The sequence below is a fragment of the Musa acuminata genome, chromosome BXJ2-6 (assembly GCF_036884655.1).
Source record: "Musa acuminata AAA Group cultivar baxijiao chromosome BXJ2-6, Cavendish_Baxijiao_AAA, whole genome shotgun sequence".
Lineage (NCBI taxonomy): Eukaryota > Viridiplantae > Streptophyta > Magnoliopsida > Zingiberales > Musaceae > Musa > Musa acuminata.
In genome coordinates, this window is record NC_088343.1 from 13,131,968 (window position 1) to 13,270,000 (window position 138,033).

The 138,033-nt window shown below is 41.4% G+C and overlaps 12 protein-coding genes and 4 non-coding genes across 27 annotated transcripts in view; 7 read left to right on the forward strand and 9 right to left on the reverse strand.

Annotated features, from left to right (window-relative positions):
* Window positions 1-2,562, reverse strand: part of LOC103988002 (uncharacterized) — a 12,354-nt gene extending 9,792 nt beyond the window's left edge. For 2 of the 3 annotated variants that reach the window (XR_010487791.1, XM_065112887.1), the window contains exon 1: window positions 1,468-2,528. Coding sequence is in view for 2 of the 3 variants with exons in the window: in XM_065112887.1 (XP_064968959.1) it covers window positions 1,468-1,698 (231 nt within the window). In the remaining variant the exon portion in view is untranslated. Of the gene's footprint in view, window positions 1-1,467 lie in introns of all 3 variants that reach the window. The other variant, XM_009406488.2, reaches the window with a different exon arrangement.
* A 3,780-nt stretch (window positions 2,563-6,342) lies between these two features.
* Window positions 6,343-6,422, reverse strand: TRNAL-UAG (transfer RNA leucine (anticodon UAG)). The gene has a single exon. It is a non-coding gene; the product is annotated as a tRNA-Leu (tRNA).
* A 1,765-nt stretch (window positions 6,423-8,187) lies between these two features.
* Window positions 8,188-8,267, reverse strand: TRNAL-UAG (transfer RNA leucine (anticodon UAG)). The gene has a single exon. It is a non-coding gene; the product is annotated as a tRNA-Leu (tRNA).
* Window positions 8,268-30,380: 22,113 nt separating this feature from the next.
* Window positions 30,381-30,460, reverse strand: TRNAL-UAG (transfer RNA leucine (anticodon UAG)). Its single transcript has one exon. It is a non-coding gene; the product is annotated as a tRNA-Leu (tRNA).
* Window positions 30,461-38,695: 8,235 nt separating this feature from the next.
* TRNAL-UAG (transfer RNA leucine (anticodon UAG)) lies at window positions 38,696-38,775 on the reverse strand. The gene has a single exon. It is a non-coding gene; the product is annotated as a tRNA-Leu (tRNA).
* Window positions 38,776-54,628: 15,853 nt separating this feature from the next.
* LOC135614979 (probable LRR receptor-like serine/threonine-protein kinase At1g74360) lies at window positions 54,629-59,053 on the forward strand. Of its 2 annotated transcripts, none has more exons than XM_065112891.1 (2): window positions 54,629-55,353; window positions 55,437-59,053. In XM_065112891.1, exons 1-2 carry the CDS (start codon window positions 55,284-55,286, stop codon window positions 58,823-58,825), a joined length of 3,459 nt encoding a protein of 1,152 aa, XP_064968963.1. In that variant the 5' UTR covers window positions 54,629-55,283; the 3' UTR covers window positions 58,826-59,053. The 2 variants fall into 2 exon arrangements, with proteins under 2 accessions (XP_064968963.1, XP_064968964.1); XM_065112892.1 differs by having other exon boundaries at window positions 54,629-55,298; window positions 55,408-59,053.
* A 4,397-nt stretch (window positions 59,054-63,450) lies between these two features.
* Window positions 63,451-67,012, forward strand: LOC103988004 (eukaryotic translation initiation factor 5A-like). The gene is made up of 6 exons (XM_009406491.3): window positions 63,451-63,607; window positions 63,727-63,871; window positions 65,205-65,327; window positions 65,405-65,461; window positions 65,545-65,619; window positions 66,665-67,012. The coding sequence occupies exons 2-6, from the start codon at window positions 63,749-63,751 to the stop codon at window positions 66,764-66,766; spliced, it is 480 nt and encodes a 159-aa protein (XP_009404766.1). The 5' UTR covers window positions 63,451-63,607; window positions 63,727-63,748; the 3' UTR covers window positions 66,767-67,012.
* A 187-nt stretch (window positions 67,013-67,199) lies between these two features.
* On the forward strand, window positions 67,200-73,603 carry LOC135584032 (uncharacterized). 6 transcript variants are annotated; one of them, XM_065112894.1, is made up of 4 exons: window positions 67,200-67,517; window positions 67,639-67,743; window positions 73,033-73,113; window positions 73,238-73,603. In XM_065112894.1, exons 1-4 carry the CDS (start codon window positions 67,277-67,279, stop codon window positions 73,390-73,392), a joined length of 582 nt encoding a protein of 193 aa, XP_064968966.1. In that variant the 5' UTR covers window positions 67,200-67,276; the 3' UTR covers window positions 73,393-73,603. The 6 variants fall into 6 exon arrangements, with proteins under 6 accessions (XP_064968966.1, XP_064968968.1, XP_064968965.1 ...); XM_065112893.1 differs by having other exon boundaries at window positions 67,216-67,517; window positions 67,621-67,743; XM_065112898.1 differs by having other exon boundaries at window positions 67,217-67,517; window positions 67,621-67,743; window positions 73,033-73,108; window positions 73,238-73,314.
* A 118-nt stretch (window positions 73,604-73,721) lies between these two features.
* LOC103988006 (probable WRKY transcription factor 4) lies at window positions 73,722-78,488 on the forward strand. Its single transcript, XM_009406494.3, has 4 exons — window positions 73,722-74,700; window positions 75,644-76,347; window positions 76,425-76,565; window positions 77,897-78,488. Exons 1-4 carry the CDS (start codon window positions 74,188-74,190, stop codon window positions 78,171-78,173), a joined length of 1,635 nt encoding a protein of 544 aa, XP_009404769.2. The 5' UTR covers window positions 73,722-74,187; the 3' UTR covers window positions 78,174-78,488.
* Window positions 78,489-79,890: 1,402 nt separating this feature from the next.
* On the forward strand, window positions 79,891-94,926 carry LOC135586808 (formin-like protein 5). 4 transcript variants are annotated; one of them, XR_010487793.1, is made up of 20 exons: window positions 79,891-80,221; window positions 80,577-81,280; window positions 81,361-81,576; window positions 81,657-83,896; window positions 84,443-84,566; window positions 85,108-85,179; window positions 86,286-86,384; window positions 86,608-86,649; window positions 87,877-87,957; window positions 88,105-88,155; window positions 88,230-88,311; window positions 88,492-88,586; window positions 90,770-90,841; window positions 90,929-91,045; window positions 91,883-91,951; window positions 92,027-92,093; window positions 93,410-93,555; window positions 93,644-93,958; window positions 94,180-94,259; window positions 94,787-94,926. XR_010487793.1 is itself a non-coding variant. In XM_065112899.1 (18 exons), the coding sequence occupies exons 1-18, from the start codon at window positions 80,149-80,151 to the stop codon at window positions 93,683-93,685; spliced, it is 4,392 nt and encodes a 1,463-aa protein (XP_064968971.1). In that variant the 5' UTR covers window positions 79,891-80,148; the 3' UTR covers window positions 93,686-94,169. The 4 variants fall into 4 exon arrangements, 2 of the variants coding, with proteins under 2 accessions (XP_064968971.1, XP_064968972.1); XM_065112899.1 differs by lacking the exons at window positions 94,180-94,259; window positions 94,787-94,926 and having other exon boundaries at window positions 93,644-94,169; XR_010487794.1 differs by lacking the exons at window positions 93,644-93,958; window positions 94,180-94,259; window positions 94,787-94,926 and having other exon boundaries at window positions 91,914-91,951; window positions 93,410-93,481.
* On the reverse strand, window positions 94,616-97,474 carry LOC135614982 (uncharacterized). The gene is made up of 2 exons (XM_065112902.1): window positions 97,338-97,474; window positions 94,616-97,048 (listed from the first exon to the last, which is right to left on the reverse strand). The coding sequence occupies exon 2, from the start codon at window positions 95,779-95,781 to the stop codon at window positions 94,783-94,785; it is 999 nt and encodes a 332-aa protein (XP_064968974.1). The 5' UTR covers window positions 95,782-97,048; window positions 97,338-97,474; the 3' UTR covers window positions 94,616-94,782.
* Window positions 97,474-109,140, reverse strand: LOC135614981 (uncharacterized). Its single transcript, XM_065112901.1, has 18 exons — window positions 108,907-109,140; window positions 108,712-108,813; window positions 106,463-106,545; window positions 106,213-106,297; window positions 106,009-106,095; window positions 103,506-103,567; window positions 103,117-103,310; window positions 102,980-103,040; window positions 102,662-102,839; window positions 101,898-101,936; window positions 101,758-101,819; window positions 101,610-101,646; window positions 99,855-99,904; window positions 99,673-99,742; window positions 98,539-98,614; window positions 98,102-98,181; window positions 97,957-98,025; window positions 97,474-97,878 (listed from the first exon to the last, which is right to left on the reverse strand). The coding sequence occupies exons 1-18, from the start codon at window positions 108,964-108,966 to the stop codon at window positions 97,819-97,821; spliced, it is 1,455 nt and encodes a 484-aa protein (XP_064968973.1). The 5' UTR covers window positions 108,967-109,140; the 3' UTR covers window positions 97,474-97,818.
* Window positions 109,141-112,447: 3,307 nt separating this feature from the next.
* LOC135614983 (uncharacterized) lies at window positions 112,448-114,608 on the forward strand. The gene is made up of 3 exons (XM_065112904.1): window positions 112,448-113,136; window positions 113,361-113,711; window positions 113,791-114,608. The coding sequence occupies exons 1-3, from the start codon at window positions 112,639-112,641 to the stop codon at window positions 114,409-114,411; spliced, it is 1,470 nt and encodes a 489-aa protein (XP_064968976.1). The 5' UTR covers window positions 112,448-112,638; the 3' UTR covers window positions 114,412-114,608.
* Window positions 114,609-118,498: 3,890 nt separating this feature from the next.
* Window positions 118,499-121,435, reverse strand: LOC135614984 (pentatricopeptide repeat-containing protein At5g02860-like). Its single transcript, XM_065112905.1, has one exon. The coding sequence runs from the start codon at window positions 121,410-121,412 to the stop codon at window positions 118,911-118,913; it is 2,502 nt and encodes an 833-aa protein (XP_064968977.1). The 5' UTR covers window positions 121,413-121,435; the 3' UTR covers window positions 118,499-118,910.
* Window positions 121,436-126,380: 4,945 nt separating this feature from the next.
* On the forward strand, window positions 126,381-128,916 carry LOC103988013 (leucine-rich repeat protein 2). Its single transcript, XM_009406501.3, has 7 exons — window positions 126,381-126,732; window positions 126,807-126,939; window positions 127,025-127,096; window positions 127,190-127,333; window positions 127,450-127,521; window positions 127,613-127,684; window positions 128,636-128,916. Exons 1-7 carry the CDS (start codon window positions 126,420-126,422, stop codon window positions 128,703-128,705), a joined length of 876 nt encoding a protein of 291 aa, XP_009404776.2. The 5' UTR covers window positions 126,381-126,419; the 3' UTR covers window positions 128,706-128,916.
* Window positions 128,917-129,687: 771 nt separating this feature from the next.
* LOC135614985 (casein kinase II subunit alpha-2-like) overlaps window positions 129,688-138,033 on the reverse strand; it is an 8,664-nt gene continuing 318 nt past the window's right edge. Inside the window, exons 2-10 of the mRNA XM_065112906.1 lie at window positions 136,283-136,412; window positions 135,000-135,194; window positions 134,265-134,422; window positions 133,531-133,621; window positions 133,341-133,406; window positions 131,105-131,187; window positions 130,913-130,976; window positions 130,710-130,778; window positions 129,688-129,998 (exon numbers count right to left, since the gene is read on the reverse strand). Coding sequence (XP_064968978.1) covers window positions 129,939-129,998; window positions 130,710-130,778; window positions 130,913-130,976; window positions 131,105-131,187; window positions 133,341-133,406; window positions 133,531-133,621; window positions 134,265-134,422; window positions 135,000-135,194; window positions 136,283-136,412 — 916 coding nt within the window. The 3' untranslated portion in view covers window positions 129,688-129,938. The remainder of the gene's footprint in view (window positions 129,999-130,709; window positions 130,779-130,912; window positions 130,977-131,104; window positions 131,188-133,340; window positions 133,407-133,530; window positions 133,622-134,264; window positions 134,423-134,999; window positions 135,195-136,282; window positions 136,413-138,033) is intronic.

The following is a 138,033-nucleotide window of genomic DNA, read 5'->3' on the forward strand; positions in this document are numbered from 1 at the left end:
GATTCTTGCCTGATATGCAGTTCTATCATGGATCACACCAACTGTTTCAGGATGTACCCTGCAGATATCATAACTGTCCAGTGTTTATACCCAACTGTCAATATTTGTTTCCCTCCTTCCCAGCACCTGCTGTTTAAATTGGTTATCTCGACCACTAGAGTTGTCATAGTATTAAATTATTCAGATACACCAATAAAGTGAGCCCTTGCCCTTATGATTTTTTTGGATTTGGCATCAAATTGAATAAAAAATCTGATCAACTTGGCTGCCAAATAAAGGAAGGTAACAGTTCAAAATTTTTCATGTTTCTTATTCTTGTGCATGAACATGAGTGACAGAAAGCATGCCTTCCATATAAGGCTAAATGGAGGAAACCATCCCAACCAGCAACCTTGATTGAGAAAAGTGCAGTCCACGGAACAAAGCACATGCCAATGCAGGGTCTAGGATTGGTATGAGCAACCTTATCACTGTTCTTTTCAATCTCTATGCATTTCACCGCTCCACCAGAAATTCCCTCTGCCCCTACCATACTCCAGCTTGATAGTTTCCACCGCCTGTCCAGGGTGAGCCCTTGGATTTGACGGCGGACTTCAAAAGCCACCTACAGACACTTTACGCCCAATACAATACTTCAAAGTCAAAGAATAGCATCCAAATAGCACGTCTTATTTTATTCAATAATCCATATTTCTAGCAATGAATTATTACTGTCCATCGTGCCAGAATCGAAGTTCCATGATTGGGCAACTATAATCCTAGAGAAAAAGATTCTAAAGCATAAGCTCATGGATCTAAGAACTCTTGATGGATTGTTTTTTTTTTTTCATGTGAGCTTGCCTCTTTCAGGACCACAAGACCATAAAAGCATTGTGCCGAGACCTAGTTGGCTAAACTTAAAAGCTTATCTTGCATTCTCTTTCTGGCCAATCCAACAACCATTAAGCACTAGACCGTGAAACCCCAAATAGATAGTTCGACAACAAACTTTAAGCAAGCATGCATAACTTACACAACCAAGATGACTCGTGCCAAATTCGGTGACTGATTTAGTGTTAATATTTCCCAGGCATCATCTTCTTGCTTTACTTGCTTCTTCATATACCATTTTAACAATTCAAACTGCAGTCGAGCAACATAGTTTACTAAAAGCCTCATGTCGATATAAATTCAAAAGGTTTTGAGTAACTCTAAATAAGCACTAACTACTGTCACTGATTATGCCAGCTACAAATGGAGCAATAATTATTTCTAGGCGACCATTAAATTAAGCAGATAAGCCAAAGGTGCACTGTGTGCAAGTATTAACGATTGATGCATCAGTTAGTAAGGTTAATTGTGCATGTAACAGTGAAAATGAAAACCTGAGTTTCAGTACTACAAAAAAATGAAAATACTAAGGAGGGACAAACTTGAACAACTGCCATCTGGCCACAGGAATCAAATAGCACATGTCAAAATACTCACCCGACAGGAGAGGCAATTTGCGATGAGCCGCTGGACATAGTCGGCTACAGCATTTCTCCGCTCCTCAGATGATTGATTTGGCTGAATTCGTGCAATCAGCTCTGAAGTTTGTTCCTCTGCCTTAGTCCATCTGTCTGCATCAAGCACTTGGGTCACATTGGTTGTTTCCCTGGGCAAAAGGCCACTGGGAAGTATGTTACCAAGCCATTCCCGTCCTCCATGATCACCCATGAAAAGCTATCCTACAGTCAGTACCCGATGCCTCCTTAAAGAACTTCCTTATTCCCCTCTTCCAATGCAGAAAACGCGAAAGAATACTCTCTAGACAAGCACAACTGATGACATGAGTGCAATAGCAGATAGACATACACCAGAAAAGTGAAACTATAAAGAGCCACAATGACAACAGAAACAGCGAAGACAAATCTTTTCGCCACAACACCAAAAAAATCAGAATCTGAAGACGAAAACAACGATTATCCTCCACAACCGTGGTCCGATGGGCCTCTTCTCTTGAAGGATTCAAGCTTCCACTATTCCACTTGGTAATTCAAGAAAATCAGAAGGTAACACCGTCCTCTCAAATTCGCTCCGACTGCCGCGAGGGCCAAAAGAACAGAACAGCGAACCAAAACTTAATCCACAACAGAAACAGATGAATTCGATTCCCCCCTCGAGCGCGATGGCCTCACACCCTAAACTCGACTGACCCACCGACCGTCAGCAGAGGCCACTTCCCAGGGCGATATTCCTCCAATGCCGTGGAACTCGGGCGGCCGACCAAAAGCGCAAAGCGCCCCAACGCGCATTAACCGCACAAACCCTAGAAATGAAAGAAGAGGACCCGGAGGCGAAAACCTAAGCAGAAGCGGCGCGAGGAAAACCGGAGCTCCAAAGATCCGGGGTCGAGCCGTATCTCCAAAGATCTTGCAGGAATTCGGGGAGGATCGAGGGCGCGACGCGGGTGGAAGGGAAAGGAGGAAGAAAAGGCGAAGAAACGGGTGGAGAGAGAAAGCGAGAGAGAGATCGGCGTTAGGGCACAAACGTTTTATTGTGGGGGAATTCATCTAAATTACACATAATTATATAGACGAGGGAGGTTATGTATGTATATGAAAAGCCACGCGCCGTGATGATCATGATACGTAGCAAAGACAACAACACGGTGGGGTCGTAAATGGAATCATGGGTGTAAAGATCCCCAAGAAACCTTAGTCAATCATAATGTATTAATATACATACTCCATTTATATGGTGAATTAAATTACCTTAAAACCCCACCATATCGCACGTGTCAAGAATAAGAGTCGTCTTACGTCACCGAGCCAGTTGTCACCGATGGTTTCAGAGAAACGGCCGTCGGAGTAACTAAAACAATTGAATTCAAATTATTCGGCTGTTACAGAACAAGCATTCATGTACAGAAAGGGGATCGATCTACGAGATTAGATCTAATCTCTCTATTTCACTGCATTTTGACTTGAGCGTCCATCCATCATCTGTTCCAATTGGGAGGACAAGTAAAGGAGCACCGGCGATGTTGCAGGTGAAACTTAATGAGGGAAAGGCAGGCAAGATATAAAATCGCAGGGATATGTGTTAAGCAAGTATAATGTACGTTATTAAACGATTCAAGAAGTAATGACTGTTATTAAACGATACAACATAATATGGATTAGTAGGATGTGGAAGTCAGTTGCCAGTGAAATCCAAGACCAGCCAGCAATTGTTCTTCATCCTACTAATCTGGCGTCAACTCTATGTGGCGATATGTCAATGACACATCGACTCTATTTGGTTGAGGAGCCAACATCGAGTCAACTTTGCAGGAAGGGTGTAATGATTGTTCGAGTCTAATTGATGTGGTCTACATGGTTTACTCTTGCCCAGGCATGCTTAACTTCGGAGTTATGATGGGATCCGATGCTTTAGTGCTGGTATGATCGCACCGGTTTCACGTGCTTCGTCCCTCGCCTATGTGCACATCGCGGTCGTGGAATCGCTATTGGAAGCTCTCTCCGAGCTCCAGCCCAACGACTACGTTAGTAATACCTAACCAACCTACAAGAAACAGTTGACCTACATGCAAACAAGATTTGGTCGACACGAAAGTCGCTCGTCACCACCACATAACCTCTTTCGACAAGTAACAAAAAAGATAACGATTACGACTGATCATTGCACACCCAGTATCATGTGGGCAATAGAAATGATAGTTCAGCAGAGGTGGAGAGCAATTGTGGCCGAGTCTTTCGTCTCGTTACTACATAAGCTATGCAACAAGCAAACGTAATGGACCCAAATCTCTACTATAAAAAAAGGGGTGTCAAGTACAAGAGACCGAATGATTCTCAAGTTCAATTTGTCCGACTAGTTAAACTAGTTAATTAACTTAATAAACTAAAAGATATTATTGGTGTTACCGTCGATGCAAGAGATCCTCTTGACATAGGCTCGAAAAAAGGACTCGATTGGATCTGACTCACTGTTTTCAGTTCGATTAATGAAATTTAACACTAACAATGTTAATTTAATTTAGAAAAACATAAGAGTTTTCATACTTTGGAAAGGGAAGGGGTTGAGTTTGAGAAAGAAAGGATATCATACACGAAAGAAAGAAAGAAAGAGTTTTCAAGATGGTTGCAAGTTATATTCCAAATTAACACTAACAATGTTAATTTAAGTTAGACAAACCCGAGTAGAGAGAGAGAGAGAGAGAGAGAGAGCACCCGGTATGAAAAACTTAAGAGTTCGATGCTTAAGTTAGTTTTAGATATTTTAAGAAATCATCAAATTTAGTTCTTTAGTAAAGAAGACTAGAGAGAGTATTAATCTTAGCTAAATAGTTTTTAGAACTAACTATTTCCATACGACCTAAGGTTCATAGCATTATAAGCTAGTATTAAAATTTTTGATATGAAAATAAAGTTTGATATTACTATTGGTGCCGACATAGATGTTGATACTGATGCCAACATGGACACCATCATGTCAACTAATGCACGTCAATGCTTAACTAGAATTCTATAAAAATCGCATTGAATAGGGATTTTACCAAAAAAAAAAAAAAGTGCATGAACACTTTTGATGACATTGAATATGGCCTTCCATAAGACATTTCTTGATTACTATAATTAGTTAGGGATTTATGGTACTAAATGTGAAAAAAATTATCTTGGGTGAGAATTGATTTTTATAAAAAGAAGTTCTTGTTTATAAAGTGTTATCGTTCTCTTTCTCTCTTTTTTTTCTCTCTCTTACCAAGTATAGTTAACATAGCAAAGACAATATGTGCATAAACAATTACTATAAACTCGAGCATGAAGGTATAGGATCAATGAGAAGAAACGGATATCCCATGGGTTCTCATGCCAATGTTCTTCCTTCGTCTCCCCCTTCTCCTCCGCTTCTAACTAAATAATCATTCTTTTCCTTTTTTTTGTTCTCTTAGTTTTATTTTATTTTAGCATGACTTTGGAATGTTTTATATCCTTCAAATGTAATAAGTATTTATGAAAGATATACTTTCTTTTTTTATTTTTCTCTCTCGCTATGTTAAATTAGATTCGACTAATTTTCTTTTTGTATTCCTTATATATGAGGTGTGGTGTCGATTAGTATAAACATACGACCACACGTAACAAACATATGAAAGTCCGATGTTATCATCATGCATATTCCCATCAATACTATGAAGTTGATATTCATATGAATAAATGCTAAGATTGTTATGTGCCTAAACCACATACAAGAAGTGGTAGATCATGACCCAACCATGAGTAAAACTCATGGTTGTTAACCATGATAGATTGTATCTTGTGCATATAATATATCATTCAAAATCAAACTTTAGTTTTGTGCATCAAAAAAAAGGTTTGTTATCAATGCCTCTTCTCATAGTTGGTTGTCGCTAAGTCGTAATATGAATAATAAGATATCTTTGTTGAATCTCATCTCTCCGGCACAAGTGTACAACCACCTATGTACAAAAATCTTTCACATGTTATCACTTTCGACAAACTTTAATTGTATCCTCATTGGATGTCAATTTGAATATCTGCATGTTTGGGAGTCAGGAGACAAGTCATGGACTATAGAGAAAAATGTGGGTATAAATTTACGACATATCATCAGTCAAAAATCCTATGTATTAAATTATTCTATTAGATACTTAAGGAATTTTCATATGCTTATGGTCAGAAATTCGGATATGCCAACTCTCATATTTTTTTTCACATAATCAACTATGATATATTCTTAATTGAATATGCAAAGAGATATTATTGGTTTGTATCCTTATAAGCAGACATGAACAAGATGTTTGTGATGGATGCTTGTTTCGACTCGATTTAAAGAATAAGACTTAGATTGAGATGAAGAGCTTAGGTGATCAAGCATTATTCTCGAACGATAATGATCATCAAATATTCTCGATCTCAGCTCATAACACTCGATGCATGATAATCGTATATACCTCATTAGCACATGGTCAAATCATACAAATTAAACTATAGAAAATAGTTATTTTAGAAGAATAGTCAAACAACCATAATATTTTTGTTATTATAGATCTTCCTAAATTTGAGTTGAATGTAAAAACAATAAAGTGAGAGAAAATATATATAAGAAAAAAAACTATGTAAGTTTGATATAGACTTTGATTCCTATGGATTAACTTTATAACTTTGACATTTAACTATGCTTCGTTTTGTAAATTTTTTAAAAAAAATTTTGATGTATAAAATTATGATAACTCTCATATTGTGTCCTAATAAAAAAAATTTATTTGCTGATCAACTATGTTTCACTTTACCATTTTTATTTATTTTATTATTAAAATTTCATTAATAAAACATATCTAAAAATAATTTTTTTTGACAGCTGTGGGATTTGAACCCACGCCCTTTCGGACCAGAGCCTAAATCTGGCGCCTTAGACCACTCGGCCAAACTGTCGACAGATTAATACTTATCATATTATAGTTTTGCCATGTATTGGTAACTGGTGATTCCAGCTGAAGCCACTTCTGTGAGGACCTAAGATCACCAGCTCCACCCAGGACATGGCAAAGGCACAACTGCATCGTAGCAAAGCATATGATCTTGTCGATTACGGAGGACTGATGACAGAGAAAGTTGCTTGATAAGAACTTACTGAAATAATTATAGGGGGCACAGTAGCTAAAGTACCATAAAACTCTAAAACTCACAATGCAAAATATAACTTCGATACAACATAATATGGATTAGTAGGATGTGGAAGTCGGTTGCCGACATTTAATCGGGAAATTTTGTTTGGCTTGGCTAGTGAAATCCAAGACCAGCCAGCCATTGTTCATCCTACAAATGTTTTATATCCTTATTTTATTTTAGCATAACTTAGGAATGTTTTATATCCTTGAAATGTAATAAGTATTTATGAAAGATATACTTTCTTTTTTATTTTCCTCTCCCACTATGTTAAATTAGATTCGACTAGTTTTTTTTAGTAATCCTTACAAATGAGATGTGGTGTCGATTGGTATAAACATACGACCGCACGCAACAAACACATGAAAGTCCAGTGTTATCATCATGCATATTCCCATCAATACCATGAAGTTGATGTTCATGTGTATAAACACTAGGATTGTTGTGTGCCTAAACCACATACAAGAAGTGGTAGATCATCACCCAACCATGAGTAAAACCCATGGTTGTTAACTATGATAGATTATATCTTGTGCATATAATATATCATTCAAAATTAAACTTTAGTTTTGTGCATAAAAAAAAAGTTTGTTATCAATGCCTCATCTCATAGTTGGTTGTTGCTAAGTCGTAATATGAATAATAAGATATCTTTGTTGAATCTCATCTCTCAGGCATCTTTCACATGTTATCACTTTCGACACACTCTAATTGTATCCTTATTGGATGTTAATTTAAAAATATCCATGTTTGGAAGTTAGGAGATAAGTAATGGACTATAGAAAAAAATGTGTGTATAAATTTATGATCTATCAGTAGTGGACAATCCTGATATATTCTTAATTGAATATGCAAAGAGATATTATTGGTTTGTATCCTTATAAGCAGACATGAACGAGATGTTTGTGATGGATGCTTGTTTTGACTCGATTTAAAGAATAAGACTTAGATTGAGATGAAGAGCTTAAGTGATCGAGCATTATTCCTGAACAATAATGATCATCAAATATTCTTGATCTCAGCTCATAACACTCGATGTATGATAACCGTATATATTTCACTAGCACATGGTCAAATCATGCTAATTAGACTATAAAAAATAGTTATTTTAAAAGAATAGTCAAACAACCACAATATTTTTGTCATTATAGATCATCCTAAATTGGAGTTGAATGTAAAAACAATAAAGTGAAAGAATATATATATATATATATATATATATATATATATATATATATATATATATATATATATATATATATATATTATAACTATGTAAGTTTGATATAGATTTTGATTGCGATGGATTAACTTTATAACTTGGCATTTAACTATGCTTTGTTTTGTAAATTTTTTTTAAAAAAATTTGATGTATAAAATTATGATAACTCTCATATTGTGTCCTAATAAAATAAAAAATAAAAAATAAAAAAATTATTTGATGATCAACTATATTTCACTTTACCATTTTTATTTATTTTATTATTAAAATTTCATTAATAAAACATATCTAAAAATAATTTTTTTTTTTTGACAGCTGTGGGATTTGAACCCACGCCCTTTCGGACCAGAGCCTAAATCTGGCGCCTTAGACCACTCGGCCAAACTGTCGCCATATTGGTTTGTTGTGGGTGACAGATTATTTATTGCTATTCCATACCTTTGTTGTGTCTTAGCCACTGGTGATTCCAGCTGAAGCCATTTGTATGACCTAAGATCACTAACTTCATCAAGAACATGGCAAAGGCACAACTGCATCGTAGCAAAGCATATGATCTTGTCGATTACGGAGGACTGATGACAGAGAAAGTTGCTTGATATGAACTTACTGAAATAATTATAGGGGGCACAGTAGCTAAAGTACCATAACACTCTTAAAACTCAACTCCACGTGGCACCGTGTCAATCTGACACATCGGCTCTACTTGGTTGAGGAGCTAGCACGAGTCACCACTTCTACAACTTTGTATGAAGGGCATAATAACTGTCCGATTCTAACTGATGCGATCCACATAGTCAACACATTAGTGACACCTAGCCAACCTATAAATAACACTCGACTAACATGTAAATGAGACTTGGTCGACACATTGACACGTAAGTCGGTGGTCACCAGCACATGACCTCCTCCGATATATGACAAAAAGGATTAACGGTTACAACTGACCATTGCACACCCACTATCACGTGGGCAATGGAAACGATAGTTCGACACAGGTAGAGAGCAGATAGTTCGACACAGGTACACAGGTAGAACAAACGAATGTAATAGAGTGAAGGGCTATAGTGTCTCAACAAAAGTCGAGTATTGACCAGCCCAAGTAAAGGTTTTGTTTAGTTCCTTTTTGGCTGTCAGCGCTCGTCTAGTGAGAAGAGGGTTCAATTGGATATGCCAATGATGCTCGTCCATCATCAGTTTCCAATGACAATTCTATGCTTTAAATTATTCTATTGGATACTTAGTGAATTTTAAGTCCTCCTAAATTTGGATATGCGAACTCTTAAATTTTTTTCACAGAATCAACCATGATATATTTTTAATTGAATCTGCAAAGAAATATTACTGATTTATATCATTATGAGCAGCTTAGGTGATCGATCATTATTCTTGAACGATAATGATCATCAAATACTTTCGATCTCGGCTCATAACACTCGGGTGGATAATCATATATATCTCATTGGCACATGATCAAATCATACTAATTAAATTATAAAAAATTATTACTTTAAAAAAATAATCAAACAACCATAATATTTTTGTCATTATAGATCATCCTAAATTTTGATTGCGATGGATTAACTCTATAACTTTGACATTTAACTATGCTTCGTTTTATAATTTTTTTTTTTCAGAAATTTTATGTATAAAATTATGATAACTCTCATTGTGTGTCCAAATAAAATAAAATAAGATTATTTGATGATCAACTATGTTTCACTTTACCATTTTTATTTATTATATTATTAAATTTTTATTAATAAAAATATCTATAAATAATTTTTTTGACAGTTGTGGGATTTAAACCCACACCCTTTTGGATCAGAGCCTACGCCTTAGACTACTCGGTTAAACTGTCAGTTGTGATTATTCTCTTTATATCATATATTTATTGAATTATCTTATGCTGTCTCCTAATAATTGCATGGCAATCTTTTTCTCTTATGTTAATCTGCACTGCACAGGATGACAACGATCGAAGCGATGCAGCAGAAGCGTAAATGCTGGAGAATGGCTGATAAGACTTATGCTTATCATCTCAGCCTCTTCAGCGGCGCATGTCTTCCTCTTCCTCTTCCTCCTTGCCTCGGCTGCCGCCGTTACGGTCGCTGATGTTGTGCTCGACAACTTATCAGGAGGCTGAGTGCAGGCACCCCGGAGCTTTTCCGGCGATCCTTTATTATGTGAAGAACCTTTGGTGATAGCTTCTTCAGCAGAAGTCGGAAGGACGTGTTCATCCCTCTTGATACTTCCTGATGCTCCTCTGGCTTCGGCTTCAGGTGCATTCACCTTCTCGGTTCCAACAGTTGCCACCATAGAGTTCTCATTGATGTCATCAACGCCATGGACGGCCGCTCTCTCCGTGTTGTCTGCTTCTCTGTAGGACTGCACGAGACTCTGCTCACCAAAGCACAAGGTGGCACTGATCCTATTGTAGCGCTTGGATTAGCTTGCTCGAAGAAAGCTACAGCGTGAAGGATACACGAACTGCATGACAGGAGATCTTCCATATCCGATAAACTGGCTGTCGGTTTATGGTGATTCCATCTCTGTAGTAGCAGCATCAACATTCCATCGCAGTTATGAAAGGGGAAGAAGGTGTGGTTAAAACATGAATCGATCTTGGACTCCGGCAGAAATTAATGCAGATGTCAAACCTGCCCTTTTAATTGTTCATTTGGTTCCTCATGGCCAAATCCTTCTCCTCCTATCATTTGAAGTATGCAACAGAATCCGAGTTTGGTAAGTCCCATAGTCCCACAACTATAAATAAGGGTCTGGGCTTTGAAATCAGATGCACCATAAGAAAATCTAATTGTTTTCTTTAGGCTTTTCTTGTTCAGTAATTTTCGGTGTTTTATGGCCTAGGAATATCTTCCTAAGGCATTTGTAATAATCCCATTTTTTATAGTAGTGATTTGCTCCTCATTCGTCCGTGGATGTAGGTCAATTGACCGAACCACGTAAATCTGATGTTCTTGTCGCTTTTATCTTTTCACTTTATTGTCATTGTTGGGTTACCAAAATTACCCTTTGATAAATTTTTTGGGGCTAGCTCTAACAAACTGGTATCAGAGCCTGATTTCGGGATCTTTTGGCAACGATGACAATAACAAAGATTGTTGTCGAGAAATTCGACAGAAATGTCAACTTCGGCATGTGGCAACTCAAGATGGAGGTCATTCTGATTCAAGACGGAGTTGATTTGGCACTTCAGGGAGCTGAAAACATTCTGTACGTCAAAGGAAGATCTTGCGGGGGTATGGATAAGATGGTACGTCAAAGGAAGATCCCGCGCAGAGGTGGGCTCAGGAAGTATGCATCCGATGCATCCGAGGAACACGGCTCAGGCGGGCTGGCCGCATAGAGGTGGCCTCGGGAAGCATGCATCCGAGGAACACAACTCAGGCGGGCTGACTACGTAGAGGTGGGCTCAAGTATGCATCCGAGGAACACAGCTCAGGCAGGCTGTCCGCACAGAGGTGGGCTCGGGAAGCATGCGTCCAAGGAACACAACTCAGGTGGGCTGACTGCGTAGAGGTGGGCTCGGGAAGCATGTGTTCGAGGAACACAGCTCAGGTGGACTGACTACGCAGAGGTGGGCTCGGGAAGTATGCATCCGAGGAACACGGCTCAGGCGAGCTGGCCGCATAGAGGTGGGCCCGGGAAGCATACGCCCAAGGAACACGGCTCAGGCGGGCTGACCGCGCAGAGGTGAGCTCGGGAAGCATGCATCCGAGGAACATGGCTCAAGCGGGCTGGCCGCACAGAGGTGGCCTCGGGAAGCATGCGTCCGAGGAACACGGCTCAAGCGGGCTGACCGTGCAGAGGTGGGCTCGGGAAGTATGCGTTTGCGGGCTGACTGCACAGAGGTGGGCTCGGGAAGCATGCATCCGAGGAACACAGCTCAGGCGAGCTGACCGCGCAGAGGTGGGCTCAGGAAGTATGCATCCGAGGAGCTGCTTGGAGCGGCAATCTGTTATGCAGCAATCTGTGAACGAGGGCGGCTAAGTAAATCTTCATCTGTGTGGGAGCCCAGGGGATGTCCCCTGGCATGGAGTTGCTGGCTCTCGAGAGTCGGGATCGAGAAGACCGCGCTTCGGTATTCGCTCCGCGCACCCTTTGGCTACCACGTCAAACCTCATTTATGGTGGGGTGACGTTTGCCTTGTCTGATGCGACGTGTTCCACGGGAAGGGCGACGATGGGCTATCGCCCACTCCCCAGGAGACAAAGGGTCACTATTGACGGGATCTTCTCTATAAATAGGGCGTAGATGGTTTCCCGCACGCCTCCTACTGGCGATCTGTTCCGTTGCTCCTTCCGAACCTCATTGCTTTCGTTCGAGTCGGCCCTTCTACCTTACCTTCTAAAGGTCAGTAAGGATGGCCTCACCTTCCTCCTCGACTTTACTCTCTTCCCCTTCCCCTTCTAGCAACATTGGGGAAAAGACACCGTCGTTGAGCCCCAACTCGTCCTTCGACGAAAAGGCGGCTTGGGCCCTGGAAACTCTGATGTGGTCGCATGACCTTGACTCCACAGTGAGCGAGTCATTGCTGGGCAACCTCCAGGAGCGCTACAGCATTCCGAAGGACTTTGTTCTTCTCGCCCGCGAGCCAGGGCAACGGGCGTACGACCCGATCCCCAAGGGTTTCGCCTTAACCCTGGATGCCCTTAAGGCGGGGTTACGTTTCCCTCTGCACCTAGTCATTAGCTCTTGCATTTCCTGGTGGTGCATTTCTCCGTCACAGATGGCATCGAACTCTTAGCGCTATCTGGTGGCATTCTTGGGGGAGTGTCACTACGCCAACAATACCCTGACTCGGTCCCTTTTCCTGTCTTGCTTCCGGCTTTCCAAAGGATCGGGGGGTTATTATTGTGAGCCCGGTCAAGGCATCCAGGTTAGCGGAGCCCCTTCTAGCAACAAGGGATGGAAGGGACATTTCTTTTATATTTGCTGTGCGAGGGGTTGGAATTTCGGGCTCCGATGGGCGGCACGCATGATCGATAACATCGCCCCGGCTTTGAATGACGATGAGTACAGGGACCTTTGACGGCTCAAGGAGATTCTTCCCGCCGCCCGAGTCATCCGGAACATGACCAAGCAATGGCTGATCGAGGTGGGTCTTAGCCCGACGCCTCGAGGTATGCCCGTAGTGGGTAGTTTAGGGTCTTTATGAATCATTTAGAATATTTACCAATGCCTGCGTTTTCATAGAGATGGTGAACCTTAGGTCAGTGCGCGGGGGGCTAGCTTCGTCAGCCTCATCCTTGCGCCCACCGATCGAGCCGAGGATCGGCTCAAAAGATGCACCAATGGAGATCGAGGCAGGTCGACCTCGGAAGAAGGCAAAGACCTGTGTCGCGAAGGGATCCGACGTGGCAGCAGCATAGTCGAGAGGAACCGCTACTGGACCTGCCGATCGCGTGGGGAGACGCCTTAGGCGGGGTGAAGCCAGCCCTAGTAGGGGAGGGGCGGGGAAGGCCCCTCAAGAGCCCTCCGTTCGCGAACTCTGTCGCCTTCCCGTGGGCACGAAGGATGAGCCCTACCAGGTTCGGGCAATGGAAGACCTCCCGGAGGGCGAAGCCTCCGACCCGCTGGTGGCTTGCTGGGGTGACCTGTCCCGTGGGGACCGGATATGGGCCGACGGGGATTCTGTGGCCTTGTTCATTCGCGGAGGGCTTCATCCCGACATGGCTTGGGAGTTGTACACCATGCCCTCCGAAGTCCTACTTGGCAAGTCCGCCAAGTCGCTGCTGTGGGTAAGAATCTCACCATCGGCTTCCCGTCTGCACCCGAGTGGTATTGTCCTGACTCCCTTCCTCGTAGGGTCAGCATTATATCATGACACTAATGGATCGCGTGTGCGATGCTGGCCGAGTCGTCGATAGCTTGAGCAACTGCAACGCCGAGCTACGTAGGTAGATCGAGGAGGTTCGCGCGGGGGTGGCCCTAGAGGCGGTGGCTGCAGCCGAGCAACGTGCATCGGATTTGGAGGCAGAAGTGACGCATCCCAAGTCTAAGCTCAAGGTGGCTGAGGAGCAGAACAATGAGCTCCAGGTGCATCTGAAGGCGACTCGGACTGAGGTTTGCCTAGCGATGGGTGAGATGCTTGCGCTCAACCAGAAGCTGGAAGAAGCGCGCGCCAAGGCGCGCTCGACTTCTGGGGCCCTGGCCGATGAGATTCGTCAATGGCCAGAGAAGGACAAGGAGCTGATCGAGGCATACAAAAAAATCCCCGGGCTTCGAGCTCGGGCTGACTCGGTCGGGGCAGGTCACCTATGAGTATGGGTACCGGGTCACCCTGGCTCGCTTTAGAGCGCGCTACCCCGACCTTGAGGTGGCGAAAGATCCCTTTGCTTCCTTCCCTGAGGATTTGGACGTCGACATGCCCGAGGAAGTTCCTTTTGATGATAGCGTCGAAGCCCCCGAGAAATAGGGTAGACTTATTGTAATTTTTTCTAATGGGGTAGGTCGGGTGTCGCCGATGCTGTAATACGTTGTCTTGTCCTGTAACCAGATTTTTGTTTAAATGAAAAAAATATTTAGATTTCTTCCTTATCTTTCTTGATTTCATATACGAAAAATCTTTTAAGAGTTTGTACGCTCCACGTCCTCGGCAGGGCGTGGCCTTGCATCGTCGCGAGCCGGTACGTGTCGATCCTGACGATGTAGATCACCCGATAAGGTCCTTCCCAGTTTGGAGCAAGCTTGCCGCGCGCTCGGGTCGGGTCGCCCAACTTAATCGGTCGGGGATGCACCTTCCAGTTATAGATTCTGGCGACTGCTCTCTTGTAGGTGATGCAGAATCTTTTTGCTTATTATATTTTGGCGTATATCACTTTATAACTATTGCATAAATGCATATATATATATATATTGTGATGTCCTTGGATTTGTGCAATGGGAATCGGATCGTGATGAGATCACGATAATGAGATCGATTCACCTTTAAACACATATCCTAAATAATCCCGGTCATAGGTTACTCGAGAGGGACATCGTGATAACCGGATAGACTGGTCTGCTGTATACCCGTCCATATGATGGATGCAGTTGGTCTCATAGCTGCTCGTGTAGGGACACTAGGGATACAGTACAGGTGCTCATTTGAGAATGAGTTCACTGATTGATCCGGTTACGGAATGTTGGATGGTTGATGATGCCTTATTGTCAGACAGTGATTCCGTAGTCCTAGTGGTGTATCTGGTCCTTAGACTTGAGACACCAAGGATGTCCTGTATGAGTGCTCCACTCTTTGATACCAGACTTATAGGTTTGGCTGTCCCCAGATCTAGTACAGCTGGTCATTGGGAGTGGTAGTCGACCTTACGAGGGCTATTGAGTGTCAATAGAGGATCATCTACTCTCGGCATCATGAGAGGAATATCCTATGTGATCTTGCTCAGACAAATCCCTGGCCAGGGTCATTCGGGTTGAGAGAGAAAGAGTTCTCCGGGAGAATCCGATTAGAGCGAGACTCGAGTAGAAACCGTATGGGTCTGACAGCACCATGCTCGATATACGGTCTCTGGGATATTAGATGGATGAGGGACTATAGGTACATGGTAACTGAGGACAGATAGGTCCAATGGATTGGATTCCCCTGTATCGTCTGGGGACTACGGCGTAGTGGCCTAGTACGTTCGTAGTCGATGAGTCGAGTGAATTATTACAGAGATAATAATTCACTGAGTTAGAAGGAGTTCTGACAGGTATGACTCACGGCCAGCTCGATATTGGGCCTAGAGGGTCACACACATATGGTAGGCATTGCGATGAGTAGAGGTTCGGATATGAGATATCCGACGGAGCCCTTGTCTTATTGGATGCAAATCCAATACCCACTAAGGAAGGACCCATTAGGGTTTGACACGGGATCTCTATAAATAGGAGGGATTCACAGCCTCATAGGCTAGAGTCTTTGCTTGCCTTTCCTATTCTCCTCTCCCTCTCCACCTTAGAGTAGGCCTGGAGTTTTGAGGAGCGTCGTCGCAACCCTGCTGTGTGGATCACCGCTAGAGAGGAGGACGTTTGACCTCCTTGATCCTCTCCTAAGGATCTGCAAGAAAACAGGGATATACGATCTCCCTAGGTAACACAATCTCTATACGCAGTTTTGTGTTTTGCGGATTTTTGCGCACCAATCTTCGCACGACGACGAACATCTTTTTGGTAATCGGGGATTTTTGTTTTCTTGTTCTTCCACTGCGCATGTGATGTTGCCCCCAAGATTTCCCAACAGTGGTATCAGAGCCAGGTTGTTCGTGCGAATGATTGGTTTTGAACTGCGTGTATTGTGTTTAGGAAGAATTTTGACGTCAAAATCGTTGACGCAAAAGCGAGGAAGGGCAGCAACAGTTGCTGCCCTCGATCTACATGCCTGCAGCCACCTGCAGCGGCAGCCGCAGCCGCAGCCAGGCAGCACAGCGCTGGCGCATACGCAAGTGCTGTGCCTGCAGCAGCCGGCCGGCGGTCTGCTTGCAGCATGCTTGCTGCTGGCGGGGCTGGCAGCCCACGGGCAGAGGCGCCGCAGGGCAGCGGCGCCTGCCGTCGCTGTGGCCTTGTTCGTTCGCGGAGGGCTTCATCCCGACATGGCTTGGGAGTTGTACACCATGCCCTCCGAAGTCCTACTTGGCAAGTCCGCCAAGTTGCTGCTGTGGGTAAGAATCTCACCATCGGCTTCCCGTCTGCACCCGAGTGGTATTGTCCTGACTCCCTTCCTCGTAGGGTCAGCATTATATCATGACACTAATGGATCGCATGTGCGATGCTGGCCGAGTCGTCGATAGCTTGAGCAACTGCAACGCCGAGCTACGTAGGTAGATCGAGGAGGTTCGCGCGGGGGTGGCCCTAGAGGCGGTGGCTGCAGCCGAGCAACGTGCATCGGATTTGGAGGCAGAAGTGACGCATCCCAAGTCTAAGCTCAAGGTGGCTGAGGAGCAGAACAATGAGCTCCAGGTGCATCTGAAGGCGACTCGGACTGAGGTTTGCCTAGCGATGGGTGAGATGCTTGCGCTCAACCAGAAGCTGGAAGAAGCGCGCGCCAAGGCGCGCTCGACTTCTGGGGCCCTGGCCGATGAGATTCGTCAATGGCCAGAGAAGGACAAGGAGCTGATCGAGGCATACAAAAAAATCCCCGGGCTTCGAGCTCGGGCTGACTCGGTCGGGGCAGGTCACCTATGAGTATGGGTACCGGGTCACCCTGGCTCGCTTTAGAGCGCGCTACCCCGACCTTGAGGTGGCGAAAGATCCCTTTGCTTCCTTCCCTGAGGATTTGGACGTCGACATGCCCGAGGAAGTTCCTTTTGATGATAGCGTCGAAGCCCCCGAGAAATAGGGTAGACTTATTGTAATTTTTTCTAATGGGGTAGGTCGGGTGTCGCCGATGCTGTAATACGTTGTCTTGTCCTGTAACCAGATTTTTGTTTAAATGAAAAAAATATTTAGATTTCTTCCTTATCTTTCTTGATTTCATATACGAAAAATCTTTTAAGAGTTTGTACGCTCCACGTCCTCGGCAGGGCGTGGCCTTGCATCGTCGCGAGCCGGTATGTGTCGATCCTGACGATGTAGATCACCCGATAAGGTCCTTCCCAGTTTGGAGCATGCTTGCCGCGCGCTCGGGTCGGGTCGCCCAACTTAATCGGTCGGGGATGCACCTTCCAGTTATAGATTCTGGCGACTGCTCTCTTGTAGGTGATGCAGAATCTTTTTGCTTATTATATTTTGGCGTATATCACTTTATAACTATTGCATAAATGCATATATATATATATATTGTGATGTCCTTGGATTTGTGCAATGGGAATCGGATCGTGATGAGATCACGATAATGAGATCGATTCACCTTTAAACACATATCCTAAATAATCCCGGTCATAGGTTACTCGAGAGGGACATCGTGATAACCGGATAGACTGGTCTGCTGTATACCCGTCCATATGATGGATGCAGTTGGTCTCATAGCTGCTCGTGTAGGGACACTAGGGATACAGTACAGGTGCTCATTTGAGAATGAGTTCACTGATTGATCTGGTTACGGAATGTTGGATGGTTGATGATGCCTTATTGTCAGACAGTGATTCCGTAGTCCTAGTGGTGTATCTGGTCCTTAGACTTGAGACACCAAGGATGTCCTGTATGAGTGCTCCACTCTTTGATACCAGACTTATAGGTTTGGCTGTCCCCAGATCTAGTACAGCTGGTCATTGGGAGTGGTAGTCGACCTTACGAGGGCTATTGAGTGTCAATAGAGGATCATCTACTCTCGGCGTCATGAGAGGAATATCCTATGTGATCTTGCTCAGACAAATCCCTGGCCAGGGTCATTCGGGTTGAGAGAGAAAGAGTTCTCCGGGAGAATCCGATTAGAGCGAGACTCGAGTAGAAACCGTATGGGTCTGACAGCACCATGCTCGATATACGGTCTCTGGGATATTAGATGGATGAGGGACTATAGGTACATGGTAACTGAGGACAGATAGGTCCAATGGATTGGATTCCCCTGTATCGTCTGGGGACTACGGCGTAGTGGCCTAGTACGTTCGTAGTCGATGAGTCGAGTGAATTATTACAGAGATAATAATTCACTGAGTTAGAAGGAGTTCTGACAGGTATGACTCACGGCCAGCTCGATATTGGGCCTAGAGGGTCACACACATATGGTAGGCATTGCGATGAGTAGAGGTTCGGATATGAGATATCCGACGGAGCCCTTGTCTTATTGGATGCAAATCCAATACCCACTAAGGAAGGACCCATTAGGGTTTGACACAGGATCTCTATAAATAGGAGGGATTCACAGCCTCATAGGCTAGAGTCTTTGCTTGCCTTTCCTATTCTCCTCTCCCTCTCCACCTTAGAGTAGGCCTGGAGTTTTGAGGAGCGTCGTCGCAACCCTGCTGTGTGGATCACCGCTAGAGAGGAGGACGTTTGACCTCCTTGATCCTCTCCTAAGGATCTGCAAGAAAACAGGGATATACGATCTCCCTAGGTAACACAATCTCTATACGCAGTTTTGTGTTTTGCGGATTTTTGCGCACCAATCTTCGCACGACGACGAACATCTTTTTGGTAATCGGGGATTTTTGTTTTCTTGTTCTTCCACTGCGCATGTGATGTTGCCCCCAAGATTTCCCAACAGTGGTATCAGAGCCAGGTTGTTCGTGCGAATGATTGGTTTTGAACTGCGTGTATTGTGTTTAGGAAGAATTTTGACGTCAAAATCGTTGACGCAAAAGCGAGGAAGGGCAGCAACAGTTGCTGCCCTCGATCTACATGCCTGCAGCCACCTGCAGCGGCAGCCAGGCAGCACAGCGCTGGCGCATACGCAAGTGCTGTGCCTGCAGCAGCCGGCCGGCGGTCTGCTTGCAGCATGCTTGCTGCTGGCGGGGCTGGCAGCCCACGGGCAGAGGCGCCGCAGGGCAGCGGCGCCTGCCGTCGCTGCTCCCGCGGGCGAAACCCCCCCCCCCCCCCCCCCCCCCCACAGGGGCGACCGCCCGGCGGGACAGCACCGCCTGCGGAGGCAGCGGCAGCGTCGCCAGCGGGCGTGCCGCCTGCAGGCGAGGGCAGCGCCCTCGCCCCGCCGCACAGGCCGCCGCCAGCAGGGTGGCGGCGGCGGCATCGGTAGCAGAAAGAGGGAATTAGGGTTTTCTGGGAAAAAGATAGTTTTGCCCCTCGGAATTTGAGAAATTCCAGTTTCTGTCTTTTGTCCAAATTACGAAAATACCCTTAGGAATTGAGAAATTCCCTACATGTCCCTGATTTCAGAAAAATATTAATTAATTAAAAGGTTTAGTTGATTATTATTTTTATTATTATCTAATAGTCCTACATGATGATAATTATTTATACATGTGATGTATGATGTGTGGACGGATGATCATGGACCGTGTGATGTGTGTACTTGTGATTATTATTATTGAGGTATGCGAGCCTCATTTATATTTCTCGTTTATTGTCGGGCCTACGTGCCTATGATTAAGTTGTAATCACATGAGGAGGCGCAGCGGGAGCATGGATGCGATAACGGGACCCACGAGACGGACGATCGTGATGCATGAAGATGCATCAAGATGTCGACGGAACCGATGAGGACGAGATGGACGATCACAGGGCATGGAGATGCACCGTTGCACACATAGATCTTGATGTGAGTGATTAGTCCTACTGGCTCGGGCCTAATCACATTAGGTTATGGTCCATGATCATCTGGTGTAATTGATTATACACATACTAGATAAGTATATATATTTGCATGCGATGTATATATATATTAAATATGTATATGTGTGACATGTCATATTAGGAGATCAAATCTTAGAAACATCTCTCGATAATATTAAGTCGATAAATGTGAGGCAATTAGATTGACCCACGTGGCCTTCCATCGTTATAAGTAGGAACCGATTCTCGGTGTAGGTTGAGTTGGTCGAGTCCCTCGAGACTCACCTATATCGCGATTCGCTATCTTGCTTACGACATAGAGATGTCACCGGTGACCTGAGGGCATGGTATACTTGGTCGAGTCCCTCGAGGGTATATCATCAAATCAGACTCATCTTGTAACGAAGGTGTTGACTTAACCGAGCATCATGGTTAGTCAAGTCCCTCGAGGCCATGGTGATTCGGAGGCCGAGCAGGACGGGAATCACAAAGAGTTGTGATTGGTAAGAGTTGCCTACCTTTTAGGCTTAGTGTGATTGGTCGAGTCCCTCGAGGTTACACTAAGACGCTGATTGGATCCTGATCCCCACTAGAAGTCTGCCGGAGACTTCCGTTTCACGTGCTGAGGGTGTCGCGTGACTCGTTAGTAAAATAGTGGGAGCATATTAAGATAGAAGTCCATATCTTGATAGTTTATTTCTTGCAAAATCTGCATGTTATTCATTTCTGTTGCATCTTTATTTTCAGAAAATGTCGCTTTTAAATCCCTTACGTGGCATACTTGATGTCAACCGCCTCACTGGTCCAAATTATACGGATTGGCTCCGTAACTTGAGAATTGTTCTCACAGCGGAGAAAATCATGTACGTTCTTGATACAGTGATACCTACGCCCAAAGAAGGGGCAAACGAGGATGAGATCGCTCGCTACGTGAAGTACATTGATGACTCCACTCTTGCTCAGTGCTATATGTTGGGCTCTATGACTCCTGAGTTATAGAGACAACATGAAAAGATGGATGCCAGATCCATTCTCCTACATGTCCGTAAATTGTTTAAGGAACAGGAAAGGACTCAGTGATATGAGATATCCAAGAGCCTCTTCCGCGCTAGGATGACTGAGGGGACACCGGTTCAGAACCATGTCGTAAAGATGATTGAGTGGATAGAGAAACTCACAGGTCTAGGAATGGTCCTAGAGGATAACTTGTGTGTGGACATTGTGCTTCAGTCCCTACCAGATTCCTTTTCACAGTTCATAATGAATTTTAATATGAACAAGCTTGAGGTGACTCTCCCAGAGCTCCTCAATATGTTGAGGGAGGCAGAGAGTACTATTAAGAAAGAGAAGCCAGTTCTCTACACTGGTGAGACCAGAAAGAAAAGGAAAGCAGAAAGGTCCCTTAAGAAGGGAAAGGACAAGGGCAGACCAGGTAAAGCAAAGGTTGCTAAGAAAGACCCAGTAAAGGACAAAGGCCAATGCTTCCACTATGGTAAAGATGGGCACTGGAAGAGGAACTGCAAAGAGTACCTTACGGAAAGGGCGAAACAAGAAGCTTGGTGAAGCTTCAGGTACATTCATGATCAATCTCCAATTGTTAGATTTTTGTGATAGTGCATTGGTATTGGATACCAATATTGCTTATCATATCTACAATTTATTGTAAATTCTAGCAAAGCTAAGGGGAGATTGACGAGAGGAATATTGCATAAAGGTTTGTTTATGCAAAACACTACTCCACATATCATGAATGTAAGTGTCTAAGAGGAAACAAGAGGAGGTGAACAGTGTATACCTATGGTATTGTAGGCTAGGTCATATCCATGAGGGAATGATTCAAAAGTTGCTAAATGATGGATATCTAGATCCATTTGACTATGTGTCATATGAAACTTGTGAGCCTTGCCTTCGTGGAAAACGGACCAACTCTCCATTTAGTGGAACTGGAGAGAGAGTCACTGAGCTGTTGGAACTCATACATAGTGATGTATATGGACCCATGTCAACTCATGCCATTGGAGGTTACTCCTACTTCATTACATTTACTGATGATTTCTCAAGGTATGGATATGTGTACTTAATGAAGTACAAGTCCGAGGCCTTTGAGAAATTCAGAGAGTATAAGAATGAGGTGGAGAACCAGACTGGAAAGAGTATCAAAACTCTTCAGATCGAGGAGGTGAGTACTTAAGTACAGAGTTTACTCAGTTCCTCAAGGACCATGGGATATTATCCCAATGGACACCTCCTTATACACCTCAGCTCAATGGTGTCTCTTAAAGGAGAAATCGTACGTTATTAGATATGGTACGGTCCATGATGAGTTTCGCTGACCTACCCATCTTATTCTAGGGATATGCCCTAGAGACCGCAGCTTACCTTCTGAACAGAGTTCTAACTAAGTCGGTAGTGTCTACACCATATGAGATATGGAAAGGGAAGAAGCCTGATCTTAAGGTTGTTAAGATTTGGGGCTGTCATGCCCACATTAAAAGACACAACCCCGATAAGTTAGAATCAAGGACAGAGCGATGCAAATTTGTGGGATACCCCAAGAAAACTTATGGGTATTATTTCTATCATCTCGAGGACCAAAAGGTCTTTGTAGCTAAGAGAGCAGTGTTCCTTGAGAAGGAACATATTCTTGGCGGAGACAGTGGGAGAATGATAGAGTTGAGCGAAGTTGGAGAACCAAGCTCAAGCACCACTCTACAGCCCGAGTCTGTTCAGGTACCTAATACATAATTTTCAACTTTACGCAGGTCTGATAGAGTATCTCATCCTCCTGAGAGATATGTGGGATATATTAGAGGAGAGGATGTTGAGGATATTGATCCTCAGACCTACGAGGAGGCTATTATGAGTATAGACTCCGGGAAGTGGCAAGAAGCCATGAATTCTGAGATGGATTCTATATACTCCAATAAGGTTTGGAACCTAGTTGATGCGCCCGAAGGTATTGTACCCATCGGTTGCAAGTGGATCTTTAAGAAAAAGATCGGAGTAGATGGAAAGGTAGAGACTTATAAAGCAAGGCTAGTGGCTAAGGGGTATCGTCAAAGGCAAGGTGTTGATTACGACGAAACCTTCTCACCCGTAGCAATGCTAAAATCCATCAGAATTCTATTGGCTATTGCAGCACACTATGATTATGAGATCTGGCAGATGGATGTGAAAACCGCATTCCTCAATGGGAACCTCGAGGAGGAGGTGTATATGATGCAACCTGAGGGATTCGTGTCCAAGAACTGCCCAGATAAGGTGTGTAGGTTGCCTAGATCCATTTATGGACTAAAGCAAGCTTCCCGAAGTTGGAACATAAGATTTGATGAGGCAATCAGATCTTATGACTTCGTTAAGAACGAAGATGAGCCTTGTGTATACAGAAAGGTAAGTGGGAGCGCTATCACCTTTTTGGTGTTATATGTGGATGACATCCTCATCATTGGGAATGACGTAGGAATGCTATCCACAGTAAAGGCTTGGTTATCTAGACACTTCTCCATGAAGGACTTAGGGGAAGCATCCTATATCTTGGGGATTAGAATCTATAGAGATAAATCCAAGAGGATGCTTGGCTTATCCCAGTCCAGGTACATAGAAACCATTGTCAAAAGGTTTGGCATGGAAAATTCCAAGAGAGGTCTCATACCGATGAGACATGGGATATCACTTTCTACGAGTATGTCCCCAAAGACTCCAGAAGAAAGGGCGAACATGAATATGATACCTTATGCCTCAGCAATAGGGTCTATCATGTATGCCATGCTATGTACTAGGCCTGATATAACGCATGCTCTGAGTGTCACGAGCAGGTATCAGGCGGATCCAGGCTTGGAGCACTGGAAAGCAGTAAAGTGTATCCTTAAGTACTTAAGAAGGACTAAGGATCTTTTACTAGTATATGGAGGTAATAGCCTTAAGGTTGAAGGCTACACTGACTCAAGTTTTCAGTCTGATGTCGATGATAGCAAGTCGAATTCAGGGTATGTGTACACCTTGAATGGAGGAGCAGTGTGCTAGAAGAGTTCCAAGCAAGATACCACTGCTGACTCGACCATAGAGGCGGAGTACATTGCCGCATTAGATGCAGCAAAGGAGGGAGTCTGGGTGAAGAAGTTCATCACAGATTTGGGAGTCGATACAGATAGCGACAAGTCGACTTCCTTATATTGCGACAACTATGGGGTGATTACTCAAATAAGGGAACCCGGGTCTCATCAGAAGTGTTCTGAGGAGGTTCCAGCTTATAAGAGAGATCGTAACCCGAGGAGATGTAGTAGTGGAAAGAGTTCCATCCGAAGATAACATTGCAGATCCACTGACAAAGCCGTTGTCTCAGATTGTCTATGAGCGTCACAGGAGTCTGATGGGGATCAGACACATAGGTGATTGGCTTTAGGTCAAGTGGGAGATTGCTAGTCATAGGTGCCCAGCAAGCCAATCACGTGAGTGATGGCACGTGTGACTTGATACAGAATCTTTTTGCTTATTATATTTTGGCATATATCACTTTATATCTATTGCATAAATGCATATATATATTGTGATGTCCTTGGATTTGTGCAATGGGAATCGGATCGTGATGAGATCACGATAATGAGATCGATTCACCTTTAAACACATATCCTAAATAATCCCGGTCATAGGTTACTCGAGAGGGACATCGTGATAACCGGATAGACTGGTCTGCTGTATACCCGTCCATATGATGGATGCAGCTGGTCTCATAGCTGCTCGTGTAGGGACACTAGGGATACAGTACAGGTGCTCATTGGAGAATGAGTTCACTGATTGATCCGCTTATGGAATGCTGGATGGTTGATGATGCCTTATTGTCAGACAGTGATTCCGTAGTCCTAGTGGTGTATCTGGTCCTTAGACTTGAGACACCAAGGATGTCCTGTATGAGTGCTCCACTCTTTGATACCAGACTTATAGGTTTGGCTGTCCCCAGATCTAGTACAGTTGATCATTGGGAGTGGTAGTCGACCTTACGATGGCTATTGAGTGTCAATAGAGGATCATCCACTCTCGGCGTCATGAGAGGAATATCCTATGTGTTCTTGCTCAGACAAATCCCTGGCCAGGGTCATTCGGGTTGAGAGAGAAAGAGTTCTCCAGGAGAATCCGATTAGAGCGAGACTCGAGTAGAAACCGTATGGGTCTGATAGCACCATGCTCGATATACGGTCTCTGGGATATTAGATGGATGAGGGACTATAGGTACATGGTAACTGAGGACAGACAGGTCCAATGGATTGGATTCCCCTGTATCGTATGGGGACTACGGCGTAGTGGCCTAGTACGTCCGTAGTCGATGAGTCGAGTGAATTATTACAGAGATAATAATTCACTGAGTTAGAAGGAGTTCTGACAGGTATGACTCACGGCCAGCTCAATATTGGGCCTAGAGGGTCACACACATATGGTAGGCATTGCGATGAGTAGAGGTTCGGATATAAGATATTTACGGAGCCCTTGTCTTATTGGATGCAGATCCAATACCCACTAAGGAAGGACCCATTAGGGTTTAACACGAGATCTCTATAAATAGGAGGGATTCACAGCCTCATAGGCTAGAGTCTTTGCTTGCCTTTCCTATTCTCCTCTCCCTCTCCACCTCAGAGTAGGCCTGGAGTTTTGAGGAGCGTCGTCGCAACCCTGCTGTGTGGATCACCGCTAGAGAGGAGGACGTTTGACCTCCTTGACCCTCTCCTAAGGATCTGCAAGAAAACAGGGATATACGATCTCCCTAGGTAACACAATCTCTATACGCAGTTTTGTGTTTTACGGATTTTTGTGCACCAATCTTCGCACGACGACGAACATCTTTTTAGGAATCGGGGATTTTTGTTTTCTTGTTCTTCCGCTGCGCATGTGATGTTGCCCCCAAGATTTCCCAACAGTTTCTTATCAAGAAATTAAATCTGCACTGAAATCTAAGGAGCAGATAGACAGGAATATCACTGGGGAAAGTAGAGAGAATCAGGCTGAGGGTCTGGTTGTTAGGGGGAGAATGGATAAAAGAGAATTTGACAGTAGTAGATCTAAATCTAGATCTAAATCCAGACATAGAAATTTGGAATGCAAATATTGTCATAAAATGGGGCACATTAAATCTGATTGCTTTAAATTGAAAAATAAATTAAAGCAAAAGGAAAAATTTGTTGAAAAAACTACTAAATCCGCTGAAGTTAGTGTAGCAACTAATGAGATTGTTGGAAATATTTTTTCTGCTATTGATGACAGGACGAGGTCTAAAAATGAATGGATTTTAGATTCGGGTTGTTCTTATCACATGTGTCCCAATAGGGATTTGTTTTCCACATATGAATCTTGTAATGGTGGAATTGTTTTGATGGGCAATAATGCCGCATGTGATGTTGTTGGTAGAGGCACAATCCGAATTAAAATGCATGATGGTATTGTGAGGACGCTCACTAATGTTAGACATGTTCCTGATTTGAAAAAGAATCCCATCTCTTTAGGCACCCTAGAGGCCCTTGGGTGTAAATACACAGCTAAATGTGGAGTTATGAAAGTTTCTAGAAGTGCTCTTGTTGTTATGAAAGCTTGTAGGTCTGGTAGCTTGTATATTCTGCAGGGAACTACTGTCACAGGTTCGGTTGCAGTTTCGTCATCATCATTGTCTGATTCTGACATCACCAAATTATGGCATATGCGTTTGGGTCATATGAGCGAAAAAGGTTTGAGCATATTGAGCAAAAGGGGTCTACTTTGCGGACAGAGTACTGGGCCACCTGATTTTTGTGAACACTGCATTTTTGGAAAGCAGAAAAGAGTCAGTTTCACTTCTCCGGCAGTTCACAAAATGAAAGGTACTCTTGACTATATTCATTCAGACCTTTGGGGTCCAGCTCATGTTCAATTTAAGGGTGGTGCCAGGTATATGTTGACTTTCATTGACGATTATTCCAGGAAAGTTTGGGTTTATTTTCTGAAGCATAAAAATGATGTTTTTCTAACATTTAAACAATGGAAGGCTTTGATTGAGAAACAAATAGGTAAACAAATTAAGCGGCTTCGAACAGATAATGGCATGGAATTTTGTGAAGGTAATTTTGAAGAATTCTGTAAAAATGAAGGAATCGTTCGGCATCGCACTGTTAGGATGACGCCTCAGCAAAATGGTGTGGCCGAACGTATGAACAGAACACTCTTGGAGAGAGCGAGGTGTATGATCTCAAATACAGGGTTGACAAAGGACTTTTGGGCAGAGGCGATTAATATGGCCTATTATGTTGTCAACCGTGCTCCTTCTGCAGCACTTAACTTTAAAACTCTGGAGGAAGTTTGGTCAGGTACTCCTGCTGATTATTCTGATTTAAAAATTTTTGGGTGTCCAGCATACATGCATGTAAATAAAGGAAAATTAGAACCTCGAGCTAAAAAATGTATTTTCCTTGGGTATGCTTCTGGGGTGAAAGGATACAGATTATGGTGTTCTGATCCCAAATCCCCAAAATTTATAATCAGTAGAGATGTTACTTTTGATGAATTATCTATGTTATCTTCCAAAGAGGATTCTACTAGTTGTACAAATGATAGTGCGCAGAAGCAGGTGGAGCTTGAGATTGGTAGTTCAGATTCTTTTAAGTCAAACTCTTCTACTCAAAGAATGTCAGTAGGTGGTCCCGAGTCTACTGACGCTGATGATCCAGAGGAAAAGCAATATTCCATAGCCAAGGATAGACCACGGAGAGAAATTCGACCACCACAAAGATATGCAAATTTGGTTGCATATGCTTTGTCTGTTGCAGAAGAGACAAGTGAAGTTGGTGAGCCTACTTCCTACTCAGATGCAGTTTCTTGTGATAATTCCGTTAAGTGGTTGATTGCGATGAATGAAGAAATTGAGTCTCTCCATCGGAATAGAACTTGGGATCTTGTGAAGCCACCTTCGGGTAAGAAAATTGTTGGATGCAAATGGGATACCATTGCTGAGGGAAAATTCCTTGTTCAGAAAATTCATACGAAGGACAATCCAGCTGATATGTTTACGAAGCCTCTTCCGATTTACAAGTTCAAGAAGTGCTTGGACTTGGTTGGTGTTCATTGTTGGTGATTGCCCGTTGGGGTTTTTATGAAGAAGGTGGAGCAAGTTTTGTTGGGACATGCTAAGGTGGAGATTTGTTAGTTTGGCAAGTCCCATAGTCCCACATCGGGAAAATCAGACTTGTTGTCTCGTCTTGGAACTATAAATAAGGGCCTGAGCTTTGAAGTCAGATGCACCACAAGAGGTACCACAAGTGGCACCACAAGAAAAACCTAAGTGTTTGCTTTGGTTTAAGTTCATACTCAGTTAAATAGTTTAGACTTATAGGTTGGTTTTTCTTGTTTAGTATTTTCGGGTGTTTTATGGCCTAGGAACATCTTCCTAAGGCATTTGTAATTGTCCCTCTTTCGCAGTAGTAATTTGCTCCTCTTTCGTCCGTGGATGTAGGTCAAAGTCAATTGACCGAACCACGTATATCTGGTGTTCTTGTCTCGCTTTTATTCTTTCTGTTTTATTGTCTTGTTGGGTTGCCAAAATTACCTTGTGGTAAATTTCCTGGGGCTAGCTCTAACAGTGCTGAGGTAGCCGACTACGTTGGTCCGGTCTTGACGGGACAGTCGTTTCTTCCGGGAGGGCTCCTCGTCTAGGCGCATGGTAGGGGGCGCTCCGTCTTCATCCCTGCATACAGGTCGAGTCGAGAGAGCTCGACCCGACCCCTATGATGGTCAAGTCAGTTGATAATTTTAGGAGGTTTTCTCCTCTCTTTTTTTACCTCCTTGTTTCGAACACGAGGGTTTTTACAAGGAAGGTCACCGTTATTGATGTGCCCACTCGCAGGGAGCAGGACCGTACCTGGGAAGGCATCTGACTCCGGCGTTGGGGTTGCGTGGAGGACCGAGCTCTTGCAGGATGGCGACGTGCCTTGGTCGGCGTTTTGGTCTGTCTCGGCCCTGCGTTGTCTGGTCAGACCAAGGCAGACGACCCATGCGTCTCCTCGGTCCGCGTGACCCAAGAGATGTCACCCGGGAGTAGGCGACGTCAGTTTGCGTCCCATTATTATTATTACCCTCATCAACTAGAATTCAGTTTGCGTCCCATTATTATTATTACCCTCATCAACTAGAATTCTCTTGTATTACGAAAATTCATCGTAAAGAAAGGTATATAAAAATCGCATTGAATAGGGATTTTACCAAAAAAAAAAAAAAGAAAAAAAGTGCGTGAACACTTTTGATGACATTGAATATGACCTTCCATAAGACATTTCTTGATTTCTATAAGTAGTTAGGGATTTATGGTACTAAATGTGAAAAAAATTATCTTGGGTGAGAATTGATTTTTATAAAAGAAGTTCTTGTTTGTAAAGTGTTGTCGTTCTCTTTCTCTCTCTTTTTTTTCTCTCTCTTACCAAGTATAGTTAACATAGCAAAGACAATATGTGCATAAACAATTACTATAAACTCCAGCATAAAGGTATAGGATCATATGAGGAGAAACGGATATCTCATGGGTTCTCGTGCCAATGTTCTTCCTTCGTCTCCCCCTTCTCCACTTCTAACTAAATAATCATTCTTTTCTTTTTTTTTCTCTTAGTTTTCTTTTATTTTAGCATAACTTAGGAATGTTTTATAACCTTGAAATGTAATAAGTATTTATGAAAAATATACTTTCTTTTTTATTTTCCTCTCCCACTATGTTAAATTAGATTCGACTAGTTTTTTTTAGTAATCCTTACTTATGAGGTGTGGTGTCACATAATCAACCATGATATATTTTTGATTGAATCTGAAAAGAAATATTACTGATTTGTATCATTATGAGCAGCTTAGGTGATCGATCATTATTCTTGAACGATAGTGATCATCAAATACTTTCGATCTAGGCTCATAATAGTCGGTGCAAGATAAAATCATATATATCTCATTGGCACATGATCAAATCATGCTAATTAAACTATAAAGAATCGTTACTTTAAAAAAATAGTCAAACCACCATAATATTTTTGTCATTATAGATCATCCTAAATTTGAGTTGAATGTAAAAACAATAAAGTGAGAGAAAATAAAAAAAAAACTATGTATGTTTGATATAGACTTTGATTGCGATGGATTAATAACTTTGACATTTAACTATGCTTCGTTTTGCAAACCTTTTTATCTTTCAGAAATTTTATGTATAAAATTATGATAACTCTCATTGTGTGTTCAAATAAAATAAAAAAAATTATTTGATGATCAACTATGTTTCACTTTACCATTTTTATTTATTATATTATTAAAATTTTATTAATAAAACACATAGAAGTATTTTTTTTTGACAGCTGTGGGATTTGAACCCACGCCCTTTCGGACCAGAGCCTAAATCTAGCACCTTAGACCACTCGGCCAAACTGTCAAATATGATGATTTTCTTTATACCTTATATTTATTGAATCATCTTATGCTGTCTCCTAATAATTGCATTGCAATCTTTTTCTCTTATGTTAATCTGCACTGCACAGGATGACAACAATCGAAGGGATGTAGCAGAAGCGTAAATGCTGGAGAATGGCTGATAAGACTTGTGCTTATCATCTCAGCCTATTCAGCAGCGCATGTCTTCCTCTTCCTCCTTGCCTCGGCTGCCGCCGCTACGGTCGCTGATGTTGTGCTCGACAACTTATCAGGAGGCTGAGTGCAGGCACCCCGGAGCTTTTCTGGCGATTCTTTATCATGTGAAGAACCTTTGGTGATAGCTTCTTCAGCAGCAGTCGTAAGAACCTGTTCATCCCGCTTGATACTTCCTGATGCTCCTCTGGCTTCGGCTTCAGGTGCATTCACCTTCTCGGTTCCAACAGTTGCCACCATAGAGTTCTCATTGATGTCATCAACGCCATGGACGGCCGCTCTCTCCGTGTTGTCTGCTTCTCTGTAGGACTGCACGAGACTCTGCTCACCAAAGCACAAGGTGGCACTGATCCTATTGTAGCGCTTGGATTAGCATGCTCGAAGAAAGCTACAGCGTGAAGGATACACGAACTGCACAGGCGATCTTCCATATCCGATAAACTGGCTGTCGGTTTATGGTGATTCCATCTCTGTAGTAGCAGCATCAACATTCCATCGCAGTTATGAAAGGGGAAGAAGGTGTGGTAAAAACATGAATCGATCTTTGACTCCGGCAGAGATTAATGCAGATGTCAAACCTGCCCTTTTAATTGTTCATTTGGTTCCTCATGGTCAAATCCTTCTCCTCCTATCAATTCGAAGTATCCAACAAAATATGGTAGTTTGGTAAGTCCCATAGTCCCTCGAAAAAATCAGGCTTGTTATCTCCTATTGGAACTATAAATAAGGGGCTGGACTTTGAAGTCAGATGCACCACAAGAAAATCTAATTGTTTTCTTTAGGCTTTTCTTGTTCAGTAATTTTCGGTGTTTTATGGCCTTGGAACATATTCCAAAGGTATTTGTAATAGTCTCATTTTTTATAGTAGTGATTTGCTCCTCCTTCGTCCGTGGATGTAAGTCAATTGATCGAATCACGTAAATCTGATGTTCTTGTCGCTTTTATCTTTTCGCTTTATTGTCTTTGTTGGTTTGGCAAAATTACCCTTTGATAAATTTTTTGGGGCTAGCTCTAACAAACTAGTATCAGAGCCTGGTATCGAGATATTCGACAGAAATATCAACTTCGGCATGTGGCAATTTAAAATGGAGTTGATTTGGCACTTCAGGGAGTTGAGAACATTCCAGATGGGCTTAGGCGGGCTGGCCGCACAGAGGTGGCCTCGGGAAGCATGCATCCGAGGAACACAGCTCAGGCGGGCTGACTGCGTAGAGGTGGGCTCAAGTATGCATCCGAGGAACACAGCTCAGGCGGGTTGTCCGCACAAAGGTGGGCTCGGGAAGCATGCGTCCGAGGAACACAGCTCAGGCGGGCTGACCGCGCAAAGGTGGGCTCGGGAAGCATGCGTCCGAGGAACACGGCTCAGGCGGGCTGGCCGCAAAGAGGTGGGCTCGGGAAGCATGCGCCCAAGGAACACGGCTTAGGCGGGCTGACCGCACAGAGGTGGGCTCGGGAAGCATGCGTTCGAGGAACACGGCTCAGGCGGGCTGACCGTGCAGAGGTGGGCTCGGGAAGTATGCGTCTACGGGCTGACCGCACAGAGGTGGGCTCGGGAAGCATGCATCCGAGGAACACAGCTCGGGCGGGCTGACCGCGTAGAGGTGGGCTCGGGAAGTATGCATCCGAGGAGCTGCTTAGAGCGGCAATCTGTTATGCAGCAATCTGTGAACGGGGGTGGCTAAGTAAATCTTCATCTGTGCGGGAGCCTAGGGGACGTCCCTCGACGTGGAGTTGTTGGCTCTCGAGAGTCGGGATCGATAAGACTGCGCTTCGGTATTCGCTCCGCGCACCCTTTGGCTGCCACGTCAAACCTCATTTATGGTGGGGTGATGTTTGCCTTGTCTGATGCGACGTGCTCCACGGGAAGGGCGACGATGGGCTGTCGCCCACTCCCCAGGAGACAAAGGGTCGCTACCGGCGGGATCTTCTCTATAAATAGGGCGTAGATGGTTTCCCGCACGCCTCCTACTGGCGATCTGTTCCGTTGCTCCTTCCGGACCTCATTGCTTCCATTCGAGTCGGCCCTTCTACCTTACCTTCTAAAGGTCAGTAAGGATGGCCTCACCTTCCTCCTCGACTTTACTCTCTTCCCCTTCCCCTTCTAGCAACATCGGGGAAAAGACACCGTCGCTGAGCCCCAACTCGTCCTCCGACGAGAAGGCAGCTTGGGCCCTGGAAACTCTGATGTGGCCGCACGACCTTGACTCCACAGTGAGCGAGTCATTGCTGGGCAACCTCCAGGAGCGCTACAGCATTCCGAAGAACTTTGTTCTTCTCGCCTGCGAGCCAGGGCAACGGGCGTATGACCCGGTCCCCAAAGGTTTCACCTTAACCCTGGATGCCCTTAAGGCGGGGTTACGTTTCCCTCTGCATCTAGTCATTAGCTCCTGAATTTCCTGGTGGCGCATTTCTCCGTCACAGATGGCATCGAACTCTTAGCGCTATCTGGTGGCATTCTTGGGGGAGTGTCACTATGCCAACAATACCCCGACTCGGTCCCTTTTCCTGTCTTGCTTTCGGCTTTCCAAGGATCGGGGGGTTATTATTGTCAGCCCGGTCAGGCATCCGGGTTAGCGAGGCCCCTTCTAGCAACAAGGGATGGAAGAGATGTTTCTTTTATATTTGCTGTGTGAGGGGTTGGAATTTCGGGCTCCGATGGGCGGCACGCATGAACGATAACACCGCCCCAGCTTTGAATGACGATGAATACAGGGACCTTCGGCAGCTCAAGGAGATTCTTCCCGCCTCCCGAGTCGTCCGGAACATGACCGAGCAATGGCTGATCGAGGTGGGTCTTAGCCCGATGCCTCGAGGTATGCCCGTAGTGGGTAGTTTAGGGTCTTTATGAATCATTTAGAATATTGACCAATGCCCACGTTTTCGCAGAGATATTGAACCTTAGGTCAGTGCGCAGGGGGCGAGCTTCGTCAGCCTCATCCTTGCGCCCACCGATGGAGTCGAGGATCGGCTCAAAAGATGCATCGGTGGAGATCGAGGCCAGTCGACCTCGGAAGAAGGCAAAGACCTGTGTCGCGAAGGGATCCGACGTGGCAACGGCCTAGTCGAGAGGAACCGCTACTGGACTAGCCGATCACGCGGGGAGACGCCTTGGGCGGGGTGAAGCTGGCCCTAGTAGGGGAGGGGTGGGGAAGGCCCCTAAAGAGCCCTCCGTTCGCGAACTCTATCGCTTTCCCGTGGGCACGAAGGATGAGCCCTACGAGGTTCGGGCAATGGAAGACCTCCCGGAGGGTGAAGCCTCCAACCCGCTGGTGGCCCGCTGGGGTGGCCTGTCCCGTGGGGACCGGATATGGGCCGACGGGGATTATGTGACCTTGTTCATCTGCGGAGGGCTTTATCCCGACATGGCTTGGGAGTTGTACACCATGCCCTCTGAAGTCGTACTTGGCAAGTCCGCCAAGTCGCTGTTGTGGGTAAGTATCTTGCCATCGGATTCCTGTATGCACCCGAGTGGTATTGTCCTGACTACCTTCCTCACAGGGTCAGCATTATATCATGGCACTAATGGATCGCGTGCGCGATGCTGGCCGAGTCGTCGGCAACTTGAGCAACTGCAACGCCGAACTACGTAGGCAGATCGAGGAGGTTCGCGCGGGGGTGGCCCTAGAGGCGGTGGCTGCAGCCGAGCAGCGTGCATCGGATTTGGAGGCAGAAGTGACGCGTCCCAAGTCTGAGCTCAAGGTGGCTGAGGAGCAGAACAATGAGCTCCAGGTGTATCTGAAGGCAACTCTGACTGAGGTCTGCCTAGCGATGGGTGAGATGCTTGCGCTTAATTAGAAGTTGGAAGAAGTGCGTGCCGAGGCACCCTCGACTTCTGGGGCCCTGGCCGACGAGATTCGTCAATGGCCAAAGAAGGACAAGGAGCTGATCGAGGCCTACAAAAAAATCCCCGGGCTTCGAGCTCGGGCTGACTCGGTCGGGGCAGGTCACCTACGAGTATGGGTACCGGGTCGCCCTGGCTCGCTTCAGTGCGCGCTACCCTGACCTTGAGGTGGCGGAAGATCCCTTTGCTTCCTTCCCTGAGGATTTGGACGTCGACATGCTCGAGGAAGTTCCTTTTGATGATAGCGTCGAAGCCCCCGAGAAATAGGGTAGACTTATTGTAAATTTTTCTAATGGGGTAGGTCGGGTGTCGCCGATGCTGTAATATGTTGTCTGGTCCTGTAACCGGATTTTTGTTTAAATGAAAAAAATGTTCAGATTTCTTCCTTGTCTTTCTTGATTTCATATACGAAAAATCTTTTAAGAGTTTGCACGCTCCACGTCCTCGGCAGGGCGTGGCCTTGCATCGTCGCGAGCCAGTACGTGTCGATCCTGACGACGTCGATCACCCGATAAGGTCCTTCCGAATTTGGAGCGAGCTTGCCGCGCGCTCGGGTCGGGTCGCCCAACTTAATCGGTCGGGGACGCACCTTCCGGTTATAGATTCTAGCGACTGCTCTCTTGTAGGAGAGGGCCTTCAAGTGTGCATCAGCACGCCGCTCCTCGAGCATGGCGAGATCGGCTCGAAGTCCTTCGATCGTTGTCCTTTCCTCGTAGTTTTCCATTCGAGGGGTAGGGAAAACCACTTCAGGCGGTAGGACGGCCTCGGTCCCGAATGCGAGGCTGTAGGGGGATTCTCCAATCGTAATTTTGGGGGTGGTCTGCAAGGACCACAAGATGCTAGGGAGCTCGTCCACCCAAACCAATCAAGCTGCGGGCGCCCTCCTTCTAGCTCCAAAATGTTGGTGTCAACAACTTTAAGCCGCGGCCTCGGGGCTAACACGACTGGGTTCGTGTCCGAATGAGTGAGGATCTTCCTGGATTACCCTTGAGAGTGCTGAGGTAGCCGACTACGTTGGTCTGGTCTCGACGGGACAGTTGTTTCTTCCGGGAGGGCTCCTCGCCTAAGCGCATGGTGGGGGGCGCTCCGTCTTCGTCCCTGCGTACAGGTCGGGTCGAGAGAGCTCGACCCAACCCCTATGATAGTCAAGTCAGTCGATAATCTTAAGAGGTTTTCTCCTCTTTTTTTCTTCCTCCTTGTTTCGAACACAAGGGTTTTTATAAGGATGGTCATCGTTATTGATGTGCCTACTCGCAGGGAGCAGGACCGTACCTGGGAAGGCATTTGACTCCGACGTTGGGGTTGTGTGGAGGACCGGGCTCTTACAGGATAGCGACGTGCCTTGGTCGGCGTTTTGGTCTGTCTCGGCCCTACGTTGTCAGGTCAGACCGAGGCAGACGACCCATGCGTCTCCTCGGTTCGCGTGACCCAAGAGATATCACTCGGGAGCAGGCGACGTCAGTTTGCATCCCATTATTATTATTACCCTCATCAACTAGAATTCTCTTGTATTACGAAAATTCATCGTAAAGAAAGATATATAAAAATTGCATTGAATAGGGATTTTACCAAAAAAAGAAAAAAAAAGTGCATGAACACTTTTGATGAAATTAAATATGACCTTCCATAAGACATTTCTTGATTCCTATAAGTAGTTAGGGATTTATGGTACTAAATGTGAAAAAAATTATCTTGGGTGAGAATTGATTTTTATAAAAGAAGTTCTTGTTTGTAAAGTATTGTCGTTCTCTTTCTCTCTCTTTTTTTTCTCTCTCTTACGAAGTATAGTTAACATAGCAAAGACAATAATTGCATAAACAATTACTATAAACTCCAGCATAAAGGTATAGGATCATATGAGGAGAAACGGATATCCCATGGGTTCTCGTGCCAATGTTCTTCCTTCGTCTCCCACTTCTCCACTTCTAACTAAATAATCATTCTTTTCCTTTTTTTTTCTCTTAGTTTTCTTTTATTTTAGCATAACCTAGGAATGTTTTATATCCTTGAAATGTAATAAGTATTTATGAAAGATATACTTTCTTTTTTATTTTCCTCTCCCACAATGTTAAATTAGATTCGACTAGTTATTTTTACTAATCTTTACTTATGAGGTGTGGTGTCGATTAGTATAAACATATGAAAGTGTAGTGTTATCGTCATGCATATTCCCATCAATACCATGAAGTTGATGTTCATGTGTATAAATGCTAAGATTGTTGTGTGCCCAAACCACATACAAGAAATGGTAGATCATGACCCAACTATGAGTAAAACCCATGATTGTTAACCATGATAGATTGTATCTTGTGCATATAATATATCATTCAAAATCAAACTTTAATTTTGTGCATCAAAAAAAAGTTTGTTATCAATGCCTCCTCTCATTATTTGGTTGTTGCTAAGTCGTATTATGAATAATAAGATATCTTTGTTGAATCTATCTCTAAGGCATAAGTGTACAACCATCTATGTACAAAAATCTTTCACATGTTATCACTTTGGACAAACTCTAATTATATCCTCATTGGATGTCAATTTGAAGATCTTCATATTTGTAAGTCAGGAGATAAGTCATGGACTATAGAGAAAAATGTGGATATAAATTTACGGTCTATCATCAGTGGACAATCCTATGTGATCGCTTGGATTCTCCTGCCAACTGAGGAATGCCCATTGCAACCGATTATGTTGGCCCAACATGAACCATCGTGCTAGCCTTGTCGACTCATCATGCAACTGTGCCCGATCGTATCAACCCATCATGTGCCACGGTGCCTTGCCATGTTAACCCATTGTGCCCCCACCACGCTTGGTCGTGTTGACCCATCGTGCACCCACCATAATGTTGACAACAGATGCCAATTGAACAATACTTCCCAATCAGATTCCCCCTTGTGCTCCTTTGCTCAAGAAATGAGGGACATGTGTTATAGTAAAAATGACATGGCGTCAACTCCACGTGCCAATGTGTTAATCTGACACTTCTACCACTTTGTATAAAGGGTATAATAACTGTCCGATCCTAACTGATGCAATCCACATAGCCAACACATTGGTGACACCTAGCCAACGTACAAATAACACTCGACTAACATGTAAATGAGACTTGGTCGACACATTGACAACATCTGGCAGACACGTAAGTCGGTGGTCACCAGCACAGCACATGATCTCCTCCGATATGTGACAAAAAGGACAACGGTTATTACTGACCATTGCACAGGCACTATCACGTGGGCAATAGAAACGATAGTTCGACATAGGTAGAGAGCAATTGTGGCCGAGTCTTTCACCTACTTTGCGAAGGGAAGGGATTGAGTTGGAGAAAGAAAGGGCACCATACACCACACGAGATGGTTGCCAGTTATATTCCTGCATGTTGCATCGCCATTCTCTGTAATCCATTTCTCCTTTTTAAAGGACTCTTCAGTTTCCTCTACCTTGCAGCCGGAAAAAACCAAACACATATAATGTGCACTCGTTGCTTGTAGCAATTGCTTAGCGTATCTCGTCGTCAACAGTCAAACAAAGTACCCCACAGTCATCTAAGGTTGTGAAGGGCTATAGTGTCTCAACAAAAGTCGAGTATTTGACCAGCCTAAGTAAAGGTTTTGTTTAGTTCCTTTTTGGCTGTCAGCGCTCGTCTAATGAAGAGGGTTCAATTGGATATGCCAATGACGCTCGTCCATCATCAGTGAAGAGGGTACAATTCTATGTTTTAAATTATTCTATTGGATACTTAGTGAATTTTAAGTCCTCGTAAATTTGGATATGTGAACGATAATGATTATCAAATACTTTCGATCTCGGCTCATAACACTCGGGTGCAGGATAATCATATATATCTCATTGGCACATGATCAAATCATGCTAATTAAACTATAAAAAAATTATTACTTTAAAAAAATAGTCAAACAATCATAATATTTTTGTTATTATAGATCATCCTAAATTTTGATTGCGATGGATTAACTTTACAACTTTGACATTTAACTATGCTTTGTTTTATAAACCTTTTTTTTTTAAAAATTTTATGTATAAAATTATGATAACTCTCATTGTGTGTCCAAATAAAATAAAATAAAATTATTTGATGATAAACTATGTTTCACTTTACCATTTTTATTTATTATATTATTAAAATTTTATTAATAAAACATATCAATAAGTAATTTTTTTTGACAGCTGTGGGATTTGAACCCACGCCCTTTCGGACCAGAGCCTAAATCTGGCGCCTTAGACCACTCGGCCAAACTGTCAGTTGTGACACTTTTCATTATACTTTATATTTAATGAAGTATCTTATGCTGTCTCTTAATAATTGCATGGCAACCTTGTTCTCTTGTGTTAATCTGCACTGCACAGGATGACAACAATCGAAGCGATGAAGCAGAAGCGTAAATGCTGGAGAATGGCTGATAAGACTTGTGGTTATCATCTCCCTCACTAATGTTTATGTTTGGCAAATGCAGTTATAAGTAACCTTCTGAGACGGCAACAGCAGCCAAGAACACTCCCAACCACCATCGCAGCCTATTCAGCGGCGCATGTCTTCCTCTTCCTCCTTGCCTCGGCTGCCGCCGCTACGGTCGCTGATGTTGTGCTCGAAAACTTATCAGGAGGCTGAGTGCAGGCACCCCGGAGCTTTTCCGGCGATCCTTTATCATGTGAAGAACCTTTGGTGATAGCTTCTTCAGCAGAAGTCGGAAGGACCTGTTCATCCCTCTTGATACTTCCTGATGCTCCTCTGGCTTCGGCTTCAGGTGCATTCACCTTCTCGGTTCCAACAGTTGCCACCATAGAGTTCTCATTGATGTCATCAACGCCATGGACGGCCGCTCTCTCCGTGTTGTCTACTTCTCTGTAGGACTGCACGAGACTCTGCTCACCAAAGCACAAGGTGGCACTGATCCTATTGTAGTGCTTGGATTAGCTTGCTCGAAGAAAGCTACAGCGTGAAGGATACACGAACTGCATGACAGGCGATCTTCCATATCCGATAAATTCGCTGTCGGTTTATGGCGATTCCATCTCTGTAGTAGCAGCATCAACATTCCATCGCAGTTATGAAAGGGGAAGAAGGTGTGGTTAAAACATGAATCGATCTTTGACTCCGGCAGAGATTAATGCAGATGTCAAACCTGCCCTTTTAATTGTTCATTTGGTTCCTCATGGCCAAATCCTTCTCCTCCTATCAATTCGAAGTATCCATCAGAATCACCCAATCAGAAGTCATGAACAGGGAGAGGCTTAACGTGACTTGAGGGGTGAGGGCGGTCGGACGCGCGGGTCCCGAGAGCGGACCGCCCGAGCTACCACGTGTTGCCACGTAAGCAAAGATAGGATTTGATGACCTCGTGTCCTGCCAAAAGCACATTCATGCGGCTATCGCCAGACATGACCTGTCGTGAGGTTGGTAGTAGATTTGCCGGCGGCAGCACCAGAAGTTGTCGGATCACCACTTTCACCTCAGCAGAAGTCGCGGATGTGCGGTACGTTTAATCCTTACTGATACTTAAGGCTCGTATCGTTAATTCCTTCTATATTAAAATACTATTAAGTTCTTCGAGTATGTGCATTGTGCATATTAGCCACTTCTCAGTATTGTTTCTAGAAAATTCTGGAAAGTTTCCCTACAAAGACCAATAATAAAGCAATCGATACGTTAGCGGATGACATCCTTTTATAGTGAAACATAATTTGACTATCAAAATAACAAAACTAGCAGCCAACCTAATCATATTGCATTCACATGTTAAGTAAATCATCGAAGAATCAAGCAAGATTAAGTTCCTAAACTAAATCATGACATGTTTTAATAAAATAGTGACACGGTTGATGAGGATAATAATTACGATAAGACTCGCGTGACATCAACTACCCCAGATGACGCATCATGCCTATGTTGACCTGATGAGGCATCTGGTCAATGTGGACCGGAACGCCTACCAAGGCGCATTAATGCCTTACTCAAGTTCGACCCCTCACGCCACGTCAACGGCAACGTCAGACGCTACCAGAAGTACGGTCCTGCTCCCTGCGGGCCAGCACATCAGGCAACGATAATTTTTACTATAAAAACCCTCGCGCTCCGAGGAAAGGAGGGGACGGAGAAAAAGAAGACACAACTTAGCTAAAGAAACCCCCCGCGACTACCCACTAACTTGATCGTCGGAGGGGTCGGGTCGAGCTCCCCGACCCGACCTTTGTGCAAGTGCGAGGTCAGAGGTCGTCCACTAAACGCGCAGGCGAGGAGTCCTTTCTTGGTGGAAACGACGATCCCGTCCCGATCGGACTAACGCAATCGGCCGCCTCAGCAGTCTCGGGAAACGTCCCAGGGAGATCCCCTATCATCCGTGTTGAATCTCGTATTTTGATGATGAAACTACTTGATATATGTTTATGATTTAATCTGCGTTTTGAGTGACGCAGGATGCTTTGATCAGGATGAGACAATTAAAGCAGGAAAATCATGTTGTGCCGGAGGAACATGTCAGAAGATTGGACCTCGGGCCGGTGGATCGGTCGACGTATCGACAGAAGGCTTCGGGCCGTGGACTCGGGCATCGGGCCAAGTAGAGCGGGTATTGTGCCAAGGATATCGGAGTTGCGGAGTCAACTGGCCGATTGGGCAATAGGCCGCAGGAGAGGACGATGCGCCGAAGAATCAGACGAAGCGTCGAGGGACCAATGACATGCCAGACAACTTGGTTAATTGCTTAGGATTAATTGTCTCGATCGAAGTTTTGTTTTAAGTGTGCAGGATTAACTACGATGAAAGATAGACAAGCAGCAGGAGTTGCGCCGGAGTCAAGTTCATGATCACGTTGGGAGTTCGAGAGTTCGACGGAAGTACGGACGGTCGTCGGAGGTTCTGCGAGAACAGATCCGAGAAGTCCAGAAGCTTGCCAAGCGAAGCTCGTCGGAACTCGCCAAGTGGATCGTCGCAAAGTCCAGGAGTTTGCCGGAAGTCCGCAGAAGCATCACCGAGGGTTCATCGGATGATCGACGGAAGTTCGCCGGAAACTCGCCGGAAGAAGCGATTGACGTACCGAAGCAAAGCTGCAGAAATTGTCTTAGATTTAATCGTAGTTAGCACGGTGATTAAGTTAGAAATGGGAGGTGATCCCATTAGCTTAATCATGGGGCAATTGGGCCCCTGAAGAACTCAAGTTGGGTCGAATGGTTCAACCCATTCGAACCCAAGTAGCTGTGGGAGGTGCAACCGCCCAGGCAGGGAGGTGCCACCGCCCAGGCTAAGACTCCCAGCGAGACTGGGCGGTGCAACCGCCCCAGCCAAGAGGTGCAACCGCCCAGGGCTCAGTCTCCAAGCGAGACTGGGCGGTGCAACCTCCTCTGTCGAGAGGTAGCACCGCCAGAGCTCAAGTTCCGAGCTCTGGCAGGCGATGCAACCACCGAGCTCGGTCTTCGAGCTCTAGCAGAGAGCTGCAACCTCTCTGGACAGGAGATGCACCGCCTGAGCTCGGTCTTCGAGCTCTGGCAGAGTGGTGCAACCACCTCTGGCAAAGAGGTGCAACCACCTCTGGCAGAGAAGAGAAACTTCTCTGGTCAGGAGATGCACCGCCTGAGCTCGGTCTTCGAGCTCTGGCAGGAAGGTGCAACCACCCCTGACAGAGAAGGTGGAACCGTCCGAGCTCAGTCTTCGAGCTCTGCCAGGCGGTGCCACCTCTCCAGTCGAGAGGTGCAACCGCCTGAGCTCAGACTTCGAGCTCTGCCAGGCGGTGCCACCTCTCCAGTCAAGAGGTGCAACCGCCTGATCCCGGAATTCCGGGATTTGATCGTTTTGAGCTCGAAATTTGAATTGGGTTGGGGCCTATAAATACCCCACCCATTCAGCACTGAAAAGATACAGACCTACACCGAAATCTTGATCTTTTCTGTGATTCTAAGAGCTCAAAAGTGTTGTAAAGCCTTTAAGTCTCCTCCTTCTGTTCTTCAAGTTTTCAGTTGTAAAGTGAGGAGAGAAAGGTCTGTAAAGGTTGTCTCCTGAGCCTGTCAAAAGGAGAGAAACTGTAAAAGGGAAGTTTGGCCTTCGCCTATTGAAGGAAGGCCCCTAGTTGACGTCGGCAACCTCGTCGGTGGAGGAAGCCAAAAGTGGAGTAGGTCAAGGCTGACCGAACCACTCTAAATCTCTGGTTTGCGTTTATTTTTGAGCACTTTATCATTACTGCAAACCTCCTCCATTACTACTGCTCTCTGCGCTCTCACGAACAAGTTCTAAGTGCTGTTCTTCCGAATCTGCATTCAGACGTAAATTCGTATTTTCATACATTACAGTTTACGTTTACGTTTGATTCTGCAGAACTGTCTTCCGTGCTTTTACGAAAGAGTTTCTTTGCAGTTTACACTTACATTTTGATCCTATTGATAACTGCAAACTGTCCTCTACAATTTTACGAACGAGTTTCAACATTTAGACGTAAAACTGCATTTAGACGTAAATCGGCTTTCCTCTCACAATCATCAGTTCTCAGTTCACGTTTACGTCTTGATTTCAACTGCATACTGCCTTCTGCGAGTATACAAACGAGTTTCAAAGTTTAGACATAAATCTGCGTTTAGACGTAAATCTGCGTTTAGACGTAAAACTGCGTTTAGACGTAAATCTGAGTTTAGACGTAAACTGCGCTTAGACGCAAAACTGCGCTTAGACGCAAACTGTGTTTAGACGCAAACTACGCTTAGACGCAAACTGCGCTTAGACGCAAACTGTGTTTAGACGCAATCTGCGCTTAGACGCAAACTGCACTTAGATACAAACTGAGAATTAGCTTTTGCATCATAATAGCTTTTATTGAACGAACGCAGCTTTTGGTTTTTAATCGCTGTAAGATTTCCGCTGCACTAATTCACCCCCCCCCCCCTCTTAGTGCTCTCGATCCTAACAATTGATATCAGAGCAGGGTATCTCTCATTTCGGATTTACACCCGAGAGAAATGGCTCTTCAAGAGGGCTTTTCGGTCTTTCGTCCACCGTTCTTTAACGGATTGGACTACACTTACTGGAAAACTCGAATGAGAGTTTTCTTGATTTCTCTAAATCTGGATTTATGGAATATCGTTGAAAATGGTTTTCAACTTCCCTCTAAACCGACGAACGAATGGTCGGATTTAGAGAAGAAGTATTTTTCTTTAAACGCAAAGGCTATGAATGCCTTATTTTGCGCTTTGGACAAAAATAAGTTCAATCGGGTTTCTTTGTGCGAAACGGCTTTCGATATTTGGCGCACTCTTGAAATCACGCATGAGGGAACTAGTAGAGTCAAAGACTCGAAAGTTAATATTTTACTGCATGATTTCGAGCTTTTTCATATGAAACCAAGCGAAACCATTGTTGACATGTACACCCGTTTTACGGATGTCGTCAATGGTTTAAATTCACTTGGTAAAAGCTTTTCGGATTTTGAACTCGTTAACAAAGTTTTGCGCTCACTTTCTAAAACTTGGGATTCAAAAGTAACTGCTATTCAAGAATCGAAAAACTTGAACCAATTTCCACTTGAAGAACTAATTGGTTCATTGATCACATATGAAATGACGTGCAATGCACGTGAAGAACTTGAGAACCACCTTCCAAAGAACAGGAAGGATTTGGGACATAGAACATTTGAAGACCACTCGAGCATAAGCTCAAGTGATGGTGAACTTAAACTACAAATGAAACGAAAATTAAAAAGCAAAAAGAATCAAACTACTTGCTTTAAACGCAAGAAGAAGAACAAAAACTGGGATGAATCGAGCTCCTCCGAAGAAGAGAAAGTCAACAAAAGCAAGGCGGTAAACTACGCCTTAACAGCCTACAATGATGAGGTAATCGAAATCCCCCTAATTTATTTTGAAATTACTTGATGCTTTCATGATGTATCTTTCTCTTTTAGTTTAGAATTAATTTTCTTAAAAATTACATGTTAAAAAAAAAAATTATTATGATCATACTAAGTAATTTCAAAAATGATAATATTGCATATTTTATGATAAACAAATAAAATGATCTTGATTGAAAATATGAAATCATGGTTAAGAAGTAATAATGTGCATTACGTTAATTTCCATTGTTATTTCTCGATTTTGATTAAAGATCATGTTTGATTTGAAGAAATGCATAATGATGAAATTAAATATTTCGATTGACAATTTCATGCATGAGATATACATGATGATTTTTGTGATTGATGGTTTTATGATGAAATTCATTTTACGATCCTAAACGTTGATGCATGTTTTCATTTGACATAAATGAAAAGGCATGCTAACATGAAATCGATCACTTAAGATGAAACACTTAAAAAAGGGGAGAAATATATGAATTGATGCTATAAACACTATGCTATGATTATCCCATGCTTGCATCACCAAGAAATATATGATTGCTATCATTGCTATATGCCCTGTATCAAGATATCAAACAAAATCTTGCTTCACAATTTTACGCATTGATATCTTACCACATGATGAAATGCTACAATTGATGAACACTTGAAATGTAATCCTCTATCTTATTGATAAATCTATGCTTGTCATACATGAATTTATTGAATGTAATTTTGAGGATGATTTCAGATTTGACAAATGCTTGATTCGTATTTACGATATAAGATACACTTTAAATATGAATCATGCATCAATCATGTTAAATGCTTCAATCATTTTCTATCTCTAGAGTTCTCGATTTTGATGAAATACAAGTGATAAATTCATTTATGATATCTTGTAAATCACTTGAATTATGAATGAGTTTTTTTTTTTATGATGCGTTAAAAGAATCACTTAAAAAGAAAATGCTTTTCCCATCTGATCGAGATTAATGATTTCATGATATTTTGTGAATCTCGAAATTAATTTTAATGACTTGATTATGAATTTCAAGTTAATGATTTGATTTGAATCATAATCTTGATCTTGCAAAATTGAAGTCACAAATAATATCCTGTGGTATTCATGAATTGATACTCACAATATGAAAGCATTGATATTCATGACTTGAATTGGATTGAAACATTGTATGCTTAAATTAATCATTCTCCTATGTTTCAAAAATTCCTTAAATGCCTTATGTGATGATTGAAAACTAACTTGCTTTATGATGAATCACGAATCATAACTTGATCTATGATGCCTTGAAATGATTAAAATATTTAATACTTTTATGCTCTACCCCCTACTTTCTTCTTGTTTTCAATGATAAAATGGGGAGAAGTTTTGATCATGCATGGTAGGATATAATTTGACAAAATTGATACCATCATGATATGAAACATTTATGATGTGCAATTATGCATGCAATACTTGCTTTCTAATTATGATGTGATGTATTGCATATGATGTAAATCATGATCTAAAATGCTATGAGTGCCAAGTTACACATTTTGAGAAGAAATTGCTATATTGAAACATTAATGTAATTATGAATGGTGATATGATATCATGCATGTAATACTTCAACTTATGATAATGATGCATGCAATGATAAAATATTCATGATGAAAAATTGTCTTGACATTCATAACTTGATTATTCATCCTTTGTCATGATTTTGAAATCGTTGTAAAAGGAAAAAAGAAGTACAAAACTGTATTCTCTCTTCCTTTTTTACAATGACAAAGGGGGAGATAGCTAGCTTGTACAAGTCAAGAAGATGCAAAAACTTGACTGCTTGCTTGCCTATCTTAAGTAGCAAAGATTGCTAACTTGCTCATTTCAAGAAGAAAAATTGTCTTCTTGAACATCACTATCTTGAATATCTTAGTTGAAGCAAAACTTGCAATTTGCATATTGCAATAGGAAGCAAGAATCATGAGCTTACACAAGAAAGCTATCTTGTATTTGCTTTCGAAATTTTTGCTAGCTTATATATTGTGAAACTTGTATATCGTAAAAATTGCTAGCTTGTTGGTCTAAAGAGAAGCAAAAAGTTGCTATCTCAAAAGAGGCAAAAATGCTAACTTGCGCATCTAGCAAAGTGAGCAAAATTTTCAAGAAGCAAGAGTTGCCTTCTTGAACATCTCTAATTTGCTAGCTTACATGATGTAGAACTTGCTATCTTATATGCTATAAAACTTGCATATCTAAAACTTGATAGCATGAATGTTCTAAGCATGATGAAATACTTGCTAAATCTTCTAGCTCCAAAGATTGCATTATGATAAAACTTGATACTATGTTTTTCATGCAATGAATTGAACCAATATCACAAACACTTGATTGTGGTACTTCTCCTTTTTGTTGATGACAAAGGGGGAGAAGTATGTTGATGACATGACATGTGATGCATAAGTTTATGCATATGTTCATGTTGACGTGTTGCAAGTATTCATGATGAATATTGCAATGACTTGAATTCAGGTTGAATTCAAGGTTCTATCAATATGGCATATTGATAGGGGGAGTTTGTTTAAACTCCGGGAGTTAAGTTTAACTCCGTCATCAAGTGGTTGTCATCATCAAAAAGGGGGAGATTGTTGAATCTCGTATTTTGATGATGAAACTACTTGATATATGTTTATGATTTAATCTGCGTTTTGAGTGACGCAGGATGCTTTGATCAGGATGAGACAATTAAAGCAGGAAAATCATGTTGTGCCGGAGGAACATGTCAGAAGATTGGACGTCGGGCCGGTGGATCGGTCGACGTATCGACAGAAGGCTTCGGGCCGTGGACTCGGGCATCGGGCCAAGTAGAGCGGGTATTGTGCCAAGGATATCGGAGTTGCGGAGTCAACTGGCCGATTGGGCAATAGGCCGCAGGAGAGGACGATGCGTCGAAGAATCAGACGAAGCGTCGAGGGACCAATGACATGCCGGACAACTTGGTTAATTGCTTAGGATTAATTGTCTCGATCGAAGTTTTGTTTTAAGTGTGCAGGATTAACTACGATGAAAGATAGACAAGTAGCAGGAGTTGCGCCGGAGTCAAGTTCATGATCACGTTGGGAGTTCGAGAGTTCGACGGAAGTACGGACGGTCGTCGGAGGTTCTGCGAGAACAGATCCGAGAAGTCCAGAAGCTTGCCAAGCGAAGCTCGTCGGAACTCGCCAAGTGGATCGTCGCAAAGTCCAGGAGTTTGCCGGAAGTCCGCAGAAGCATCACCGAGGGTTCATCGGATGATCGACGGAAGTTCGCCGGAAACTCGCCGGAAGAAGCGATTGACGTACCGAAGCAAAGCTGCAGAAATTATCTTAGATTTAATCATAGTTAGCACGGTGATTAAGTTAGAAATGGGAGGTGATCCCATTAGCTTAATCCTGGGGCAATTGGGCCCCTGAAGAACTCAAGTTGGGTCGAATGGTTCAACCCATTCGAACCCAAGTAGCTGTGGGAGGTGCAACCGCCCAGGCAGGGAGGTGCCACCGCCCAGGCTAAGACTCCCAGCGAGACTGGGCGGTGCAACCGCCCCAGCCAAGAGGTGCAACCGCCCAGGGCTCAGTCTCCAAGCGAGACTGGGCGGTGCAACCTCCTCTGTCGAGAGGTAGCACCGCCAGAGCTCAAGTTCCGAGCTCTGGCAGACGATGCAACCACCGAGCTCGGTCTTCGAGCTCTAGCAGAGAGCTGCAACCTCTCTGGACAGGAGATGCACCGCCTGAGCTCGGTCTTCGAGCTCTGGCAGAGTGGTGCAACCACCTCTGGCAGAGAGGTGCAACCACCTCTGGCAGAGAAGAGAAACTTCTCTGGTCAGGAGATGCACCGCCTGAGCTCGGTCTTCGAGCTCTGGCAGGAAGGTGCAACCACCCCTGACAGAGAAGGTGGAACCGTCCGAGCTCAGTCTTCGAGCTCTGCCAGGCGGTGCCACCTCTCCAGTCGAGAGGTGCAACCGCCTGAGCTCAGACTTCGAGCTCTGCCAGGCGGTGCCACCTCTCCAGTCAAGAGGTGCAACCGCCTGATCCCGGAATTCCGGGATTTGATCGTTTTGAGCTCGAAATTTGAATTGGGTTGGGGCCTATAAATACCCCACCCATTCAGCACTGAAAAGATATAGACCTACACCGAAATCTTGATCTTTTCTGTGATTCTAAGAGCTCAAAAGTGTTGTAAAGCCTTTAAGTCTCCTCCTTCTGTTCTTCAAGTTTTCAGTTGTAAAGTGAGGAGAGAAAGGTCTGTAAAGGTTGTCTCCTGAGCCTGTCAAAAGGAGAGAAACTGTAAAAGGGAAGTTTGGCCTTCGCCTATTGAAGGAAGGCCCCTAGTTGACGTCGGCAACCTCGTCGGTGGAGGAAGCCAAAAGTGGAGTAGGTCAAGGCTGACCGAACCACTCTAAATCTCTGGTTTGCGTTTATTTTTGAGCACTTTATCATTACTGCAAACCTCCTCCATTACTACTGCTCTCTGCGCTCTCACGAACAAGTTCTAAGTGCTGTTCTTCCGAATCTGCATTCAGACGTAAATTCGTATTTTCGTACATTACAGTTTACGTTTACGTTTGATTCTGCAGAACTGTCTTCCGTGCTTTTACGAAAGAGTTTCTTTGCAGTTTACACTTACATTTTGATCCTATTGATAACTGCAAACTGTCCTCTACAATTTTACGAACGAGTTTCAACATTTAGACGTAAAACTGCATTTAGACGTAAATCGGCTTTCCTCTCACAATCATCAGTTCTCAGTTCACGTTTACGTCTTGATTTCAACTGCATACTGCCTTCTGCGAGTATACAAACGAGTTTCAAAGTTTAGACGTAAATCTGCGTTTAGACGTAAATCTGCGTTTAGACGTAAAACTGCGTTTAGACGTAAATCTGAGTTTAGACGTAAACTGCGCTTAGACGCAAAACTGCGCTTAGACGCAAACTGTGTTTAGACGCAAACTGCGCTTAGACGCAAACTGCGCTTAGACGCAAACTGTGTTTAGACGCAAACTGCGCTTAGACGCAATCTTCGCTTAGACGCAAACTGCACTTAGATACAAACTGAGAATTAGCTTTTGCATCATAATAGCTTTTATTGAACGAACGCAGCTTTTGGTTTTTAATCGCTGTAAGATTTCCGCTGCACTAATTCACCCCCCCCCCTCTTAGTGCTCTCGATCCTAACAATCCGAACTCGAACTAAGCCGCGACGATCCCGAGGCCACGGCTTGAAGTTGTTTACACCAACAACGGTTAACAAAAATTATTAGGCACCTGATACATATTAGGGAGTGTAGCTCCAACGCATTAACTTTGTGTGACTAACAGCATACCGATACATCATATTCACTTGCTCAACATGTCGATCGCATTTGATCGACATGTCATAGAGGGCTAAAACCTACAATGCTGATAGCGTGGCTTAATTAAGAAGATCGACTTAACTCTATATGATCAATCATGTATTCATCGAATTCATCATAACACATTACTCTAGAATCTCATTTATGGTCGAACGACAAGTATAATTGTTCACGCATTAATCATGACCTTAACTAATAGTCGCATATCACACTATAAAAAAACCATGAATATATTATTTCTCTATTTTGATTATTTTTTACTAATTATATTTTATATATTTAATATTTAATTAAATTTTTTGAATTCAAACTAACTTAAACATCGGAGATGTCTTGTTAAATATGCCCTGACACAATTCTTACAATATTTCAGCTCGATACCATTACAATCGATGAGAAATTTGAAATTATCAGCTACAACCATGTTGCTTTGAAATAAATACATAAATTGTAACTCGAGTTGCTATTGATCCGGTGAATGATAGTTTCGTGCTTCACACACTTGGAAATCATTATAGTAATTACTTTGGGGTTAGGTAATCCTTCGTAATGATCTTATCCAATCAACATACTAGAAGATCCTTGACATATAGTCCACCTCAATTGCAAGTTAGGTAACATAACATATTACAAGAAGGATATGACTCCACCTTTACTCCTACTGAAAGAGTATCGGTACTTGTTTGAATATTTAATTTTTATTTTAACATTCGAAGAACAAATATTGTATGTAATTCTACTTTTATATTAAACCCTCATTATGATATAACTAAATCAAATATGAGCTAAAGTTGTGATTAATTGGGATGTAATTTTCCTTCACTATGTTGCAAATAGAGGAAGGTTTACTCCTAAATCTTTGGAAGTTGAGCACCATCTAACTTTTATATCTTGCGCTTGAGCACTCGAAAGACACAACCTTGAAGGAGAGTGAGTCTTGAACAATGACCGGGGGAGAGGAGGAAAATGCGTGAAAAGAAGCATTTTTTTCAAGGCCGATAGTGTTAAAAGTTTGACAAAGTATTCATGATCCTTTTTACGAAAATATTATTATAATTTATCATTAATATTTGTGTTGATGGTTGATGTAAATGCCTATAGACATAGGTGACAAAGAAAATAAATAAGAAACATCTTTGTCAAACTATCTAATTATAATTAATTTTTTATTACTTAAATATTAATATATAAGATTTGAGTACGATAATGAAAGGGTTTTTTTTCGTTTGTTTGACGTCAAAAAAGCTAACAACTATCTTGAAGGAGAGTGAGTCTTAGGCACTGACCAAGGGAGAAGAGGAAAACATATTAGAAGAAGTGTTTTTTTTTTTTCATGATGATAGTGTTAAAAGTTTGACAAATATTCGTGATCATAAACATAGGTGAGTTGAGTCGATGGTTGATGTAAATGTCTATAAACATAGGTGACAAAGAAAATAAATAAGAAACATCTTTGTCAAACTATCTAATTATAATTAATTTTTTTATTATTAATATATAAGATTTGAGTACGATAAAGAAAGGTTTTTTTTTTGTTTGTTTGACGTCAAAAAAGCTAACAACTATCTTGAAGGAGAGTGAGTCTTAGGCACTGACCAAGGGAGAAGAGGAAAACATATTAGAAGAAGCGTTTTTTTTTTTTTCATGATGATAGTGTTAAAAGTTTGACAAATATTCGTGATCATAAACATAGGTGAGTTGAGTCGATGGTTGATGTAAATGTCTATAAACATAGGTGACAAAGAAAATAAATAAGAAACATCTTTGTCAAACTATCTAATTATAATTAACTTTTTTATTATTAATATATAAGATTTGAGTACGATAAAGAAAGGTTTTTTTTTTGTTTGTTTGACGTCAAAAAAGCTAACAACTATCTTGAAGGAGAGTGAGTCTTAGGCACTGACCAAGGGAGAAGAGGAAAACATATTAGAAGAAGCGTTTTTTTTTTTTTCATGATGATAGTGTTAAAAGTTTGACAAATATTCATGATCATAAACATAGGTGAGTTGAGTCGATGGTTGATGTAAATGTCTATAAACATAGGTGACAAAGAAAATAAATAAGAAACATCTTTGTCAAACTATCTAATTATAATTAATTTTTTTATTATTAATATATAAGATTTGAGTACGATAAAGAAAGATTTTTTTTTTGTTTGTTTGACGTCAAAAAAACTAACAACTATCTTGAAGGAGAGTGAGTCTTAGGCACTGACCAAGGGAAAAGAGGAAAACATATTAGAAGAAGCGTTTTTTTTTTTCATGATGATAGTGTTAAAAGTTTGACAAATATTCGTGATCATAAACATAAGTGAGTTGAGTCGATGGTTGATGTAAATGTCTATAAACATAGGTGACAAAGAAAATAAATAAGAAACATCTTTGTCAAACTATCTAATTATAATTAATTTTTTTATTATTAATATATAAGATTTGAGTACGATAAAGAAAGGTTTTTTTTTTGTTTGTTTGACGTCAAAAAAGCTAACAACTATCTTGAAGGAGAGTGAGTCTTAGGCACTGACCAAGGGAAAAGAGGAAAACATATTAGAAGAAGCGTTTTTTTTTTTTCATGATGATAGTGTTAAAAGTTTGACAAATATTCGTGATCATAAACATAGGTGAGTTGAGTCGATGGTTGATGTAAATGTCTATAAACATAGGTGACAAAGAAAATAAATAAGAAACATCTTTGTCAAACTATCTAATTATAATTAATTTTTTTATTATTAATATATAAGATTTGAGTACGATAAAGAAAGGTTTGTTTTTTGTTTGTTTGACGTCAAAAAAGCTAACAACTATCTTGAAGGAGAGTGAGTCTTAGGCACTGACCAAGGGAGAAGAGGAAAACATATTAGAAGAAGCGTTTTTTTTTTTTCATGATGATAGTGTTAAAAGTTTGACAAATATTCGTGATCATAAACATAGGTGAGTTGAGTCGATGGTTGATGTAAATGTCTATAAACATAGGTGACAAAGAAAATAAATAAGAAACATCTTTGTCAAACTATCTAATTATAATTAATTTTTTTATTATTAATATATAAGATTTGAGTACGATAAAGAAAGGTTTTTTTTTTGTTTGTTTGACGTCAAAAAAGCTAACAACTATCTTGAAGGAGAGTGAGTCTTAGGCACTGACCAAGGGAGAAGAGTAAAACATATTAGAAGAAGCGTTTTTTTTTTTTCATGATGATAGTGTTAAAAGTTTGACAAATATTCGTGATCATAAACATAGGTGAGTTGAGTCGATGGTTGATGTAAATGTCTATAAACATAGGTGACAAAGAAAATAAATAAGAAACATCTTTGTCAAACTATCTAATTATAATTAATTTTTTTTATTATTAATATATAAGATTTGAGTACGATAAAGAAAGGTTTTTTTTTTGTTTGTTTGACGTCAAAAAAGCTAACAACTATCTTGAAGGAGAGTGAGTCTTAGGCACTGACCAAGGGAGAAGAGGAAAACATATTAGAAGAAGCGTTTTTTTTTTTTCATGATGATAGTGTTAAAAGTTTGACAAATATTCGTGATCATAAACATAGGTGAGTTGAGTCGATGGTTGATGTAAATGTCTATAAACATAGGTGACAAAGAAAATAAATAAGAAACATCTTTGTCAAACTATCTAATTATAATTAATTTTTTTATTATTAATATATAAGATTTGAGTACGATAAAGAAAGGTTTTTTTTTTGTTTGTTTGACGTCAAAAAAGCTAACAACTATCTTGAAGGAGAGTGAGTCTTAGGCACTGACCAAGGGAAAAGAGGAAAACATATTAGAAGAAGCGTTTTTTTTTTTCATGATGATAGTGTTAAAAGTTTGACAAATATTCGTGATCATAAACATAGGTGAGTTGAGTCGATGGTTGATGTAAATGTCTATAAACATAGGTGACAAAGAAAATAAATAAGAAACATCTTTGTCAAACTATCTAATTATAATTAATTTTTTTATTATTAATATATAAGATTTGAGTACGATAAAGAAAGGTTTTTTTTTTGTTTGTTTGACGTCAAAAAAGCTAACAACTATCTTGAAGGAGAGTGAGTCTTAGGCACTGACCAAGGGAGAAGAGGAAAACATATTAGAAGAAGCGTTTTTTTTTTTTCATGATGATAGTGTTAAAAGTTTGACAAATATTCGTGATCATAAACATAGGTGAGTTGAGTCGATGGTTGATGTAAATGTCTATAAACATAGGTGACAAAGAAAATAAATAAGAAACATCTTTGTCAAACTATCTAATTATAATTAATTTTTTTATTATTAATATATAAGATTTGAGTACGATAAAGAAAGGTTTTTTTTTTGTTTGTTTGACGTCAAAAAAGCTAACAACTATCTTGAAGGAGAGTGAGTCTTAGGCACTGACCAAGAGAGAAGAGGAAAACATATTAGAAGAAGCGTTTTTTTTTTCATGATGATAGTGTTAAAAGTTTGACAAATATTCGTGATAATAAACATAGCTGACTTGAGTCGATGGTTGATGTAAATGTCTATAAACATAGGTGACAAAGAAAATAAATAAGAAACATCTTTGTCAAACTATCTAATTATAATTAATTTTTTATTACTTAAATATTAATATATAAGATTTGAGGAGGATTAATACGAAAAAGAAAGGTTTTTTTTTAATTTGTTTGACGTCAAAACGCTAACGACAACAACTACCATGAAATCAATGCAAGAAATCCCAAGTCAAAGATTGACGGCAACAACTGGGTTGGGGAATCGGTGGGGCCCGTTATGTGATCGGAAGTGGGTCCATGGAAGAACAAATCCTTCGTCACATCGTCAGATTCGACAAGCACACGGACACACGTGCGATCTTTATTCCCTTTGCTTCTTTGACCACGCAAACTGCCCCAAATGGCTTCGGCCTCTTGGGATGAGCGAGAGGCCATCGGAGGAGGCCATCCCGTGGCTTCGCTTCCCTCGCAGGTAATTGCGCGTGCGACAGCCACACAGGAGGGCGATGACGACGACGGAGGAGAGGGCCTATTCGTATTATTCTTTGACGGAAGCCCGCGAGGATGGAGACGTCCATGTAGATGAATTTGGACCTCCTTCCTTCTCATCGGCAGCAATCCCAACTTTCCGGAGAACTAGCATGCGAGTAGAAAGGAATCCTGTACAAGTACCAGTCCGATCAACGATTTCGGCTTTGAATCCACCAGAGACTTAATTGCTTTTAGGGCAAGATTTACTGTGCTCCTGACGCAACCCCCAACCCGGCGAATGGTCAACAAGGTCGGCCCCTTCTTGCACTGCGAAGACTAGGAGAGTCAAAGGGGGCTTCTCGTCAGGTACAGATCACGATGCAATTCAAACCAAACAAGCAATCTGCGAGGTGTGTGTGCTGGTTTTGTCTAGAAGAAAGTTCGGATTTCCTCGGGCTGATGCTGATATGAGATGGTTGGAGGAGGGAGAACAGGCGGCGAGGTGGAGGACAAGATATAGGAGATCTGATTTGTTTATTCTTGTGGTGTGATTTCGGCCTGCTGCTCTTGTTTCGATGTTAGCAGCTGGGACATGTCGGCGGAGAAGGTGAGCTTCTGCTGTTGCATCAGCTTCCTGATGCTGTCTTCGGTTTTTGTCTCAGGTACTGCGTCTCTGTTCTCCTTTCTTTATGGTCCACGAATCCTTTTGGGAGCAGGGATTGGATCGGCTTTGCATCTTCTGCAGGTGAGGCGGTCCCCGGCGGCGGCGCCTCCGACCAGGAGGTACTGCTCCGGCTCAAACGCCATCTCCAAGCCAAGAATCCGATCTACCAAGGAGCCTACGCTCGGTGGAACGAGCCGGACCCGTCCCCTTGCGGTTGGGAGGGCATCACCTGCAACGAAGCCGACCGTGTCGTCGGCGTCAACCTCGCGGGATCCAACATAGCCGGTGAAATCTTCCCCGGCTTCTCCTTCCTCACCGAACTCGCCCGCCTCGACCTCTCCTCCAACACCATCGGCGGCCAGCTCCCCCCCGACCTCAACAAATGCAGCGGCCTCCGGTACCTCAACGTCTCCCACAACCTCATCGGCGGCGAGCTGAACCTGACTGGGCTGGTCAACCTCGAGACGCTCGACCTCACCCTCAACCGATTCAACGGTAGCATCCGCCACAGCTTCCCTGCACTGTGTGCCAATCTGGTTAGCCTCAATGTTTCCACCAACGGCTTCGCCGGCGACATCACCGGGTGCTTCGACTACTGCCCCAAGCTCAAGTTCCTGGACCTGAGCTCCAACCAGTTCACCGGGCGGATATGGCTAGGCTTCCCTAACCTGCGGGAGTTCTCCGTCGCCGAGAACAGCCTCGTTGGGGGATTTCCGTCGAGCACCTTCGGGTCAACTTGCGACCTCGAGATTTTGGACCTCTCGGCGAACAACTTCTCTGGGGCGTTCCCGGACTCGATCGCCAATTGCTCGAAGCTGACGTCTTTGAACCTGTGGGGGAATGTATTCACCGGCACGATACCCTGCGCCATCGGCTTGCTCTCGGAGCTCAGCGCGCTCAACCTGGGGAATAACTCGTTCGACCCGGTAATCCCCCAGGAATTGGTGAACTGCTCCAAGCTAGTGTTTCTCGAGTTCAGCAACAGCGGCTTCAACGGCGACATCCAAGAAATCTTCGGCCGATTCGCGGCGATAAATTACCTCATCCTTCAAGGGAACCAGTACACGGGAGGCATCGCGTCGTCGGGGATTCTCAAGCTTTCCAACCTCGTGAGGTTAGACCTGAGCTTCAATCGTTTATCCGGGAACATCCCCGTGGGGATCACGAGAATGCCGACGCTCAAGATCTTGATCCTCGCCCATAATGAGTTCTCTGGCGGCATTCCGCCGGATTTCGGCAACATGGCCGGAGTTCAGTTACTGGACCTTTCGTACAACAAGCTCACCGGCTCGATCCCCGCGGCCATCGGCAAATTGACGTCCCTCCTCTGGCTGATGCTTGCGGAAAACAATCTCACCGGCGAGATCCCCCCGGAGATCGGCAATTGCAGCAGCTTGATGTGGCTGAACCTTCGCAACAATCAGCTCTCCGGCAGGATACCGCCGGAGATATCGGCGATGGGGAAGGACCCGTTCCCCACGTTCGAGGCCAACCGCCGCGAGATTATCGGCGTCGCCGCCGGCTCCGGCGAGTGCCTGGCCATGAAGCGGTGGATCCCCGCGAGCTACCCGCCCTTCAACTTCATCTACGCGCTAATGACGAGGAAGACCTGCCGGGACACTTGGGACCGCCTCCTGAAGGGTTACGGGATCTTCCAGTTCTGCGCTAACTCCACGTCCGGGCTCCGAACCCTAGCCATCTCCGGCTATCTCCAGCTCTCCCGCAACCGGCTCTCGGGCGAGATCCCGCCGGAGATCGGGAGGATGAGGAACTTCAGCATGATCCAGCTCTCCGCCAACCGGTTTTCCGGCCGTCTACCGACTGAAATTGGTAAGGTGCCGCTCGTCGTTCTCAACGTCTCCCACAACGGGCTGTCCGGCGGGATCCCGGAGGAGATCGGCTTCCTGCGGTGCCTCTCGAGTTTGGATCTCTCCCGGAACAACTTCTCCGGCGAGCTGCCGTCGAGCTTGAACGGCCTTTCCGAGCTGAACAAGTTCAATGTCTCCTACAATCCCCTGCTCTCCGGCGTGGTACCAATGAACGGCCAGATCGCCACCTTTGGAAATGACAGCTTCCTCGGTGACCCCCTCATCAGCTTCGCCTCCTCGTCCGCCCGCGACACGCCGCCGGTCACCCGAAACAACGGCCCCGCTGGAGAGGGCGGGCGTTGGCGGGTGGCGGCGTTCTGGGTGTTCTTCGCTCTCAGCTTGGCCTTCGTCTTGTGCGGCGCGCTCTCCTTGGCGGTCCTCTGCCTCGGCGGCGCCCGCGCGGCGGTGGACACGTACGCGGACCCGGAACCCGACCCGGAGGGGTTGCTTCTGGACGGCGCGAAGGGTCGGAGCGACGCTTGCAGGTCGTCGACGGTGACGTCAACGTCAACGTCCACGTCGTCGGCGGAGGGTGTGTCGGGCTGCTCGTCGAAGGGCAGCGCGGGGGTGAGGGTTTTCCGGCTGGACGGGGGGACAGAGGGGTTGGCATTTACATACGACGACATAGTGGCGGGGACGGGGAACTTCGACGAGAGGATGGTGGTGGGCCGGGGCGGGCACGGGGTGGTGTACCGGGGGGTGCTACCGGACGGGCGGCGGGTGGCCGTGAAGAAGCTGCAGCGGAGGGGGAACGGAAGGGGGGAGGGGGAGGAGGAGGGGGAACGGGAGTTCCGGGCGGAGATGGAGGTGATGACTGGGCGTGGCCACCCCAACATGGTGGCGCTGCACGGGTGGTGCCTGGCGGGGGCGGCGCGGCTGCTGGTGTACGAGTACATGGAGGGGGGCAGCCTGGAGGAGGTGATCGAGGAGTGGGGGCGGTTCGGGTGGGAGCGGCGGCTGGCGGCGGCGACGGAGGTGGCGCGGGCGCTGGCGTTCCTGCACCACGAGTGCACCCCCGCGGTGGTGCACCGGGACGTGAAGGCGAGCAACGTGATGCTGGACGCGCGGGGACGGGCGCGGGTGACGGACTTCGGGCTGGCCCGCGCCGTGGGGGCCGGAGAGAGCCACGTCAGCACGGTGGTGGCCGGGACGGTGGGGTACGTGGCGCCGGAGTACGGGAGAACGTGGAGGGCCACCACGCGGGGCGACGTGTACAGCTTCGGCGTGCTGGCCATGGAGCTGGCGACGGGCCGCCGGGCGTTGGACGGTGGGGAGGAGTCCCTGGTGGAGAGGGTGAGACGGGCGGCGGCGCAGGAGGTGGGGTTGCGGCTGGTGGGGGCGGCGGTGGAGGAGCCGGGCGAGGGGGTGACGGCGATGCTGGGGCTACTGATGGTGGGGCTGCGCTGCACTGCAGAGTCCCCGCAGGCGAGGCCGGACATGAGGGAGGTGCTGGGGAAGCTGCTGAGGATATGCAACAGCAGTGGCATCGGCGTTAGCGAGGTGGGCAGCAGCGATACTTCTCCTCCCCCTCATTGGTCGCTGCAGAGCCACAACACATCATCTTCTTCCTCGGTGAAGAGCTACTGGGAAGGATGCTTCTGACAGCTAACCACCGTGCAGCATCACACATGAGATAGTCGATGTACAGATATCCCCACATGTTCAAAAGTTTTAATGGGATACATACGATATTTCAAATTTTTTATAAGATAAATAACAGATTGTGGTGTTTTGCATGGAAGGGATGTGTTTGATGTTTTTCCAGAATTAAAATTTTGAGAACTGTGTAACCATATTTTTGAGTAATTTGTCTTTTTCTTCTTCTCAATAGATCTAAGGATGATAAAGTTTCTTTATAGCTTATAGAGACTGACTAAGGGAGACGCAAGTTGACTCAGTTGCTCGAGGACCACTCCCTCGATGATCAACCTATATTACTTCTCGTGGGTTATGATCTATGATAGATTGTTGCCTTATTGTCGATCGTGGGGGGATGACCTAAGCCTCATGTCTTCTACGTCAGCTCCTTGGTGGTCAGTTGACCGGTTATGATTAATATCAAAATATTAGATCATTATCTTTTCTTTTAACATATTACAGAATGTTTTATTACTTTTAGCTATACAATTATGTCAGTCTAAGTTTTAGGAAACCACCTGCATAAAAGTTATACATTATTGAAATTAGGGTTATAAGAGATTAACAAAGAGCCTCTCAATTGCCCTGTACATGTTTCCTCCTCAAATGTCATACTTTGTGTTGGTATGCTCCTGCAACATTTAACTTCGACATCAAAGAAAACAGAATCCAAAGAAGCATAGCAACTGATAGCTCGAAAAGCAAAGGAATTATCGATTCATTAGATAAATCTAAGATGATCTTTTACTGCTCAAATTCTGTCCAACGTTACCTCTTCACTCCATCATCATGCAATTCCTTGGATTTGTTGGTGCACGTGGCTACGTTGCTTGTGAAGCTCTAGTTCAAGCTCACTCCATCATCATGGATGGGATGACTTTCGAGTGTATTATTGGGATTAAACTTGTTCAAATATCGTAAAGAGATTTATTTTATCAAAAAAAGATTCATCAAGGAAGATTCATTACATCAAGAAGAAAAAATAGATTAAAAATTTATGAAAAATAAGTCAAATTGATTATTGATTCTTGAAAGGATTTTAAAAAAGAATAATTCATCTTGAATATAATTAATATAATGTATCTTTCAGGATTATATAAATCTCATATGTTGGTTATGAAATAGATTGAGTTTCTGAAATTGTAAAAAGTCTTTCTTGAGAGAAATATAGAAGATTGAAGCTTATCATACTTTTCTTTTGATAACTCTATCAATTCTTCCTATCAAGATCAACATTTGGTATCAGAGCATAGGTTAAACTATGATCTCTTCCTCAAGTACCATCCAACTCCAGATTCCCAGATTGACAAAAGAAAATTATGATATATGATGCATCCAAATGAAGGTTCTTCTAGGCTCCCAAGATGTATGAGAGTTTGTAAAATAAGAATTTGTTGAACCAAGTCCAACGGAAGAAGCAATGAATGCAGAAGGAAGAAAACAACTCAAAGAAAGAAGGAAGAAGGAGAAAAAAGCTTTGTTCACGATCTACTAAGGGCTTGATGATACAATGTTCGAGATCATCGCTCCAGCAAATACTTCAAAAGAGGCTTATGAAATGCTTCAAAAAACATTCAGTGGTATTGATAAGGTAAAGAAACTTTGCCTACAAGTTTTACGAGTCGAGTTTGAAAAATTATAACAAGATACTTCTGAAACTATTTTTGATTATTTCTCAAAAATCATTTATATTATTTGAGACGAAATAGTAAATAAATAAATGATCAGAGAGTAATAGAAAAAATACTAAGATCTCTAGGTCTAAAATTTGATTTTATTGTTGTTAAGATTAAAGAATCTAAAGATTTGGAAAAAATATCTTTAGAAGAACTTATGAGTTTCCTTTAAGTTTATGAATAAAGGATTATAAAAATAGGAGAAGACAAAACTATGGAGTAAGCACTACAAACACTTACTTTTGAAAATAAAGATAAATCAAATTCTCAAAGAGGAAAAGGACGAAGACAAAGAAAAAGAGTAGGTAGAAATTAAATTAATCAAGAATCTCCAAATAATAAAGATGCTAGAGAAAATTCTAGTCAAAGAGATTGAAGTTATGGTCGAGGACATGACCGAGGCCTTGGACGTGACAGAAACTCTAAAAGATCTGAAATACAATATTATATTTACAAAAGGTATGTATATTACTCTATGAATGTTATTATAATCCTAACAATCAAAGTGATAAGACAAATTTTATTGAGAAAGAAAAGAACGAAAATCAAGTTTTGCTAATGAGTTATGATAATTTGAAAGAGGATCAGTCTATGACATGGTATCTAGATATAAGAGTCTCAAATCACATGTATGGCATTAAAGAGTTATTTTTAGAAATAGATACTAGTTATTATGGAAACATTATATTTGGTGATTTATCTCAAAGGCGAGTAAGAGACATTGGTAAAATTCTTCTTAAACTTAATAATGACAAAATATTATGCATTTCAGATGTTTATTATGTTCCTGGTATGAAAAATAATATTATACGCTTTGGACAATTGCTTGAAAAATGTTATGATATTGAGATGAAAGATATGACTATCTCAATTCGTGACAAGAATAAAACATCGATATCACATGTGAAAATGATAAAGAATAGAATATTTCCTCTGCATTTAAGTATTTTTGATCAATCAAATTATTTTAAAGTTGATATTGAGGATATTTCTACACTTTGACATCTTAGATATGCTCACTTAAATTTTAAGGCTTTGAAACTTCTAAAGAAGTATAATATAGTGACAAGAATCCCAAAAGTTGATCGTCTATCAAAATTATATTAAGTATGTGTCATGGGCAAGCAAGAAAGAAAGCATTTCAAAGTTAGAAGAACAACAAAGCATGGCATCGACTTGATCTAATGCACTCAGATGTTTGTGGCCCTATCAATCCAGTATCACTTAGAGGAAGCAGGTATTTTTTTACCTTCATTGAGGATCACAGTGACAAAACTTTGGTTTACATGTTAAAAGAAAAGAAAGAAGTTTTAAACAAATTCAAAGAATTGAAGGATTTGGTTGAAAGATAAAGTTGTTGTAAGATTAAATATTTAAGAACATATAGGGGTGGTGAATATATATCAAATGAATTTGAAAGTTTTTATAGAAATAATGAAATTCTATATCAATTCACCATGCTATACATACCTCAACAAAATGGTGTTTTAGAAAGAAAAAATAAGAGTATCCTTGATATGGTCCGATGTATGTTAAAGGAAAGAAAATTTCCTAAAGAATTTTGGGAAGATGTTGTTGCTTGTGCATTTTATTTGCTTAACATGTTTTCAACAAAGCGAATTGGTAATGTTACACCACAAGGAGCATGAAGTTTACAAAAATCAAGAGTTGATCATTTAAGGATTTTTGGAAGTGTTACATTTGCCAAGATACTAGAAGAAAATAAAAAAAATTTAAAAATAAGTCATTTTACTAGGTTATCCAAAAATAGAAAAAAATTAAAAAATAAGTTACTTTGCTAGGTTATCCAAAGAATTCTAGTGGTTACAAACTTTACAATTCTCTCATAATTAAAGTTGTGATATCAAAAGATGTTGAGTTTGATAAATAATAGATTTGGAACTGGAAAAGTGATGAGCAGTATAAAAAAGCTATGGTTTCAGATGAAGATGATATAATACAAGTAAGCACCGAAGTGACTTTACCATAATCATCACCTAGATCAGCTAGGTCACATGATTAAGTTTAATTATAAGAAGGACAAGACCGATTGAAGAGCTATATGATATGACTCGAATGATTAATACTAACAATGATGAACTTTCTTTATTTTATCTTTTTATAGAATATGATCCATTAACCTTCAAAGAAGCTTATAGAGATGAAAAATGAAGGTAAGATATGAATGAAGAGATTCATGCCATTAACAAAAATGATACATGAGAGCTTACTATACTTTCAGAAGTCGATCAAGCTATTGGTGTTAAGTGGATCTTCAAAATAAAAAAAAATATAAAAATAGTAAAGAAATACATGGCCCGATTGGTTGTAAAGGGATTTAAACAACAATATGAGATTGAATATGAAAAAATATTTACACTAGTTATCCGACTAGAGATAATAAGATTACTTATCTCTCTAACTATTCAAATGAAATGAAAAATTTATAAATGAATGTCAAATCAGTATTTCTTAATAAAATTTTTGAAAAAAAGATATATATTCTAACTTTCAAATAAACTTGACATGTTAGATGAAACAAGTTTAGAAGGAGAGAATGTTGGAATTAAACTTGTTCAAGTGTCATAAAGAGATTTATTTCATTAAAAGAAAGATTCAATGTATCAAGAGAAAGATTTTACATCAAGAAAAAATAAAAATAAAAATCTGAAGAAAAAATAGATTAAAAATCCTAATTGGAGAAGGGTCAAATGCATGCATTTGCGACATGAAAGAAACTCCTAATTGGACAGAAAGCCTGAACGCTGTTCTGCGACACACATGGAGAGGGGGAGAGCAGCGAACGGACGCGTGCCTTCTTATGCGTACGCTGCACGCGTGTGCCATCCCGCCGTTAATAAAAGCCAATCCGCATCCGACGGCTGGATGCTACCCGGACGTGACGCGAGGATTAGGGCGAGATTAATCGAAACCCTAGGCAGCGGCTGGAATCCGGGCATCTCCCATCCCTTCGAGGCGTGCCGCTATTTAAGGCGCTCCTCGCTGACCCCTCGCCGGCTACTCTGCCACCATCGCTTCCCATCGCCTCCTTCCCTGACCACGGTGACAGGTAGCGATCGCTTCGACCGCCTTCTCCGCTCCTTCGCTTGGTTCTTTGATTCTGTTTTGGATCTTTCGATCGGTCGGGTCTAATTCCTCTTTCGTTTCTTCTCATGCGGCCAAGTGTAGACAGGTATCGGTATCAGTAAGCATGTCGGACGAGGAACATCATTTTGACTCGAAGGCCGACGCGGGGGCTTCCAAGACTTATCCGCAGCAGGCAGGAACTATTCGCAAGAACGGGTACATCGTCATCAAAGGGAGGGCGTGCAAGGTCGATCTCTATTCCATCTTGTCTCTGTGTTCTGTTGTTCGTTGATTTGATGAACTTGGGAAGATGATCGTTTGTTGGGATTTTTCCATATAATTGACTGATTTATTTTTTGTTCTGTGGGGCTTAAAGTGATTGTGCTTATTATTTGGTATTATTACTGACTTTTGCAATTTCTGGTGTTCGCTATTAATCTGGTTATTCATAGACATTTTAATTAATTATATATATATTAATTAGTAGATGATAAGACTTCTGGACTCGTGTTATACCTTCTCAGAAGGGATGAGGTCTCACGGGTTAATAGTGATACATTTCGTATTGGTTAGATATGACTGCCTAATGCAAATTACACTGACTTATACTTTGAGAGTCAGCGCATGGTACACAGATCCAAATTTTCACATCTGAGTCCGGTCCTTTATATAGTGACCAATCGATGGTATAACATTGGTTTCTTAAGCAACTTCTGCAGTAATCAGTATTTCATATAGTCTGTATTCTTCCTTCAATTTTTTTTTCCTGAAGATAGGGCTTTCATGTGTGTGCGCTCTCCAACTCTGTGAATTTGCAAAAGAACCAAAGCCTGTCGTCCTTTCTTCTCTAGATCTCAGGCCAAACTAATTTTTGGTGGATTTTGGAGGGTTTAATACCATGTTTCTTCTTTTTTTTTTTTCAACATTTGCTCCTCTCTTATAATATCAGTTAATTTTTTGAACATAAAGATGCAATTTTTATCTTGTATCTGTTAAATATTTTCTGATATTATTTGATAGTAAAATAATTGGAATAGTTTCGTTCTAGAATTCTAAACAATCACATTTCAGAATTGTTTTCGCAACAATATATTTTATTCACAATTTCTCTGTTATCGTTTTATTTATATTCTTTATTTCTAAACATCTCATGATAGGATAGATGCTTTACATGTTATTTTAAATATTTGATTAGCTTATTAATAAATTTTATTAGAGTAAGTTAACTATTGTAGTTGTATGTTGACTAGAATCTTTGAGAATCATTCCCTCTCAATATAAATGCTGGCGCCACCCACAGGCTTTTTTGTGGTTGTGTGACTAAATCTTCATGCTTATTTGGACCACATTAAGTTGCCGTGTTATGTGGTTGCATGGACTACTTCTTCAGATATTGCCTATTAACGCTAAATGATAGGAAAAGATCCATCTAATCAATCAGAAATTGTTGGTATTATTGTTATTGTTTTTCATTATATCGGTTTAAGTAGTAATTTGATGTGAAATCCCAGAATATCTATTTAATTTAATCATCTAAATCCTATATTATTTTTGGAAAATTTTAACAATTGTTGCACCAGGTCGTAGAGGTTTCAACCTCCAAAACTGGAAAGCACGGTCATGCCAAATGTCACTTTGTCGGCATTGACATTTTCAACAACAAGAAGCTTGAAGATATTGTTCCATCTTCTCACAACTGTGATGTAAGTAATTGTCCAGCTTCCTTGGTTGAATACTTGTTGTTCAAGTTTATTAATGCTGATTTTCCAATATTTTGCAGGTTCCCCATGTCACTCGCACTGACTATCAGCTTATTGATATCTCTGAAGATGGTTTTGTATGTTTGAAAACTATCATGTTGTTATCTTTTATTGTTAGTTTATTAACCTTATATGTTTGACTCTTAACTGCATGTTTCAGCTTAGTCTGTTGACTGAAAATGGTAACACAAAGGATGATCTGAAACTTCCTACCGATGAAACCCTTCTTGCTCAAGTTAGTCCACTTGATATATTTTCTTCGTTTTTTTGTGAATATTAAATACATTGTGATTAACTATGTTTTGAGTTCTCAATAAGTTTATAATGGCATTTACCCAAAATCTAGCTGTCATTTGTTAAAGCCTGGAGATTATGGTGGACGATTCGTTGACTTTTTGAGTTATAACTTTTAGGTCTATGGTTATCTTGGTAGGATGTTTCTGTGATCTGTGGTTGGACCACATGTTCTTAGAACTTGTAACGAAGATGTAGAACAAAATTATCTACATATATGTAGATTGATTCTTCGAATACCTTGGATCAAGTGCTTATTTGACTTTATGACATAGAAATAATAATGTATTTAAAATAATTATATTAGATAATTGTCTCTGTGACCAATAATTTTTAGTATTTTTATTAGTTATTTCATAAATTCAGAGTCTGTATTGGTTACTCTATGCTTGGATGTCTGGTGTTAGTCATCCTTAAGACATGTTTGTCAGACACAGTAGGCTTATTGCTAGTGATAAAACAGAAGCCAATAGGTGCAGCGGGATTGAGTTTGGTAACTGTTGCAAGTATATATAGATTGTGGGGGACATGTATAGTTGTGTATTTAACATATTACATGAACATGGTTGACTTTTTTCCCACAATTAGAAGGTGGAGAGTGCTCACTGCATCAGATTTATTTCTATGTAGCATTGATGCAACTTACGGGCATGTTTTCGTATATTTTCTGTCTGCTTCTGGCCTGCTGGTTCTTTATGGAAAGAGACATTTTCTGTCTGCTTCTGGTCTGCTGGTTCTTTATGGAAAGAGATGCCACTTGTAACAGACATAAAATTATTGATTTGTATTATATATAGCAAAGACCGTGGATATGCTTTATTATCCTTGACTGAGCATATTTGTCGACATCTAGTCAGATCAGGCACCACACCATTATTATGGCTAAATTCATTGTTCTCAGTGATATTTGAATCCTGGTCGGATGCAAAATTAGCTAGCAAGTGAGCTTTGGAGTCATATTGACTTGAATTTTCTCAATTGTGCAGATTAAAGATGGTTTTGCAGAGGGGAAGGATCTGGTGGTGACTGTCATGTCTGCCATGGGAGAGGAGCAGATTTGCGCACTGAAGGACATTGGTCCCAAATAAGGATTGCAGCTGCTTGTGACTTCGAGAGGATACATACCCAGCTATCACAGGACCCCTTTTTATCTTCTCGATCTGAAGTGCCTACCTACTACAGCTTCTATTACACACTTGAAAACCGATATTTTGTTTCGCTATATTTGACATTGTTGTGCTGTTTAAAGGACATGCTTTCTCCAACTGAGTGTTGTCAACGTCTGTACACATGTTTACAGTGTTGGTATTTACGCTAAATATCTGTGTTTATTATTTTTCTTCTCTAATATTATGGTCGAGTCATATTTGCACAGAGGATATCTCTGTATCTGTTTCTGTTGATGTGGAAGTAAAACGAGTCGTTCGATATGGAAGTAATTGGGTGGGATACTAAACTCGACCGACTCGGGTTCGTAAGAATTGGTCTTCGGTTTAGCCCGGTCCATCTTAATGGCCCAAATCCAACCATCTTAAATCAGGAGGATTAGATATGTGGGAAGTGGGAACATTCGAGAGGGCCGTTGAGGAGGCGGAGGCATGGCCGCTCCATCGGCTCCTCGTCCTCGTCGCGAGCACGGGGAGGAGGGGGAGACGGATCGGCCGAGGTTCTTCGATGCCAAGGCCAGGGATCTGTGCTGGAAGAAGGCGGAGGTGGTGCCCGGCCGCCACCCCGAGCGGTGGCGCAAGGATGCCGCCGGCAACGTCGTCTGCAAGCGCTTCTGGCACTGCCAAGGCTGCCTCTGCTACGAATACGACCACATCATCCCCTTCTCCAAAGGTTGATCTTGATGCGTTTTTCTGCCGATCATCCCTATCACTACTCCGGGACTTACCGTCTCTTGAATCTGTTCTTCTAATACATGATGAGCTCCCTGATATAGGTGGGGAGTCAACTGCAGAGAACTGCCAAATTCTACAGACGAGGGTGAACAGGTTGAAATCAGACAAGCAGTGGGTGGACAAAGCTGAACTGGAAGGCTTCTCATGTGACATCAAGTTCACAGGTGAGGTTCTCTTCCTTCTTAATGTTAATGCTTATGATGACATGCTTCTCTCTCTTTCTCTCTCTCTCTCTCTCTCTCTCTCTCTCTCTCTCATGATACATTTACATAATTTATTATTAATAACATCAAGCATACTGTGGTACCTAAAACTGCCACATTGCACTAATTGCATTAATAGTCTTTGCTCACAAGATATTTTTATCCTTGCTATTTCTTTTCATTGAAGATATCAGCTATAGCTTATCTGAGACATGTTATATGTTGTTCCTATGAACTTGAAGAAAAATTGAAATCTGTTGCCTTCGATTAGCATTTCTGGTAAAAGCCAAATTGCCCAATTTCTGGGCAATTGCCCAATTGCAAAGCCAAATTGCCCAATTTCTGGTAAAAGCTTAGGCTAAATTCAAAATATGTTTTCCCATTAGCATTTCATTAAACTGATAAGGATGGAAAGTGGAGCAATTGCAAAGCACAATTGGATTCATGTAGTTTGAAGGATAGGTCTATACCCATGAGAGATTAGGTTTAGGGTGATTATTACTAAAATAGGAAGGCAGATGAAAAATAATCTTGGATTTTCTACTCACGTCACATCTATTTCATTTTGATACTAGCATACTTTTAATTTGCATACTTTTGAGGCAACAAAGTATCTACCAAATTGAAGTAACTTAGACAACAGTGAGATCTTTAGGCAAAACAAGGTTACCTAATGTTGCATAACTAGAAGTAACTATAGGTGATGTATTATCTCCGAGACATCCGAACCTATGTTGCTCGTCGTCACCTATTGTTAGATTGCGATCCCGCCCTGTAACTGACAAACTTATAGAACAAGATGTTGGATGTAATGCTTATGTCTGTCCGTTGTCTTTTGGCATGTTTATACCTTGTACAGCAGGTAGAGGGGCGGCCGAAGGCTAAATAGTCCCATGTTAGTTGGGTTGGTGGCCTCTTTAGGCTTGTAAATAAAGGTTGTGTCATGTGGACACGTGCGAGAGCTTTTCGGTCTGTAATGGACCATTTTACCCTTTGTTGTGCCACTGTTCAGAGCTTGTAAAGTCTGTTTGTAATTTGCATTGTCTATGAAGTGTTTTTCGGACATGTTTGCTTGTGGATCCCGATTGAGGCGTTCTCTTTAACCCGTTCTCTCTTTTGTTGGTCCTAAGGGACAATGGGAGGCTTCGGGGAGGTTGACCTTTGCGGACGGACGCGCGAGGGTGCCGCACGACTTAGGCAAAACCAGCTAAGTCCGTGTCATATGGTATCAGAGCGGGACAAGCACTCATAGAAACACTTGACATGCAAACGTGGGGGACCTAGCGGGGCTGCGTTGAGGGCAATCAGCACACGCGCGACCGTTTGAGGGAAAACGGGCATGGAGATGTAGGGAAAAGAGTCGCTCAAAGGAGCGAGCATCTGAGATTGGCATTCAGAGGAATGGCCAACCCTTCGCGCAAGAGGCACCACGAGAACAGGCAAGCTTGGAAGAATTTGGAGCGCACAAAGGTTGGTATGGCTGAGTTTGAGCTACGGCTCAACGTTGACAACTATACTTGATGGTGCTCTAGGCAAGCGAGGCGCTTGGCAAGAATAAGACCATCCAAGGTGGAATGAGTTGCTCAACGACCAAAAGAGTTATGCAAAGCTCACAGAGGTGAGGGGAATTGCTAACTCGAAGAATTTGGTACTCATGCATGGGCTTGTATGTGGACGATGGAATGTTCGTGGCCATCCCAAGGCGACCGAGACTCGGTGCCATGGAGCATTGAAACTTTCTCTTCGGCATGTGAAGGATACGTCCGTAGGAGGCTGAAGTGTGCAATGAGTTCAGCATGTTGCTAGGCCTTGAGGGGTGCCGCGGGGGCTGTATGGACGTGGAGTCGCAATCTAGCAAGTGCGTTTGCAGGAGGCAGAACAATGCACAGTTTATTCAGCAGATCGGAGTAGTCCAAGGGGATGGTGGTCTCCGAAACGAAGAGAGATGTTGCTCCAACGGGGTAGTTATCCAGGAGGGATAAGTCCCGACTCTCTAGAGGGAGAATCATGTGAGACGAACCTCACATGTTGAGGAGGAGTACCTCAACAAACAACAACTCCACGAAGCTCGGTGGACTGAGCAAGCGGCGAGGAGTTGTCGCATGATCTCGTCGAGAGAATGCATTGGTGGATGCATTGCGAGATCAAGTGGGGGAGCGACCTAAAACAACTTAAATGAAGGCACATTTGGAGTCGATGTGGAGATCGAACTCAAGGGAGGGTTGACTCGTGGAATGGTGGGCGCGAGGGCCACCATCGACTCAATGCAAAAACGAGGAGCGGAGCAACTTGGGTGTAACTTGGCGAAGTACCCAAGCCGCATGAAGGGAGCCAGCATAGAAGTTGGAACATGGAGCAGAGGCACAGTGCTTTCCTTAGACAGAGGTCAAGGACATGAACTCTTGCAGAGGCAAGAGTAGGATCATGTTGTTCCATGGGTCCTTCTTTCTGACGGAGCGGACTCATCTTGCATGGTGCCAAAGATGAAGGGAGCTTCGCGGCACATGCACCTTAACTCGGAGAAGCATTTGATGGAGGAACTAAGGCGACTCAATTTACGGAGGCGAAGTTGGGTTCAGAAGGGCCTTAGCACGGGGCAAGAGGACGCAGAGGCGGGTACTCTTGAAGAATATGCCACAGTGTTGCCATTCGAGTTGCTATGAAGGAAGCGGTGCGCAGTGAAGATTGTGCTGGTAGGGGCAGAGGCCCAGGATCCAAACAATGGTGCACAAATTATAGTGAAGTTGGTGGACTTCGGGAGCTACTAGGCGACGGACTGTCCTAGAGCGGTGCTTCATCTAGGTGTGACCCAAGAGTGGGTGGATGAAGGTCGATTGCCAAAGGAGCGAACAAAATCGAAGGTGGAGGAGACCCTACGATGTATTGGCAGATGCCACACATGGAGGGTTCACAATTCGAGTTTATTCCACAAGGATCAGAATGCAATGGAGATGTCACCAGGAGGCGACATGGTGCAGCGGATCGTGGTGGAACAGTTCGTGGCAATGCGATACACACGACTGAGTCCCGTGAGGGATGAGATCATATGGAGGTATGATCGGGAGCTACTGGGAGCTCCGCTTTGGTGAACAACATGACGACAAGAAGGGCTATGGATTCAAAGAGTGAAGGCCATGGTACCGCAGAGGCGGGTCTTCCGGGCGTGCACCGAATTTTGCATCGGATGAAAACCTTGGTCATCAGCATATGGGGGCTGGGTTCCACCAAGGGAAAAGTTCGAATGCAAGTACCGGTGAGTTCCATGGGTGGGACTTGATCATGCAGAGGTATGATCGAAGCAGCTGGAGAGTTGGACTGCTCCAGAGCTCATATTCGCTTAAGGGAGCCCGACAAGTCAGCGGACAAGGTCGAGTAAGCGAACGTTGCTACCAAGGAAGCTAAGGAGAACAGAATTGGTGCAAACCCTACAACGCGATGGCAGAGGTCATGCATGGGAGTTGCAGTCTGTCTTTCCATCGACCAAACAGACTGCTTGGAGAACACAGAGGTGTTGAAGCAGGGGGTCGAAAGGGGCGAGGAAGCGACGATGAGTCCAGAGGGACTTAGCTACCCAAAATCAAGCATCAGTTAGAATGGAGGTGGACTCAGAGGAGTGCCACGGAAACATATCTACTGATCGTGAAGAAAAGGGATGCAGATGCGAGGCGACGGATAGTAGTGCCATGGGCATGGCAGCGCCATGGTACCGCAGAGGCGAGACTTCCGTAAAAGTCATTGATCCCTTGCTCTCATGGAGGGAGAGCGCTTGGTCGTGAAAGGGGCCGAGGAGGTGGAGTATGCAGAGGCAATCTCCAAGTACCGAGACAAGGCTGAAGGGCAGAGGCCAAGAAACTTCGTAAGACCGGTGTCAACAAGTTTCTCATCAAGATAGCCGTAAGTGAAGGACTTCGGGTCATGCAAGAGTGCACGACCAAGGAACGAAGCAAGCAGTACGCGGTGCTGTACCTTTGCTACTCAGTGGAGTAGGCGGCAGCGTTGATGGAGAAGACGGTACAATCCCAGAGGCGACCTCATCTATCAGAGAATTACTCCAAGTTGGGGTGAAAACTTCCCGCATTCCAGAAGTTCGATGGCATCGAGAAGGTGAATCACAGTAGCTAACTCAACGCAAGGAGTGCAAACACTTCAAGTACTTCAGAAGTGTGAGTAAAGAGCAGGCGAAGGCCAGTAACCAGCTCGATGCATGAAGTACAACCTCGAGGAGGCGGGCGAAGTCAAGTAACCTTTGCCTTCTCAACTCTTAAGAGAATGGGCGAAACCGAGTACCCCAATTCTCTTATCTATCTAGCAGAGGAGCGCTGCACAAGTTCAAAGACCCTTCGAAGATAATGGAAGACAATAGTTGTCAAATCCTCACCAACGGTGATCAGTGCTACTGAGAGTAGATTATCCGCCTCATTTCCCAACGAAATGCCAATCGAAAGCGGAAGTGATGCGAACCTACTTGGATGTGACAACTAACTGAAAGAAGAGTCAATGAGTAGATTTTGTGGAGGAAGGACCCAAAACTTCAGAAGTTTGCGAGGCAATGCTCGTTAAAGCTCCAACAAGCATCCATCCAGTTCAAGCAGCATGTGGAAATTTTGAGAGACTGACGCAGTAAAGATGGTCTTTTCCTTCATTTGGTGGATCCGCAAGAATCGACAAGGATCAACACAACTCAGCCAACCCCACACTAGAGTCAGAGTCATTGGTGAGTTGAAGCAGCATGGCGGATCAAAGATTCGACTACTCAAAAACAGCAGCGGAGAGCAGCTGGGAGCCAGGAGGCGCATTGCAGCTGGAGCGGAAGATTGAAGACTCAACAAAGGCGAAGAGTTGCAATGTTCACAAAGGCTTCGACGAGGACGTCGAAGGGATAAGTGGGGAGAATGTAACGGACAAACTTCTAGAACAAGATGTTGGATGTAATGCTTATGTCTGTCCGTTGTCTTTTGGCATGTTTATACCTTGTACAGCAGGTAGAGGGGCGGTCGAAGGCTAAATAGTCCCATGTTAGTTGGGTTGGTGGCCTCTTTAGGCATGTAAATAAAGGTTGTGTCATGTGGACACGTGCGAGAGCTTTTCGGTCTGTAATGGACCATTTTACCCTTTGTTGTGCCACTGTTCAGAGCTTGTAAAGTCTGTTTGTAATTTGCATTGTCTATGAAGTGTTTTTCGGACATGTTTGCTTGTGGATCCCGATTGAGGCGTTCTCTTTAACCCGTTCTCTCTTTTGTTGGTCCTAAGGGACAATGGGAGGCTTCGGGGAGGCTGACCTTTGCAGACGGACGCGCGAGGGTGCCGCACGACTTAGGCAAAACCAGCTAAGTCCGTGTCAGCCCGGTGGATGATATCGAATTATTTGTTGCTTGTCTGCACTTGAATCTTGATATCCACTTATGTTTGTGATTTCTAACTGGCGATAACTATTGCATGGAACTTTATCCTTCAGATAAGGAGCTGGATATCATTGAGATGGCCGTCTATGGGGATGTCATTCGTCCAGGGAGTCAATGTCGATGCAGAACTGTAGCAGAAATGCTGGGGAAGGCGACATCAAAGAACCCTTTGGCTCCTTGTAAACTACCATACAAGGAAGAGCAATGACATGCTATTCCAACTGCCTCATACGCCTGTTGTTTCCGTGCTGCTGAAGGAAACATCTGTGCGATCAACTGTCCTCCAAAACCTTCACCGAATAGTCCGGTAAAACAGAGTACTAATCGCTTGGAACAGATTGAGTCTTCAGCTTTGGCATTGTTGTATGGGAAGTGTCACACAGACAATCCAATCCATATGCTTTAAACATTCGATCCAATGCTTTCTCCTCAAATATTATCTGCTCAGGTTAGGGCTGGCTTGTGGAGTTTGCCTTGATCTTGATCCTCTTTCTTTGGTCGTTTACCCGCACCTGTTTTGGCTTGGTCATCAACCGAACATCACTACAGTTGTAGAGACAGCTCGAGGGCTTCTTAGAGGATATGTGGAAGCTGCTACAACAGCTGTCGTTGGTTGGCTGCGCAAAACAACAGCCGGCACGTAGGTATCGAACTTTCGTGATTGGCTCAAATTCTACGATTCGATTTATAGCCCACATGATTCAGGCAAAGATCGGGATCGGCATTGTAGTAAGGAGACGATGATGGGGGCAGTTCCGTCATTAGACGAAGCATATCTCAAGTCACGCGCCAATCAGACCAGCGGCAAAGTCAACGTTCCTTTCTCTTCAGATTTGGAGGGAGTTTTTATCCTTCGATGTGTGTCGTGTGTTTTCTCCCCAAATCCAAAGGGGGAAAAAGGGAGTGTGATACTAAGCGAGGATATTAGATTGACCTCTCGCCCAACCCAAATCGAGCGCAGATAGGACGGCGGCAGAGAGGTGAGGACGGTTGGGGCAGGCGGATGGCGGAGAACGGCGCCGGCAGCGGAGGCGGAGGAGCAGGTGGAGGTGACGGGATGGCGGCGGCGGCGGGTGCAGGGAAGCCGCCGCGGCCCACCATCATGCTGCCGCCGCGCTCTTCCATGGCGAGTCTCTTCCATGAAGGTGGAGGGGGCGCCTCGGAGGTCAGCCCCGGCCCGCTGACGCTGGTGTCGAGCTTTTTCGCGGACGATCCCGAGACGGAGTGCCGTTCCTTCACTCAGCTGCTCGTCGGAGCTATGAATTCTCCCGTGGCAGCGGCGAGGAGGCCGGCTGGGATCTCCTGGGAACAGGAGAAGGTGGCGGCTGGTGGCTCGGAAGACGGCGGGGCGGAGGGAGGAGGCATAGGAGGTGACGGTGGTGTAAGTCGATTGAATCGGGTGAAGCAGAACCGGCCTGCAAGCCTGACGGTAAGCCAGCCGCAGGCATTCACGATTGCCCCAGGACTAAGCCCCTCAAGCTTGCTGGATTCTCCTGGGTTCTTCTCGTCCGGCCTGGTATACGAGTTCATAGGATTCGATCTTAATTTCCTATTAATAAAAATTCGAACTTGATTTATCTTCTTGTTTACCTCTCCATGATAAGCAAAAATTATTCTTGGAAGGAGGAAGTGATGTTTGGTTGCTGGAAATTCAGACTTTTTCCTTGATTTTAGCATTTAGAGTAAAAGAATTTGCGTTCAGATAACACCTTTTGCCATCTATTGCAGATAAAGGCCTTGTTACTGAAGAACACACATTTCTATTTTCTATGGCAGACATAATGAAGTAAATTATATTTTGTTTTTTGACCTAAGGAAGCTGATTTAACGATACTTGAATAGCAGGTCCCTAGATCCTGTTTTCTATCAGGTTCTTGTATAACATCTGTTTATGCAATTCATATTAGCGATAACCAACTTGTTTGATGTTATCAAATGTCTGGATAATTGATTTCATTGCTTCTAATTTCAGTTAGCATATGGCTCAAGCTGTCACAAACTAAGTTCTTAAGAGGTGAAATGATTACTATTAGTGGTACGAAGAGAGGTAGAAGATGACCTAAAAAGGTTTTAATGAAAATTATAAATAAATATTTTAATACTCTTTAACTTAAATAAGCATATAGCTTTTGTAGTTCAATGTCAGTAAAAGATGCATGTAGTTGACCCCAAATAATCAAGACTTTACGAGTTTTATTGTTATTGTTTGTTGTTCTATGAAAGGTTCATATATTAAAAAATATTCAACTAAGAGTTTGAAATGCTTTTGCCGTGTTTAAGCAGTATGATATGCTTATTGAATAGTACTTATTTACAGACTCCATATTAAGGGCTTTTCACTATGAGTTTATTGATTAAGCAATACTCTTTTGATCTTCTCTCTGTCAGAGTGAAGTGATAAAAAACTTCATCAGTGAAACATCTTTTTCTTTTGTTGCTCTAAATTTGGATCTCTGCAGGGCACCTTCGTAATGTCGCATCAAGAGGCTCTGGCTCAGGTCACAGCTCAGGCATCCCAGTCCCAATTCAAAATGCTGAGTCAGGCAGAATACCCATCTGAATTTGTGACAACACCACCATCATCACAGCAACTTATCCAGGAAACCCCTACCCGAAAGCGAAACAATTCTGTATTTGAATCTGCAGAGGGCTCTCTTTCTGATCAAATATCTCACCCTACAGCCATTGTAGTTGATAAACCTGCCAGTGATGGCTATAATTGGCGAAAATATGGCCAGAAAATGGTGAGAAGCAGTGAGTATCCTAGGAGCTACTATAAATGCAGCCATCCCAATTGTCCAGTCAAGAAAAAGGTAGAGCATTCGGCAGATGGTCAAATTACTGAGATAATTTACAAGGGTCAGCACAACCATCAACGTCCTACCCCAAATAAACGATTTAAGGAAGGCGATAGTTTTCTTAGTGGGTCAAATGAGATCACTGAAAGTCTTGACAATCCTTCAACACCTGAATCTGGTTTTCATGGTAATCATGGGAATCTCAGGAGATCAAATGGCATGACTGCTGCTACTTCAGCTTCAAAGAGAGATCGAGAATTTGACTATGGCGCACCTGAACAGTTATCTGGGTCAACTGATAGGGAAGAAGTATCTGAGACACAAACAGATGGAAGGGACAATCATGATGCTGATGCTAAACGAATGTAAGTAGCATTATATACTAAAACTGTTGCTCTTGTATCTTTATTCATTTCACAAGGATATTTCTGCTGGTTGACAGGAATGTATCAGCATCCTCCCAAACGACATCAGCAGAACCTAAGATTGTTGTGCAAACAACAAGCGAGGTCGATCTTTTGGATGACGGTTACAGATGGCGAAAGTATGGGCAGAAAGTTGTTAAAGGAAATCCTAATCCGAGGTAGTACTAGTTTCACAAATTTCTGCTATTTGTCTTTTGACAAAACTGCAATTGTTTGTATAGTATATTCTGTTTGAAGAATTTATTTTCTTGTCATTTGACATTTTATCCTTGTAGTGCATGCAGAATTTCATAAAATTGTGCATTGTGTATTGTTAATAGTGTCATTTTTCAGTCTCTATGGCACTTTCTAGCAAAGATTGTCATTTCATGACACTTGGGTGATGCTGATACTTTCTGGCATGGTATGATTCCGCATCATGCTGGTAGACTTCTATGCTACTAGGTGCAAGCCAATAGTTGGTATAGCTAAATATCGTCAGCTTTGGCATGGGTCTGTATAGTGTGTGCGCCGATAGCTTTCGAGCGTGATATGCTTCAATACATGCCATTCAGCATGACAGTTTTTTGTTCCTTTGTTTCTGTGGTGGTAGATGCACATAAGGTAGTTACTAAAGAATGCATAGTCATGTATACAAAGGCAAGTGGATCAAGATACACCGGGACGGGTCGGCTACATAATTATTATGTTATTAGGGCCAATTTTTCTGGTACTATTCTATCACAATGTAGCCTGTATCCTCATGTATCGTCTTCGGGAGTGGATTGCTTCACCAACTGTATAAAACGTAGTGCATATTTGACACAGGACTACGGGTCCCACATCTTACCATAATCTGGTTGGTAACCTTGTGTTTTCCTATTGTTGCATGCATCTTGTTTCCACCCCACAAGCCATGTCAGATACTTATCAGATTCTTTAATTGTACTACAGAAATATATCTTTTTTATGATTCTAAGACTTCTGATGAGCTTCCAGTGTTTCACATTCGCACAACATGACAAGCATCATATTCTCATTTTTAAATTAGTCGTTTACTGAGTGTCATCTTTCTCTCCATTTTGCCTGCTCACTGGATCAGACACTTCAATATGCTTCCCTTCGTATACATGACTATGCAATATTGATTTTTACCCTCGAAGTGCCTAAGTAATGGCATGAATCATGACATGTTCTGACTGTTCTGCGTCATTGAGAGAGCGTAGATTGCCTTTAGTTAATTCAATATGAACTTTGTTTTTCTTTCTTTTATGAACTCTAGTTATTTGTTCTTCATATCATAGTACTCTCTTTTATTTTTGGTAAAAAATGATATATCATTTACCAACAAGCCTATGAATTGTGTTAGACCAGGCTTCTTAGCAAATTTGCATTTTGCTCCTCAATAAACCCAATAAACATGCACTATCCATATTGATACAAATCCCAACTGATGGTCTTTAATAACAAATGCAGTTCAGTGCTTGATATTCATCATTTCAATGTGCAGGAGTTATTACAAGTGCACGTATCTCGGATGCAATGTCAGGAAGCATGTCGAGAGAGCTCCAACTGATCCCAAATCTGTCATAACAACATATGAGGGGAAACATAACCATGATGTGCCCACTTCCAGGAATAGCAGTCGTAACTTGGCATGCGCTGGTGTTGCTTCCAGCATTGTGCAATCTAATAGCCAACCCTCCCTCAGGACCACAAACTTCAGAAACAATGATCAGCAACCAGTCGCAGTTTTACAGCTTAAAGAAGAACGTGAGATCACTTAGTTTACCGGAATTTGTCGCAATTTCTGAACAACTATATGCTGTATTATGCGGATCTACTATTGGTTCGATACGCCAGCAAACCAGCAGTGTTCTCAGACTTAAAAAGATGTGGAAGGTATTCATTTTAGCTCCAATACAGATTTTTCGACAAAAATGTCGTTGTATCCAGTTTACCTCTTTGCACATACATTGACACGATAAAAGTCATAGAAAGTGTTTGTACATCGTTCTCTTCTGATTGTACTCTGAAAGCAGAAACTTCAATATTTGCTCAGTATGTAACATTTTCTTAGGCTAATCAAACAGATTACTTTAGACTTGTTGTAATCATAGTCTGTTCGCAGTGCAATTGATTTCGATACAAAGTACTAATGTTATCTAGATTCTGATGGCCCAAGATTGAATGAATTCAAGCTTGAAGCGGAGAAGGATGGAGAGTAAGAAACTTGACTACACAGATCTGGAATTCCTGATATCTGTGATGATGATCATAACTCGATGAGCATGAGTCACACGCTTCGATCGATGAGTCCAAAGCTTTTTGTCTTCCTTTTCCTCCATCAATCCTTTTTTGAGGAAGAAATGATCGATTGGTCCACTTGTTCATCATTCACTTTCACGCCATTTTGTTGTCTCCGCAGACCAGTTGTTGGGTGGTGAGACCTCTCCATCCTTCCTTTTCTTCGTCTCAACTCTTCTATCTCTTCTTTCCTTTCTCCGGAAGCATCCACGAGCGTGCCACCCGTGGCCGAAGCCATCATCTGCAGCACCAATTTGTTTCGCTCTGTGATGAGTTGACAAGGATCTCTAAAGAAAAGCTGGAATACGTGTCGATTATGCTAACATCATACATCCATTTCATGAAGCAATCAAATAAATGCATTACAAAGATGACGATTTACACAATCCTCCAAGCAATTTATACAGAAAATGTGAGATATCCGAAAAGGAAAACTGTAATTATTGATCAACAACCATTCAAAGTTTTGGCTAGCTGTAAAGTAGCCAGCTTGTCTCCAACATTCATATAGGATGAGATCCGAATCACATCAAACTGAATCCGATAAGGGGGAGAGAGAGAGAGAGAGAGAGGTAGTCTCGACCCGATTCACTGGTTATTCGAGAACGATAATTTTATTTCTTTTGATCTATTTGGAATTAAATTGGAATTAAATTCAAATCGGGTCATGATCGAATCTAGAGAACATGGATTCGCATACGGATCCGCATCATATTGATATTGGATGTCGGTCTCTTACGACCCGTCGTCTCCTTTTTCTTTTAGAGGCCTCAAGCCATGACGCAGTATTATGTGATACAATATCTATCCGCTCGCACACGCACCTGATCCCAGCGAATCACAGAAAGCCACGCATTCGCTGTGTTTGGTTAGCACACGAGGAAGATCGTCTAATCTATAATATTAATCTTTATTAATATATCAGTTAATTACTTGGAAAAGTCCGAGCTCCCGCCTAACCGCCACGTGTCAATCCCGCCTCGCGTTGGAGATCAATCGAGCGGACGCATGAAGTTAGGTATATGCGAACGCAAAATCCTCCGTCCGTTGGGAAACTCTGACTGATCTCAATCGTTCATTTCACCACGATGCGTTAAGCCTCCCCTGATGTGGGAACCTTCCCGCTTCCGCTTTCCCCCCCAAACCCACATTACGAATCGATTAGAGTAAAGGAAGGATTAAGAAAGAATCAAACACCCACTTCTGCTTTCCACTCTCTCTTCCTTCACTAGCTTTCTTTCTCTTGTCTCGCGCGGACGCGAAACCCTCGCGATCGATCTCCGTCCGCCGTGAAAGGGTCTTGGTCTTTCGTGGGGAGCTTGGTCCGTTGGTCGTTCTTGAACTGCCACCAGCAGGATTCAGCTTGGAGTGGAGAGGGGCCGGTTCGATCGGTGGGCGGTCGAGAGTTCGGGTTTAGGCCGGGTGCCGGAAGCGGGGTGGCGCTGCCGGTGACGGATGGCGCTGTTCAAGAGGCTGTTCTTCCGGAAGCCACCCGATCGGCTGCTGGAGATTGCCGAACGCGTTTACGGTAGTGCTCTTCTATATGTACCCATCGTCGAGCATTGATTTTGTGGAATGACTGGGTTCTTTAGGGTTTTGATTTATTTTCCCTCTTCTCTTGAGGTGGAGTGTGGTGACTTTTGGTGGGTTTGTTCTTGGAAATGTGTTTGGAGGATCTTGGAAATTTTTGGTGTTGAATTTTGTGGTCTTGGCTGATCTTGTAGCCGTTGAACGGCGATTTTGTTTTCCGTTTCTCCCGGCTGTAGGTTCTTGATCTTCGATTCGCCCGTTATGTGACCGTTCCGCGGGATTTGTGTCAAAAAACAGAAGGTCTTTTCCTTTATGATTCGTGCTTCTGATTCTTGGGTGAATTGTTTCTGCAGTGTTTGACTGCTGTTTCTCGACTGAAACCACGGGAGAATGTGAGTACAAGAACTATATGGGTGGGGCATTTGCCCAACTGCAGGGCTATCACCCGGATGCTTCCTTCATGGTTTGTAATTTCAGAGAAAGAGATAAGAGGAGCCAAATTTCAGACATTTTGTCGGAGTATGATATCATGGTCATGGACTACCCGCTGCAGTCCAAGGGATGTCCTTTGCTCCCTTTGGTGATGATCCACCATTTCCTGAAGTCAAGCGAGAGCTGGCTGTCAATGGAAGGGCTACATAATGTATTGCTGATGCACTGTGAGCGGGAAGGTTGGCTGGTCCTTGCCTTCATGCTTGCTAGCTTACTCCTTTACGGGAAGCAGTACACTGGGGAACAAAAGACTCTTGAAATGGTGTACAAGCAAGCTCCTAAGGAATTCCTTCATCTTTTGTCCCCCTTGAACCCTCAACCTTCTCATCTTAGATACCTTCAATACATATCCAGACGAGGTAGCATGTCAGATTGGCCTCCACGAGAAACCACTTTCACCTTGGAATGCCTGATTATCAAAGCCATTCCCAGGTTTGATCGTGAAGGTGGCTGTAGGCCAATGGTTCGCATATACCGGCAAGACCATTTGACACCCACGAGCAGTAGTCCAAAGATGCTTTTCGCAACACCAAGGACCAAGAAGCACATTCATCATTATAGACAGGTATTGCATATGCCCATTGTTTCATTAGTTATCTTATCTAGTTATACACTTTTGGTATTTAACTATCACTGCACACTCAGGCTGTAACAACAAAAATTAATGCTTGTTGCTGCATTCAAGGAGACATTGTCATCGAATGCCTGCATCTGGACGAAGATCTGGAACATGAGGAAATGATGTTCAGAGTCATGTTTAACACAGCATTTGTCCAATCTAATATTTTGGCATTGACACGTGATGAAATTGATCTTGTATGGAGTGCGAAGGATCATTTCCCAAAGGACTTCAAAATCGAGGTTGGTTTCTGTTTCCTAGAGTACAACTATTTTGTTTCTCACAGGTTTGAAATTAAATATGAAATTCATGTCCCAACCAGGTTGTCTTTTCAAACTCTGATGCTTCCATATCTGATACAAGCACAGAAATGGTCGTTGAAGGGAGGAAAGAGACACAATGTGTTTCCAAAGAAGCAGCTGAGTTTTTTGAGGCAGAAGCATTTAGCAGTTCAGATTGGCATGACATAAAAAGAGATCCTTATTTCCAGATCCATGATGCCAAAAGAGATCCTGGAAGGAGTCCTAAGGACGAAAATTATATTTTGTCAGAGGGAGCAAGGTGCAAATTGGAAATGAGTAATTCTGACGAGGTCTCAAAGAGTATGATCACCCAAAATTTTGCCGATGTGGAAAAATTAGGTGTCAACTCAGAATTTCCTGGTATGCTCGGTCAAGCTGAGATTATTTGTGAAACTGGCAATTTCAAACATGATAAGGAGATTGTTGCTGAAAGATTAGTTGATTTGGACATTGTGGTTCCAATTGAAGACAAGATGATTGTAGAGAGAAGCACACCCCCTCAGCATAGGAATGGCACATCAACTTCAGAAGCTGAAGAGAAGATTGCTTTAGAGAACAGCGATTTTAATCAAGAGAGAGTAGGTGACATCAAGGTGTCAGCTATTCCAGAGAATATGAGTCACAAGTTAGAAGCTCCATCTATGGCAGGTATGCTAAAGCAGGAAAGTTCTATAAGGAGGTCTGCTGCAAGGTATGATGAGCCCAGTTCAGAGACATCTTGTTGTGGTAGACATACAGGCTCTTTAGTTATAGGAGATGAGGTAGAACTACGGGATAAGAATCGTTTGGAAACTCTGGGTATTGGATTCCAAACAATGAGTGGATTACCTACCACTAGCACAAAACCTAAGGTAAATGATGAAATGTCTGTGCTTGCAGACTACATGGTTGCATGTGAGGAGAAGAATATAATAGAAGTGAGCAATTACCAACATGAATTAAAGGACATTGTTGTTCTAGCTGTTGAAGATGATACAACTGAAATGTGTGATATCAAGCATGATTCAGCTCACATTGTTACAGATAAGATGATAAATTTGCATGATATACATTATGAGTCAGAAGCACAAGCTCTGAAAGTAAAGGCTGAAAGCATATTAGAGCAAAGAGAGTGTAAACCTAACCCAGAGATTACTGTTAACAGGAAAAAGTTCATTCTGGTTGACAAGGCTCATAATCCAGGGAACCAGGATATAGAAAACAAAGGGAAGTTCAAGATGGAAATGCATGTGGGGAAAGATAATACAGAGAATGGTGTTTCTGAAAGTGAGATAGATCTGAAGGTTGTCAGTCAGAAAGCACTATATGATGGTCAAATGCTGAGGCCTAAAGAGTCTCCGTGTACAATTTCAAAGAAAATACCAACATGTATAAGACTGTCTGATTCCGGTGTAATAAAAACAAGGATTAAACAACAAGAAAGTGTCGGATATGGTCTGCCTCCTCTTTCACCAGCTATACTTTCATGTTCATTTGCTAAAGGCCCGTCTTGTCCACCTATGCTCTTAGGAGAATCTACCAAAGGCCTACCACTCCTCGATTCCCATGTGATCTCAGGAGCTTCTGTCAAACGTGCAGCTCTGCCTCCTCCTCCACCATCACCACCCTCATGTCCTAAAGCCAATATGAAAGGTGCTCTTCTGCCACAACCACCTTCTGCTCCACCTCACGCCAAAAATTTGTTACCTCCTCCTTTGTTGCTACCAAATCGAGGAGGAAGAACTCAAGGTCTACCACCTTCACCTCCACCTCCATCTCCTCTTGACCAAAATGTTGGTGAATATATTCCTCATCCTCCTCATTCAGCAATATCTGTTAAATGCTTTTCAATGATGCCTCCTGCTCCACCACTAGAGCCATTGCTAAATTCTCACTCAAATGCATCAAAACCCCCAGAAGGTGCTGCCCCTATCCTGTCTCCACCTCCATCTGCAACTCATGGAGGAGCTCGACCTCCACTACGTGCTCCAGGAGCACATGGTGGCGCTCCTCCTCCTCCACCACCTCCTAGAGCTCGTACTCCTAAACAGCGAGCCTCTCCTCATGTAAGACGACTTCCTTCTTCTACTGTGTCAGCTATGCCTGTTTCTCAGGTTGATGCTAGAGGTATATCACCTAGGCATGGACTCATATGTCCAACAAGTTCAGTGAGTTCAGCACCTTGTAGGTCATCACTGAAGCCATTGCACTGGGTGAAAGTAACAAGAGCAGTTCAAGGAAGCATATGGGCAGAACTTCAAAAATCTGAGGATGCTTCAAAGTAATTATTTGTCTATTCTTTCTCTTTCTAACATCTAACACTTTTGGTCCCCTAACAACCTGAAGGATAGTACTTATGGTATTTTTTTCCATGTGCATTTTGGATTTGTCAATGGCTGATACATTTATGTGAGTTTCACACCAAACAGCTTCCTCTGTAATGTATGCTTGCCACTATATTAGATGGCTACTGTCTTGTACTGATGTTGCTTGCTTCTTATTGCTTTAGATGTTGACTACTCTCCTATTTTTTCAAAGAAAAAAAGGTGGAATTTTATCAGGTATTTCTGTTTACAATATATGAAAGGAAAGAAAGCTCAGTAACCTGAGATGCAGCGAAACAAAAGAAATAAAGGAGAAAATCACAGAATAAGTAAAGTTTTTTTTATAATTCACAAATAAAAACTGTAGAACCATCAACAATAACATCATTCCAGAAAACACGACACAACCATAAGATACTTAGTCCTTGTAATGAACAACCACTGTAACCTATGATAGTCTGCCTATTGCTCCCTATTCTTATAAATTAACATTTTGCATGCAGTGCTTCAGAATTTGATGTATCTGAACTTGAAAGACTCTTCCCAGCAGTGGTACCCAAAAATGATATCTCTAAAACTGAGGGTCGTCATAAATTTCTTGGATTGAAACCTGACAAAGTTCGCTTGGTAAGATATGAGGGCCTTAATTTTTGTTATACATCATAACAATGTTGGTAGCTTCAGTCTAAATGCAGCACTATCAATAGTTCACCTGGTTTTTGATTGACTGCTCTCTTGTTCATTGATATTTATTTAGGTGTAGATCATAGAAACGAAATCTAGTCGATTCAGGTGTATCATAGCTAAGGGTCGTTATTCTGTGTCACTATTAGCTAAGAAAATGTGGAGCTCTTTTCAAGCAACAACTAAATGTTCTCATTTGTTCCTGAAATATTTTTATTTTTGATTCAATGGTTAAAGTGTATAAGACGGCGCTGGCCGATTTACAAGCAATGCTAATAGCTTATAAGGAAAATGCTAACAGTATATATAAACATGGCTATGTATAAATGAGGGGCAGAAGTTTCAGACAAAATTGTCTTTTACATGTAGTTCTTGTTATGTACTACGCTTGTGAATCAAAAATAGGTTTCAATAACTGCAAGTGCATGCATGTTTTCTTCTTCAGCTTTTAGCTACTGAACTTTTCTCTCAACTCTTTTAATAGATTGACTTAAGGCGGGCTAACAACACTGAAATCATGCTGACAAAAGTCAAGATTCCACTTTCTGATTTGGTGGTAAGCATATTTTTTTGTCTGGAATATAATCTTGATCTTGCTTTAGGTATGGTTTGATTATCTTTAGGTGTGAGTTCTAAACACATGGAGATCTTTTAATTCCATTTTATGGAGTGATAAAATGATTAGGTGCATGATCACGTCTTTCAAAAGCTTAAGCTGATAAGAAATGACCCTAACACATATAAACTATAACATCCATCTCAGGAGCAAGCCAGAATCCGGATAAACACTTGGCACATGAACCTAAGTGTAAGATTACTGCTTGAGCCAAAGACCACCAGGCTTTGCACAAAATTCTGTATATGGGTCAAAAATAAAATTAGGAGGTACGATCAAATATCAGTCACACGACCTGCTTTGATATGGTGATAAAATGATAAGTTGGGAGACCACTTTTTCCAAACATTAAATGTAACTTTAACATGGGAAAGTGTTTTTTTGAATGTAATTCTGGGTTTGTACTAGTTTGGACAAATGGCTTAGCTTTCGTTTCTCTTTAAGAAACAACTATACTCTTAGTTCCGCAAAATATATGGGTCAAAACTGAAATTTGAACTTCAGTTCATATTATTTTCTTCTTTTTAATTTGCCAAAGAGCTTCATATAAATACTAATGTTGGTTCTACACATTGGCTGCTGGAAGTGTCTACTGTCCAGTGTATTCTACAACTATTTGTTATATATAGTATACTAAAATAGTTGGAAAGAGAAATCAGAAGAATCATTAACTGTGTGTTTAATTTGGAATGATCATATTAGAAATTCAAATACAGGCAATACATTAATCAAGATTTTTTTTTGTTATTTCATTATCCAGAGTTGCACTAAGTTATTTATCTTTCAAAAGGTAGTCATGGACAGCATGTGTATTTACTAATGTGCATCAACATGGTGATATGTGTTGCACACAACACACAACCTATATGTATAGGCATACAACATGTGTTTAATTTCCCTCATGCATGCATAAAGTCGAGGGAACATCTACTTATAATGATTCAGGTCATGAGCACAAATTTACTCTCAAAACTAAGCCATTCATAATTGAAAAATACTAGTTTTGTTTTCTTCAATTTGAAAATTAATGGTTAAATGTTACCCAGAGTGCTGCTCTTGCAATGGATGATTCTATTTTAGATGTGGATCAAGTGGAAAATATGATCAAATTTTGTCCAACCAAAGAGGAAATGGAGCTGCTGAAGGTGCGTCTTGTTAATACCCCTTTTCCTAATAATCTATATATGTTAATATGATAAAGTATAAATGTAACCTGAAAATTTTCAAATGCAGTCCTATAGAGGATATAAGTGCAAGAATATAGTTTTAGGAATTTTATACTTAAGAGGTAAACTTCAGATTTCATAGTTCTAAAGACTGCACCTTGTTTTGTCACTAAAATTTTCCTTTTCTGTTTTATGTTTTTAGGGGTACACTGGAGACAAGGACCAGCTTGGTAAATGTGAGCAGGTACATTATACTTCACTAAGTGATCTGATATCTCCAGGGATATTCTGCTATAATAATTTATTTTAAGAATGGAATGGTGACCAAGATTTGAATATTGGCTTTGGGTCATTTATATGGGTTTTAAATCCCAGAATCCTGTTGTGATTAAAAATAGGGAGCATTTTGGTGTTTATAAAAGTAAAATTAGAGTGTAAAGTAGTGTGACATTTTTCATGCCTCATTTGGTTGTGTACCTAAAATCAGCTTGTTTATCCAATAGTGATATGCATAAACAATAATACAGTTCTTTTTGCTACTTTAAGTTTTATCACATGGAAGGCTCACCTGATGATATGAGATCGAAAAATAAATCAGGACATTTAATTAGCCTGCCAAACACTGTAAAACCACTATAGTAAGTTTGATGCTTGTGTTGTTAATACATGGTCAACCACTGAATTGACAAGCTATATATTATTATGGGAGTAGGTGGAGCTGAAATTGCTACTAATTGCTCTATTTTAGTGTTTTATAAGCAGGCAATTCAATTGTTTGCCCACATGTTCCATTTTTGTGGGTTCTGGAATCATCTGGTACAACCTATTCGTTATAGATTGTACAGACTCATGTTAATGGTTTTTCAAATAATCAAGTTGTCACATTATTTTACACTTGAGTTTAATTTTTGTGCTACTATATATACTCTTAAGGGACAAAATGAAGCTCCAAAACTTGGTCTTTCAGTGCATCATGGTCCTGTTTTCACATATATCCATAGATGTGCCACCTGAGCATTGGGATTATTCCTATAATATATCCTTATCTACCTTCAGTCATGTTACAGTTGAAACCAAATTAACCAGGAAATCTTTCTGGAGTCTAATGTCTGTTTGCTGCAGTTTATCCTCGACTGAGACGACATTACATGAGAAACTAATGTCTGTGCAATATTCTGGCCCAAGTAATTTAAATTGCTTTTCTTTAGTTTCAATTTAAACTCAGTCTTTTTTATCCATGTTTTATGTATTTGCCTTGATTTTAATAAATTAATGAGCTGAAGTAGCAGACAGACACCTTAATATATGAAAAGTCTCGTAAAGCTTATTTACGGATTTTCTGTGAGATTGGTGACATATTAGAACTATTCTGCTATTGTTAATTTACTGTGTCTGTTCTTTCTAATTATTCAACTTTTTTATATTATTAAGACAATTATTTTACTTTTATACCACTTGGTGTTCACTGCAGTATTTTCTAGAGTTGATGAAAGTTCCACGTGTGGAGTCGAAACTAAGAGTTTTTTCTTTCAAGATTCAGTTTGGCTCACAGGTCACGGCATGTTTCTATTGTTACATTTATCGAAAATTAATGATAGGCTGTTATATTTATCATGAAAATTAATGACAGTCTGTTACATTTATCGTGAAAATTAATGGCAGGCTCTGATCGTATTCCTTTTTTGCCTTTTTTCTCCAGGTTTTGGATATTAGAAAGAGTTTAAACACTATAGACTCTGTTTGTGAACAGGTACATAATGAGAAATAGCATTTATCATCTTAATCACTATGTTTACAGTGGTTACATTGGGTATGGCGTGTCAGGTTTGCAGTTCTGCCAAATTAAAGGAGATAATGAAGAAAATTCTGTACCTTGGAAATACATTAAACCAAGGAACTGCAAGAGGTAGCTTTATTTTCATGTACTCTTGATATTATCTATTCATCATTCTTGTTTATTTCTGGAACATTTATGGATGGTCTAATAAATAGAGATGATCAAATTCTTTGTCGAATTGATTAGGTTTGCTACATTCCACTTTTTAGTTGTTTTCAGTTTGAAATAGCATTTTATCTAATTTTACAGGCTCAGCTATTGGTTTCCACCTGGACAGTCTTCTAAAACTTACTGATACTCGTTCCACCAACAATAAGATGACACTGATGCATTATTTATGCAAGGTATGACTACATTTACTTTGTCATATGCATTATGCAAGGGTCCTGTCAGCTAAATCAGTTACATTCTAATGTTTAGCTTGAAAGTGTGACAATCTAATTGATTCAAACTTCATACTAGAGGACTTTAGGAGTGAAGTGAGTATATAACCTAAAAGGAGGGAATGCATACTTAGAAATGTCAGCTAAGAGCTAACAATCTTTTATACATATATTAAGTGTCAACATGGAATACTGGTCGAACACCAAGTACTTCAATTATTAGGGGAGTGTTGTAACATATAAAACATGTGATCGTCATTAATAGGCATAGGTGGATCAGGAGGTCCATGCAGGACCAAGCATACACTAACTCTTACTTTAGTTTTAATTGTTGGTGTGCCATTTTGAACAAGAAATTATATAAAACCACTAATTGATTTTGAAAACAAAGATAGAACTAAACTGGATTAAAAATTTCAAGCTATCCAACAATAACATAATGAGAAATTTCTAGATATTCCATGAGTTCAATCTCGTGAACTTATAAAACAAATTGTAAGTATTTCATGGTGAAATTAGTCGAGCTAGTTCTCATTCCAAGATGTGTGTATAATTGAAATGAGTGGACTTAGCATTGCATGCACCTGTAGAGCTATTATCATGAGGCTAATTAGAATCATATGTTATGTTTTGTACTAGGATAAGGTTCTGTAACCAAAGTTCTGACCCAAAAACTAACCTATGTGGTTCTCTTGGAAACCCGATATATAACACCCTGGTTTGGTCTCAAATTGGATATGGAAGGACCATTCTATTGGTTTATAGGTTAAATGACTCTATTGGAACATTTTGTACCAGTGGTTCAGGTTCATCAAGTTAAAGGATCAATAATACCATTCAATCAAGTCATAGTAAATGGTATAAAAGCATAACTAGGAAGCTTGGTGAGGCACCAAGTAGGGATGACTACCTATAACCTACATATATATATATAGCTGGAAATACATCATTAAGTGGAGTCACTATTAAACTGAATATCATATGTCAAGCTAGAGCATTACTGGGCGATGATTTAGGCTTTGACAAGGACACCAAACCTTTAGTATGGGGAGTTTATAATACTCTGTTTTAGTCTCATATTAGATGTGAGAGAAGAATTGAATTAATTTAGAGGTGGATGGATCTAATATCATCAAACTGGGCTAAGATGAATCAATTTATAGAGGTAGTTTAGGCTCATCAAGTTAATGTGGCAATTATCCAATCAGACCTCATTTTAACATGATATGTTGGCCCGCAGGTCACATCATACTAACCACACTGGGTTAAAAAGGGTTTTGATAAGTGGGATGAACATGGTCTTAAGAATGGTTGACCTTAAGAGCAAAATTGATGAATGGCAACAGGATACAACGGTGTGGTGATTTTCTTTCTCCTTATTTCTGTAGGATCTTGTGTTACTCCAAGTCTATAACTATGCTAAAATGATCAAGATTGAATAGTTTTGTACTATGTACTTTTGATTAATTGGAATGAATGTATTTAAATTATTTTTAGGCAGTGTTAAATATTGAGAAAGAAAAGGCTGAAGTTCTGTGTTGTGAATTTCTTTCTCTATTTCTGTAGGATCTTGTGTTACTTCAAGTCTATAACTATGCTAAAATGATCAAGATTGAATAGCTTTGTACTATGTACTTTTGATTAATCGGAAGGAATGTATTTAAATTATTTTTAGGCAGTGTTAAATATTGAGAAAGAAAAGGCTGAAGTTCTGTGTTTCTTAGGCATTTAATTACTATAGGGGACAATTTTAAATGGCAGAAAAAGAAAAGTTGTATCCAATATCGATCCTCTTTCTTTTTCAGCTTACAAACTTTAAAAATTTTCTGGACTCCAGAAATGACTGTTACTGCCCATAAATGATCAAGGAAAATTTAAGGTTTTATTCATGCACAAATAATAGGCTCTTTAAACATGACTCACTTTTTAGTAATTGAAGTAAATTATACAATCATCAGTGAATGGACAATGTTGCTGTATATACTATATACCATTTTAGGGTTACTATATAATTAAAAGCTCAGTCAATCAGGTTTGAAATCATTAAGTTCTACTTGCATCCGTTTATCTTTTGATACAAAATGTTCTTGGCTCTAAGAATTCTTTTATACAATCTCATTGAATTTTTGTTGCAACAAAATCAGGCACTTGCTATCAAGTCCCCACATCTTCTGGATTTTCATGAGGATATTACAAGTTTGGAAGCTGCATCTAAGGTTTCAGTCAGTTAGCTACCATTATTTGCAATATGGAAACTGAGCATCATGCAGTTTATAGGTTTTTCTGAAACAAATTTTATGCAGATACAACTGAAATATTTGGCTGAAGAAATGCAGGCCGTAGTCAAAGGATTGGAGAAGGTCGGGTTTGAGCTGCAAGCTTCTGAAAATGATGGCCCTATATCTGAAGTATTTCTAAAGGTTCAGAGTCTGTCTATCCTTCAAAGTAACACACATGTCATTTGCTCAAAGGCTTCCAAATGTCCAAAAATATGTCTTTCCTATTAAGCGTTGTTAGGTCTTGCCTAAGGTTCATTGTACCGTTAGATATGGGCAGTACATATTCGTCTGATAGAGGACCGATATGGGTGGTGCATACTGATCTATCAATACGCCCTACTATAACATGTGTTAATACACAAGTACATATCGAACCAATGAACGGTCGGTACATCAGTACAGACTAGTAAAGCAAACCATGGTCTTGCTCTCTCTATTTGTTTGATAACATGTTTGGAGGCATGAGTCAATGATTATATTACATCTGCCAATTAAACCCGGCTGATTTTTGTTGCTTGACTGTTTGCCACTGCTATCTCTATGTAAGCATTGCCCACTAAGATGAAGTATAAAATGTTAAGCTTTCTCTTGTGGTCTATAACAACACCATCATCTTGTTTTAAACTTCAAGGATGGTGGTTCAGTTTGAATTAGGAATACCTAGCTGGGAGGAAAATAAAATTTAATGGTAGCAGTAATGCCTGGGAGTAATAGGGGATGATCTCATTTGAAATATGGAGTTATGGACTTGGCTCAATGGCCTTAATGAAGCTACTTTAGGAAAATGATTAAGCTTCACTGTAATGCCTGGTATCAGCACTTGCAACCCATGAATATTAGTATTAATCTGCCATATTCTTCTGTGAAGAGATTTTGCTCGTAACTGTTGACTGATCTATGTTTGCTAAAATCTTGCCCTATTTTACATCAGTTCATTTTCTTATTTTTATACCTGAAATTATGTTATCAAATTATCAGACCCTGAAGGAGTTTACTGCTGTTGCTGCAGCTGAAGTACAATCCTTAACAATGCTTTATACTGAAGTGGTAGGTCACCAGTTAGTAGTGTAACTCGTGAATGCTGTCTTAGTTTCAAGTAACACTTGTTCTTATCCATTACAGGGTAGAAAAGCAGATGCCCTTGCCTTATACTTTGGAGAAGATCCTGCACAATGTTCTTTTGAACAAGGTCAGTTTTCACTACTTGGTCAAATAAATTTCTTTTCATGGTAACTTTGGTGGCTGCTTTCTGTTAAACAACTCCATCTATTTGTAAGCATGACCGGCATATTTCCATGTTGCTTTCCTGCTTATTCATGGCAAAGGCGGTTGGACAATCCTTTTCAGTATTGCAAATTTAAATGATGAAATGGTCTGATGATCTACTTTTCCTTCGATGGGAGATAGGAACTCTCATTGTTGTTATTTTGGTGGTATGATATTGGATCATTCTTTAGACTCCTGCAGTGATAGATTTGCTTACCTCTTCTCTGTTGAGATGTCACTAAAGAACCTATAATAATTCCACAGGCACAAACTGCAGATTCAATGAAAAGAAAAAAAAAAAAAAAAAGCAGTATCTCATGTACGTGTGGCTGTCTATCATTTCATGATCAGCTTTCTTAGTTGTTAAAATTTGTTTGAAGCCTTAATCTCTCTCTTACCCTGGAGTAAGTAGATGTCTCAGCATTATCTCTCTGAAATAGATAAGTAGGCTCAAGATATGACATGAAATGTGAAATCGATCTAGTCGCTAGAACACTCAAAAATAATGTTTTTATTTTCCTTCTATTCTTAATAAAAAAAATTATTTCTTGCTAGTGGTTGTCAAGTATGATTTCAGACACACACAACACACTTATATATAGATATATATATATATATATATATATATATATATATATATATATATATATATATATATTTATTTATTTATATATATGAGCAAAGAGAATGAATCTTTATGGCTAGTGTGATAAGAGGGAAGACACACAACAATATTCTGGAAAGCTATGACCTAACATCTCATGTTTACATGGTGGGTTGGAAGGTTTGTTCCAACTGGCTGCTTCGTTTACTAGTGCATATGGGAGTTATTATCAGGAGCCTTCGATATTGACTGGTGGTGAAGAATGGGCATTTGAAGTTAGGTATATATCATGACTAGAATAAGTTTCAATGGAGTGTTTGGAAGGGCTCAGAGGACATGAAACATGTCTAGAAAGTCTTGAATGGTGGTGAAGAATGGGCAATAGAAGTTAGGTATATATTGTGACTAGAATAAGTTAACATGGAGAGTTTGGAAGGGCTCAGAGGACTCCACAGTTGAGTACTTTCTGTAGGAATTATTGTCCATGTTGTAAACTGCTATTTCTCTCTATGGCATGTGAAGGAATCCACAAAGCAATCAGCATGGATGATAAGTTCCTTATACTACGGGAACTTTGTTTCTCAAGCGGAAGTTCTCAACCTGGAATTATAATTTCTGCCTTATTGTTAATGCAGTAGTGACTACTCTTCGGAATTTCATATCGTTATTTCGGCGGGCACATCAGGAGAACTGCAAGCAGGCTGAGCTTGAGAAGAAAGCTGAGAAAGAGTGGGGGATAGACAAGTCCAAATCTTCGACACCGAGGAGTAGAGCTGTCGAGGTATCTCATTGCTCCTCAACATATGCTTATTATCATTTCTGCTTTATGTTGTGATTTCAAATTTATCGAACCCCAATATTTCATGCAGGACACCAGAGAAACAAATCGAGGAGATAAAAATGTCAGATGACCATCCACCTGCTTATTGACTACTATTTTAATTAGCTTGTCCCAAATAATACTCCACCTCATGATATCCCTCCATTGTTGATGAGAAAAGAGTACTGCCTGCCAGGCGACTCAGGTCAGGAATGATAGAACTGAACCCGAGATGCTGCATCAAACATGGCACCGGAATCATGATACGGGAGATCCCAGGATGGTGATCTACTTGTCTGGTAATCTTAATCTATTGTGTATCGAGGCGCTAAGTTTGTTGGTTGCTGGGTTCAGATGTCAACAGGTACCCCTGGTACTGAATGCCAAATCTCAGTTCCTGTAACTATGATTATGATACAGAGCTAACATGAGTTGGTATGATTCTTTTTGTAAAGTCATGATTGGTTCCGCTAAACAAGAACTCGTGTAAAAAATAAAAAAAAGTGAAGATAAATATCTGTATAGGCATTTTCACTTGTACTACTGTAATCTAACAAAGCTTGAGGTTTCTGTTTTGTCTTACAGCTCCATTGATCAGCCTCATGAATGATGAACAGTGCTTGTCGAACACCAAATTGACTCAACAAAAGCGGCCATTAACATTTGTGAGTAATTGTTGCATTCTTTTTCCTCCAATCTCTGATAACACATCCTAGTGGTTAAAACATGCTTTGTGCAGTAAGATTATCTGATACATGAATTATGAGGCTGGAAAACTCATCAAATTTTGTATGAAGCATTGAATTGTTTAAACAAGCATATAGAAAGGAAGAAGTATGTTACTAAATCCCAGAAAACATTCAGAGATGTAAGAGTTCACATACCTGTCATTCTTGATCATCAAATTTCTGTACCTGTGCACAATAAATTTCTTATAAATGACATGCAGCCGCTCATAATCGGTACTGCAATTGACAATGTATGAGTAAAGCTCTTACCCAAACCTGCAGAACTAACAGAATGACACTAGAAACTTTTGGTGGCATTGTTTTGAGTGTAGAGAGGCTGCAATTTTGTTTTTGTTTTTGTTTTGTTTTCAGGTCTAATTGCATGCATCGACTTCTCTGTTTTGCCAGAAATAATGGTGAATACTTATTAGCTATAGGCTTTGCTTTGGATTCTGTTCGCTCAGCATCGGTCCACTTCGGGAGAAGCATTCTGCGTTCCTTTCAGAGCACGGCCATCCCCATCCAATTCTTCCATGACAGAGGACCTACAGGTGAAGTAGAACACTGCGCTCATCATTGAATCTATCAGTACAACAAAGGAGTACATGAAGACCAGAAGTGGCCCCTCCCACAGCCGTGACGACCCGTTTCCGTAGCTTAAGGTCTTCACTCGATGCTCGAATAGCCCCTCCACGAACGCCATCCCAATCGTCGACCCGAGGAACATCAGCAGCCCCGCCTGCGTCTGCCCCCTGATCAACCTCACCGACCTCAGCAAAGCCAACAGCCCGGAGACCTCTTCCAAGACGGAGATCACGCTCGCGAGGTTGCAGACGATGATGGTGTGGGCGTATGCCATTGAGAAGGCGAGGACGGTGAGCAGTGCCGGGTACACGACGATCTCGGGCGGGTAGCCCAACGCGGCGAACGCCTTGCAGGCGAGCAGGAGGAGGGCGAGGAACAGGGCGAGGCAGGCGGAGATGGAGGCGCAGACCCAGAGGTAGGTGGAGATGAGGCGGCGCCAGGCGCGGCGCACGGCGGCGAAGAAGTCGGCGGGGCGGAATTTCTTGCCGGCGTAGGCGCAGGCGACGGAGTAGGCGACGGAAGTGCGGGCGAGGAGGAGGGCGGTGGCCAGGAGGGGGAAGCAGGCGGCGGCAGAGAGGAGGGTGGCAGCGAGGTGGCGGCAGAGTTGGAGGAGGGGGCGGGCGAGGGGGAGGCCGCTGGCGGCGGCGAGGAAGGCGAGGCGACGGGCGAGGGCGTCGGAGGCGGCAGGGGGGACGAGGACGGCGGAGAGGAGGGCGCTGGAGACGGGGCAGATGAGGATGACGAGGGTGGCCATGAAGGGGGAGGGCTCGGCGCGGAGGATCCGGACGGTCTCTCGCAGGATCTCCATTGCGCTCATCGGCGGCGCCACTCGCCATCCTTCGCCCTCTCCGCCACCGCTGCTGATGGCGTCCATTTGTATGTCTCTCCTCCTTTAGTCTCTTGAGGACTAAGAAGCGCCGTCAGACTTCACCGCAAGTGGTCACATTTATTATAAGCAAGGAGGAGGAAGATAAAGGAAGATGGAGATCACGTGGAAAGGAGGGGGTGGGGGGGGGAGGGGAAGGGAGGAGGAGGCGCAGTGGAGAAGATGAAGAAGCATGAGAGAGAATAACGTGAAGATGCGGAAAAGGAGACGTGAGATGCGACCGATGTGGAAGCGAGAGAAAGAGTGTGTGCGAACACGCGCATCAAGACGGAGGCGAGCGATGAGAGAGAAGGCTTCGTTTCGATGCAGAAGAATACTACTACCGCTACCACTTGGCCGAGAACGTTGGAAGGGGACGTTTCGGGGGAGCGCTTGATGTCCGGTCGCGATGAGCAGATGATGATGATGATGATCCGAATCTCAACGTCACGGCATCGACTCACTACATTTCACATATTACATATATAATTAATTAATTAATTAATTAATTAATTCACCAAACCCCATGACATGGATGGAGCAAAGCGACTACTCTACATGCTTAAAAGGTTATTGAGGGAGAAAAGGAGAAGTGCCACAGCAACGTGAGAAAGCGGACTAATCTCTCTCTGCCTTCAATCATCTGACCAGAGGAAGTGGCCGATGGCGTCCTTCCTCTTCTGAGTAACGTCTCCGTTGGACGGCAGGCCATACTCCCTGAGCAGGAGATCGAGCTGCACCTCGTCCATGGACTCGTACTGCGCCTTGGTGTACCTGGGATAGTGCAGCGGCATCTTAAAGTACCCTGCGCTGTTGTGCCAGTGGCCCCTGCACTCCGGCGGCCTCGTCGCCTCCATAGATGGTTTCATGTCCAGCGTTGTCGACGCCACACCACTCTCTCTCTCTCTCTCTCTCTCTCTCTCTCGTGGTCTGCGACACGAAAAAAACAGGGTTCGGTCCGTGGGGGCTTTTATAGGGTGAGCGAGGAAAGGTGAGAGAGGGGCTGCTAATATAGGGAGTTGACGGAGGCCAGTGGTTTCATCGCTGTAGGAATCCAAGTGATCCGACGGTTCCTCTTATCTCCAGAGGCTTCCGGGGACGGGCTTTCTTTGCGTGCAAGAACGTCATTCCTGTTCTTTTGATCATGATCTAATCAGACGGTTGGATGTGGAGAGACGTGCGGTGCAGGGGGAGGCTGTCGGCTGCATAAGCCGTTCCATCTCTCTGCCTCGAAGCTTCGGGAACGGAACGAGGGCGTGAAGCATCAAAACCTAACCTGCATACAAAGATCACAAGATAGTAAATGTAACACTTACGCCATCTGATTCGATTATGTTTCCATAATGAACTAATAATTGGAAATGCCATGTAATCGTAACAATCAGGTTCTTTATTTTGTTTTTGTTTTCTCTTATAATACCAGTAGAAACTCTGCTAAAGAATGAACAGCTCCAAGATCTAGATTGACCATCATTCGATGATTGTGCGGCTGATTATATGTGACGTATCGAGCTATTATTAAATTGTCAACAGAAAAAAGAAATCCAGTTGTTTTTGCTGCTTACTGTTTGTTGTTCAGTGTTCTTCACAAGTGCGGGAAGCTGCCATCAGTCGTAGGTAGAACATCTGCTGAACTTCAATGCTTGACTAGCACTTTAATCAACCTTTCTGCAACAAATAATGTGACATAAGTGGAGTGTCTGAACAGAGAATGCAAGTTTATATGATTGGGGATCTATTGTTGAATTTTTTGTACAGCCATAATACAGCATCCACTTATATAATAAATGTATGAACAGAGACTGCAAGTTTGTACAGAGATCAACACTTTTTAGCTAGATGGATTTGTCATTCATATGTTGCGGTAAGAAAGAAATTGACTTATGTAGATAACAGTTACAATGACAACATGGAGCCGTAAGGTCCAAACTATTTGCGATCAGCTCATAAATCTCTTCCCGCCATTCAGTTTTGCCGAGGACAGTATCACTCATCAAAGCATGTATCTAACAAAGTGTAAAACTCAGTCCGAGAATTGATCGATGTTTACTGGACTCGGCAACCTTGTTCTTCAGCCCTAAGGAAGATAAGCCCACGGGAAATCCTCTGTAGACAAACATTTAAATAACAGAGTCATTACAACTGACTACAGGAAATCATCACCAATTTGTTTCAAAGGCATACCTCCCTCGTGTCGCGTAACCGCAATAGTTCCAATCTCTCAGATGGCCTCAAGTTTAACAGATTGATGAGCTGCTAGACAAGAAGAATGTTAATATACTAATACTATCATGTGACCTGTGAAAGTTCAAGGGTACAACACAGATACCCAGAAACTGAAACGTTCAGGATCTTGCGGCTTAGGTATTCCTTCAGTTTCAAGAAGTTCCAGTTGCCTTGATCTTCTACCTGGAAAAAAAAGATGGAATTGACCAATTTGTGTTTGAGAGAAACAGGGCAATGAGATGAGAAAATACAATAGGTAAAGCTACCACTGTGGTCAGACATATGCAATGGGCAGTAACCTAGCAATACAATATACTGCTTAAAATTAAACAATCAAACATCAACTCTGCTGAACAAAAATGTTTGGAAGATGAAAAACATGATGCTTAAAGTATCTGCAGACCTATATCATTTACCGATAGCTGGTAGGGAAACTGTAATAACTTTAGTGTGGAATCACTGGACTCTTATTGTTTGGTGAACCTGATGCAGAATGCAAAGTGTTATATGTCAGGCATGCATATCGGACTCATAGAGTACCTATTCTTGTAACTTCTCTTGCACGCTTGATCCATGATTTAGTCAATTCTGCTGCTCCACTGGCCATTTGCCGTATCTGTTGATAAGCCAACAATAGACAATCAATTTGACAGGTGCTTGTGCATTGCATGATCTGTCTATGAAAAAATAGTGTGCATGTGTAGTCCAGACAATCTTCTAAGCTGTAAATTGCTTAGATATGAAAGAGAGGTTAGTCTGATGAAAGTTGATTTGTTAGATTAGACAATATCAAAGAGAGGTAACGTGCAATTGTGCACCGAGGCGATAATCTCATACATCGTAAGTTGTGAGATATTGATCATATAGACTTGCAATTCTTTAGTCTAAAATAAAGGTATAATAAAAGAGACAAGCCAGGTTCAAAGATTGGCACTATAATGTAGGAAACGACACCAAAGTAGTCCAGAAATAACAGTCTAGGACTACAGACTTATGATGATCTTGCAACCCTATATATACAACGAAGTGTTAATATCTAGAACCAAACATCAAAATTAGCCACCTCACAATCAGTACTAAAACAACAATTTACTGGTCATTTAGCTGGATATGACAAGTAAAAACAGGAAAAATTATTGTTTCAAGGAATCCACTGGGTTTAATAGCTTGTTGCTTTTATGTATAGCAATGTTCAATCTTCTGCATATTCTAATAGATTAAAGTAAGTTGCAATGCAACCCTTTTTAACCAAATGAAAAAAGAAGCGATTACATGATTGGGCAGATTACACTACAAATATACTGACCATGCCTATCTATATTGAGCAGAACTCTGACAACTTGTATTTTAACTTTGCATAAGATAGCAACTCACTCAAGGACAGATGGGAACAAAGATGTTGTATGAGGTGTCCCCATTAGTGAAAATTTCCATTAAGCTCTATTTTACTATAAAACAATCTTTCTTGTCTATACATTAGCTTATAGCAAGAAAACAGGGTGGATGATAAAGGTACAATTTACTCGAATCATAAAATCATATATACTTCTGGAACCCAACAGCTACTGTAACGAAATCATCAAGTCACCTACTTCATAAGTCCTATTTGTTAAAGAAGAAATATTCTGTTGTCAGATATTGAAGGAAGTTAGGAAAGGATCATGTCATGCTTACATCCTCCCTCTCTTGGGAATCTTCTGGTGGAAGTGTATCCTGAATCCATTCGACTTCTGCAACACGATACCTGTGATGATTTATGAATAACATTACCCTTTACCTGACTGCACAGTTATATAGAGTAGCTTGGAAAGTTAAAACAATTCACAAATGCTAAATCATGTCTGGACATTACTCACCCATCTTGATCCCATGACCGTAAGATACGAAACCGCCTTCGTCCTTCTACCTAGATACAATTACATATCTCAACATTAGTTTAGAAACTGTTTAATCTGAACTAATCTATTCTAGATGTTTAGTAGCCTAAATCAGGCCTGAACTAGTCATCCTTCTAGCTGTGCAGTTAATGCTATTAAGCATTAACCATATTGCAGCAGCTTACAATAAGAAATATGTTCCACATCTTTCTCAGTCCCTGTAGCTTACTATCTTGAGCAATAAAGCATGAAGAAGTGAACTGAATATGGCAATCATGGACTTCAGAGAATATCACTGCACATGCTCCTGGGTCACAATCCACTCTCTCTCATTCAAATCATTGATGTAGCCACAGATCATGACCAACCAAAATTCTCAGACTCTTCTTTAAATCTGGTATTGTAAGTTCCCATAGCATTGTTCTACCGACTATGTAGGGACATAATAATGAAAAAATTGGAAAAACAGTACAACCAAAAACAGGGCCACAACTGGGGGACCATGACCAACTAAGAACAACAATATCAATTTATGGTGTAAATTATGGTTGATAAAGCATATCAAATAATTAGATATATCAAATAAAGGAAATAATCTTGGTGAACAACATACACAGAGATATAATATATTTGAGAGTTGTATTATATTATTTGGTACAATACATTATTGCATTCCAATTGTCAGTGAACATTTGAGCTTTATTATAACCAAATCCTAAGATCATTGCTATATAACCCGCAAACTGGCTTTAATCTTGAAAAACCAATTATTATCTTTCCCAGAACTATACAAATTATGCAAAAAAAGTAAACAAGCCAGATAATCATTCCGCCTTGGAAATTGATTATCAAATGACCCATCACCAATAACTTCTGGCTTAAATAGTGCATGCAAATGTCTCCTTATATAGTTGTTAATACTTAACAATGTCTTGCTGATTAACATTTCCAAGTAATCCTTATTTTATTGAGTTCCTTGACCCAATTCAAGGTATTTTTGTGTGCCAAAACTATTGTATACCACCCTGATCACTGAATTTTGGATCCAGTTTCCTCACTGTCGCTCAATTAATATAAACATACCAGCTAACAAATTTCAGACATTCCTATAAATTCCATAAACTTAATGTTTATATGGTTTTAGTTCTTCTACTGCCATTGTCATTGACACAATTAGATGTGCAGTTAATAACTTAGTGAGACTAAGTATTTACCTTAGGTAGCAATTTAAGTAATTTAAAACAAGGAAATAATTTCAGATGTCAACCCTATATAGGTCCCTTTTTGGGCTGTTGGGATTTTCAGATATCAACCATACATGATATGTCAAGGGACAAACCTATAAAATTGTAGACGAACTGCTATGCTCCAATACAGTGTGAAATATTGCATACTGGTATGTTTTCTTTTCGGGGTACGATGTGGTGATACACCACAATGCTTGAATCCATAATTTTAATGCATGGAAGAAAAAGAACCAACCCTAAACCCCACCTACCATAAACCGTGTTGCATACCACGACCCATACCCATACCACAATCCAGAATGTTCCACATTCCAATAAACCACCACATAAAGTGTCAACACATGATGAAATGGACATGATTAAAATAGTGCAACCATAATGACATGAAGTGGATAAACATAACTGGTATAGAATGAGCAAACAAAATTGGTAAGAGAAAAGTAAACAGTATGTTTAAGAGACCTCAAGGCACACAATGCAATATTACCTCCAAATAAAACCGGCCATCTGGAAGTGGTTCACACCTATCAAAATTTTAAAGCAAATTATACTTTAGGGAAGCCAATAAAGCACATTATCATATGGTTACAACACTGAATAAGCAGGCATAAGATCAGAAGAGAAGCAACACTTACTCAAGAATTTCTACTTCACAAGCAAAATCAGCAATTGAACCTGTTGAAGGATCAACGCCGACCTGCCAGTTACACCAGAAAATAAATGAACAAAGAATCCAGAATTTATTGTTAAAGAAAGGCTAGGAACAACGTATAACCATTCCCATCCGATGATTCCCTTCCATTACTCTCCTCACCTATGAATTGTGAAGGAACTTAGTAAGATAAAAGAAGAATTATTATAAATAATGAAACAAAGGCAACAAAAAGACATTAAAACTCATTTATCTAAAAGTTGAAAAATACTAAACCATGTGCCTAGTCTTAGGATAACCAGGATAACAGTATAACCTTTCAAGATCACAATAGCCTACAACTTCATTAATTTACTGGCTCCACCACTATAAATTTTTTTTTTTCAAGTTACTTTAGAGCCTAAAATAATGTGCAGAAAGGTATGGCAAGCAACGCAAGTCACCTTTATAGACTTGCTAAGACTTTAGTCCACAGCTTTCAAGTAACTTTTTAATAGATTTCACCACTACATACACAAAATACAGTTGCAATTGGTCGGAAAAAAAACTGAACCAGTATTCAAGATCATCTCACATTGGAAAAGTTTAGAGTTTATGGTTGAAAAATACTATTTATTGGACTAAATTTAAAAGATAATATAACCATATTTTCATAATATTGCAGCACACCCCAGTCAAGTCAAGTTCAGCTGTTACATTATAGTTACAGGTTTCAAAGAAATATCCACAACTGTTCCAAGTTATGGTGATCCTTCTATTTGCCTCTGAAATATTTTTGCAGACTTGAGCACATTTTAAACAATCTATATAAAAAGATTGAAATCCACAGAGAAAACTGATCTAGAGACGGTATATTTAGAGAATAAAGAGCCTAAAAAAATACATACCATTAGCCGATAGCGAGGTTCAAATATATTCAGTGACAACTTTTGACATGGGAGGACAACATCCATGACAAAAAGAGGCATTATATCAACTCCTAAGTGCGTCAAGTTTTCTTGCTCAGACTTCCTTTCTGCAAATTCTTCTGGAAAGTTTTTCTGTATAATATTGTTTAAGGTCACGCTGAAAAAGTGAATTGACAGCGATCAGAAATGCCAAAGAAGTATTTTGGTCCACTAAACTTCAGAAATGTTGTGGAACAACAAAACAACTAAAAAAGCACTTTATTATAGAAAGTGTAATAATCACAAAATGTACATTACCTGATGGGATATGTTCTTGGGCTAATAAATAAGACTGTCCGGCACATAGGACACTTGTTGCCTGCCAGGAGACAACATGTGATTTAAGTGTTTTAAAGGATAATGGTAGAGACAAATAAAAAAAATACTAGGCACACCATGGTCCATAGTCTGATGCAGACAAGAGCGACAAAATGAATGCCCACAAGGAGTGGTGACAGGTTCATACAGTAACTTGAGACATAGTGTACATTCAAAGTCATCTGTACGTTGTGGTTTTGAGCGTTTGACCTTTTTGACTGAACCAGCTGCAAGTCTATCCATCTCTTGGAGGTATGTCTGGAGGAGATTGCTATAAGGTAAACAAATTAGTCATGCAAAATTTCATGGACCAGTATGACCATTTCTTTATAGTGCATAAATGGAACGTTAACATTACACCAAGGCTTGCCCTCAAAAACATTACTGAATTTCTAAAAACATTGCAAAGATGTACCAGACCAACAAAAGAAAAGAACAACTGGCAAGCACATAGTGGATGTTATACCTAAGAGGATCAATTTGAAGGCCTGCAATAATTGTCTCGCGTGCCTCCTCATACCGCTCAAGCTGCAGAGCAAGAGGAGCGAAGCATAAGGTAAATTTAAGAAAGTTAACAAGAGTAATGGATTAGCTTCTAGTGTTCTCAGTTTCAGAAAAGCACACACATGATACTTTATTTCATGCTAACCATCGATCAGGAAATATTGTTAGACACTGGGATCTCATTACATAATGGAGCTTCCCAGTATGTACCATTGGAAAAGGTAGCTTTGGCATTCAATTTCGAATCTGTTGATACCCAAGAGAAGCATAACAACTTAAATTATCAAAGTTCCAACCTGTCTTGAGCACTAATTCTGTTCGAGGTAGAAATATAAGGAGCTGAACCACACTAAACCAGACCTATCTTATTTAGATGGTACTAGAAACTAAAAGGGATAGAAATCAGTCTAAGTTGAGCCTTCTACAACCAATATAATCTGATAATAATAACTCGACCTCATATACTCTCGTATGTGTGTCAATGACGAGGCAATGATCACAACACACATGATCCACATCCTAAATTACCATGCCTAAGAAATATAGCATCAGTGGAAAGAAGAACCTTAAGATCAGTTTAGCCATGAGGATAATCTGCAGTACAAAGACCTGAAACTACAACAATCAAAAGCCAGCACCATTCAAGGTATCAAACCAGTTACTAAAATAAACTGATAGCTCAGGAAAGCCCCTTAACTGAGTTCCACACTGCTGCAAAATGTGAATCCAAAAAATAAACATATCACTTTAAATTTAAAGAATGCATAGGCATTGATCTTAACCTAAATCTTCCATAAATCTATATTGCCTTCTCAGTCTTGAGTGTTAGACAGTTGCTGTCCCAGACTGATGTTAGACAGCAGTGAATCTATGATGACAAACTGTAGCGAAACCTCGATAAAATTGACGATAAATTGTTCTTGTGAAAACATTAAACTTTCTATGACACGATATTCACCATCTCAGCTATTAGTACAGAAAATACCTCACTGACTGAATTTAATCGGACAAATATCTAATTCCGCTTGCACCTACGATGGAAAGCATGTTTTCTACTTTCAAATTATTCTAAAGTATCAAATCTCCTTTATTTATGGAAGTGGCAAGAACTACTAGCAGTTGTTGAGAAAATATTCTGAAGTCTTCAAGTGTTATGAAATGCCAAAAGAAGATTTATGTGCCTGTTTTCATACTTTGAAAACTCAGTGGCACAATTACATCGTGTCAAGGGGCCTAGAACTCGACATTACTTCCATCTGAACTTATTCCTTGCTTCCTTAGCCTACTCTTTCTTGTCACTAACAAGCCACCCTGGCAATTCAATCTGGAACCCTCAGGTTACCGCAACTTAAGCAAGCCTGATACATTAGTTTGATCCATCAGGTATACAGGTTATGTTGAAGGGTGATTGATTCATTGACATGTTGAATGGTTTTGGCCCTGATCATATTACCCTCTTAAAGTTGAAAGTTTTAATAGATACACTGAGTAGATGGAATCATTGGTTTTGACCCTGATCATATTACCCTCTTAAAGTTGAAAGTTTTAATAGATACACTGAGTAGATGGAATCCAAATGATTCTAGAACCTAACAAGAGAGCATTAAAGCTAGTTTTCATGATTTCTACCTGATACAAAAGCTATCTCTCCCAAATATATTCAAAGAGTTTTCTTCTTTTTCCCATAACCACTGGTGCTAGTTAGCATATCCATCAATTGCCACAAGATTACTGTCCCTACTGAATGATCTTTCACGTCTCTTCTGTAACAATAGTTGGAACTTGAGCTTGATATTAGAATATAACCTCAATGCTTTTTTATTTCAGATCAAATCTGAAATAAATTTAAAATTAATTACTTCTGAGTATATGAATACACACACATTGAGCTTCCTTTCATTGATCCACTAATCAGTCTGGTCACATGCAAAGCCCAAGCGAGACTTGCTATCAGACTTGACCAACCCAGCCCATTTCCAGGCCTGCTAACAGGCTAATATGTTTCTGGTGGGAAAGTGTGGAGTTAGTTCTTTATATCTGGCAACTCTTTAGGTGCTATTCTGTCTTTAAGTTCTTCATGAAGCTTCACATTGTAATGTTCAAATTATACAGTAGCCAATGCTTTTAGTGATTTTGGACTGGAAACACAATATTAGCAAAAATTCAACTGACCTTTAGAGTATGCAACAAAATAGAAAATAGTAATTCAAAAATAGATATAATACAACACATGGATGCTGACAACAAGTATCCTCCAAATGCCAAAACATATAAGACAGGTGGCAAAAAAGAAGCACCGGTGAAGTATCATTTTTAGGCAGAGTAGCAAGGCCAAACTACTAATGTTCGAAAAAAAAATGTTTTTCAATAGAAAAATTTCCAAGGACAACAATCTCAACAAGAAAAAATCCCATGTAAATAACAACAGTCCAAAATTAAATAATCATTATTTCTCCAATTGTTACCAGAACAAGAGCATTGGCCTTTAGGAAATATGCTTTTGGTGAGTTGCTCCGGAGACTTAATACTTTTTCAGCATCCTTCAAAGCAAGCTAACATATGGCCAAATAAACTTGCATTGTCAATCAGTGGGACAAAAAGAATGGAATTTTGGATCCATTATACAGTGATCCAACTGGAGATTGGATGAAGTAAATGGACAGGTGTACCTCAGCATGTGTAGTAGGGTCTAGACCATTTAACGGTTGATATTCAGATTCACGTGCCGACCGTTCCCTAAGAAGTAGACTGATCCTGTTATTTATAAACATTAAATTAGCGGGCATCTTTTAACATACTAAACAATGTCATTAAATATTTGTAAGCACAATGAACTAGAGTCAAAATGCAGAAGCACATAGATTAAGCCTCAGTAAAATGTATGATAAGCAAAAGCGAAACCATCATATAAAAATGAACCTGCAGAAAGCAGCACTACGATTGCTAAGAATGACACAGTCTCGTGGCTTCAAAAGTTGAGCTTTTGAGTAAAAAGAAACTGCCTGCACAAAATCTCAATATAGATGAGAATTATAAACAACACCAATTTAAGTATGTCATCTATATAAAAACAGAACAGTTGGGTTATCCCATGATATATATATTATATGATAAAAGCTCAAAAATATCTCTCTCTCTCTCTCTCTCTCTCTCTCTCTCTCTCTCTCTCTATATATATATATATATATATATATATATATATATATATATGTTTAACTGGATTAAGAAAGTAAATAAATCACTTGATCTAAGAGAACAAACATATAACTGAATGCTCTTCATGCAAGAGAGATCGGGAATACTAAAATATAATACTTCATATGCGTATATGAGTATCCATAGATATAATTTATCAGATAGATACAATGACTGTGTAATTTACATGTCTAATACACCATAGCCATCATATACACAACATATCAAATAATAGAAATATATATGATCTCTTCATGTGCCTCTCAGATAAAATAAAAACAATTATAAAACAATTACAATGTTTACTGTAATTCATAAATCTCAATGTTCAGCAAATAGAGAAAAATACATCTAAAAGGTTCAGTGTTGCCCAGGTAAGGTTGTTGAATTGACATGTGGGGTTAATACAAATTATAAAAGAGAAAATAATAAAACGATGTAAACTATCAGCATTGGCAAAAAATTAGGAGCCATTTCAGTTAATAAACAAAATGAGGAGAACGCTTTAAGGTGGCTTGGAAAAATCTGAGGTAGCCATATTATATTGCCCCAAATTAGTGGAAGTAATGACAACGAGGGGAAGACCTAAAAAAGACTATTCATTTGGTTATAACATTGCCCACCAATGGTGGGAAAAGATCCAAGTAGCAAAGCTCAAAATAGTTGGCATTTACGAATTGATTTTGTTGTTGTATATAGTTTAAAATGTATATGGTCATAGGGATGCATCATTCTCATTTATATACTGCCAGTTATTATAAGATTATGGTCAATATCCTTATGCTAGCTGACATGAGGCCAACAGTGGAGTGGAATAGAGGAAAGGAAGGAAAGTGGAGTTGGTAATTGGGATGGGATGTAGGAATACGTAAGAATCAAATAATCAAATTATGGATAAGGGCTGGGTATAGTTATTATACACCAGACCTGCGCCATGTCTACTAGGTGGCTGGATCATTTGTTGAGCCTAGATAAGTTTACAATATAATGGAATGGGTCAAAACTTCTTGCCGCCAAGCACATCACCGGCCCTATTCTCAACCCCCATACATCCTCTAGCTCTAGTTTCTCTCTGGATCATGCCACCACTTCATTCACTGCTTGTGCATTAGTTTCCCATGTTGCCTATTCTCTATTGGCCTGCCTTACACCTCCACCTCCTGCCTTCCCCTCATTATATGCCAAATTCACTGTCAAGTGTCCGACACTCCACCCTTTCAAATCAGATAATAACCTTAAGAGTGGGTGTCCTCCAAGTTTGATACATAAGAACTAGTGCACATTTTTCGACAGACCTCCTATACCAATGAACTCATGAGTGCAGAATTCAATGGATTGCTCAACATTCCTAAGATACCATCTAGATGAAACATCCAAGAAATGATGTCAATGATCATGCTACAGTTTAAAGGACTTTCGTTTTTGGAAACACAAAATTTTTTTAATCATAGAAATCAACTAAGCAAAAAGGAAGACCCTTTCTTAGCCAAGTTCCTGGTCACACATCATGGCATCAAATTGGCAGATAATTAATTTGAGCTTCTTGGCTTCCTCCCTGACATGACTATCTTTAGATGATACAGTATCTACACTCTTGGGCCAGGTTTCATGAGTCTTGAATCACATCAATCAATCCACCACTCGGTCATTCACGGCCTTCGCCCAAGAATTGCAGAAAAATCGAATGAAACTAGTCAAGTGACTCTACCTCCCATGGTCATACAAGTGGATCAACGCTTTAAATCCTACAAAACCAATGCAAGAAGCGATTTCTGCACCGATAAAGCATGAACAGGGCAATAAGGACTTCCCAATTTCATTCCTGCATTACAAATCTTCTGCGCCTCATCAACCGAGATCGGTTCAGCGAAGATTTTGAGACAGATCACACCGACCACAGCCGTCTCTCTCCCACATAAGCACCAAGATCGGAAGCAAAACCCAAAGTCTTAATTCGAGCCGAGAAAGCTCACCTCCTCGAACCTCTTGTCGCGGAAGGCACGATTCCCTCGGCGCACGAGATCGAACACCTCGGAGAATTTCTCCACCGGCATCCCCATCTCCGCCTCCTCCACCTGCGCTCCTCCAAGAAGATCAAACACCAACAAAGAAAAGGAAAACAAGGATCGGATTGTAGAAAAGAAGCAAGATGGGGCAAGAAAGCGCACCCAGAGGAACTCCTCGACGTCCTGGGAGTCGGCGTGTGGCTGGGAGGAAGGATCAGCCATGACTGGGAGAAGAGGGCTCCGGAGCGAGGAGGAGCTGGGGGGAACCAAAGGGGGAGGAAGAGAGTGAAGATGGGCGGGCGGGCGGGCGGGCAGGCAAGCGTGGAGTTGTTGGCGTCCCAGAGCTAACGCGCGGCCACAAGTGGCGCGACGTGGTCCGGTCGCTTCTCCTCCACTCGCCCGCCCCACCGGTGTGTCTCAGCCAAGACTGAGATGCTCTTTTATTAATCTAATTTTCTTTTTCTTTTTATTAAATAAACATAATAAGTCAATAATTGGATATAATTGATTGCAATCCTAATTATATGGCTCCAATCTTTTGCAGCTATCGATGACTTCCAAATGTGAATAATGGCTTGAGCAAGACAAGACGACTTCTTGTGGCCTCGTTGGATGCATTGAAACGACGACGCCGTCCGCTTTCTCCCTTTGCTTTGCGTGTAACCTAAGCGTCGTTGCGGAAAGAACTAGGCTTCGGGCTACCGCTTCATACGTAGGCAGATGGGCCAAGCTTGAGCTCGGGGCATAAGCCCGTCGTCTCACGGACCAAAGATCAAGCACTTGGTCTGCGATAGCGTTCACCTCCCCCGGGGCCGCAGCAGCAAGAAACGTGCCGCGTAGGCCGCCCCGGGGCAGATCAAAAGCCTCTTCAGTCTCCAAGCGTTCCTCTCGTCCTCGTCTGCCTCTTTCCATGAATGAACACGACTGTCAGAAATGGTGTTTGCTGACCGACAAGTACAACAACGGCTTTCCCTCTGCTGCAGCAATCAGTCCGCAACTGTAGGCACCGATCGTCATTAGTAGCTCCTCCCCTTCATGCTCGTGTAAAAGGTGAAAGGAAGAAGACGGAAGGCCAGAAAAGATCGCACGACATTGCTTGAACGCGAGACTTCAGCGAGGCAAACGCATGTGCTTGAAAGGGGCATGGCACCAGCCATCGCCGCACAGCGATTCAGGGCCTGGATCGAAGTCGAAGATCATATCAAAGTCTGGGGATTACGGGGCTCCATTAGCTTCTTGTTCCACACGAGGGAAACAAGCCGAAACGAAGGACACGCACATCCCGGGATCAAAGGCGTCAAAAGATTACGACCACCTAAGCGTGCATGTGCAATAAGAAAGCAGACGGCCGCCACCTCTCGTTGTCGTCCCTCCCGACATCCCCGTCGATCATCGATTAGTCTCTCGGTGAGCCTGGCGGCTCACCATATCCTTCTTTTCTTTCCTTCCTTCCTTCCTTCCTTCCTTCCTTCCCAGATCATGTTTACATGTGGCTCAGTCCAACGTTCACGTAGAAGAAATGATGAGGAGGTGGCGCCGGCCATCGCTGCTGATCAGAACTCCACATGAGCTCGTCCTGTTTCTGGGTGCAGTGAACGTGACATGTTTGGTGTGAACTACCAAGAGCAAAGGCAACCTTGTCAGTGCAAGACAAAGAAGCTACCATCGGACTAATTGTGGGATGATGGCGAGACAAAGAAGCTACCATCTTCAAAGCAGGTTATTTATTTAGATAGCTAATCATGATTCGTTTGAACACACCAAGACCTAATCGAGAATCTTGTGGATGCAAGGACAGAGGTTAGTTGGTACGTAACCTTGATGCCCATAATTGGCACTTGAAGACGAAGAGAAGAAATAGTGTGCTGAGCATCCAAAGCAATGTGTCGATTAATTACCACATCATTTGTACTAAACAAGTACGTAAATAAGATTTTCTTTGTAGAGTTCCTTTTTACTGAAATAAAAAATTATTAATCATTAAATATCATGAATACAAAACTCACATGTACTATTATTAGAGCTAAGAAGCGGAAGCAAAGCTCAATCTCCTCTCCAAAAATAAGTAAATTTGAAAATCTCAACCTAATTCCTTCGCCATTATATAAAGAGGTCAAAATTATTAAAGAATCTAAGAAAAATTTAAATATTGTTAGTATTACACTGTGGCTGAATTCGGTCATATCCTGGATGTGCAAGATCGCCCATGTGGATATTTGGGCAGCGAAAATCATCGTCCGATTGGGTCGAGCTCGAACCTCGCTTTCGGAATGCTGGGGTTCCCCTTTGATTAATTGCCTTCTTTCTTATCGCCTGGTTCCTGCACATAGGTCGGGGTCGAGTGGGGGATTCTCCGACTCGACCCCTCCAAAGATTTAGTTAGAGCTAAGTGAAGACAAGGAAATCCTCCTCTAGCGTTGGCTCGACGATGGGTTTTATATCCTGCACATGGGGACCAATCGTACTTGACACATTTATGGTCGTCGACCCTTTAAGCGATGAACTCACTTCTCATGCGGATAACAATCGTCCTTTGTGCCTCGGCGCCAAACAACGGTGTCGCACTCAATCGGCGCCATCCTGATCTGACGGGACGGTATTATACTCGGTCAGCATCGTCTTGATCTTTGTGGGATGATGTTGTTCTCGGTTGGCGTCGTCCCGATTTTTGCGAGGTGACATTGTACTCGGTCGGCACCATCCCGACCTTTGCAGGGCGACGTTGTACTCTGTCGGTATCGTCCCAACCTTTGCGGGGCAGAATTGTACTCGATCAACGTCATCCCAACCTTTGTGAGGCAACGTTGTACTCGGTCGACGTCGTCCTGATCTTTGCGGGGCAGCATCGTACTCGATCGACACTATCGTACCCGAGGGGCATGGTGCTGACATGATCCATCATCTTGACTTTAATGCTCGTGATGGGCACTGATATGATTATAAACAGTTGTTAGAGGACATGCTATCTAATTGTGCTATATCAAATATCATCATCAATAATAATATGCATCATCTCAACTTATAGAGAAGCCTGATAGCTACAGTTTTAGTAGAAAAACACACTTTTCCTATTGAGTCACGTACAACTAGCAAATAAAGGATTACGAAAATCTCTGATTTAAAGATGTTAATCTTTTGATTAGTCAGTATGAAAAATTTTAAGAATAATCGAATATAATTTTCTATTTACTATTAAATATAAAATTATATTGTTAACATTCATCATATAAATGTGTCTTCGAAGCAAAAGGAGTGATGAGTCGTTTAGAGCAAGAATCATTGAGCAGGATTTTCCTTATAGTGTTATCTTACTTGCAAACATGACAAGATTCTATATGAGTCGCTTCAGTTCCCATATCTATCGAATTGTGTACGTTTACAAATCAATCCATAATGCAATGCACCCAAAATTATGGGCTAGCATGATGCTCCACGTGGCACACGCACTGTGTTTGATGATTTGGTTTGGTGGGATTAACGTTGCAACGTAGTACTGGAGACGACCCAACACAGTGGAGTAAGTAGGCGCCGGCGGACGGCTGCGATTGGAAGATCTCTGATCAACGCTAATCTCGTGACGCGAAATACCAATTGTTGTTTACGATATATTTAATCCTTTTCTTTTATTATTATTATTATTATTATTATTATTATTATTATTTACGCTGCTTTTGGTTGCTTTCCTCGTTCCCCTTCCCACCGAGCTGAGCAGCTCTCTCTCTCTCTCTCCTGTCTTCTCCTTGTCCGCTTATATATCCGACTCTGCAACCTCCTCTGGGGGAAAGAGTATTATATTCCAGCGTCTCAGATCCTAACGGACAACGGCGATTCGGCCGTTGCTGCGACTGTAAATTACGGTTAAGTCCAGGGGAGTGAGCTTCGCAGGGCAAGTCCATGGAGAAGAAGCAGGGGTTCTTCTCGGCGCTGAGGGAGGAGGTGGTGCGGGGACTGTCGCCGGCGCGGTCGCGATCTCGGGAGAAGAGCACGGGAAGCGGCCGATCTCCGGCGGCGGAGGCCCCCGCGCTGTTCGCGCCGCGACGGAGGAAGGGCCACGGGCGCCACCAGTCGCTGTCGCTGCCCCCGGACCAGGCAGCGCTGGTCGCTAGGTCCGTGAGCTTCCGGGAGACGCTCGCGCCACTCATGGAGGGCCCCGACGGCGGCGGCTCCGGAGACGACGATGGGGCACCGACGAAGGAAGGGTGGGGCCGCTGGGTGAGGGGCCAGCTCTCCCGGGCCCCGTCCGTCACCTCCTCGTCCGCCGGAGGCGCGTCCTCCTCGTTCCGCCGCTCGGACCTCCGCCTCCTGCTCGGAGTCATGGGTGCGCCGCTCGCCCCCCTTCATGTCAGCTGCGTCGACCCTCTGCCTCATCTCAGCATCAAGAACACTCCCATCGTAAGCTACGCCTTCTTTTCCTTCATTGCTCTGTTCACATCACTTCCTCGGCAAAAGCCACAGCTTGACGCTTTGACGCTCTTAATTGATTCCGGTTTTCTCGTTCTCCTGAGACGAAAGCTCCAAATTTATTGCCCAAATACATCTGTAGCGCCAAAATGACATGTTGATGTAACTTTTCTTCTTGGATTTAGTTCATCATCGCCTATACTTCTTCCTTTCAGGAGACCTCGTCGGCTCAGTACATATTACAGCAGTACACGGCGGCGTCGGGGGGTCTGAAGCTCCAGAGATCCATCCGCAACGCCTACGCCATGGGGAAGGTGAGAATGGTGGCGTCGGAGTTTGAGACCGCGACGAAAGTCGTAAAGAACCGTGGCGGTTCGTCGCGCACCGCGGAGTCCGGCGGCTTCGTCCTCTGGCAGATGACCCCGGACATGTGGTACGTGGAGCTCGCCGTGGGCGGCAGCAAGGTCCACGCCGGCTCCAATGGCAAGGTGGTGTGGCGCCACACCCCCTGGCTCGGCGCCCATGCCGCCAGAGGCCCCGTTCGCCCCCTCCGCCGCGCGCTCCAGGTACTTTTTCTTGTGGTCACTGAATTGCTTGAGGAAGCCTCGAGCTATGGATTCGCTCTGAGTGCAGCTCTTCCTGCAGGGTCTTGATCCATTGACCACGGCAAGCATGTTTGCCGACGCGCGTTGCATCGGGGAGAAGAAGGTTAACGGGGAGGATTGCTTCATCCTCAAGCTCTGCGCCGACCCGCAGACGCTGAAAGCCCGGAGCGAAGGCCCCGCAGAGATCATCCGGCACGTCTTGTTCGGCTGCTTCAGCCAGCGAACCGGCCTCCTCGTCCACATGGAAGATTCACACCTGACGAGAATCCAAGCCACCGCCGGAGGCGATGCAGTGTACTGGGAGACCACCATCAACTCCTTCCTCGATGACTACCGCCCGGTGGAGGGAATAATGATCGCCCATTCCGGTCGCTCCGATGTCACCCTCTTCAGGTTCGGTGAGGCGGCAATGAGCCACACCAAGACGAGGATGGAGGAGGTGTGGACGATCGAGGAAGTGGCCTTCAATGTCCCCGGCCTCTCCATGGATTGCTTCATTCCTCCTGCTGACGTGAGATGCGTCTCGATCGGCGAAACCTGTGAGCTTGCTCAAGGAGAAAGAGGGAAGACGACGACCGGAGTTGCGCACCGGGCGAAGGTGGCAGCTGTTGAGAAGCCACAAGACATGCGTGACCGGATCGTTTGGAGGCTCCAAGTGTAGGATTGAAACTGTTTACCGCTGCTTTCTCTTCATCATCATCATCTTCTTCTTCTTGTGCCGACTAACCATAGAGTATAATTCATTGATGGATTGGGGGGAGAGGCTTTCTTCTTTGATTCCTCAGTTTATACTTCACTGTCCTTGTTTCGTCTTGCTGTTCTTTAATCAAATACTGTTTTCAGTTCCAAGGATCTCAAGACATGAAGCTGTCTGTGTAGAACAACCCTTCACTTCTCTGTAGATTTCAGGAACTCCTCAGTTTGCTGTGAGCTTCATCTTCTTTCTCCTGTTGTGGGACAGCATCTGGGAGTTGGTCACTGGAAGGGGGTCCACAGGTCATGTCCAGGTGGGAGGGTGTCTTGGGGATGGTGGTATGTTCCTAGTCTTCTTCTACCTTTATTGACCAAGACCCAGAACTCTGTGCTTTGTCTCGAGACAGGTTGTGTGAAAGCATCATTGCATCAAGGACATGGGGATTTCAAGGTCTCCATGTGGTTTCCCATCTCATTCATTACCTTCGATTTCTTTTCCTTTCTTTTCTTTTCTTTTCCTTTCTCTGTTTTTTTTTTTCTACTGTAAGATCTTTGGTGAATCTGATATGTCCACCACCTTTGCAGATGCTATGCATCACCAACCAAATTTGACCAAATCTGACACTTGATCTTCTTCAATGCAGCACCATGGCCCTTTGTTTCTGTATTCTTTTGATCTTATATCTTGCAGTAGATCTGATATGTTCAGTACCTTTGCACATATTATCCATCTCAATGATTTGAATATTTGTGGTGTAGTCTCTCCCAACATAATATCATGGATATGCTGCATCAAAGTATAACCAAGATAAGAATATTGAAGTAGATGTCCAAAGTTATTAGGAAAGCTATAAAAAAATATTTCATAAGTGAATAATTAACTATAGCTCCTACATTAAAATAAACATGTCTTGAGAAGATCAATAAATATTATAGTCAGATGAGATGAAGATCTTACTAAAACTACAAAAAAAGATATTTGAACACTTTTGATTTAACTAAAGACATTACTCGATATAATCAATTAAAGTTGGGACAAAATGATTTGTTGTTGTACATCCAGAGTCTTCCTTGTGTTGAAGTAGTGTTAACATCAACACTACTTCCCATTGACCAAGCAACCAGATTGCTTTCAAGTCCTATTTACATCTAAAGCAAAAGCCTTTACATGTGTGCAAAAGAACTATTACTAGGTTTTAGGTGATCAAACCATGCTGTTGTGGTATTAAAGATGTAAACCAACAAATCATACTCCTCTCAGGTTGAATTAAACCTCCAGCCTTTGCATGCATATTCCTCTCAAATCATCCCCTTGATTCATTTTTTAGTGTCTTCTTTCCAATCTTTCAGTGAGTCAAAATTACAAACACCAAGCATGCTTTGTATAAGAATCTATGGTCATGTCCAAGGTAGCAGGATATCAGGCTATCAACATTTTGCAGTCACTGCACTATCACACAACCTGTTTCTGAACCACCACTGTTTCAGTCCTGGTAAGCTTTCAGCTATTTTGGACATGTGTGTACTGCCCTTTAATGCCTTCCAAAGGCTTCAACTCTTGCCACTTACATCCCATGTGCTTCAGCCTCCCACACTTGCAGAGTTGAAACCAAAGGACACAGGAAGATGTCATCCACATCTATTCTTCTCTGTCATATCATGTAAAGTCCTGCTTGGTAGTGATGAATGAACAGAATCATTGTAGTTTCCAGGAAAACAGGAACTATAAAGGTTGGTAATCTATTAAGATCCATATCATTTAAGGAAATATCTAACTTTCGTGTATTAAAAAAGTACAAAGAACTTGATCAGTGGGATTACTTGATCCAAACATGCTCTTTGTTCTTTGCTGTATCTGACATCCAGAAACAAGGTTTGTTTCCCTGAAATTATCCAAATAAAAGATCAGAAAATAGAATATAAGTAGACAAAATTTCCCCTCCTTCAAACAAATAGTTACTTCTCTAATGCATTAAAAGTTCTAGCTCCTTGTGCACATCATGATTCATTACAATGAAAGTGAAAAAGGAAAGCTAAGGTTTGCTTGCTTAACAGTGGTGAAAGAAATTGACAATAGTGATGATATGTTGGCACATCTTCCTCTCAAATCCGAAGTGAAATGCTGATGGGAATGTTTGTCTTGATCCTGGGACATACAGCAGCAAATAAATGATATGGAATCTAGTGGCAGTGTGCAGGCTACTCCATTTATGGTCTGAGCATATTGTTCTCATGGTCGATCCATTGTCTATCTTCTTTGGTTGCCACAGAGAGAAAATTCCTAATTAGCCTCACCAGGAACAAGATAAGAATTACTGGAGGGACCCAAATTTCATGTTTGAAGATTACATGTATCTCACAATTAATTTGACAGCTGTCCACAAGTACCTTTTCTGAAAAAGATGGAGAAATAGGAAAGATTGGCGATTTAATATGCAGAGATGTGCAACAAATCAACTCAATGACCTGTCTGGACTACTAGAAGATGTGAAACAAAACCCTGACAAGTCATACAACCGAAGTTCGATTATGCATTTACCTTATAAGTATGTACAAGAAAGAAAATAAACTTACCTTGAAGACACTAGGAATATGAAACCTCAAGGTGGAATTCAACAAGTAATAACAAGATATAAAGGAAAGCAAACCTTGATATACTGATCCAGGCAAGAAAACGTCAGCCATACTCTGAATATTAAACTTATAGGTGCAATTCAACTTCTAGTATAACAAGATGTAAAGGTAAGCAAACCTTGATATAGTGATCCAGACAAGAAAATTTCAGCCATACAATAAACTTGGCTGTCGGCGTTCCTTCCAAAGCCAGTAGTATGTTTTTGTCACAAAAGAAAAACAAGCCAGCAGAACAATTAGATACAGAAATCAGATACTGAACAAGAGACTCTATCCAGGAACAGGAAACCTTGATAACATGATGTAAAGCAAACCTTGATATTCATGATCCTGGCAATCAAAATTCAGCCATACAATGGACTTGAGCATCAGAGTTACTTCCAAAGCCAGTGTTATGTTTTATCACAAAAGAAGAGAAAGCCAGTAGTAGTTTGAGATACAGAAATCAGATGTTAAACAAGAGACTCGATTCAGGAATAGGAAATAGGAACCCACAACTGAGTAGAAACATGGCAGGAGAAGAATATTGATTGCTAAACTCACTCACTAACCAACCTTCACATTTCTTATTAAAATGTGAGGCACACACATAATTGACATGATGCATATCATTCAAGTAATGCAGGATGCCAGACATTCTGGAACAAGTATGATTTCTTGTCTAAGCTGCATAAACACATCAAATCTGAGCTTAAAGTAGCTTAATCTTCTCCACATTGCGGAGATAGAACGAAGAAGGAATACAGAACCAATGCTGACTGTGAAACACATGAAACTATCGATAAGGTAAGGGCATGATACAACCATTGTTACTTAACAGGAAAGATGATGTTATTGCGAACATGTGAATTCCCACATGAAGCACACAGAGGCACAGCCGAAGAGGAGGGAATAGAACTACTATGTCTTTAATCGATTCATTATCTCTTGTGCAAAAGGCCTGAACCAAGCATAGAATAAGCCATAAATTGCATAACTGCTTTCCTCCACTTATCAAGATAATTTTGCTACATAATTAAGCACATAGATGATAGGATAAGGGAAACCACATGACAAAGGAAGAATGCTTTCACTCAGTGCATCATAGATAACTCCAAGTCAATAGTTCTGAAGAAGATGAGTGGAGTTTACGTTAATGAAAATCAACGAGTTACAATGTAATGGTAAAGAGAATCCTGATCAACCGACACCAAGTTTTCTATGTATTGTGAGCAGCCAATGGAAGATCACCTAGATAAGTGTCCTCAGCTTATATCTATTCTTACAGAATGCTTGTCATCATACTGACCCCTTCCTCCAATCATAGTATGGTTTCTAGAACCTTAGTGTCTAGTTACTTGAACAAGACATCATCCAAGCTATAGCACAGTTATTGATGCATAAAACACGAACAAAAAAGAGCAAATTGCTTACAGTATCAGTACAAAATGCAACTTATAATAGCACAATCAGTATAAATGTGACATTTTAATACATGTTTTTTTACTTAAAGAGCAACCTAACGAGAAATGTACAAGTCAGTTACAACATAAAATCAAATCAATATTACATGTGGGGAAAAAAGTGCTCTTTGCCAAGAGAGATTTGAACAAGAAATACCTAAGAAATAGCTCACAGAGGATGAAGCGACTTTGGATGATATAGATCATGATCTAGGCTCAAGCCTCTGAGATCAGAAGGGGGCTTCATCCAATTACTCAAACGATTCATTTCCAGCATCAAGCCGCTGAAAAGTTGTAAATAAGTGTGGTAACAGCCTCTTGTTTTTTTGCAATGTGTAATAGCCAACAAAAGAAAAGTTGATTGTATCCATCTAGTGTACTTCCATTGGAACTACAAAGTACTTTTCGCTAGTCGTTCTGATAGCCTTTCTTGCTCATCCTTAGGAATTCCACGATCTAGTTGCTGAAGGTTCGATATAAAAGCAATTGCTTCATCCTTCCGCCCCTGTTTGCAGTACCCATCTACTATAGAGTTGTAGGTATTCTCATTTGGCCTGCAGCCACTTTTGATCATGTAGCGAACTACATCAATAGCCTCTACAAACATTGAATTGGTCACATAACTTGCAACAAAAGTATTATATGTTACAATATCAGGCCTAAGACCAGAAGCCTGCAGTCCTGAGAATATCCTTGAGGCATCTTTCATGCGGCCCTTCCTGCCATAGGCATAGATGACAGTGTTATATGAGTAAAGGTCAGGCCTCCCACCTTTCAACTTGATTTCATTAAGAATCTTTTCACATCTTTCAAAGTCTCCCAGCCGGCTATACATGTTAATTAAACTATTGAATGTTGTCAAACTAGGAGTAAAGCCCCTGGCTCTCATGAATTTGAGGATCTCATCCACTTTTGCAACCATTTGCCTTCTTCCATAGACTGAGACCATTGCATTCAAAGTAGTGATATCAGGGGAACAACCTCTCTTCCTCAGCTCCATGAAAGCTCGTTCTGTTTCAGCTAGAAGATCACTCTTGCTGTTGACCAATACCAGTGTTTTCAGAAGCATGTTGTGTGGCACGATAGTCCTTGAATATATGTCTTCAGATAATGCATGCAACCGATCTAACTCTTTCCCATTGGCATATGCGTGGAGCAATGAACAATATGTAAGCTCATTAGGCTTGCAACGCCCATCCTTCATCTCCGCAAGTATCTTCTCCGCTGGTAGCCAAAGCCCCCCGCGAGCAAGTGCAGCTAGCACAGCATTGTAAGTGGAAAGATCAGGTCCAATGCCAGCAGCAAGCATCCTCTTGTAAACCTCCATAGCTTGGTCAAATGAGCCACACCGACTGTAAGCACTGATCAAGGTATTATATGTGTCCCTCTCAGGCACAAAACCTGCCTTCTTCATCTCCTTGAACACTCCTGAGACCTCTGAATCCATTCCATTTTGTCCAAACACAGCCAACAGCGAGTTCCAAGTTACAATGTCTGGCTTGAAACCAATGGACCTGATCTCCTCAAAGATCGTCATCATCTCTGTGAATCTTCCCCGATTCCCATGCATCTTGATCAAAGCATTGAAGGTGCACAAGTTTGGCTTGCACCGCTTGCTCTCCATCTCCTCATAGATCCTCACAGCAAGTTCATCCCTCCCAGCCTTCTCAAACCCGGAAATAAGAGTGGTGTATGTGAAAACATCCGGCTTGATCCCCTTCACCTCCATCTGCTCCTTGAGATCCATTGCCTCATTCAAGATCCCATCTTTGGCGTACGAAGAGATCAAAGAGTTATACGTGACAATGCTGGGGGAAAATCCAGCCGCTTCCATATCATGAAGAACGCCCAACGCCTCTGCATGCCTCCGGGACTTCCCATAGACGTCAAGGAGCGTGTTGTAGGTGACATTATCGGGCGCAAAGCCCATAGCTTTCATCTCTCTAAAGATCTCGGTAGCCTCCTCGTAGAGTGACCCACGGCGGCAGCAGCTAATGAGGGTGTTATAGGTGTACCTGTCCGGTGAAATTCCATTGCTCTTCATGGCATCGACAAGGGCGGCCACCTTGTTCCACGGCATGAACAGGTTGCTGTACACGTTGAGGACAACATTGTAGGTGATGATGGTCGGCTTGCAACCATCGACCTCCAGCCGGCGGAACACGGCGAGCGCCTCCCGGTACCGTTTCTTGCGGGCATAGGCGGTGATGAGCGAGGTGTAGGTATAGATGTCGGCGGAGGAGCCGTGGTCCTGAAGGCACTGGAGCAGGGCAGCGGCATCGGCGAGGCGGTCCTGGCGGCCGAGGATGCTGATGACAACCGGGAGGATGGGTCGACCAGCGCCGACGCCGGAGGAGAAGAGGCGGGCGTCGCCGAGGGTGCGGCGGGCCCAGTCGAAGACGGCGAGGGCAGTGTCGGAGTGGCGGTGGAACTCGAGGCCCTCGATGACGGCGAGGAGGTCGGTGAGGAATGGTTCGAGGGGGGAATCGGGGGAGGGGGAGGGGGAGAGGGGGCGGAGGAGGTCGTCGAGGTCGGGGGGCGGGTGGGACGTGGAGTGGACGAGGGAGTGGAGGGCGCGGTGGCTGCGGAGGGAGGCGCGGGGGTCGATGGACCACGGGCGGCCACGGTTGGGATCGTGGGACCTACCGAGGCGAGGCTTGCGGGAGGAGGTGGGCGGGGGGCGGCGGCGGCGGTTGCGGAGGGCGGGGGACGGAAGAGCGGGGTTTTGGGGGGGTAGGAGGAGGTCGTGGAGGATTGGGGCGAGAGTGGAAGAAGGCGGAGGGGTGTTAGGGGACGGGGATTCATGGAAGAGCGGCTTTGAATTGGAGGGAGGAGGGGAGGGAACGCGGAGAGGGAGGGAGAGGGAGAGGGAGAGGGATAGCTTATCCGCCATCACAGCACACACAGAGAGGAGAGGGAGACGGCGAGGACTTACATAGAATACAGTCGACAAGATATTTGTTTTCATTTTATAATAATATTAAAAATAAAAAGATTTTAACTTTAAAAAATATCTTAAGAATATAATATATATATATATATATATAGATAAATTAGAAAACAACAATGTTGCTCAGACATTCAATATTATTAATATACAGTTAAATAAGTGATAAGTGATAGATCTTAGATTCGAATTTATGTATTAACATATGTTGATTTAGTAAAATATTTAAAAATATAATAAAAATATTATTATGATTTTTTAAAATAGTTTAATATTTTTAATTTTAAACCTCTATAAATAAAAAAGTAAATTGATGAGCTGAGACAAGTGAATTCAAATGTTTAATATTTTTTCTTTAATTATCATAAACAAATATGTGTTTGAAGTGTGAATGGTTTTGATTTTTAGTAATCAAAGAAAGTTTGCTAGTGGATACGAGTGACTCGAGAGATTAGATCATCCATAAAATTACTATAAAATTAATTCTTATATTATTTAATAATCAAATATTTATCTTTTTCTTCTCAAAAATTTTAAATATATTCTTGTACTAATTCATCTCACCAATCAATATCATAAATTAAGTTGGTCGAAATCATCGACCAATTGAAAGCATTGATTTATTTTTAGTGTAATCCATTAACTTATTAATTTTGCATCATTAGGTTTAAAATATTTAAATATGAATTGATAATAATTATTCATCATATTTTTATGAGTCAATCTAATTTTTTTCTGATACAAAACTAAAATAAACTAAATTAAAATGTTCCAATTAACTCAAATGAGAGCATGATGAACTCAAATCTCTTCTTAAAGAAGTTTTGCTTTAGTGATGGACTCCACTCATCTCAAATATAAGAGGAAAGCAACCGAAATGAGAGTCTCTTGCCTTAGCGCTCGTCTCAACTACTTGTCCCTTTTTCTTATTTTTTGTCTGTCCTATATTTATTTAGATATGTCAGAAGATGATGCTACTGCTAATGTTGAACATGTTTTTTCTATCATTGCATATTAATATGCATAATCTACAAAAGAAAAAGATATTGAATTTATATTAAACATGTGTTTTTCACTAATATAATTATATATATATATATATGATAATTGTTTTAAAAAAAATACTTTGAGAAATTCTTATAGTAACACCCTTTCATTCATAAAAAGATAATTTTATCCTCGACTCCGTTTGCCCCTTAGATCGCCTTCATCTTTACGTGCATTCTCCCACCTTTTGATCGTCACCCTCATCCCTCACGACCATTATGTTTGTTATAATCGAAGAGGGCGAAGGAGAATCAACACCTGGTCGCTTGTATCTTCATGCATAAGCCCTCTCTCTTGCTTGTTACCATCGTCCACTCTTGACTGTCTTTATCACACATCGTCACCCTAACTTCCTCTCCTCTCTTCCTTTATCGTCATCTTTATTGTTGCTCGTGCATCTCGCCCTCACTATCCTCACCCATGCCCCCTTTGTTACCAAGGATGACAAGAACAATGATGACGACAAACGAAGGGTGGGAAGCCCACACAGAGAGACAATGACGGACAAACTTGTAAAGGTAAAATTATTTTTTTATGAAATAAGAAATGCTATGACGGAGAAATTTATCAAATTTAGAGGTTTTATTTCTAGAATTTACCATATGTATAACGATGGATAGCTCGACTTACCTCATAATGTCTGTTCTGTGAGTATAATAATGATTAATGCAATGAGAATTACTGTGTTGGTTCTCTGATTTATCTCCTCCAAAGATTTGAAAAAATATATATAAATAAAATGATAAATATATATTTTATCATCCTTATCACATCACCTAGCAATAAAATTATGAAATCTTCATCAAAATTAACTATATGGAGCGGTGCATATAAACCTAAAAAAGAATGTTGAGAACAAACTCTAAACCTCAAAAATAAAACCATAAAAACCCAACTCCCATACAACAAGCAATATCACAACAATCTCCTCTTTGACTAAAGATAGAGGCAGAGATGGGTAACACAAAAACTCAAATGAATTCTAGAAGCTTTGGGACATCATTTTCTAATTTATAGCCTACACTACCAACCTTGATCATGGTTTTTTTTTTTCTATTTTTTTATTTAATTAAAAATAAAAAAAATTATTTGAATTTTTTTAAAAAAATTTATTCTGATTCCGATTTGAATTGTTAATTTTTGAATAATTAAAATATTTTAAAATATAAAAAATATAAATTTATTTTTAAAATATATAAAAAATAGATGTATAACTATAATCACTCTAATGACTTTAAAAAAAGTTAATATAAAAAGGTAAAATTATAAAATTTTAATGAAGCTAAATAACTCTATAAGATTTAAATCCAAATTAATTGCTTTTAAAGTAAGTATTTAACTACTAATATCATATCATAGGCCTTATATATGTTTTATTTTAATTTTTATTATATTTAGAGAGTTTAGAAACCATAATTATCTATTTAAAACGGTTAATACCGATTCCGATTAGGTTTGAAATTGATGAACCATTGAATCGATTCTATTTCCGATTTGAATCAAACAGTGATCTATAATTCATTGCACATAAAATAATTTTGAATATGTATATATTCACTTTTTCCGAGTTAGCTCCTAATCAATATAATTATTTGCGTATTTTCCATAGTCATACGAAGCGAATTGAATGATATCGAAAAGGTGTTCGAAGTTTTCTTTCGTATGTGTACGTACGTGAAGATGTGTTTAGATGAGCAAATCACTTTTATGACGATATAGCATCAAATCAAAATCTTTAAATGCTTGTCATGTATCGATTTCGATAACTTAATAGACCGATATGGGTAATAAAAATATCGATTCAATTAATCTATTAATGTTAGCCATAAATCATGAGTTTCAAACTAGTTTGTTGTTCTTTATACACGTATATAAAGAACACAATTCGAGTGGGAGATTTGTTGAACTCAGCAATGGGATCATTTTAGTGAGCAAACTATAATTATTCATGTTAATTATTATAGTTTTTAGGTTAATTATTCATGTTAAGTAAATTATGAATCAGTTAACCTATTATCAGAACCAACCAATTTAATATTGGACGCATTGATAGATGAAGTTTATTATCACATCACAATATATCCTAATAACTTAAGTTTTATGAATTAATTGAAAAAAAATTATAGATTGATAATAACTTAATTTAAAATATTTATGATTCCTCATTAATCGATGATGATGATGATGATGATCCTATATTATGCTTGGTTCATGCATCCTAATAGCTTAAGTTTTTTGAGTTAATATATATTGGATAATAGGTTTGAATCTAATATGCGATGGATCCTTTCTTAACCTTTTAACCTTTGAGATTAGTGTTAACCTGATCAAAAATATTTACCTTGCCCTATTAATCGACGGCAGCCATTAATCAATAGATATAATGGGGTATATTACATATTATTCTAGTAGTTAGATTCTTTTAACAATTTAGTCTCTAAATTTTAAAAAAATATTAATATCTCTATAGTTATTAAAGAAAAATATTTAATCTCATTTATTCTCATGTACATCATTGATTTTATTTATGAAAAATATAATACTCATACAATTTACCGATTTTATCAATGAAAAAAATGATCATTTTAGGTATTATCGATTTTACTAATAATAGCACCACCTCGAGTTGTGCTATTTCTCCTTAGTAATAATCCTCTTTATCCTTCCTAGTTTTCCATCCCTTACTTCTCAACCAAGCCATCGGTATCTGGACCTCAATGCTATCGATCCTTGGTCACTCCTACGACCTCCCTCTCCTATCAGTTGGACAACATTAGGAGGGGGCTAGCGGCGATTAGTGGATTGGATTGGATTGGACCACCCTTACTAGGCCTTCACCGATGACATCCACATCTACGATGTGGTGTATTGAGTTTGGCGTCCGTGGGGGCCCCATGCTCGGCTCGTAGTGCTCCTCCTTCACACTCATCAGGATCAAAGGATCGCTGAATGGTATTCATGGTCGGTAGGTACGAAAAGAGAAAAGAATACGTTGTTATCCACGCTAGCCTACGATATGGCGACCAATGCATGGGTCCACCTGCCTAACATGGCATGGGAGCCCGACGAGTGTTGCATGTTCATGCACGACATGTTCCATGTTCTTGATGGCTTCTCCATAATGATACGAGAATAGATCTCGCGAACAATGGAGGCCTTTAACATAGTTGCTTGGAGGTGGGGCACCAGCACACGTGCATGATCGATGATGACAAGAGTATGTGTGTGTGCATATGAGGGAGTAGATGGAAGTGTTGCAGGAGGAGGGCGAGGGCGACAGGGCATAGCGCCTACCGACAGGACCTACTTGGTGACATGAAGGTGTTGTTATTATAGATAACAAAACTAATAATAATTGAAACAATCATTTTATCATTCTTAATATCGATAATTCAATATGTGTTATATCTTCTATTACTAAAATTGATTATGCTTAAAGAAATATGGATAAGTGGCTTACTTTCATGACTATACGGAGGTCATCATAAAATTCTTAAATTTAGAATTCAAGATGCACAGAGGACCTAACTATAGGGTAATTTTTAATTAATCCGATATAATGCTTTATATTTCATGTTAGAATAAGGACAAAATGTTACAAGCTTAGAAATATTATATTCACTATGAGCCAGTAATTAAAATTTTATATTTGGTAGATAGAATTAATGGTTCGTCGAATTAGTCAAACATTTTTCAGGAAGAGAAGAAGGATTCTTTGACCGAGTCAACGCGTGGAACGGTGCAACTTCGCTGCTTTTCCATGCCATGACAGAACGTGACGCATGCATGAGTGCCCTCAGTCTCACGACTTGACTCCACCTCGCTGCGGCCAATGGATGCGCCTCTCCACGCGCAGATCACCACCACCACCGCCGCCTCGAGTGGCTCGTCGCGCTGAAGACCGGGATGGGTGATTGCACCACCCGACCGACCCTCACACACGCAAAACCAAACCCCACGCCCACGACGATGGCGTGCCTTTCTCTCCCTTCCTTCCGTGCGCCTTCCTTTTTGACCGCTGACTTCCGACACCCTTTCTCCCTCCCTCCCCCTTCATTGATGGATGGTGTCTCCCCCTTGAAACTTCCATTACAGAGTCCTCTCCCCTCTCCCCTCCTCGTTCTCCCCCATTATCCTCGAATGGCTTCTCTTCCGGTGCTGCTTCCCTGCCTCCTCCTGCTCCTCGCCGCTTCTCCGGCCTTGTCCACCAACCCCGAAGGTGAGCTCTCTTTCCTCCCTCGCTGCTCTTCGAAGAAGAAAGGTGAGTTCTTTTCTGATTTGGGTTGGGAACAGGGGAAGCGTTGCACGCATGGAGGACGCGGCTGACGGATCCCACCAACGTGCTGCAGAGCTGGGATCCCACCCTCGTCAACCCCTGCACCTGGTTCCATGTCACCTGCGACTCCCAGAACCGTGTTATCCGCCTGTAATTTCTTCTTCCCGTCCCCTTCCTCTCTCAAATCACCCACCTTTACCCTGTTCCCTTACCAAAGACCGAACTTTCGTTGCAGGGACCTGGGGAACTCCAACATTTCCGGCTCTATTGGCCCCGAGCTTGGCGGCCTCGAGCGCCTCCAGTACCTGTAAGTCCCTCCCAGGCTTTCTTCTTTCGTCTCTGTCCTCTGTCACCATAAAGATGGGATCTTGATTCACGGATGGTGTTGCCTGGGTTGCAGGGAGCTCTACCGGAACAACTTCCAAGGCAAGATCCCGGCGGAGCTGGGCAACTTGAAGAGCCTCATCAGCATGGACTTATACGGGAACCAGCTGCAGGGAGAGATCCCCAAGTCCTTCGCCAAGTTGAAGTCACTTAGATTCTTGTGAGCACATTTGCTTCTTCATTGCTCATGCACAAACATTGCTTCTTCTTCGTCGTCGAAATTACAGTATCAATTAGCTATTTCTGATCACCTTTTGGTTGCAATCATCTCTGCAGGCGGCTAAACAACAACAGGCTTTCCGGATCCATTCCCAGAGAGCTTGTCTTCCTCTCAAATCTCAAAGTCCTGTAAGGAACAATGGCTTGACATCCAAATTCATGTGTTTCTTTCACGTTTCTAAGATCTAACACTGAAGAATCTCTTCTAAATTTGTTGCAGGGACCTCTCAAACAATGATCTTTGTGGAACCATTCCGATCGATGGGCCATTCGCCAACTTCCCCCTTCAGAGGTAATGACATTGTTTCTGAGATCTCCCAGCATATGCTAAAGAAGAACACAAATGATCCATTTATTAGTTCAATGCGGACATTGGAATCAAACTGCAATTAAAATACTAATAATTGGGGTTCCATAACCCACAACCACTGATTGGAAAATGAGGAAGAATTGAATTGGTTTGTGGGAAAGCCTATTCAACATGAACTGTCAGGTGAATAGGATTCTCATCATGTGAAATTTTGGTGTCCAATTTCTGCTCTATGTATGCATCCAACAGGAATTAATCTTTAATTTGTGAACCAAACTTTTAGTTTTTGACACATACTGCCGTGCGATTATTAGATCGCTAGAAGATAAGAACAAGGCTTATGTAGCTGCTACATTAGACGGCTCTATAACATATAGGTAATTTGGTGGTTGATGTAGGACTGAGGGGATGACTGCAACAGCTAGTATAAGTTTATCGTTGTCTTATCATTCCTAAGTCATACAAACAACTGCACTTGAGGCATCCAATGGTTAAGTTCGTTAGAGATATGGTTAAGTCTCAACCGTTACATGGAGTCGATGCAAATGGAAAACCTGATTGCAGTATTTCCAAGAATAAGATAAATTCTTAGTTGATTATATTTTGCTGAATGGCTTGGTTCTTGGATCAATTATGGTAGCACATGTAGGTTCAAGAGGAGCAAAATCAACAGTAAATGTGTTAGAGCATATCGGAACATTTCCACGCTTAAATTCACGGATCACGGATGAATTATTGCACTCTATGTTCTTTTATCGCGGATGTTCTGCATTTTTTACTTTGAGCTCAAGTTTAAGCTGTTGAAATCATTGCTTGCATTTTCTAAAGCTGCACATCTTACGGGTTTTGTCTGTCGAGGTTATTTCCCGCATGAGATCTATTCGGGTTTTAGTCATCAAAATGTAATAACTTGCTGTTTACGTGGCATTTCAGCTTTGACAACAACAGCAGACTCAATGGACCTGAGCTGCAAGGCCTGGTCCCATACGATATCGGCTGTTGAATCCTACGTATCGACCGGTGTTGGTGCATACCGCCGTCGAGTGCTTCCAGATACTCGGAAAGATGGATATAGTACAAAGGTTAAGTTACAGAATCTTGGAATACCTATAATCTAATATGCTATGTTTAAAGTGTTATGTGGCAAAAGAATCTACATCAACAATGAACACACAAATTGGGATGAAGATGAGACTTGTATTGGTTTCCTAGCATTTTTCTGAGCTGTTGTTTTAACCTTATTGTCATGGCAGTCTTCACCCGTATATATATTTCAGCCCATATATATATATATTTGCAGTTGCAAATAGTATCGTCATTCCATTAGATCACTCTTAGCTCAACAGTGGTTCAGACTCAACGCATCAATGAGTATGATAGGTTTAGTTTGGGCATAAGCAGAAGTTAATAATGGTTGGAATAAGTTAATGTGAATTGAATCATGATGAATGATATATTAAATATGACGATAGACTCAAGTAGGAAGAAGAAATAATTGATGAATGAGATTAGAGGATAGGTGTGAAATTATCGGGTTAATTATAAATTATCTAATATAATTAATTATCTTTAATATTTTGACTTTTTTTAATGTTTTTTATAATTATATTAGAGATTTTTTTATATTTATAAAAACAAACTATTTGGTTAATTTTTTAATCATTATTTTATAATATATATCATTAAGGGCAATTTATCTCATTTATCGTTGAGAAATCGATGATATGAAAAAAAACATTTTATTTTATTTTTATAAATATATAAAAAAAATATACTATAATTTTTAAAAATACAAAAATAATCTATAATTGACTACATGTCTAACATCATACTAAGATTTGATTATGAAATGATCGTTGACTTTCAACAAACATACAACATGAAACAGATTCAACAATTTGTTTGCCGGACTTGAGCATCCACTGCCCGATTTAACCAAATTGGATTCATGCTTTCCGGTGCTCTAATAAATAGAATCCAGGAAATAAAAATGCAAGAACTAAGGATTTCCGAGTATACATCAAAATCAGGCATTATGACAATTTGAGTGCTACAGAAGGGGAAGATAAAGGCTCGATCGGCCAGTACTACAAGCACGATACATCGTCCAAGTGCTATTAATTGTGACGAAGATCAAAGGTACATCAAATCCATAACAGTATGGGGATGAGTTCATAGCAGCAACAGAACTGCCTGCACAGCCCTCACTTTCATAGCAGCAACAGAACTGCCTGTTTTATTGGGTCCTCATCCTGCTATTCTCTGCAGCCCTCACTTGATGGAAATATGGATGCGCCTGCAAAAGATAAACAAAGCAGCAATACAACATCCATAGAAAGCAAGCACAATCAGGCTTTTAGAGAAAGATAATAACATAGTTGTTCATAATAAGGTTTATTATCTTGGATGACAATCTCAAGCAGTACATAGACCAATATGGTAATGAATGTATCAGATGTACCATCCTATGTCGGTCAATACATGCCGGGCACTGGTCTTATGATCTTATCAATATTTAAAACATTGGTTCATAGGCCTGAGTTCCCCTCATGATAGATCCTTCATATGCATTTGGCTGTCTCTTCAGGAATTGTAGTAATGAAATTTCCTATTAGCAGTTTTGCAACCAATTTAATTCAGTCACAAGTTTTTGCAATCACTTTTCGGAGAATGATTCATAAAAATCCTTTAAACCCTTATCTACAGTCTTTAACTAAGTTGGTTTCACACTGTAAAATTCATAATCACACTTTGACAAATTAAATCCTCTTTCCAGGATTTCCTACAGTCTACTATGGCTGAAATTTTTTTTATTAACATAGTCTCTCCAAATATTCTTGGAAAAAAAAAAATTCAACTGAAAATATGCTGCCTGTAGATGTTACAATGTCAATCAACAAAATTGGGCATTACATGCAGGATTCTCAATCATAATCAGCAGCACAATAAGAGTTCATTTGGAATAAAAGCAATATCATCATAAGATATATGAGTTCAGAAATACTACCATTGCTTCTCGCGCTGTGAGCCTATCCTGGTGATCATATTGAAGGAGTTTATCAAGAAAATCTATTGCCTGCATGCAAATTTTCAGCCACAGTCACGATGGAGAACTATTGGGAATGATGATAACAAAAGAACGCAAAAGTAGATATCTAAAGGCCAAAGTATATTGCACATTAAAGCTACAAAAGAAGCACAAAATAAGACCTCTGGAGAAACAAGATGCTGATTGTCTGCATTGATAAATTTAGACCATGGTTTCCTGCTATGCCTGCAGCAAAAAAAGCAAGACTATGATATTGGGATAAAAAATGCAAGACTCCATCCCACTGGGAGTATAGTACGTCACATATAAACAACCACTATCTATCATGTCCACATGAAGAAACACAATCATACCTTCCAACAAGAGCATCAAGCTGTGGATCAAGCTCTAGACGGTACTTGTTAAGATATGCATTGAGTTCATCAGTACCAAGTACCTGAAAAATGAAAATAAGAATTGACTCCAAACCAACCCATATGGTTCTCCTGAAAAATACAAACTAATACACAATAAATCTTGATTACATTTCAACACGACCATCCATGTCTCTCAACTCTCAATTACCTAGTAATATTCTGTTCCTTCCATCTTGAAAACCCATGTCCCCTCAGTATCAATGCAGCCAGGTCTATAAAGGGTCAGCTCTAGTCTAGTTTGCATTCATATTAAATTCAGGTTATTTTGGTCTAAGGTTTAATATTATGGTCCAATACCAGTTTCAATACCTTATCGGACTGGTATAGTACCAAGATACAATCTTATATCATCCAATATGAGTAAAAAAAAAAACCAAATCATATGGACCAGTATCAACCCTTGGTGGGACCAGCATAAACCACTTGGTATCACAAAGCAGGGATGGGTGGGATCACATGTCGGAAATGGTTAAAGTCCCAGTTGAAATGGTTAGTTGAGTATACACAGAAATTTCAGCAACAAGTGGCTCAGTGGCTCCATCACCTGCACAATCACAAAGTGGGATGCGTCATCACATATTGGAATTAGTATACCTTAACCTTACACTCTTGGAAGGAGAAAGATGAGGACTCCTTGTTTAGAAAGTGAAACCAAAGAAGATCTACCAGATACCATGTTTCAAAACTGCTTTAGAAAGTGATGATACATTGGCAGGCCCATACCAAGATGCACATGGTAGTTAAATGTCAAAGTGGTTCTGGAAGGGGAGGATGAATGAAGAAGAAGAAGAAGAAGAAGAAGAAGAAGAGAAAAGGAAATATTTTATATAATAACATCCTTCTCAGGTTCAGTGGCTAAACAAAGAAAAGTACACCACAAATAGTTGCAGCTCTGGCATCACATACATTCTAATGGAGTTAATGAACAAAGCCTTATGAGATACCAGATTATAAAGACAGTAAGGTCACATTAGCAATTTGATCAATAATAAGATCATAAAATTTTTAAAAACCTTCTAATTATATCTTCTAATTATAATGCAACCACATTTCTGGAATGACACTTGATAAATAGGTCAATGAAACCACCACAAATGCTGATAGGATTGGGTCCTTTTGTATTAGCAACAACTCTACATGTGTTTGGTGTGATGAACCTGTTGAATCTATCGCTCACCTATTTTTTCAATGTTCTTATGCTAAACGGGTGTGGGATCTTATTCATTCCCATGATGCTATGGCAATCAAAACCTTGATTGCTACTTCTCTTTGGTACCTTTGGAAAGCATGAAATGATAAACTTTTTAATAACACACAAATACAGCCCTTCACCCTACTGTGTAGAGTTGTTGCTGCTGCTTATACTGTGTTGACAATTGCTATCCCTGAGGGAAATAAGAGGAAACAAGAAATTCTTGTCAAATGGATCCCTACACAAAAGGGCTGGATGGATCTTGGGACCACAAGGATTTAGGGGGAGTAGGATTTATTATCAAGGACACTAATGGATTACTTTTAATCTTTGGATGCAGGCAGCTTGTAAGAAGGAATAATATATACTGTGAGGCTTGGGCAATTAAGGAAGGCATTCAAGCAGCTTTGCGGGCTGGCATTCAAAGATTATTAATCGAGACATATTCTCTTACAATTGTCAATCTAATTTCCAACAAGATTGACCCCCCAAGGGGAGTTTTGAATATAATTAAGGATACATTTTTCTTATGTACTCAATTTTTGGAATGGAAGATTACCAATATCTATCAGGAGGGAAATCAACCAGCAAATTAGCTTGCAAATCATGAAAGAATGCAAGCTGACACTGTTATTTGGCAGGCTGAACTGCCTTCTGTCTTAGAGATGTTGGTTCGCAATGATGCGAACAGCAGTGGTTGTATCAGACTTGGTTAAGTTTTAATATATTTTTAATTTTCTTTGGTAAAAAAAAAAACCACCACAAACTGCATCAAGTACAATAGGCTAAAATAACAAGTTGTCATCTAGTACAAATTCACTTCTGATCAGAATCTGAATATTTATTTAATAAGTTTCGAAATTTGGAAAGAGAATCAACATACAAGTTCAATGAAATTTTCTGTTAAAAGCCAATGCAAATAAATTGCATTGAATAACCTTACATCCAAAGCAGAAAGAACAAAGTTTAACTGATATTTACCTTAGCAATTTTAACAAGCTGATCATGATTGTCATGACCATAGAAGAAAGGTTCCTTGCGAAATATCTGTAATCAAACAGCAGAGATGTGTAAACCATATACAGTTCTTAGTGTTGATTGCAGTGTGCCTTAATAGTGTTCAAAAGACTAAGCATTTCATTAGATAAATTTTCCAACAGAGATCACTTACCATTCCAGCAAACATGCAACCAAGACTCCACATGTCCAGTGAATAGTCATAATCTTGCAAGTCAACCAGGAGCTCAGGACCCTTGAAGTATCTGGATTCCAACAAACTCATTTAAGTACATTACTAGAGTTTAGTCTAAATCTAACAATTAGACATGTTTAGGAAACATCCATGATAAAGAATTCATCTTATATTTCATCATTTTGGTTGTACGAGGTCATACAGATTGACATTTAGAAAGAAAGGTTCCAGATAGTCATGGCTATCTAAATGTCCGGCTGGTTCCTAAGGCAACATCAACTCATAAATAGAGCAGTAATTCCAGATAGTCACGGCTATCTAAATGTCCAAAACATGATAAAGTTGGACTTCAGACTCATTACTGTTTAAGATGTTACAAGAATCTAAGAAGAAATAAAGGTTGCTGCTTTCTTAAAAACTCAAACATGAGGCACCAGTCAAGAATCTTCAGAAAGTTGAACAAGAAGAACAACTAAGACAAAAGATGCACTAACAATAACAATTAGATCTTTGAATATCAACATTCATTAATCTTCCTTCTTACTCAGTGCCATTTTTATTTCTATTTAATGCTAAAATGTCATAATTGGCCTTGTTCTGCATAAAAAATTAGCAAAGTAACTGACCTCAGAAAAAGGCAGTAAGTCATTTCTTATGTTTTCCCTTAATTGCCAGATAAAAGGATGATAAAAACTTTAGCATGTGATACCTACCTTGATGCTACACGAACATTGTACTCCTTGCCAGGATGATAAAACTCAGCAAGTCCCCAGTCTATTAGCCTGAGTTTCCGTAGTTCATGATCTATCATGACATTATGGGGCTTGACATCTCTATGCATGATTCCTTGAGAATGGCAGTAATCTAGTGCCTACAAGTGCCACAAAGCAGTATAAAGTTCACAAGGCATGTGAAGATAAATAAATCTCGAGAAATAGTCGAGCAACCCAGAAGTAGGACAATGATTGCATGTGTGTACAAGTTCAAAGTTATTTGCAGAATTGGTTACACCTTTGTACTCAACTATTCTACAGCTAAAATATATGCTGAGCAATGATGCCCACCAGCTGCATCAATAAATGGTCAGACTGAACGATTAAACAATATATCCAAGTTTACGTATACATCTTATAAGATTGATAGAAAAGTCCAAAAGCTGAAATATCACTACCAGATAAGGTGGAAGCCAATTCTTTTTGAACCATAAACAACAAGTGACAAACTAACATCATTCTCATGAATGAATCTATCAAGAAAATTACATTAGATCTCATGATCAAAGTTCTTCAATGTGATAGCTTACTTAGCCTAACAATGACTTGCAAAGGAAGATAGCTCCCAAACACTTGTTGGCTCTCTTATGGCTTTCATAATTTTTTAAACCTTAGGACAAACAAGCATATAAATAAGGCATGCAGAGTTGTTTTGAAAAGGGGCAAGAGAGAAACCTTGAGAAGCTCATAAATATAGTATCGTATGTCATAATCTGTCAATGTAGGGTACAAGACTTTGAAGTCTGTACTGTTAACATATTCAAATATCAAGCTAGGAGTTTTTGAATGCTGATCTCTGACAATATCAAAAAGCTTCACAATATTTGGGCCACCACAAATGTTCTGAAGTATTTTTATCTCCCTCTTAATCTGCAAAAAGATGTAAGAAAAACAGTTTAGAAAGAACAATGGAGATAAATCGGTTTAGCCACAAACTTTTATTCTCATGGTAGCATAACTGCAGCAACTGATAAAAGATGACAGTAAAACACAATTACTACTTAAAGAAAAGAATGGGAAGGAAGAACATTTTCATTTGAAGAGTATGTGAAAAAAGCATGGTGGCATTCTTAGCAAGAACAATCTTACTAAAGAAAGGGAAATAATCAATATTTATCTCCATTCATTCTGATCCAGAGAATATGACAAAGAATAACCTTACAAAATATTATATAATCAGATTGTTTCATGTGTGTGGATATTTGTCAACGAATACACTAGATATAAATACTGCATTTTACTAAGTTCTTCGGGAGCTAAAACCATCACCATGACTAGCAAGAATGAAAATAAGAGAAGGGCGAAAGAAAACAGATGAATAAATTGTGTTACTATCCACTAGATCTACAAATTTTTGGACAATAAGGACAGGGAAAACATGACTTATCTTTCATCATAATAAGAGACAAGGAGAACAATAGAAAAATGACAAGTGTAAAGTGGAAATTGGTTTCATAAAATCATGTAATATAGCTTCCTAAAAACATATTAAGCAAAGAAAAGGAAAATAAATATAAGACAGCTAAAATTCAAGAGAGCTTATTAATTTATGAGAACACCAATGAAACATTTTATTTACTTTGATCAGCAAGTCATGTCTTGTCACGTATTCTGCAAGACTCACATTATGGATGGTCAGACAGCAATCGTTCTCTGGAGTTTCGTTTCAGCTTATATATTTCATTGATATAAAAAGAAGAGAGTTATAAATGATACGAGTAGGTCCCATCCGACTTTCTCTTTGCCGAACTAAATTCCAGGTGACCATCAGACTAACTGTTCGTGTTATATAAGACATCAATGTGGTTACTTTTTCCATGAACAATAGAAAGTTATTAACAAACAATAGGATATATTTCTTTTTCCAGTAATTTTTTGTAAAGGACCTGTACATTAAAAGAACACTAAAGATAAAAAATGCAATAATAGCACATGAGAACCAACATATGAATCAATACCTTCTTTTTCTTCACAGGCTTTAGGATCTTGATGATGCATCGCTCATTATTGGTTACATTAATGCCTTCAAAGACCTCACTGTACTTCCCTCTTCCAACTTTCCTCACAACCTCATAATCATCCTGATTCCTGAAGAAAAAAGTATATTTTGAACTTTGTTTAGCGTAATTCATCTTCCAAGTGAATACAAAAAATTATTTCTTGTCATTATCATCATCGGTGATGATTCTGAAAATCTGAAGAAAACACCGCACAAGCAGCTAATGAAGCAAGTACCATATAACTAGTTGCTCTTTTTACAAGAATTCTTAATAGCTTAATACACATACAATGAAATGTGCAAAAATCCAAAAAAATAACCAAAAGGGAATCTAGGGCATGTCAATGGATCATTACTCCGGACAGAAAGGTTATTTATATGCAAATTAAGTAAAAAAGAAATACAGAATGGCCGGTTGTTAGTTGTGTATAAATTAATCATTGATACATATACAAGCTTCATAACTAACAAGTTATCAAATTCCTGTATATGCTGACATTTCAATTAAAAAACTAGTTTACGTATCAAATTAACATACTAAGTTTCAAGAACTATAAACTAGAGTAGATGGGATTAGTGTTTGATTAAATGAAGTATGAAGAAGCTAGAGAAAAGAAATGTAAACCATGCAGCTCACTCGAGAAGGAAGTATCTTCACTTCTCCAAATACTGCTGCTGAAGGATTTTGATCTTCTGTTATGGATAGTAACTTGACTTGGCAAAGTGAAATTCATACTGAAAATTTGACTTTGATCTTCTAAGGCTTGATCAATTACTAGAACCGTTGAATTTCTTAATTGACCTTACAAAAACCAATGATCCGTGGTTCTACACCATGCAGTCATTTGTCCCATGAGTCATGCCAAGATCAGAATAGATTTCATGAGTGGTTTAGCAGATGCTCTTTCCACAAATTCAAGCAGATCTTTGAGTCTTTGGACTAATAATAATGTATGTTCTATATTCCTTCCCCTCTATAAGAAGTTTACCAATTTTCTTGGACAAGAATGATTCCAGAAAACTGATATATAGATACTTATGCCTTTAACTTTTCCATTTATTTTTCTGTCAATATCTCCAATGCATAAAAGCAACAAATGCAAAATATTAAACATTTCACTTTTTTGGTTGGTTGTCACAATCTTCAGGCACCTTAGTACTCCTGCTTCAATCATAAGTTACCTGAAAAGCAGTTTGCAACAATGGTACTGGTAATGATCAGGTTTTGAAACCATCGTTTAGCATCCACAATGTCCAAGTCGTGTATGATTATTCAATTTAAACTTTTAGATCTAGCAAAACAAAAGAAATCTGAAACGAACATCTCTGTTATGTTATTTTCTATTCTCTCTATCACGTGCCCCAGGAAAACTAGTGCTTTTAGCGTTCAATTCGTTCTTCTTCCTAAACCTGTTACATTTCCTATCATCCACCTTTTTTCTCCCGAGGTCAAGTTTTTCTTTCCCCATACAAAAACCCTTCCTTCAATCGATGCTCATGTATTTCCCCCTCTCTCACGTAATAAAAAATAAAAAAGAATACCGACATTAAATAGGCAAATCAAAGTGGACAATCATCAATCCACACGCAAGACACACGTTAGAAGCAAATCTACATGCATCGGGTAGCTCGGCTGCCCAGATCGGTGCCAGATCAAGAAAGAGAACACCGCAAAGAGGGGAAATATAAATTAGGGCTAAATCCACGGCT

Bases quoted from the DNA above. Each gene is read 5' to 3' on its own strand.
- LOC135614984 (XM_065112905.1), bottom strand. From the start codon at position 121,412: ATGGCGGATAAGCTATCCCTCTCCCTCTCCCTCTCCCTCCCTCTCCGC.
- LOC135614981 (XM_065112901.1), bottom strand. From the start codon at position 108,966: ATGGCTGATCCTTCCTCCCAGCCACACGCCGACTCCCAGGACGTCGAG. The intron at 106,546-108,711 runs GTGAGCTTTCTC...GATTTTGTGCAG, and splicing joins GCGACAAGAGGTTCGAGGAG to GCAGTTTCTTTTTACTCAAA. The intron at 97,879-97,956 runs GTATGCCTTTGA...GTTTGTCTACAG, and splicing joins GGTTACGCGACACGAGGGAG to AGGATTTCCCGTGGGCTTAT.
- LOC135614983 (XM_065112904.1), top strand. From the start codon at position 112,639: ATGGAGAAGAAGCAGGGGTTCTTCTCGGCGCTGAGGGAGGAGGTGGTG. The intron at 113,137-113,360 runs GTAAGCTACGCC...TCTTCCTTTCAG, and splicing joins GCATCAAGAACACTCCCATC to GAGACCTCGTCGGCTCAGTA. The intron at 113,712-113,790 runs GTACTTTTTCTT...CTCTTCCTGCAG, and splicing joins CCCTCCGCCGCGCGCTCCAG to GGTCTTGATCCATTGACCAC.
- LOC135614982 (XM_065112902.1), bottom strand. From the start codon at position 95,781: ATGGACGCCATCAGCAGCGGTGGCGGAGAGGGCGAAGGATGGCGAGTG.
- LOC135584032 (XM_065112893.1), top strand. From the start codon at position 67,277: ATGGCCGCTCCATCGGCTCCTCGTCCTCGTCGCGAGCACGGGGAGGAG. The intron at 67,518-67,620 runs GTTGATCTTGAT...TCCCTGATATAG, and splicing joins CATCATCCCCTTCTCCAAAG to GTGGGGAGTCAACTGCAGAG. The intron at 67,744-73,032 runs GTGAGGTTCTCT...GTTGGTCCTAAG, and splicing joins ATGTGACATCAAGTTCACAG to GGACAATGGGAGGCTTCGGG.
- LOC135586808 (XM_065112899.1), top strand. From the start codon at position 80,149: ATGGCGCTGTTCAAGAGGCTGTTCTTCCGGAAGCCACCCGATCGGCTG. The intron at 81,577-81,656 runs GTTGGTTTCTGT...TGTCCCAACCAG, and splicing joins CAAAGGACTTCAAAATCGAG to GTTGTCTTTTCAAACTCTGA. The intron at 88,587-90,769 runs GTATGACTACAT...CAACAAAATCAG, and splicing joins TGATGCATTATTTATGCAAG to GCACTTGCTATCAAGTCCCC.
- LOC103988013 (XM_009406501.3), top strand. From the start codon at position 126,420: ATGGGTGATTGCACCACCCGACCGACCCTCACACACGCAAAACCAAAC. The intron at 126,733-126,806 runs GTGAGCTCTCTT...GGTTGGGAACAG, and splicing joins CTTGTCCACCAACCCCGAAG to GGGAAGCGTTGCACGCATGG. The intron at 127,097-127,189 runs GTAAGTCCCTCC...CCTGGGTTGCAG, and splicing joins CTCGAGCGCCTCCAGTACCT to GGAGCTCTACCGGAACAACT.
- LOC103988006 (XM_009406494.3), top strand. From the start codon at position 74,188: ATGGCGGAGAACGGCGCCGGCAGCGGAGGCGGAGGAGCAGGTGGAGGT. The intron at 74,701-75,643 runs GTATACGAGTTC...GGATCTCTGCAG, and splicing joins GGTTCTTCTCGTCCGGCCTG to GGCACCTTCGTAATGTCGCA. The intron at 76,348-76,424 runs GTAAGTAGCATT...GCTGGTTGACAG, and splicing joins GATGCTGATGCTAAACGAAT to GAATGTATCAGCATCCTCCC.
- LOC135614979 (XM_065112891.1), top strand. From the start codon at position 55,284: ATGTCGGCGGAGAAGGTGAGCTTCTGCTGTTGCATCAGCTTCCTGATG. The intron at 55,354-55,436 runs GTACTGCGTCTC...CATCTTCTGCAG, and splicing joins GTCTTCGGTTTTTGTCTCAG to GTGAGGCGGTCCCCGGCGGC.
- LOC103988004 (XM_009406491.3), top strand. From the start codon at position 63,749: ATGTCGGACGAGGAACATCATTTTGACTCGAAGGCCGACGCGGGGGCT. The intron at 63,872-65,204 runs GTCGATCTCTAT...TTGTTGCACCAG, and splicing joins TCAAAGGGAGGGCGTGCAAG to GTCGTAGAGGTTTCAACCTC. The intron at 65,620-66,664 runs GTTAGTCCACTT...TCAATTGTGCAG, and splicing joins ATGAAACCCTTCTTGCTCAA to ATTAAAGATGGTTTTGCAGA.